The 144,179-nt window shown below is 43.3% G+C and overlaps 3 protein-coding genes across 7 annotated transcripts in view; 2 read left to right on the forward strand and 1 right to left on the reverse strand.

Moving 5' to 3' along the window:
* swt1 (SWT1 RNA endoribonuclease homolog) overlaps window positions 1-703 on the forward strand; it is a 39,943-nt gene extending 39,240 nt beyond the window's left edge. For both annotated transcript variants that reach the window (XM_055943686.1, XM_055943687.1), the window contains exon 15: window positions 1-703. This exon is cut by the window's left edge and continues 1,079 nt beyond it. The gene's annotated coding sequence lies outside the window, so the exon portion shown is untranslated.
* Window positions 704-9,054: 8,351 nt separating this feature from the next.
* Window positions 9,055-55,449, reverse strand: ivns1abpa (influenza virus NS1A binding protein a). Of its 3 annotated transcripts, none has more exons than XM_055943692.1 (14): window positions 55,370-55,449; window positions 29,254-29,540; window positions 28,811-28,949; window positions 25,054-25,223; window positions 24,778-24,853; window positions 24,500-24,673; window positions 17,702-17,827; window positions 14,662-14,772; window positions 14,003-14,141; window positions 13,106-13,330; window positions 11,387-11,508; window positions 11,035-11,293; window positions 10,447-10,620; window positions 9,055-10,246 (listed from the first exon to the last, which is right to left on the reverse strand). In XM_055943692.1, exons 3-14 carry the CDS (start codon window positions 28,919-28,921, stop codon window positions 9,987-9,989), a joined length of 1,947 nt encoding a protein of 648 aa, XP_055799667.1. In that variant the 5' UTR covers window positions 28,922-28,949; window positions 29,254-29,540; window positions 55,370-55,449; the 3' UTR covers window positions 9,055-9,986. The 3 variants fall into 3 exon arrangements, with proteins under 3 accessions (XP_055799667.1, XP_055799668.1, XP_055799666.1); XM_055943693.1 differs by lacking the exon at window positions 55,370-55,449 and adding an exon at window positions 45,338-45,534 and having other exon boundaries at window positions 28,811-28,985; XM_055943691.1 differs by lacking the exon at window positions 55,370-55,449 and adding an exon at window positions 45,338-45,533.
* Window positions 55,450-110,025: 54,576 nt separating this feature from the next.
* Window positions 110,026-144,179, forward strand: part of hmcn1 (hemicentin 1) — a 241,162-nt gene continuing 207,008 nt past the window's right edge. For both annotated transcript variants that reach the window (XM_055943694.1, XM_055943695.1), the window contains exon 1: window positions 110,026-110,696. In XM_055943694.1, coding sequence (XP_055799669.1) covers window positions 110,432-110,696 — 265 coding nt within the window. In that variant the 5' untranslated portion in view covers window positions 110,026-110,431. The remainder of the gene's footprint in view (window positions 110,697-144,179) is intronic.

Consider the following 144,179-nt stretch of genomic DNA (forward strand, 5'->3'; position numbering starts at 1 on the left):
GCCCACATCCATGATTGAGCCAACATCGTCTCCATATTCCTCAGCATTAAGTATTTTTTTCAATTTCTTTATTTATCTTTGTTTAACTAGTCAGTTAAGATCAAGTTCTTGGGCCTCCCGAGTGGCGCAGTTGTCTAAGGCGCTGTATCACAGTGCTAGCTGTGCCACTAGAAATTCTGGGTTCGAGTCCAGGCTCTGTCGCAGCCGTCTGCGACCGGGAGACACATGGGGTGGCGAAAAATTGGCCCAGAGTCGTCCGGGTTAGGGGAGGGTTTGGCCTGCCGGGATGTCCTTGTCCCATCGCGCTCCATCAAATAGACCATGACATCTCCATGACTACCTAACATCATCTCCATATTCCTCAGCATTCAGGAAATAGACCATCATCTTATTATTCCTGTTGCACCATAAGTGGTACGCCAGGTGATGTAATGAATGGTGATTGGTTGTGCTCTCCCAGGCTGTGACTTACACAGGGAGTCAGACGGTTCAACGTGACATAAATTATGCTGTCTGTTATGGCATCATGGCTCTGCTGTAGGCTTGTGATATGACCGTCTCAGGCCTGTTAATATTTGTCTTGGATGTGTTCATTTGTAAAGATGTAAATAGTTAAATTAAAGCACATATTTTTGTTTGATCAACATAATGTACAATTTCTTATAACTCTTGTTATACAATGCATTAAAGTTTTTGAATTGAATCTGACTTGAGTTGCGTTATTGTCACATTACACACAACTATAAAGCACAGCGTGGAACAGTGTGCTGCAGCAGACCCAGCTGAGGTGAGTAAGGGGATCAGTGTGGAACAGTGTGCTGCAGCAGACCCAGCTGAGGTGAGTAAGGGGATCAGCGTGGAACAGTGTGCTGCAGCAGACCCGGCTGAGGTGAGTAAGGGGATCAGCGTGGAACAGTGTGCTGCAGCAGACCCAGCTGAGGTGAGTAAGGGGATCAGCGTGGAACAGTGTGCTGCAGCAGACCCGGCTGAGGTGAGTAAGGGGATCAGCGTGGAACAGTGTGCTGCAGCAGACCCAGCTGAGGTGAGTAAGGGGATCAGTGTGGAACAGTGTGCTGCAGCAGACCCGGCTGAGGTGAGTAAGGGGATCAGCGTGGAACAGTGTGCTGCAGCAGACCCGGCTGAGGTGAGTAAGGGGATCAGCGTGGAACAGTGTGCTGCAGCAGACCCGGCTGAGGTGAGTAAGGGGATCAGCGTGGAACAGTGTGCTGCAGCAGACCCGGCTGAGGTGAGTAAGGGGATCAGCGTGGAACAGTGTGCTGCAGCAGACCCGGCTGAGGTGAGTAAGGGGATCAGTGTGGAACAGTGTGCTGCAGCAGACCCAGTTGAGGTGAGTAAGGGGATCAGCGTGGAACAGTGTGCTGCAGCAGACCCAGCTGAGGTGAGTAAGGGGATCAGTGTGGAGCAGTGTGCTGCAGCAGACCCGGCTGAGGTGAGTAAGGGAATCAGTGTATGAGTCCAATGGCCGGGACATCAGTTGAGATGGCTGAGATTACACTCTGCAGTGTGAAGCAGAGCACTTACAGGTCATACAGTGGGGTGTTTGGAGGGGGTCAAAGTGAAACTGCAGTGTGAAGCAGAGCACTTACAGGTCATACAGTGGGGTGTTTGGAGGGGGTCAAAGTGAAACTGCAGGGTGAAGCAGAGCACTTACAGGTCATACAGTGGGGTGTTTGGAGGGGGTCAAAGTGAAACTGCAGGGTGAAGCAGAGCACTTACAGGTCATACAGTGGGGTGTTTGGAGGGGGTCAATGTGAAACTGCAGTGTGAAGCAGAGCACTTACAGGTCATACAGTGGGGTGTTTGGAGGGGGTCAATGTGAAACTGCAGGGTGAAGCAGAGCACTTACAGGTCATACAGTGGGGTGTTTGGAGGGGGTCAATGTGAAACTGCAGTGTGAAGCAGAGCACTTACAGGTCATACAGTGGGGTGTTTGGAGGGGGTCAAAGTGAAACTGCAGGGTGAAGCAGAGCACTTACAGGTCATACAGTGGGGTGTTTGGAGGGGGTCAATGTGAAACTGCAGGGTGAAGCAGAGCACTTACAGGTCATACAGTGGGGTGTTTGGAGGGGGTCAATGTGAAACTGCAGTGTGAAGCAGAGCACTTACATGTCATACAGTGGGGTGTTTGGAGGGGGTCAATGTGAAACTGCAGGGTGAAGCAGAGCACTTACAGGTCATACAGTGGGGTGTTTGGAGGGGGTCAATGTGAAACTGCAGTGTGAAGCAGAGCACTTACATGTCATACAGTGGGGTGTTTGGAGGGGGTCAAAGTGAAACTGCAGGGCTGCACTGAACTTCTTGGGAGATTCTCAACCAATAAGTGATAAGTGGTCGAAGAGCGTGTCAATTTGTTATTGGGAAAATGGGAGTAAGCTCCCCTCGGCGGCTAGCGCACACGGGTTTTAAAATTCACCACACCCCCTTTTCAATCAGCTGTTGTTTTTCTTTGAGGAGAAAAGCATGCAACCATTTAAAAACACTCTGGGCCTCCCGGGTGGCCCGGTGGTCTAAGGCCCCAAAGGGCTCTAGCGACTACTGTGGCGGGCCGGGTTGTATGCACGCTGACACGGTCGCCAGGTGTACGGTGTTTCCTCCGTCACACTGGTGTGGCTGGCTACCGGGTGAAAGCGGGCATTGTTTCAAGAAGCAGTGCGGCTTGGTTGGGTCGTGTTTCGGAGGACTCTTGGCTCTCGACCTTCGCCTATCCCGAGTGGGTACGGGAGTTGCAGCAATGAGACAAGACTGTAACTACCAACTGGAAACCAGGAAATTGGGAAGGAAAATGGGTACTCTACGTATCCGTATAGGCCTATCTATAAAACGTATCGCTACATTCGTTTTTATAATTTCCACACATTTATTTGGGGATTCCACCGCCTGTAAATGGGATTAGCCTTACGTTCCTCAATGACCTTTGACCTTTTACAAAAGCAGATGAGGAGAGGACATGAGATTCTTCCCGTGCCTCAGAAACCACAGATACTTGACATCCTGTAGATTAGATGATAGGTCCAACGTTGAGGATTGGTCTAATCTCACAGTTAGTGAACCTTATTTAATGCTGTTTTATTACAAACCTCCCTTTGATATGATAAATCATGTGTGACCCTAACCCTAGCTACGGCCTGGATTCATTCCGATCTGCGCATCATAGCATGCTTGACATTTAAAGGTAATTATCCAATTGAGCCTACATATACAGTGTTTACCGTGAATGCAGCCTCCACGAACTTTCTTTAAAAGTGCATAGCCGAACAGGGCGGATCGGATTGAATCCTGGCTTTAAGCCCATAATATCCCTATGGGTGCCTAGCCTATGTCTCTCCTCTGTCTCTGACAGTATGTCTGACAGTATCTGATTCACTGTGAGAAGGGTTTCACTCTACTCAATTACAATGGCATTATTTGTCGCAAATTATGTTTTTTTCTTCTTCGCCTTCACAAAGAAGCACACCCCAGAGGATGAATACTTCCGCTCTCCGTCTCATAACTCTCAGGAAAGGAGATACAGCCTTCTCTGTTCACATCAACAGGTAAAGAAAAACAACAGGTTTATCATCATGCAGTATTTTCTAGTTCAAAAGTAGTCTGCTGTAGCCGAGGCATCCAACCATTTTCCTGGTGAAGGGTACAAAAAAATAATATAGACAAAAATAAGTACCGGTACCCTCACACTGTCGAATGCCTTCTATTCTCTGGTTCCCCCAATAAAGATGTGATGGGGGGAATAGTAAAATGAATCGTCACTCAGGTAGGTCCATAGAATTAGAATTATATTCCTATTGGGTAGGTCATTGTTTGACATGGCCTGGCCAAAAGCCATGACCTCTCAGTTCAGCAGGAAGTGCTGCCCTCGACCCCAACCCTTTTGGCTTACTCAGTTGCCTACTTCCCCCAGCCAGGTTGTGACGTGATTGGCTTACTTCCCCCAGCCAGGTTGTGACGTGATTGGCCTACTTCCCCCAGCCAGGTTGTGACGTGATTGGCCTACTTCCCCCAGCCAGGTTGTGACGTGATTGGCCTACTTCCCCCAGCCAGGTTGTGACGTGATTGGCCTACTTCTCCCAGCCAGGTTGTGACGTGATTGGCCTACTTCCCTAAGCCAGGTTGTGACGTGATTGGCCAACTTCCCCCAGCCAGGTTGTGACGTGATTGGCCTACTTCCCCCAGCCAGGTTGTGACGTGATTAGCCTACTTCCCCCAGCCAGGTTGCGACGTGATTGGCCTACTTCCCCCAGCCAGGTTGTGATGTGATTGGCCTACTTCCCCCAGCCAGGTTGTGACGTGATTGACAGGTTTATTGCCTGACTGTTCAGATTACAAGAGGCCATTTTGTGAATTGACTACAGAGGGGGGAGGAGGGATTAGTGAATGAACAGAACGTGCAGTGGAGAAGGAAGGAATTAGTGGTCTTTGACAGACAGGTGTTAGGTACCCAATGGAAGAATCACAATTGCATACTACTCGCCTCCTCTCCTCGCCTCCTCAAAACCCATTGGATGAGAAAGCCAGAGGTCTCTCCCCTCTGACCTTCTCCTCCAATGGGTTTTGGGAAGGAAGTGAGGTGAGAGGACACGAGGAGTATGCAATTGAGATTCTCCCAATGTCCAAGGACAGGGTCATTCAAGGAGCACAAGTGCAACTCAGGTGCAGCTTGGTTCACCCACCAACCCTTTAGAGATCATGTGACCGGACTGACCTGCTCTCCCTCCTTCTGCAGGTACACTAAACTTAGTCTAATCTCTCCCAAATTAGACTGTAATGGGAACAGAAAAAGCCCTCTTAGTGAGGTAGGAGGGTAGATATTCATGTCCCAGTGGAAACCAAGTGGTAGAGAAGCTTAGACTCCTGCAGAGACCATGCTGCTAGTCACCTGCCAGAAGTTTCTGCTCGTGCAGAGAAGAGATGGTGGGAGATAGAGGAGGGGAGAGAGAGCGAGAGAAATGCTATATTTGGTAATAGTATACTGTTAAAAATTATTTGTTTCAATTGATTATTTCTAGTCATAAAGTTATATGGGCTTATTCAAGCTCTATCAACTTTAAAATTCAAACCATTCTAATTTACATCAAATGTACTTTGACTAATAAAAGGTAGTTAAGTCAACTTCACCATTTGTCAGTATAACCTACTATTATTCATAGTTGAATCAATTTCAACTTTAGTTATATCATCTTTAAATGTAGAGTTATACTAACACCGAATGTATTATATTTTCAATTAATCTAACTGACTTTCAGGTTAAATAGAGTTTCTTCAGAAAGTATTCATAACCCTTGACTTATTCCACATTTGTTGTGTTACAGCCTGAATTCAAAGTGGATTAAATACATTTTCTCTCACCCATCTACACACAATACCCCATAATGACAGTGAAATGTGTTTTTATAAATACAGAAATATCTACTTTACATACAGTGCCTTCAGAAAGTATTCAGACCCATTGACTTTCCCCACATTTTGTTACATTACAGCCTTATTCTAAATGTATAAAATAAAAAAAATCCTAATCAATCTACACACAATAGCCCATGACATCACAATACCCCATAATGACATCACAATATCCCATAATGACATCACAATACCCCATAATGACAAAGTGAAAACAGGGTTTTAGAAATGTTTGCAAATGTATTAAAAACAGAAATACATTATTTACATAAGTATTCAGACCCTTTGTTATGAGACTTGAAATTGAGCTCAGGTGCATCGTGTTTCCGTTGATCATCCTTGAGATGTTTCTACAACTTGATTGGAGTCCACCTGTGGTAAATTAAATTGATTGGACATGATTTGGAAAGGCACACACCTGTCTATATAAGGTCCCACAGTTGACAGTGCATGTAAGAGCAAAAACCAAGCTAAGAGGTCAAAGGAATTGTCCGTAGAGCTCCGAGACAGGATTGTGTCGAGGCACAGATCTGGGGAAGGGTACCAAAACATTTCTGCCGCATTGAAGGTCCCCAAGAACACAGTGGCCTCCATCATTCTTAAATGGAAGAAGTTTGGAACCACCAAGACTCTTCCTAGAGCTGGTGCCTGGGCAATCTGGGGAGAAGGACCTTGGTCAGGGAGATGGGAGAAACTTACAAAAGGACAACCATCTCTGCAGCACTCCACCAATCAGGCCTTTATGGTAGAGTAGCCAGACGGAAGCCACTCCTCAGTAAAAGGCACATGACAACACACTTAAAATCTTAAAACATGTTTTCTCTTTGTTATAACAGGGTATTTATTGCGTGTAGATGGGTGAGAATACATTGTCATCCATTTGAATCCAGGCTGTAACACAACAAAATGTGGAATATGTCAAGGGGTATAAATACTTTCTGAAAGCACTCACTTTAGTCTCTCTTGCTCATGTGTGAGCTTTTCCACCAGTTTCAAAACTGGCAATATACTTAGTAATGTCAACCATCCAACAACTACAATGACATTTTCAGAAACGGTTACATAACCTTTTTACTTGTTACTTTTTAAAATGTGGATGTTTATCTACCTTCGTTAAATGCACTAACTGAAGACTCTCTGGATAAAAGGGTCTGCTAAATAACCAAAATGTAAATGTCAAAAATGGACAGTTGCAAAGCATGCTAGGTTTTATTCTAATAGCTCCACCCCACAAAACGAAGTTGAAGTCATCTGAACAGTGGTTGTGTTTTTTCCAATTGATTAGATTTTTTGGTTGTGAATTTCTAATTTGATTATACACAGTCTTTGTTGATTCAACTTAGTTACATACTGTAAGTATAGACAAGATAAGTTGTGTTGAACTTAATTTCTAATCAACACAACTAATGTTGCTTCAGTAAATTTGACTACAGGTTTATGAATTTCCAAGTTGAGTAAACAGTTTTTTGTTTACTTGATTTAATACGTTTTGACATTGAGTGGAAGTCAACTAAACTTAGAGTTTTTTGTCAACACATTTTGCAATTTGGCTGAATCTCAATATACACTGCTCAAAAAAATAAAGGGAACACTTAAACAACACAATGTAACTCCAAGTCAATCACACTTCTGTGAAATCAAACTGTCCACTTAGGAAGCAACACTGATTGACAATAAATTTCACATGCTGTTGTGCAAATGGAATAGACAAAAGGTAGAAATTATAGGCAATTAGCAAGACACCCCCAAAAAAGGAATGGTTCTGCAGGTGGTGTCCACACACCACTTCTCAGTTCCTATGCTTCCTGGCTGATGTTTTGGTCACTTTTGAATGCTGGCGGTGCTTTCACTCTAGTGGTAGCATGAGACGGAGTCTACAACCCACACAAGTGGCTCAGGGAGTGCAGCTCATCCAGGATGGCACATCAATGCGAGCTGTGGCAAAAAGGTTTGCTGTGTCTGTCAGCGTAGTGTCCAGAGCATGGAGGCGCTACCAGGAGACAGGCCAGTACATCAGGAGACGTGGAGGAGGCCGTAGGAGGGCAACAACCCAGCAGCAGGACCGCTACCTCCGCCTTTGTGCAAGGAGGTGCACTGCCAGACCGTTTGTCTGCTCAAAACGGTCAGAAACAGACTCTATGAGGGTGGTATGAGGGCCCGACGTCCACAGGTGGGGGTTGTGCTTACAGCCCAACACCGTGCAGGACGTTTGGCATTTGCCAGAGAACACCAAGATTGGCAAATTCGCCACTGGCGCCCTGTGCTCTTCACAGATGAAAGCAGGTTCACACTGAGCACATGTGACAGACGTGACAGAGTCTAGAGACGCCGTGGAGAACGTTCTGCTGCCTGCAACATCCTCCAGCATGACCGGTTTGGCGGTGGGTCAGTCATGGTGTGGGGTGGCATTTCTTTGTGGGGCCGCACAGCCCTCCATGTGCTCGCCAGAGGTAGCCTGACTGCCATTAGGTACCGAGATGAGATCCTCAGACCCCTTGTGAGACCATATGCTGACACAGGCACATTTGTGGCCTGCTGGAGGCCATTTTGCAGTGCGCTGGCAGTGCACCTCCTTGCACAAAGGCGGAGGTAGCGGTCCTGCTGCTGGGTTGTTGCCCTCCTACGGCCTCCTCCACGTCTCCTGATGTACTGGCCTGTCATGGTAGCGCCTCCATGCTCTGGACACTACGCTGACAGACACAGCAAACCTTTTTGCCACAGCTCGCATTGATGTGCCATCCTGGATGAGCTGCACTCCCTGAGCCACTTGTGTGGGTTGTAGACTCCGTCTCATGCTACCACTAGAGTGAAAGCACCGCCAGCATTCAAAAGTGACCAAAACATCAGCCAGGAAGCATAGGAACTAAGAAGTGGTCTGTGGTCACCACCTGCAGAATCATTCCTTTTTTGGGGGTGTCTTGCTAATTGCCTATAATTTCCACCTTTTGTCTATTCCATTTGCACAACAGCATGTGAAATTTATTGTCAATCAGTGTTGCTTCCTAAGTGGACAGTTTGATTTTACAGAAGTGTGATTGACTTGGAGTTACATTGTGTTGTTTAAGTGTTCCCTTTATTTTTTTGAGCAGTGTATATTAGTTTGTGTAATTGTGTCCTGGGGGATTAAGTAGTGACTTGCAACGTCCAATCGATGGAAAGTTTATAGAGTAGAAGTATAATCAGGTGGTTCTTTCATTAGAACACTGTGGTATACGTGACCCATCGCTACACTACCTAAAAGACAGAGAATGTTTGACAGTCACAGCTCTAACAAACAAGGTGTGTGTTCTGTTTGCTACGTTGTGTGACGGTTTGTACGGAAAGGCACATTTCCCGAAAACGGTGCACACCATTCTTCAACAGCCTTTGAGGTACGTTTGATCCCGTTTGGTTGGTGTGGCCTGAACAATATGGGTGTGACTATTTGAAATCACAAAACTCGTGCAGCACACCATACGGTAATTGCTCTCTAGGCCACCATAAATCAAGTTTTTTTCAACTGGTCGTTCAGTACAGTATCGTTTCCGTTGAATTCAGCGTTACACACCTTTGCGTCATACTGAACGCACCCCAGTCAAACCTGAGTCATTTCTAGTACTGTATTCGTTGGGAAAAAGAAAAGTACAAGAGCACACGCCGTCAGGTTGAAATGGTTTATTAGTTAAGGAATATCAGCGTGTTACAAATGTGATACAGGACCATCCAATCCTTCTAAACTCAAAAAAGAAAATGTCAAAAGCCAAATGTCTGAACCCCTTTTAAAACACCACACAAGAAATAAAGAAAACAGCATCTCTACAAATCGTGAATTAGTCAAAACGCAGTAACAAAATACTTGGTTAGAACAAGCACAGAAGCATGGTTGGTTGTGTGTGTGTGTTCGCGTTGTTACTAAACTGGCACTGGTTTCGTTTGATGACTCAGTTGTCATGTGCGTCAGCTACTTCTTCTATTGGTAAATCAGCAGTGTATAAAAATATTTAAAAAAAGGCCATCATTAAAGATTGGAAAAGCAAAATCCAGCTTCAGTTTAAATGACAAAGCCATGATGGGAGTGACCCTCTTTCTTTGAATAAGGCTTCAAACTGCATATCTTTAAATGTGTGTGGGAGTTAAAATGACAGTTTAAAATGGAAACAACTATTCAGAATCACCTTCTAAATCAAGTCAACCCAAGGTTCTCCAGCACCATCACCCATCCTGACCAGACCAGTAGGTCCAAGGTAGTTTTGAGATGATCAAAACAGTAGCTTCTTCTCAGAAAACAATACACAAACCTTTCAACAACAAAAAAACTAAATTGCACTAAAAGTGTATTAAATGTTGGCATTCTTAAGACAAAAAGGAAAATATATACAGCACGAAAAATATTGTATGCAAAGGCTTAATGTTGCTTTCGGCAACCATCCCCCCAAATATTCCAGTCTTCACTGAAGACCCCCTGCCAAAATGATTCCTCTGTCCCCTTCCTCCCACTCACCTACGGAACATCACGAAACACGATTATGTCACTAAGCCTGTTAGTTTGGGAAAGGTACCCCCCCCCCCCATTGACCTCTGAACCTTAACCCTCAGGCGGAGGAGGAGAGGGCATCGGCGCAGTCGCTCCACTCATCCGTCTCGGGGTCGTAAACCTCCAGCGTGTTCAAGAAGTTGTTTCCGTCGAAGCCGCCCATAGCGCAGATGAAATCACCCAGCACGGCTACACCCGCATTGCTGCGTGCCACGGTCATGCTACCGAGCATCCTCCACTCATTGCGGGCTGGGTCGTACACCTCAACACAGCGCAGGGCATGGGAGCCATCAAACCCACCAACCACGAACAGCTTCCCTAGAGACGGGAAGAGAAGGAGAGAGAAGGGTCAGCACAAATCGGAGCAACGATTTGGATATTTCTGTCAATTTCCAAGGTTGCAACCAAAGCAAACTGTATCCCCACCCCAGTGAACCCATGACCCTATACACGGTAATCCCCAGTTCAGAGCAGACCATAGAACCAGAATGCTATATTTCTATGGAGAAGTGTCTTACCAGCGTAGACGGCCACCCCAGCCCCCCTGCGGGCCACGTTCATGGGGGAGATCAGGGTCCAGGTGTTGTTCTCGGGGTTGTAACGCTCCACTGTGTTCAGGCAGTTCCACGATTCAGCACCTCCAATCACATACATGAAGCCATCTAGCTCACACACCGCAGCCTGGTGCCTCCCTAGGTGAACAGAGTTAACGCCACACTTGAATCACTTTTCACATTCACAGGCCAACTCAAAACTGTTCCAGTTCTTCACTGACACAGTACATGCAATAAATGATAAGCACCATTAGTAAAGGCTTCCACCCTGGTGACAAGACAAAGAAGTCCGTTACCTGGAACCTTTTTCTTCAGTGTACACTATGAGAGATATAGGTACAATACAGTCTGTGTATAGCAGAGGAGGCTGGTGGGAGGAGCTTTAAGAGGACGGGTTCATTGTAATGGCTGGAATGGAGTAAATGGAACGGATTAAAACGAGGTTTCCATATGTGTGATGTGTTTCACACCGTTCCATTGATTCCATTCCAGCCATTACAATGAGCCCGTCCTCCTATTGCTCCGTAGTGTATGTGTGGTATAGGTGCTTACTGATGTTGAGGGGAGCACAGTTGTTCCAGGTCTTGGTCACAGGGTCAAAAGCGTCACAGTTCTTCAGGCCTTTCTGCCCACAGGGGTCCGACCCTCCCACCACGAACAGCTTGTTGTTCAATGAGCAGACACCTGCGTTGCAGCGGTTGGTCCGGAGCTCTGGCACCTGAGCCCACGTGTCAGTGTGCGGATCGTATGTCTCCCCACAGCTCAGCTCGTCCGAGTGGCCGTTGGAGCCGCCCATCACGTACAGCTGACCCTATGAGAGATGAGAGGAGACAGAGGGACAGGGTTAAGTCAGACAGGCACCTGTCAATCCTATGAAATTAGGGTTCAAAGGTCAGGGTCGTACCATAAGCACTGCCATCTGGAAGCGAGCCCTGGGAGTCCGCATAGGAGCGGTGAAGGTCCAGCGGTCGTCTTTGGGGTCGTAACACTCCACCGTCCTCAGGCACTCCTCTCGGTTATACCCTCCTGGAGACGGAAAATACACAAAGGACACCACGTCAGTCTGGGCGTACAGAACCCTTAATGTGAGCATACAGCTCAAACAGAGGACGCCAGGTCAGTCCGGGCCTACAGAACCCTTAATGTGAGCATACAGCTCAAACAGAGGACACCAGGTCTGTCTGGGCCTACAGAACCCTTAATGTGAGCCTATAGCTCAAACAGAGGACACCAGGTCTGTCTGGGCCTACAGAACCGTTAATGTGAGCCTATAGCTCAAACAGAGGACACCAGGTCTGTCTGGGCCTACAGAACCGTTAATGTGAGCCTATAGCTCAAACAGAGGACACCAGGTCTGTCTGGGCCTACAGAACCCTTAATGTGAGCCTATAGCTCAAACAGATGTTTATACAACTTGATTGGAGTCCACCTGTGGTAAATTCAATTGATTAAACATGATTTGGAAAGGCACACACCTGTCTATATAAAGGTCCCACAGTTGACAGTGCATGTCAGAGCAAAAACCAAGCCATGAGGTCGAAGGAACTGTCTGTAGAGCTCCGAGACAAGATTGTGTCGAGGCACAGATCTAGGGAAGGGTAGAAAAAAAATTCAGCAGCATTGAAGGTCCCCTTGGAGTTTGCCAAAAGGCACCTAAAGTACTCAGACGATGAGAAACAAGATTAACTGGTCTGATGAAACCAAGATTGACCTCTTTTGCCTGAATGCCAAGCCGTCACGTCTGGAGTAAACCTGGCACCCTCGCTACGGTGAAGCATTGTGGTGGCAGCAGCAGGGACTGGGAGACGAGTCAGGATTGAGGGAAAGATGAATGGAGCAAAGTACAGCGAGATCCGTGATGAAAACCTGCGCCAGGGCGCTCAAGACCTCAGACTGGGGCAAAAGTTCACCTTTCAACAGGACAACGACCCTAAGCACACATCCAAGACAACGCAGGAGTGACTTCGGAACAAGTCTCTGAATGTCCTTGAATGGCCCTGCCAGAGCCTGGACTTGAACCCGATCTAACATCTCTGGAGACCGGAAAATACCTGTGCTCCCCATCCACTCCCGATCCAACCACAGAGCTTGAGAGAATCTGATGAATGGGAGAAACTCCCCAAATACAGGTGTGCCAAGCTTGAAGCGTCATTCTCAAGAAGACTCAAGGCTGTAATCGCTGCCAAAGATGCTTCAACAAAGTACTGAGTAAAGGGTCTGAATACTTATGTAAATGTTATATCCACAAAAAATATACATATATATTATTGTTGCTAACATTTCTAAAAATCTTTTTTTGCTTTGTCATTATGGGATATTTTGTGTAGATTGATGATGAAAAAAAAAGATTTAAACAATTTTAGATTAAGGCTGCAAAATAACAAAATGTGGAAAAAGTCAAGGGGTCTAAATACTTTCCGAATGCACTGAAGATGACAGTTGTGAGTTTAACCAAGGCTGATTTGAAGGATGTGAGACTGGGGACCGGTCAGTACCAGTCTCCAGATAGAGGCCCAGTGGCTGGTTAACTAACAGCTCTATCTTGCTGTGAAGAGATTGTATCTTAATGAGAATAACCTGTATAAATATAAGGTTAAATAGACAATGGTTAAAATCTCCGTACCTGCAGCGATGAGCCTGCCGTGCAGGGTGGCAGTGCCCAGGCCAGAGCGGGCATAGTGCATGGTGGTCAGCGGGTGTTCCTCAAGCTCCTCAGGCTGGGCCTCGAAGCTGAGGCTCTTCATCAGACAGGGTGTTGCAGAGGGAGAGCTCTGGGGAGAGCTACGGCCATGCAGGAAGATCACACACAACACCCCATCCAGCACGGCCAGACACAGGTAAGTGTTGTCTGAGGAAGGGGAGAGAGACAGTGAGAAGGGAGAGAGGAGAGAGAAGAGAGAGCGAGAGGGGAGAGCGAGAGAGAGAAGAGAGAGAAGAGGGGGAGAGAGCGAGAAGAGGGGGAGATGCGAGAGAGAGAAGAGGGGGAGATGGGAGAGCGAGAGAGAAGAGGGGGAGAGAGAAGAGGGGGAGAGAGAAGAGGGGGAGATGGGAGAGAAGAGGGGGAGATGGGAGAGAGAAGAGGGGGAGAAGAAGGGGAGATGGGAGAGAAGAAGGGGAGATGGGAGAGAGCGAGAGAGAAGAGGAGGAGAGAGAGGAAGGGGAAAGAGAGGGGGAGGGAGGGCCATGAGTGGAGAGGTGATGGTAATAACTAAAGTAAAAAACAAAGTTCTTATGCTATTCATACACATGATGTTATACACCTGTTAAGTTACTGTTTTAAGTATCCTTATATTTCTGTTATTAATGTGCTATCACTCTGATATTAGTACACCTGCGCAGTAGTCTCACTGGAGATGGACCTGGCCTGAGCATGATGGCGACTATGTACTGTGGAAATACGGTGAAGGAAACGTTGTTAAACTAGAATCTAGCCATTGTCATTTTGAGTTAACACACCCACTTCTCCGTTAAGTCTTCAAACATCCGACACAAACAAACACACACACACAGAGACACTTACTGGTGGTCTTCTCGGAGGCAATATACTTCCACTCTCTCCTGCAGGGTGTGTTGGAGGAGGAGCCGGAGGGCGAGGTGCTGCCGGAGGAGCTGGAGCTCAGCTGTCTCTGGGTGTTGCTGTTCTCACGAAGGGGCTTCTTCTGCAACAGCACAACCAACGCAGCTACAGTACAGAAACCCAGCCAGAGGGAAGATCCACAACATCTCCTACAGGCTACAACACCAGTTGGCTGCAGAGCACACACTCTACAATCTGGCCTGAAATGGACTAATCCTGGCTTTGAACCTGCCTAGAACTACACCCAAATAGTCTTTTAGCAGTGCCGAGTAGTGCCCCAGAAACAGTTCAAACCAGTCTATAACCCATTTAAACCATCTAAACAAGCTGAAAGACGGCAAAGACACAGGGTAGACTTGACCAATGAAGAAGCAGCTACATACTCAAAACATTTTGCGATCAGAACCCAATCGCCAAAAGACTAGACTCAATTGATCTGAGAACCAGTCTAGTGTGCAACGGAGCTAGGCAAGCCGGTGTAGTGTTCCTAGGTTTTACACACTAACCGGCTGTGCCCTTGTTGCCAGGCTACATTAGGTGGATAGAGGCCAGGTTGGGCCAAGTGACACAGAGTTAGCCCAGGATAGGGGCGGGGTGTGTACCTGCACAAACTGGATGTGGTCCTCTGCACCAACACCAAACACCCCATGTTCCTCAATGATGAGAGCGCCATCGAGCAGCTTGTGGTCGGCTGAATAGTACAGCGTTTGCACCTGCAAGACACACAGCGACACAACACCCATGTGGCAGGCTGTCTCCATGGCAACACACAGCAAAGCAGCACCCCGGGCAACACGGGAGGGAGGGGGAGGAGGACGGTGTGGGAGGGTGAGGAAGGTTCAGGTTGGTCTGTCGTCACCGGTAGGAGCCAAGGCTTCTTTATCAACATGGACACACAGTTGAAGGAACGCAGGTGGTTACAGTAAATGCAGGGACATACACAACATCTGCAGGTGCTGCTCCTGTGCATCCCCTTCCCTTCATAACATCTATAAAAGGAGGAGGGAGTTGGTAAAGATGAAGCATCTGGAAACGTCTTCAGTCCTCATGACCTCAATGCTTGGATAACCCGCTCACGGTTGGCTGAGGAGGTTGGTCATTATAATTGCATGGAAAAAAGGCACTGCAGCTTTCTGATATAAATCCATGAGTTATGCTTATGTAGAAGACAAAGCTTTTACATACATTATTGTTTCATACAAATAGTGAATAAATAAAACATGAAAATAGAGATATTTTCAAACAAAATGACAGTGGGCATTGAGATAGTATAGAATATGCTTGAGCAGAGAACCATTTCAAAAGCTTCTTTATGGTTAAAATGGCCGACAAGCTTCTTTATGGTTATGGTTAAAATGGCAGGCATTCTGCCCGTGCCTACTTAAAGGACATCTCTTGGTTCTAAAAATTGGTTAATATTAAACTCCTCATTGAATAGTGAATTATGACGGGAGTACCGAGTATGTGGGGGGTGGGGGGGTAATCATGGTTATGTGCTATGCAGATGGTCTTTTCAGTGATTATGGGTTTCTGTGAGTGGTATGATACGGGTTTCTGTGAGTGGGTACGATATGGGTTTCTGTGAGTGGGTACGATATGGGTTTCTGTGAGTGGGTACGATATGGGTTTCTGTGAGTGGGTACGGTATGGGTTTCTGTGAGTGGGTACAATATGGGTTTCTGTGAGTGGGTACGATATGGGTTTCTGTGAGTGGGTACGATATGGGTTTCTGTGAGTGGGTACGGTATGGGTTTCTGTGAGTGGGTATGGTATGGGTTTCTGTGAGTGGGTAGGGTACGGGTTTCTGTGAGTGGGTAGGGTACGGGTTTCTGTGAGTGGGTACGGGTTTCTGTGAGTGGGTACGGGTTTCTGTGAGTGGGTACGGGTTTCTGTGAGTGGGTACGGGTTTCTGTGAGTGGGTACGGGTTTCTGTGAGTGGGTACGGGTTTCTGTGAGTGGATACGGGTTTCTGTGAGTGGATACGGGTTTCTGTGAGTGGATACGGGTTTCTGTGAGTGGGTACGGGTTTCTGTGAGTGGATACGGGTTTCTGTGAGTGGATACGGGTTTCTGTGAGTGGATACGGGTTTCTGTGAGTGGGTACGGGTTTCTGTGAGTGGATACGGGTTTCTGTGAGTGGGTACGGGTTTCTGTGAGTGGATACGGGTTTCTGTGAGTGGATACGGGTTTCTGTGAGTGGATACGGGTTTCTGTGAGTGGGTACGGGTTTCTGTGAGTGGGTACGGGTTTCTGTGAGTGGATACGGGTTTCTGTGAGTGGATACGGGTTTCTGTGAGTGGATACGGGTTTCTGTGAGTGGATACGGGTTTCTGTGAGTGGATACGGGTTTCTGTGAGTGGATACGGGTTTCTGTGAGTGGATATGGGTTTTTGTGAGTGCTCTCCACTGGATGTCAGTGGAATGTAAGTCAATTAGGTTGTATGCATACTTTACAAAATGTAAATATGTGTAAGCTAAGTAGGCGTGTGTGTGTGTAGACAGATGGGAGCACAGTGTTGCTTTGGCTGTAGAAAGAGAAAGAGGGGGGCTCCTCCTATCCTCCCTCTGTTCTCTCTGTTTCTCCCTGACTCATTACCCTGGCGGCTCAGTCTTGGCTCTTCAGTCTGCTCTCCTGCTGCTGTTAATAAACCTGGAGGAGAGACAAATCAACGGGGAGGAACATTCGTTAGTACTGGAGCGCTCGCTGACACACACACACACACACACACCTGCTCAGAAAGAGAAGGGTATCAGTGGGACAGAACAGAGTGAGGGACCTGCTCACATCTTTCAATGCAAAAGAGAATAGAGCAAAAGTCAAGACACTGTAGGTGGATCCAACTGATCACTAAAACAGAACAGCAACACAGGTCTGTCTCTGCTCACCTCTAGTTTGCTGTATGGCCAGGTACACTGTACTGCAGAACTAAACATTAGGAAAGAAAATGAGAAAAAAGGAAAGAACAAAAAGAACCACCAAACAGTCCTAACACAGCGTGCCATGACTTCGGGTTTGGAACAGTGCCTTAAGGTGTCCGCATGCTTCCCAGCCCAAACAGTTTGTGCATATGTTATGACAACATTTTTTGTGACATTTTGTTCGTGTTGGACTTTGGGAAAGAAACTTGGGCTGTTCGGGAACACCATTTTTTCTCTCTCCCGAGGCAAGCCGAAGTCTACGTCCCCTCGTTGGCGATTGGTCAATTGTAGGGATTCTTCAATAAAGTGTCTGTTGTCATTTAACGAGAGATGACCCGTCCCCATGCACATTCTTTCACTTGAGAAATACTGCACCGAACATCCTAGTCAGGTGCAAAATTGCGAGACAAAGATCTCCTTGACAAAAATGTCAAAATGAATGACAGATTTCTTGAGTATTATTTTGATGAAGTGTACACTGGCTACGGGGTCTCAAAATGGACAAACAGTACTATTGACAATTTTTTCTAGTTTTTCAAGTGAAGGTCTTTTAAGGGAGTATGCGAGCACAATCGTTCGGTCCGCCTAGCAGTGCTCAGCGCCAGCCGACCTGAAGCATGCGGATGCCTTTAACGACTTGCTAAAGGAAAGCGAGAGAGGGAGGGAAGGTGGGGAGGGTTATGGGGTGGATTAGTGCAAGCTAAACTCCAGCTACAGTACTGACCTCCTCCATCAGTCTATCCAGTTGACCTCCGTTCTCCCACAGACTGCGCTGGACCCAGTTGAGCACCTTGTTGTAGAGCTTGCCGTTGCTGGGCAGGCTCAGGCTGTCTTCCAGCATTACTTCTAACTGTAGACAGACACAAGAGGAGAACAGTCAAAAATAGGTTTGAAAGGGCCATCTAGGATCAACCATGGCTAGGGTGTGCTTCGTTCATACCACAAATCACAAGACACGGAATCATTATTGAACCATCATAGTCTAGCCGTTACAAAAAAAGGTTGTGTTTCACCTCAAACTAGAGACCAATCAAAACCAGTAACTGGGAATTCCAAAGTACATTCTGCAGCACCGAAGGTAATACACTAACTAGGGTTGTGACAGTCATGGAATTTCCAAAGACTGTTATTGTCCAGACAAATGACAGCAGTCACCGCAATAACTGTTTTTGTTGTTTAAGACGCACATTCTCTCCTCTCCTCCTGGCTGCATGTGCGCCATAGAAATAGGATAGAACGGGAATCCCCATTCAAGTCAATGATGGCATAATGGGTGGACTGGCACCCATTGCAATTGTACCAATAGGAGCAAAGCAGGAAGTAAAAGCAAGAAGTGTACCCATCAATATGTGCTGTGATTTGGTGATTCAACTCAACTGACATTACAAAAATAACATCATTCTTTTTAAATTATTATTAATTTTATCCCCCTTTCTTCCCAATTTTCGTGGTATCCAATCGCTAGTAATTACTATCTTGTCTCATCGCTACAACTCCCGTACGGGCTCGGGAGAGACGAAGGTCGAAAGCCACGCGTCCTCCGAAGCACAACCCAACCAAGCCGCACTGCTTCTTTAACACAGCACGCCTCCAACCCGGAAGCCAGCCGCACCAATGTGTCGGAGGAAACACCGTGCACCCGCCCCCCTCGGTTAGCGCGCACTGCGCCCGGCCCGCCACAGGAGTCGCTGGAGCGCGATGAGACAAGGATATCCCTACCGGCCAAACCCTCCCTAACCCGGACGACGCTAGGCCAATTGTACGTCGCCCCACGGACCTCCCGGTCGCGGCCGGCTGCGACAGAGCCGCCGGCCGCGACTAGCACTGCGATGCAGTGCTCTAGACCACTGCCCCACCCGGGAGGCCTAAAAATAACATCATTTGAATGAACATTCTACATTACCATGGAAATTATTGCATCACAATATCAGGCAGCCATTGCGAGTGTAACCATGAGTTTACCAGTGAAATTGGTAGGGTTAGAGGTTCCAAGCCTGTTTTATGAATTATATTTCTATGTGTGTTGCTGCAGCAGGGAGGACGTGTTGCCTACAGAACCGGGGACTCGTTTGCTACAACACCTTGCTTGTTACGGTTATTTTATTTTCATGGCTGTCTTCATCCATAACCGCTGGTCACACAGTCATTGTGCCAGCCCTAATCATAATGCAACTAACTGTATTTGAAATCCCTGAGTAACAAGCTGGGTTAAACCCACATTAACCGATGCTCCATCACAGTTAATCTAAATTAACGCATTTTGAGCCAGGATCAAATAGTTTCTGTGTAAAAGCAAAAATGGGAGCTAATGATTTAGATACAAACGTCCACCAAGACATTAAATAATTGTACATATTGGGTGAGATTCAGAAGGAGGAACAGCTAACAATTTCTACTAAGATTATTTATCCATGTTTGTCCTCCAACGGTCAATAGAGCAATCAGTTGATGACTCCTCGGCAAGATAAAGACCAGTATAACTACTGCAGCAAGGCTGTTCAATAGAGCTGGGACGATAAACCCAAAATGATGCAAGTAGATTTTGTCATTGGTGGGTAAGAAGGTCTATTTCTCCAGCCACGTTGGCAGGAGAAATAGAAAACACTCAAATATTCTGTTCTCCTCGATGTATTTGTGTGCTTCTACATTTCTACTTAGGAGCACATCATGTACTCCTTGTAAAACACGTCAGTGCAGAGCTCTGAACTATATTAATGAATTAGCTGTATCAGTCAGCCTTTTGTAGCAGGGCAGGAACTTGATTCTTCATGTTCATTTGTAGAACTCCATCTGTTTTTACTATTGGGTCTAAATGATCTTCTTACTAGTAATACATACAGTAATTTATATTTAATTACTTCTTACTAGTAATACATACAGTAATTTATATTTAATTACTTCTTACTAGTAATACATACAGTAATTTATATTTCATTACTTCTTACTAGTAATACATACAGTAATTTATATTTCATTACTTCTTACTAGTAATACATACAGTAATTTATATTTCATTACTTCTTACTAGTAATACATACAGTAATTTATATTTAATTACTTCTTACTAGTAATACATACAGTAATTTATATTTCATTACGTCTTACTAGTAATACATACAGTCATTTAGAAGAACAGAAAGCATGCTCATCGTTTGTTTTTATGGTCTCCAAAAACATTTGTGGTAAAAAATCTGAGCGGCTGGTAGATTGTTTTATTATCTACCTGCCACAGTGGCTGGTGGACCAAAAAGTTCATTTCCTACCCTGCCGACATTACCTTCCTCTTACCGAAGCGTTTTGTGTACGTAGGTAATTTTGCTACACAACGTTCCTGTAGAACGTTCTAAAACCATTATTTGGTCGACAGTAACAGCCTATGCATTATGATGATTCCAGCTATGAAAGTATCAGCCTGTCTCCGTTTCCCTGTCTGCTGCAGTGTGAGCGATCCACTCTCACCTCCTCTCCCCACTGTGCACACAGAAGAGGGAGAGATGCATTCTGAGAAGAGATTAATTCTGATTGCGGGAAAAATTGTTTAACAGCTTTCTGTGAGTATATAATTTATTTCTCACCTCTTAACCTGTTGGGGATGGGGGCGCTGTTTAGACTATTTATGCTAATGTGGCTAATTTTTTAAACGGCTTCCCACAAAATCCTTGATCGTACAATATGCATATTATTATTATTATTGGATAGAAAACAGTCTATAGTTTCTATAGGAGTTGAAATTTTGTCTCTAAGTGGAACAGAGCCCATTCTACAGCAATTTCCCTGACATGGAGTCAGATTTGAGAAACGTTGGCCACTTTTCTGAAGTCATTTAAACGGGCACTGTCGTTGCTATGACTATACGGACACTTCTTACGTCTTCCCCTGGATGCCTTTACGTGATGACGATTCCAACGGGCTCGATTGCTCGTTCACAGGCCCTACAAATGAAAAAAACCTTTAGCTAGCAAGTCTTTTCTTGCTGCGTAACGCGCGTGGAAGACACCGACCCTCTCCTGTTCCAAGCATTAGTTTAGCCTGTTATATTTCTCCGGTCATCTTTTCACTCGTTATAGGAGTTACAAACATCACAAAGTAGTTAATTTAAAGCGTTTTATAGCAATTTATATCCGTTTAGTGCGATTTTGGGACATTTATTTTTGCAACGATGTGAAAAGTTGGTCACGCTTTTCAGTTCATCCCGAACGTAGTTGACATTTCCACATGGCAAGAGGACAGCTTTCCACCAAAAGACGATTTCTCCCAAGAAAGGATCCTTTGCCCAAGATACTGATGGAAGAACAGCTCAAGGTAGGACATTTTTATTATGATAAATCGTGTTTCTGTCGAAACATTTTAGTGGCTTAGGACGCCATGTTTTTTGACGTAGCTTCGCTTGGCGCAAACTGTATTGAAAAGTAAGGATAAATTAAAAAATGTAATAACGCAATTGTATTAAGAATTAAATTGTCTATCAATCCCTGTCCACCCTATATTTTTTAGTCACGTTTATGAGTATTTATGTATAAGAGTAGATCACTGTCTAAGTGGCGCAAGGACGTTTTCTTTACCAGCTTGTCTACATTTCACATTGTCTAACCATGATTTTGGTGGCTAAATATAAACATTTTCGATCAAACTGTATATGCATGTTGTAATGTGATGTTACAGGAGTGTCATCGGAAGAATTCTGAGAAGGTTAGTGAAAAAATTAATATCTTTTGGCGATGTTGACTTTTATCGCTCACTTTGGCTAGAATCAATGCTGGGCTGCTAATTGCTATGTGCTAAGCTAATATAACGATTTATTGTGTTTTCGCTGTAAGACACTTAGAAAATCTGAAATATTGTCTGTATTCACAGGATCTGTGTCTTTCGATTCGTGTATGCTGTGTATTTTTACGAAATGTTTGATGATTAGTAGTTAGGTAAACACGTTGCTCATTGTAATTATTCTAGTCCATTTGTGATGGTGGGTGCAATTGTAAACTATGCCATCTACCTGAAATATGCACTTTTTTCTAACAAAACCTATCCCATACCATAAATATGTTATCAGACTGTCATCTAATGAGTTTTTTTGTTGGTTAGGGGCTATAAATATCTTAGTTTAGCCGAATTGGTGATGGCTACTGGTGTTGGTGGACAAATAAAAGATGGTGGAATATGCTAATGTGTTTTTAGGTAATAGATGTACATCTTTACATATTGTGTCTTCCCTGTAAAACATTTTAAAAATCGGAAATGTTGACTGGATTCATAAGATCTGTGTCTTTCATTAGCTGTATTGGACTTTAATGTGTGAAAGTTAAATATTTTAAAAAAATATTTTTTTTGAATTTCGCGGCACTGGTTTTTCAGTGGGGGGGGGGGGGGAGTGCCGCTAGCGGCACGCGGATCCTAGACAGGTTAATATTGAGTTCATGGCACCACCTTACATCCGGAGTAGGCGGTAGTATGGTTTTTATTAGAATATGGTTTTGATTAGAGGTCGACCGGCTTGGCCGATTAATTAGGGCCGATTTCAAGTTTTCATAACAATCGGTAATCGGCATTTTTGGACGTCGATTGTGGCCGATTACCTTGCACTCCACGAGGAGAATGCGTGGCAGGCTGACCACCTGTTACGCGAGTGCAGCAAGGAGCCAAGGTGCTAGCTAGCATTAAACGTATCTTATAAAAAACAATCTTACCATAATCCCTAGTTAACTACACATGGTTGATGATATTGCTAGTTTATCTAGCTTGTCCTGCGTTGCATATAATCAACGCGGTGCCTGTTCATTTATTATTGAATCACATCCTACTTCACCAAACGGGTGATGATTTAAGCGCATTCGTGAAAAAAGCACTGTCGTTACACCAACGTGTACCTAACCATAAACATCAATGCCTTTCTTAAAATCAATACACAAGTATTATTTTTTTAAAACCTGCATATTTAATTAATATTGCCTGCGAACATTAATTTATTTTAACTAGGGAAATTGTGTCACTTCTCTTGCATTCTGTGCAAGCAGAGTCAGGGTATATGCAGCAGTTTGGGCTGCCTGGCTCGTTGGGAACTGTGTGAAGACCATTTCTTCCTAACAAAGACCGTAATTAATTTGCCAGAATTTTACATAATTATGACATAACATTGAAGGTTGTGCAATGTAACAGCAATATTTAGACTTAGGGATGCCACCCGTTAGATAAAATATGGAACGGTTCCGTATTTCACTGAAAGAATAAACGTTTTGTTTTCAAAATTATAGTTTCCGGATTTGACCATATTAATGACCTAAGGCTCGTATTTCTGTGTGTTTATTAAATTATAATTAAGTCTATGATTTGATAGAGCAGTCTGACTGAGCGGTGGTAGGCAGCAGCAGGCTCGTAAGCATTCATTCAAACAGCACTTTCCTGCGTTTGCCAGCAGCTCTTCGCTGTGCTTCAAGCATTGCGCTGTTTATGACTTCAAGCTTATCAACTCCGGAGATTAGGCTGGCAATACTATAGTACCTATAATAACATCCAATAGTCAAAGGTATATGAAATACAAATGGTATAGAGAGAAATAGTTCCTATAATAACTACAACCTAAAACTTCTTAACTGGGAATATTGAAGACTCATGTTTAAAGGAACCACCAGCGTTCATATGTTCTCATGTTCTGAGCAAGGACCTTAAACGTTAGCTTTCTTACATGGCACATATTGCACTTTTACTTTCTTCTCCAACACTGTGTTTTTGCATTATTTAAACCAAATTGAACATGTTTCATTATTTATTTGAGACTAAATTGCTTTTATTCATGTATTATATTAAGTTAAAATAAAAGAGTTCATTCAGTATTGTTGTAATTGTCATTATTACAAATATATATAAAAATCGTCCGATTAATCGGTATAGTTTTTTTTTGGGGTCCTCCAATAATCGGTATCGGCGTCAAAAAATCCTAATCGGTCGACCTCTAGTTTCGATAGGTCCGCGGAGCAGAGTGCGTGATTAGCAGTGAATAGGCCTACATCAAGTAGCCTACGTGTAGCGCTGGAAAGTTTGCTTCTTGACATTAGCCAAAATGTACTGATAGATATGCAAAAAGATGTCGTTAAATACTGTGAAGAGCCAAAAAAATAATAATAAATCGCCCAGCTCAACCCAGCATCATAATATATCTTCTCATATTCATTTTAGGAGGCTTTGCCATGTACGAATCTAAAGAAAGTACAACTGCATAAATCTCGCTACTCTAAAGTCCAAGTTAAAAAGCTAAAATATGGTGCTTAGAGGAGTTCCTCAAGACCTACGCAGTTAGCTACTGTACAGGCTTTTCCTGTGCTTTCTCAACCAAGTCCTCAGGGCCCACCAGTGCTTCCATATATTTGATGTATCCCAACACCAGCACACCTGGTTTCTAATTAATAGCAGATTGCTGATTAGTTGACTAGTTTCAGGTTCCTGGAGTTAGAATGCATCACATACTGTACATGGACCGACAGGTGGACCCTATAGACTGGGTTAAGAAAGTTTGCTGGGGACGGCTCACCTTGAGGCGGGGCAGTTTGAGGAAGTCCTCCTGCTCTGAGACCTCCAGCAGGTGTTCCTGGATGTAGGCGTCGATCTTGGCCAACATGCGGCCATCTCCCATGCAGCTTGCAAAGTTACGGAAGGAGATGGCGGTCTGGGAATCCATCTTAGACAGCAGGTAGTCGCCACAGATCTGACAAATCAGAGAGGAGAGAAGTGTGAAACTCTAACCATTGGGACTGCATTAAAAACATACAATATGGAGTATCAGTAGTTGAAACAAGAGAAAGATCTTACCTGCTTGACCCGTTCCATCTTGAGCCTTTTGGCTGCAGAATAGACCTCCTTAACCAATGCCTTATCTGCCTTCAACCTGTCAGACAGCACACAACCATTAGCCAGTCAGACAGGTGAGGAGCATAGTGAAAGGTCTCCTGGGTCAGCAGAGCGGTGGAGGTCCTGGAAATTCTTAACAAAGCCTAGGACTCTGCTCATTGCACAATGTGTATTAGAAGATGTATACTCACTGGGCAGTGTAGGCATAGTGTAGGGGTCAGAGGTCATGGTACTTACTGAGCAGTGTAGGCGTAGTTGAGCAGGATCTCCACAGCCTCTGGGTCCAGGTCTTCGAAGGTGACGTGGGACACGCCGTGAGCCTCGATGTCGCTGTTGAAGATCTCAAACAGGTAGGGGCTGCAGCAGGCCAGCACAGCACGGTGGGCCATCAACTCATGACCACACACCTACAGAGGACAAAAGGTCAGGGGTCAAACTATACAGATCCTTCTTTAGAGGTTATATCAATCAAACAGAAACACATTTGAAAAAGAGAAAGTGTGAGTGTCAGGGAGACAGTGGATTTGAAGAGAGAGAGATGAGTGTGGGGATTAGGGTTTGGTGATGTAGTACTATCGTGATTATGTACCCGTAAAACATTGTGATACGACGCTATTGCCCCTATGCAACTGGGCGAAAGATAATGTTGTTGAAAGCCCGGGCAGAGGCTAAGTGCAGGCAGTGTCAAATATTTGTAGTGTTATTTTCTGGTAGAGGAACAGACCAGGTTTGTGTGTATCTGTCTGGCGTGCACATGACGGAGCAGTGACTGTCTGAGGAAAAGACTGTTTTAACGTAGTGAGCCAGGTTATAGGACTACATCATGATGGAACAGGCTGTCTTACCGTAGTGAGCTAGGTTATAGGACTACATCATGATGGAACAGGCTGTCTTAACGTAGTGAGCTAGGTTATAGGACTACATCATGATGGAACAGGCTGTCTTAACGTACTGAGCTAGGTTATAGGACTACATCATGATGGAACAGGCTGTCTTACCGTAGTGAGCTAGGTTATAGGACTACATCATGATGGAACAGGCTGTCTTAACGTACTGAGCTAGGTTATAGGACTACATCATGATGGAACAGGCTGTCTTAACGTACTGAGCTAGGTTATAGGACTACATCATGATGGAACAGGCTGTCTTACCGTAGTGAACTAGGTTATAGGACTACATCATGATGGAACAGGCTGTCTTACCGTAGTGAGCCAGGTTATAGGACTACATCATGATGGAACAGGCTGTCTTAACGTACTGAGCTAGGTTATAGGACTACATCATGATGGAACAGGCTGTCTTAACGTACTGAGCTAGGTTATAGGACTACATCATGATGGAACAGGCTGTCTTAACGTACTGAGCTAGGTTATAGGACTACATCATGATGGAACAGGCTGTCTTACCGTAGTGAGCCAGGTTATAGGACTACATCATGATGGAACAGGCTGTCTTACCGTAGTGAGCCAGGTTATAGGACTACATCATGATGGAACAGGCTGTCTTAACGTACTGAGCTAGGTTATAGGACTACATCGTGATGGAACAGGCTGTCTTACCGTAGTGAGCCAGGTTATAGGACTACATCATGATGGAACAGGCTGTCTTAACGTACTGAGCTAGGTTATAGGACTACATCATGATGGAACAGGCTGTCTTAACGTAGTGAGCTAGGTTATAGGACTACATCATGATGGAACAGGCTGTCTTACCGTAGTGAGCTAGGTTATAGGACTAGATCATGATGGAACAGGCTGTCTTACCGCAGTGAGCTGGGTTATAGGACTACATCATGATGGAACAGGCTGTCTTAACGTACTGAGCTAGGTTATAGGACTAGATCATGATGGAACAGGCTGTCTTACCGTAGTGAACTAGGTTATAGGACTACATCATGATGGAACAGGCTGTCTTAACGTAGTGAGCTAGGTTATAGGACTACATCATGATGGAACAGGCTGTCTTACCGTAGTGAACTAGGTTATAGGACTAGATCATGATGGAACAGGCTGTCTTACCGTAGTGAACTAGGTTATAGGACTACATCGTGATGGAACAGGCTGTCTTACCGTAGTGAGCTAGGTTATAGGACTACATCGTGATGGAACAGGCTGTCTTACCGTACTGAGCTAGGTTATAGGACTAGATCATGATGGAACAGGCTGTCTTAACGTACTGAGCTAGGTTATAGGACTACATCGTGATGGAACAGTGACTGTCTGGTGAGGAATAATATTGTTTGTTCTATCCATCATAAAACTGTGATTGAGAATAGCCTAAGCTATAGACTTTCTTTCTTGTTATTTTTTAAAGCCACAAAACTTCGACAAGACCTTTGTCTAGAATATTTGGGAAATAAGCGAATGTTCATAACTTTAATTTGTCTAAAAGTTTTTATGCTCGGCCATTAGGAGCCCAGGCTATTGGCCATTTGGTTTTCAACCTTGCATTGAGGGATTTTCCCAGCCCGCACGGGTCCTTTTCTTCTTAATAAGTTTAAACTTGTCATTAGATTGGAACGCCGTAACATTAATTGTTTGATCGGGAAAAAGCCATGCTTAAAATGATGACGGGTAACCTTCCGTCATATTCATAGCCTATCGAATGCAGAGAAGGGAATATAGGCTACGTTTTTTTTTTAACGGCGACACAAGATAGTAAAAGAGTGTCCGTTATAAAAAATGTAATACGTGGTTTAAGCTATAGCCTAATGCCCATGCATAGAACAGAGTGAGGGAAACAATGTTTTCTGCCCTAGTGGGGACAAATCAAGACAGAGACAGATGGGGCAGGAAATGGTGGAAAGGTCCAGTCAAAGAGGATGACTGACATGAGTAGTCAGAAGAGAGAATAACTTCATAACTAGCAGAACACACACACTGGAAACGTGATGTACTTGTAAAGAATATTGTTTAAAACAATGTCTCAAAATTTACAAAATCAAAAAGGGTACTTTTGATATATTCATATTTTTATGTTAAATAAACGAATGTGGATTTTTTTCTCTTCAGAATCTGGACATACTCCATATGTTAGAGCACACTGTAAGGAGTGTAATGACTCCAACATGTTGTCTGCATCATATACGCTTCACACATCATAGGGTCTTACAGGAGGCATGTACAGGTCTAAAAAGGGCCTAAAATGGCCTCTTTTATAATAAGAATAATAATACTTTGTATAGCGCTAATAATTTGTGTAGCGCTTTTCATTACAGAGTTATCTCAAAGCTCTCATAGCTTTATCGTGATTTTCTCAGAAATGGTTTGTGATACAAATGTAAAATGCATATAAAAACATCCTTCCTCTCAATGAAGTTTCTATGTGACAATTTCCAGAACAATCTGATACCAGAAATATTTGTGGGCCTTCTGGAGTGGAATCGCCCCAATAAGAGCCACAAAATAAGAGCAAGAGAGGGATTGAGAGAGAGAGGATGGTAATGTAACCCGATCGCTCGCTCCTGAAGAAAAGTACTACATCATCATTATGACATCAACAGGAAACAGGATAGTAAATATTGAACTCCTGCCCAATGGGATTTGATCTTAATTACTTCTTCTGAATTGTCATTGTTTCTTTTTACACATCATACTAGCTTGACTGACAGAGAAATATCTAGCTTTGAGGATGGTGGATTAACCTATAGGATCAAACATGTGATTGGCTTTAGGACAACCGGTTTTGCCTTTAGAGAAGGAGTACAAGTTGTCAAAAGCTCTAATCTAGAAAAACACCTCTGGCTTTGTATGTCTCATCCTCCCCCTCTCCCCCACACTCCTCCTCCCCCTCACCTTCACACTCCCCCACACTCCTCCTCTCCTTCACACTCCCCCTCTCCTTCACCCCCCCCCCTCATGTCACAGGTGCTCTGATTATGATTTGTATTTTTATCCTTTATTTAACCAGAAAGTCACATTGACATTTAGAGATCTCTTTTTCATGTGAGCCTTGGCCACGGAGGATGAAAAGACAGAGAGAGATCTTCACGTACCTGCAGTCGCACGTCACAGAACTGTCCGCTCTTTCTCAGGGCGTTCATTTTGGCCACAGTGGAATCCAGGAAAGTCTCATCTTCAAAGATCAGGTAACCGTTGGAAATCATGTTCACTGCTTAATGTTGGGGGCAGAGCCTGACGGGTGAGGGACGGAGGAGGGGAGGACAACATCTACATTTCGTTTTTTTGTGTCCAACTTTTTTTTATTTAGTTTTGTAATTTTCCTTTCCCCAAGTATGTATGCCTCCCACCCCTTCCCATCCCACCCATCAATCAACCGGAGTCTCCCCTTACACCCTCCCCGCCCAACGACCAATGATGCTGGCATTGTTCATAAAAACTTGTTTAATTAATTCATGATCACAATGAGGATTTGGATTATGCACATGTGCATTGTGTGTGTGTAATCTGCCTCATGCATTAGTAATAATTGCCTTACCTAATACAGAATGACGTAACTCCGGGGAATGTTACTGGTACCAGTAAACCAACAGGGGACGATGGGAGAGAAGACAAAGGCAAAGTAGACAGAGACCACAAGGGAACCCAAGTCTTCTCTACCAGCGGAGGAGGAGGGGGTGGGGCAATGCCAGTCGTCCAGAGGGGTGTGAGCCGGGGGGAGCTGCACCGATGCAAACTATCAGGCTTGAAGCGACTGTAATCAAGTCCTCAGGATCCCGTTGGCTATAGAGTCAAACTTTTTCTGTGTTGGTCGTGCATTATAACCTGGAGGAGAGAGAGGAGGGATAAGAGAGGACAGAGAATACATTTGTCAACTAGATTATCACAAAACAGCAGTGCACACAGAGAGAGAGAGAGATAGGATAGCAACCACTGGTTTGAAATTAAACTAAAATTAAATTACTTAAAATTCAAAAAGAAAGTATGATCAGAGCATGAAGATCTGAAGTCGAGCCACGTGTTGAAACCGGCCACATGGCATCTCCACTAGGCAGGCAGATTGACCCTCAGCAGTCAAGCAGCACACTGACAGTCCAGTCACTAAAATAGTCCCCTCCCCCCTTTCCCACTCCTTCAGTGTCCCTCTCTCAAGTCTTTTCCAGGCATGTGGCCTTTTGTAGTAAGGCCTGCCCCTCAGATCCCTGCCCTGCCCACTCCACCGTGCCAACCAGCCCAGCCACCAGCTCGTAATCAGTCTCAAACTAGCTCTATTCCCTGCCCTGCCCTGCCCCCTCTACTACGTGCCAACCAGCCCAGCCCAACCCAACCACCAGCTCCTAATCAGTCTCAAACTAGCCCTCTTCCAAGCATACCCCAATGTCTTAAGACATGTCTTGACCCTGTTACAGCTCTCACCTAGCTGACACGCCTTTGGATCCACAAACTCCCACCGCAGGACCCTCACCAATCAAAATCCATCATTAATGCCACACCCACAAGACCACAACCCAAACCAGTAACTGTCCTCCATTTCATGCAGGGTCTAAAATTAACTTTTGGGTCCACCAGCAACTCTGATTTTTTTACCAGACAAAATATTTTTCGGCCATAATTACATAAAACAACAAACAGATGAGCATGCTTTGTAATGTTTCGAAAACAAGAAATGTATTAGTAAGAAGTAATGTGGTATATTGCTACATTTCATTTCATTTTTTTGTGACCTGAGTCTTCTAATCAAAATATCAGAGAAAAACATTTTCAGCTGCCCCTTTAAGGGTGGGAGGTTACCGTGGTAACCAGGCCACTGGAGCCAGGTCACTGTGTGTGAGATTTGGCATCTGACTATGGCCTGTCACTATCAGTTGAAGCAGCAGACCCAAACTAACGTTGAAACACAACAGAGCTTGTGAACAAAAACAAATGTGCATAGCCAAGAAGCACGAGGACAATGTCTCACTTTGTAGACTTTTGAGTAAATTAGACCAATTTTAATGCCTGTTTACAGCGCCTTCAAAATGAAATCCATCAGCACTTCATTCATTGCGCACAGCTCCCCACCAGGCAGCGCTTCTGCGCCAGGTGGGATATAAGATTCCTATTTCTTTGTGCGATTAGCAGCCATGAAACAAAACAGCAGAAATACTTTGACGACAACATACTGTAGCACTCTTCTAACCTTAACTCGCATATTGTAATTTGCAAATATAATGCTCTGACTGTAAAGCCCTGCCAAGTGACCACCCGTCAATGTGGCTGGTGGAATAGACATCTACACGCGTTCGCCGGGTGTTCATGCCTTTGCATTACAACAGCTATGCTATTGGGTGGACTGGAGACATACAGCTGAGTCGGACTACCAAGCCCTACGTGAACACGGCTATGTTATTCCACCTCTCAGTATGAATGAATCAAGGGTTTCCCAAACTCGGTCCTGGGTGTCCTAGACGATAAATTACAGGAATTCTAACGGTTTTATCACAGTGGAGACATGGACGGATAGGGAGCGTAGAAGCTGCTACATATTGAAACCACACACACAACAGCAGGAGAAGGGAGAACGAGTTCTAGAGTACCCGAAAAGGAGGGCAAAACTTTACCCAGAGATCACGTTTTTTCTTCAAATACTGTAAAACTATTTGGTGGAATGTGCATTGTGGCTGCCCGAAGGGGCAAGTGAAATGTTATCTTTAAAACAACGTTAAATATGCTCTAGTGGTCTATCTGCGGGGCACAAAAAAAAAAAAACAAGCCAAGCATCACACCCTCAATTGCGTTCCGACCGCTCCCTACACACACGCGCGTGCGCTGAGTGCACACTCAAGCTACATTCCTTGCCAAATGGCAACAGTTTTATCACAAACTCAACATGGTGTGTCCCAAATTGAGCCCCGTTTCAAACGATCACTCTTGGAGAGTACACTAGAGACGCGCATCACTTCCAACAGGCAAAAAAATAATATTCGGGAAAAAATATTATGTTCTATTTTATTCTGTTATATTACATTTTTTTTTTTTTTTTTTTTACAATAAAATAGGTGTCTTGACTGTGATAAGGGCTCTGGAAATCAGCGTCAGCGTCTTGTCTGCTAAATGACCAAAACAAGGCTATGCAGCCATAGGCTTCTACAAGCAAGTGCCACTGCTGAGTTTGCTGTCTTTTTAAAGATTGTCTTCAACGATAAAATATAACCAGGCGATATTATGATTTCAATAAATGAATCTCCAATGGCACTTGCTTTTTTATTGACTGAATATTCACTGAGTGTACAAAACGGTAGGAACACCCCCTTTTGCCACCAGAACAGCCCCAATTCATTGGGGCATGGACTCTACAAGGTGTCGAAAGCGTTCCACTGGGATGCTGGCCCATGTTGACCCCAATGCTTCCCACAGTTGTGTCAAGTTGGCTGGATGTCCTTTGGGTGGTGGACCATTCTTAATACACAGGAAACTGTTGAGTGTGAAAACCAAGCAGTGTTGCAGTTCTTGACACAAGCAAAATCGGTACGCCTGGCACCTAATACAATATCCCGTTCAAAGGCACACAAATCTTTTCTCTTGCCCATTCACCCTCTGAATGGCACACATACACAATCCATGTCTCAAGTCTTAAAAATACTTCTTTATCTGGTCTCCTCCCCTTCATTAACACTTACTGAAGTGGATTTAACAAGTGACATCAGTAAGGGATCACAGCTTTCACCTGGATTCACCTGGTCAGTCTGTGTCATAGAAAGAGTCCCTAATGTTTTCTACACTCAGTGTATTTGGGCCAATTTAGCTATTAGGATCTGTTATCTGTAATGGTAATGATACATTTGTCATTGTTGTGCACAGTTGGCACAGGCCTAAAGAGAAATGTGTTCTAAAAATACAAATCATGTGAGTACTCGGAACAGTAAAAAAATGTTTTTCAAAATGTCCATATTAGGAAGAACCAGTCACCATTCCAGGGAATCTGGATGTGAGATTCATTAGGCAACATGGAACTGCACTTTCTATTTTAATGGAGTGCATGCAATGTTACAGCCAACCTCACTGCAATGTCACAGCCAAGCTTACTGCAATGTTACAGCCAACCTAACTGCAATGTTACAGCCAACCTAACTGCAATGTTACAGCCAACCTAACTGCAATGTTACAGCCAACCTAACTGCAATGTTACAGCCAACCTCACTGCAATGTTACAGCCAACCTCACTGCAATGTTACAGCCAACCTCACTGCAATGTTACAGCCAACCTCACTGCAATGTTACAGCCAACCTCACTGCAATGTTACAGCTAACCTAACTGCAATGTTATAGCCAACCTAACTGCAATGTTATAGCCAACCGAACTGTAATGTTACAGCTAACCTAACTGCAATGTTACAGCCAACCGAACTGCTGTCACTGGTGCTGACAACTATGGTGCTCAACAAGTCACGTTGAGTGTTGAGTGTCTGACTGTCCACCTTTTCAGGAACCACCACTTCACTCTTAAAACCGCCATTAAGACCATGTGTGAAAGACTTTTCTGAAGCCTTTTCTTTTGGCCTCAGCTGGTTGTGTGTGTGAGACTTTCCTCCTCCCCAGGAACCACCACTTCAGTACAACAGCAGACAACAGTTGTATGTGACACCAGTTATCAGTGAAGATGCACCATTGATTCCCACTATTATGGCAGACTGAAGAAAAGCTTTAAAAACCTCTGGGTCGACATCGGCGGTGTAGCCACAAGCCAGCCATGGCCATTTGAGTCGATAGGTCTTAAAACGATCACACTCAGGGGAATGGAATATTCCTTTATGTTAAACATAAACGCCTTATTCTGCACTTCTCTGCTCTGGCTAGACGGATGCAGCTGAGCTGAGGTCCCAGGATCTAATCTTAACCCTGAGATTTATAGAAGTAGCCAGTCAGCCTTGTGGTGAATCCTATCCGACTCTCCTATCACACTGGGCCTTCATTCAACAAAGCCGCTTTTGAGTGTAACTAAACCGTAGGGCAAAAAAAACAGGCTTAATCTGTTGGTTTCTTGGCAACAGAGCACAGGGAGGTAAATGATAGATGATCGTACTGGGAAGACCTGGTTGGATCAGCTTTAAGACCCGTGCCTGCGTGGTCCACTTGGTTAGCTGCTTACCAGCAGTATCTGCTATCGCTTGCCTAGGGCCCTATAAAACGAGGACGGAATCACAGAATTCAGACATTAAAACGGAATTCAACAATATTCCAAAATGGAAATCAACAAAATGTATTGAACTTTATTAGAACATTCATTAAAAAGGCACAGTACAGGAAAAAGCATGATTGTTCTGTGTTTTATGTATATTTCAACACTATGAGGATGGAATAATACTGTGAAATTGATCATGCCCTTTTAGTGTAAGAGTTTTTTTTTTTTAAAGACCACCTGAAATTTCTGCCTGTTTGAGATAAAAAGAGCTGCATTGAATCTTTAATTTACCCAAGATTATCAGAAGACATGAACAAAACACATCAGTGATTCATATTTTCCTTGAACTTTCTGAAGAGGCAACGAACGGCACTAGAATGCCTTGTCTGTGTGGTGTTCACGTTTGTCTACTACTTTGTGTAGCCATTAGCGGTGATGCTAATGCAATGACAACCATCTGAAAGGCTTTCCGAAAACCTTCTCAATGAAATGCTGACTACAAAGTAGCCTATGTCTACCTGGCAGAATGATATCATGATTATTTACATCAATCCAGTGGCCATTTGTTTTGCAAAGTCTGCAATCAAATGAGCGCTACAGAAACATCGCTAACCAAACCGTTTCTGGCTGGCGTGCACTTGAACTAAAGAGTAACTACCCCAGACCTCAAAAGTGGTCTCCTAGTGTGGTTTAAGAATTGCTGTAGACTTAGAACATCTAACTTTGTGGTTTTCCTATTAAAAAAATTGGTAATTGAGAGAGTAAAACTGAAAAACAAACTAGGAAAAACTGAAACCTGGAAAAACAAAACTGGAGAAAACTGAATTTGGGGAAGAACTAAATGGAATCTGGTCAAATAAACAGATTTTATGATGGTGTGTTAGGGCTACTAAGAAAGACCTTCCTCTTCCTGAAGCATTATGCATATGTCGGTACGTTCCTGTAGATTGTTCTAAAACCAGTATTTGGTCAACAGTAACAGCCTATGATTTTTATGTTGATTCCTGCTATGAAAGTATCTGCCTGTCTCCGTTTCCCTGTCTGCTGCTGTGTGAGCGATCCACTCTCACTCCCCCTCCCCACTGTGTGCACAAAGGTGGGAGAGATGCATTCTGAAAACACAAACATTCCTCAGAATGCAATTGTGGGAAAAATACAGTTGTTTTCAAAGCAACTACTATTGTTCTAGTTACAGAGAGGAGACTCACAGCTTTCTGTGAGTATACAGTTGAAGTCGGAAGTTTACATACACCTTAGTCAAATACATTTCAACTCAGTTTTTTACAATTCCTGACAAATTCCCTGTCTTAGGTCAGTTAGGATCACCACATTATTTTAAGACTGAAATGTCAGAATAATAGTAGAGTGATTTATTTCAGCTTTTATTTCTTTCATCACATTCCAAGTGGGTCAGAAGTTTACATACACTCAATTAGTATTTGGTAGCATTGCCTTTAAATTGTTTAACTTGAGTCAAACATGTTGGGTAGCCTTCCACAAGCCTCCCACAATAAGTTGGGTGAATTTTGGAGCATTCCTCCTAACAGAGCTGGTGTAACTGAGTCAGGTTTGTAGGCCTCCTTGCGCGAACACGCTTTTTCAGTTCTGCCCACAAATGTTCTATAAAATTGAGGTCCGGATTTTGTGATGGCCACTCCAATACCTTGACTTCGTTGTCCTTAAGCCATTTTTCCACAAATTTGGAAGAATGCTTGGGGTCATTGTCCATTTGGAAGACCCATTTGCAACCAAGCTTTATCTTCCTGGCTTATGTCTTGAGATGTTGCTTCAATATAACTACATAATTTTGCATCCTCATGATGCCATCTATTTTGTGAAGTGCACCAGTCCCTCCTGCAGCAAAGCACCCCCACAACATGATGCTGCCAACCCAGTGCTTCACGTTTGGGATGGTGTTCTTTGGCTAGCAAGCCTCCCCCTTTTCCTAACATAACGATGGTCATTATGGCCAAACAGACCAGAGGACATTTCTCCAAAAAGTATGATCTTTGTCCCCATATTGCAAACCGTAGTCTGGCTTTCTTATGGCGGTTTTGGAGCAGTGGCTTCTTCCTTGCTGAACGGCCTTTAAGGTTATGTCGATATAGGACTTGTTTTACTGTGGATATAGATACTTTTGTACTTGTTTCCTACAGAATCTTCACAAGTATCTTTGCTGTTGTTCTGGGATTGATTTGCACTTTTCGCACCAAAGTACGTTCATCTCTAGGAGACAGAACGCGTCTCCTTCCTGAGCAGTATGACGGCTGCGTGGTCCCATGGTGTTTATACTTGCGTACTATTGTTTGTACAGATGAACGCGGTACCTTCAGGCGTTTGGAAATTGCTCCCAAGGATGAACCAGACTTGTGGAGGTCTACCATTTTTTTCTGAGGTCTTGGCTGATTTATTTTGATTTTCCCATGATGTCAAGCAAAGAGGCACTGAGTTTGGAGGTAGGCCTTGAAATACATCCACAGGTACACCTCCAATTGACTTAAAGTATGCCAATTAGCCCATCAGAAGCTTCTAAAGCCATGACATCATTTTCTGGAATTTTCCAAGTTGTTTAAAAGGCAGTCAACTTAGTGTATGTAAACTTCTGACCCACTGGAATTGCGATACAGTGAATTATAAGTGAAATAATCTGTCTGTAAACAATTGGTGTAAAAATTACTTGTGTCATGCACAAAGTAGATGTCCTAAGCGACTTGCCAAAACTATAGTTTGTTAACCTGTTTGGGCTGCAAGCTGAATATTGAAAAAACTGGAAAATGTGTGCACATTTTCAAACGGCCTCCTAAGAAACTTTTTATTTTCCAATATGCATATATTTACTACTGTTGGATAGATAACAGTCTATAGTTTCTAAAAAGGTTTGAATTGTTTCTCTAAGTCGAACAGAAATATTTTTACAGCCATTTTCCCAGCCGAATTGAGATTTCCAAAATGCGATGTGTCTCTTTAAGACCTTCTCTATAAAAGGCCCTTTGACTTGGGACCATAGGGACACGTCACCCGCATTCGTCAGGCTGTAATGCAGAAGTGAGAATTGAAAGGAGTCGAATATCTCGTCCATGGACTGAATAACACACCTTCTTGTGAGACCTGCGCAGTTAAAAAAAAATTCCGGGCGCGAAGTATAATTTGGTCTCGGCTTCTGGAACAAGGTAGATAACGGTGAATATGATGTCTGACTACGATATTATTTGATACATGTCACAAAATCATCCTAAAGTATGTTTTTTCAATATACTTTAATTATATTATTGCAATTTATTCTGGACTTTAGATGTGATACGACGGAAGAATTTTTTGAAGAAACGCTGTGTAGCGCCGCAATGCTATTGTGCTAGCTAACCAAAGAGGGAAATAATTCGTTCTGGAACCCAACTAAAGACTCTACTGGACATTGGACCCCGTTACAACATTCTGATGGAATATCAAGAAAGATAAGACCCAATTTGGGATGCTTTTTCATATATCTGTTGAGCTGTGCTGTGCTAAGTGGGCTAACTGTGCTAGGCTAGCGCTTGACCAATGCTAGTGCTGACTTATGCTAGCTTATGTTGTTAGCTAATATAACGATATATTGTGTTTTCGCTGTAAAACACTTCAAAAATCGGAAATGTTGGCTTTATTCACACGATATCTGTCTTTCATTAGTTATCCACCATATGTTTTTCTGAAATGTTTTATGAGGTGTAATTAGTAGCCGACGTTGGTGTATGTATTTTCTCTGGCTACTCCCGTCTGGATTCAGACTCTAGCTATGTGTTAGCATGTTTGGGTAGCATCAATGTAAAACTGATTTATAGCTAAAATATGCACTTTTTATGAACAAAACATAGATTTATTGTGTAACATGTTATATGACTGTCATCTGAGGTAGTTTTTTCTGGGCTCTTTAGGTTGGTTTTAGTTTATTTCGGTTGGCTTGTGCATGCTACTTGAATCATAATTCATACTTCATAATCATAAATATATGTGGTGTTTTCTCTGTAAAACATTTAAAAAATCGGACATGTTGGCTGGATTGACAAGATGTTTATCTTTCAAATGCTGTATTGGACTTGTTAATGTGTAAAAGTTAAATATTTTTAAAAAATAGATTTTGAATTTCGCGCCCTGCAGCTGTTGTCATTTTCGTCCGATTTCGGGCTTGCAGCCCAAACAGGTTAACAAGAAATTTGTGGAGTGGTTGAAAAACGAGTTTTAATGACTCCAACCTAAGTGTATGTAAACTTCCGACTTCAACTGTAAAATGCATTTCTCACTTCTAAATATATAATATAGCATAAAGGTCAATATGCATTCCCTGGATATGTTAGCTGAAATGGCTTACTGTTTTAATCATAGGCTACCATCTCTGTGGCCTTACTTGACACTGAAAAAATATATAATGTGTCTTGAACCTTGTCGCCAGGCCTCGAATTTCCCGCCATGGCCGTCGATGCCTCCTAGTGTGGCCTTAATGCCCCCTAAAAAAAATCCATGCCTTGCAGTCAAATTGGCCGTTGTGCCTATGGGCTGAATATAATAATTATAATTCCCTTCCCCCCGGATGCCAGTCGCCCTGCTCCGAAGCACCTCTCACTCACGCCTCTCTCAGATATCTCAATTCAAGGGCATCGCAGCTCTGAAGTAGGCTACTAGGGAAGACCGACACATCAGGGATTCAACGATGCGCGTCCTTCTTATCAAATTCCGAGGTGCACATTGACGATGTTAGGAGAACTGTCCACATTTACCTTTCGTCAGCCAACAAGATGTGTAACGAACAGCAAAAGCACTAGCCTATGTCTATCTCATCAACAATTTAAATCAATTTAAAAATAAGGCTGTAACATAACAAAATTTGGAAAAAGTCAAGGGGTTTAAATACTTTCAGAATGCACTGTAGGTGAAAATGGTTCTATTCTGTGGTAAAAGAGAGAAGATGAGGATTTCCAATGACATCATCGGTGTGCATCATGTGACTTCAACCAAATCTGAGTAGGTATTGCCTACTAATTGGTCGATGATGTCATTGGAAACACTCATCTTCCTTTATATATAGTTTTTTTTTTTTTTTTTTTTTTTTTGAACAACTGTTTTGTAGATACGTGCAATTTTCACATATGTTGATGTTGGAGGGGTGCTTGCATGTCAGGAGTACAGGACGAGGAAGAAAATAAACTATGAAAAATGCATTGCATTGCTGTGGAAAAGAACAGCATGTCACATGACTTACACCAGACTGAGGCACAGCCTACATCTGGTGCATTGCATTGCTGTGGAAAAGAACAGCATGTCACATGACTTACACCAGACTGAGGCACGGTCCAGAACATCTGATATGTTTTTTTAACCTGGTGTGTCTCCCACCCACTCTCAGTGTGTGTGTGTGTGTGTGTTAGGATGGTGGATGTGCCATAGCTTGCATGCAGAATGAAGTGACAAGAGTGAGCCAGAATGGTTATAAAATGGAATGTGTGTGTAACTGTATGTGTGTATGTCCGTGTCTGAGCATGTTAGCAATAGTTGAATCAAGGGTCTGTTTGTACACCAGTTTACAGTATGTACTGTGTGTTGTAGGTCAGTGAGGGCACAGCCCCCCGTCTGTACAGATGTGGGTTGGTCGGCCCACTAACAGTTGTGCAACATCTGCCAGGAGACTCCCGAATGCACCACAGCCTCTCTGCTCCTTTCCTGTCCCCTCCCCTTTATTCTCTCCTACTCTCTTCTCTCCATTCACTCCCCCGCCCTCTGACTCCTCCCTACCCACTGCCTGCCTCATTCTCCTAAATCACTCTCCTCTTTCTCACCATATACCTTTCTTCCCCACCTCGCTCTCTGCTCCTTCCACAATCACAGGGACACAGGGTTTTCAGTCCTAATTAAACCATCACTCCCCGGATCCCAATAATCATTCTGAACGGGGGGGGGGGGGGGGGGGGGGGGGGGTGGACATATAGACACACCAACTAATTCAAGGGTTTTTCTTTATTTTTACTATTTTATACATTGTATGATTAATAGTGAAGACATCAAAACTATGAAATAAAAGATATGGAATCACGTAGTAACCCAAAAGTGTTAAACAAATCAAAATACATTTTATATGTAAGATTCTTCAAAGTAGCCACCTTTTGCCTCGATGACAGCTTTGCACACACTTGGCATTCTCTCAACCAGCTTTATGAGGTAGTCACCTGGAATGAACAGGTGGGCCTTGTTAAAAGTTAATTTGTGGAATTTCTTTCCTTCTTAATGTGTTTGAGCCAGTCAGTTGTGTTGTAACAAGGAGGGGGTGGTATACAGGAGATAGCCCTAGACCTATTTGGTAAGAGACCAAGTTCACATTATGGCAAGAACAGCTCAAATAAGCAAGAGAAATGACAGTCCATCACGAAGTTCAGTCAATCAGTAACATTTTAAGAACTTTTAAAGTTTCTTCAAGTGCAGTCGCAAAAACGATCAAGTGCTATGATGAAACTGGCTCTCATGAGGACTGCCACAGGAAAGAAAGACCCAGAGTTCCCTCTGCTGCAGAGGATAAGTTCATTAGAGTTACCAGCCTCAGAAATTGCTACCCAAATAAATGCTTCACAGAGTTGAAATAACCGACACATCTCAACATCAACTGTTCAGAGGAGACTGCATGAATCAGGCCTTCATGGTCGAATTGCTGCAAAGAAACCACTACTAAAGGACATCAATAACTTGAAGAGACTTGCTTGGGCCAAGAAACACGAGCAATGGACATTAGACCGGTGGACATCTGTCCTTTGGTCTGATGAGTCCAAATCTGAGATTTTGTGTTCCAACCGCAGTGTCTTTGTGAGACGCAGAGTAGGTGAACGGATGATCTCAGCGTATGTGGTTCCCACCGTGAAGTATGGAGGAGGAGGGGTGATGGTGGTTTGCTGGTGACACTGTGATTTATTTAGAATGCAAGGCACACTTAACCAGCATGGCTACCACAGCATTCTGCAGCAATAAGCCAACCCATCTGGATTGCTCTTAGTGGGAGTATAATTTGTTTTTCCACAGGACAATGACCCAACACACCTCCAGGTTATGTAAGAGCTATTTGACCAAGAAGGAGAGTGATGGAGTGCTGCATCAGATGACCTGGCCTCCACAATCACCTGCCCTCAACCCAATTGAGATGGTGTGTGATGAGTTGAACCGCAGAGTGAAGGAAAAGCAGCCAACAAGTGCTCAGCATATGTGGGAGCTCCTTCCAATACTTTTGGAAAAACATTCCAGGTGAAGCTGGTTGAGAGAATGCCAAGAGTGTGCAAATCTGTCAAGGCAAAGGGTGGCTACATTGAAGAATCTCAAATGTAAAATAGATTTAATTTGTTTAACACTTTTTTGGTTACCACATGATTCCATATGTGTAATTTCATAGTTTTGATTTCTTCACTATTATTCTAAAATGTAGAAAATAGTATAAAGAAAGAAAACCCCTTGAATGTGTAGGTGTGTCCAAACTTTTGACTGGTACTGTATAAAGTCTTCATAAAGCACAATGAGTTATAGACCACAAACATTCAGCATGCCAACCCTGTTAGTCTGGCTACATTTCAGGGGTTGATTATGTGTGAATGATAAGCAATATTAGCTAACCCTGTTCCTTCCCTTCAGACATCTGTTTTAACCTTTAAGATCAGGTGGCCAGGAGTAGAATACAGATCAATCTTCTGGCCAGCTGGCTCTATACATTAGTGTTGGTGGGGCACGGAGGCGGAACGATAAACTCAACCTCCATGCGCCTGCTAGAGTACAGTACACTAACTGCAGACTGTAGTAAGGAGAGTGTAAAGACTAGAGGAAATATACATTAATACGAGTAGATACTGGTAAGCACTTTCACATGAACTAGACTGATCGTTTTGGGAAATCAGAGCAGTCAAGGGGACGACTTGATCACACCAGGCCGAATCTTTGGGACGACAAGGAGGGTGTTGAAAAGCAAGACCGACTGGGAGATGAGAAATGAAGCGACAGTAAGATTGAGGTACAGACAGACAGACAGGTAGAGAAACAGGCAGGGGAGAAAGAAAAAGATACTACCACAGGGGGTTACTATTTTTCTAAACGTTTTTTCTCTCTCGGTTTCCATTTGACTGTTTAATCACAATGGTGCAGAAAACAGACAACAATTAGAAGTCCCCAGAATGCTAAAGCCAGGCCACAGTGGAACATAATGACATCCCGAGCAGTAGGCTAGTATGGCAGATTGCCACGCCCACGTTTTCACATTGTAGTATTTCCACCCATTATATAAATTACAAATACAGCAAGCTAAGCCGGGGTGTAAAAATCATAATCATCAAGGTTTTATTTTCACAGAAACCAGAGCATTGGATATCATGAAGATACTTAGACCACCTATTACGATGTGAGGTGCTAGAGAGACTGGAGTATCTTTAACGCCAGGCAACACACCCTCATAGGGAAAAAAATGGCCCTGAAAATTATATCACAATAACGTTTTACCAGTTGAATGTAGACACAAAAACACAACTTTTTTGTATAACAATGATTTTGATATACAGTTTTTTATAAAAAAATATGCAAATTAGGTGATATCATTAAATATGCACATATTTGCATATCACGTAAATCCATTTTTCTGGACACTGGATGAAGTCAGTCTAAATATTTTGGTTTAATTTTGTTAAGATACTCCAAGACCGGACTTGTCCACAGCAGATTGCAGATAAATACTTTTTTCTTCTTTCTATCTGTAAAATACATGTACGTAAAATGCATTTTTGTTTTTTTATTCAACACATCAACAATTCCCTCTGAGCAAGTCTGGAGAACATATCTAAGAAATGGCAGTTAAAGACAACTACACTGAATGTAGAATAATGTCCATTTAGACCCAATCACCATCTTTAAAGTAAGTTACTAAATATAGTCCACTTTTGTAACACTATAAAATCGGCTTTTAAATGTGTAATTTTATGTAATGAGCTTTGAAATTATCGATGTATGTTCATTTTAAAGTGGTTAAAATGGCAGTAGTATGATACACTAAACAAAATATACATTTTCATCAAGTTTGACATTTTTATATTTGCTTTTTGGAAATACTCATTAATGGACCAAAATACAACAAATCAAAAAATGGATAGGTAAACGCACAAATTTATTTTCAGTCTGTGGCATTAAAGGAAAATTCCACACAAAACAACTCATTCCTTTAATTTACAGTGTTACATAACACTAATATGTGAGAACAATATTTTTTTGTGAACAAATGTTTCATTTTGGCATTATAATAAGGTTGGTAACAACATGGAAAATCGTTGTGGAAATCTGTTGCAGCTCAAGTCGAATACAAAATCTACAATGCAATGCTCTCTTTAGTCTGGCTAGCTAGCAAACATAGCTACACACAATAATAACAAAAACAATAGTAGCATGTCAAGTAGGTAGTTAGCTGTAAAATCGCCTAAAACCACGCTATCAATCTAGGAATCTACAATCTCACTATGTTCAACCTGTAGATCGATGTACCTCAGGGTGGAGTCTAACATTCCCAACCTCAGACATACTTTTGAGGAGATGGGAAACGGTGTCCATTCTACGTCAATGGGCCACGCGGTGCATTCTGGGCGATTATGGGACAAGGAGCGCTCTCCAAAACCCCAACATTTGTAGGAATTTCGTCAACAAGAAGTACATCACATTTCTATGACGCAAGATAATTAACTTACTATCTGTAATATCGTATAGCGTTTGGAATTGTGACATTACGTACTTTAGAGGAAAATAGGCAATTTTCTCCACATATACAACAACTTTGAGAAGGGATTGCGTGACTGTTAGCTTAGCAACCGTGTGAAGAAGCATGACATCGTGAACACATTTGGTCGACACTCTGCTGGGTGCTGCGTTATACGTTCCTTCATTCATTGGATTTCTATCTCCTTTCTATAATATCTCTGGCAAATGCACCATGCAATGCACCCTGGCCTAGAGGCAGACAAATAGGACAAATGTGCTAGACCCTCCGTTAAATTACACATTTCTCGGTGGCTCATTCGAGAGGAGACATTCTCCTGGAGTTATGACATCAGCCAGTATTTAAATCTGACATGATTTTTAAACGTTTCTGCGATATAAAAGTCGTTTTCATATTAACTTCCAGTGTAGTGAGAGCGACTTTATCACAGTGCTACGTCATACCGGCCGGATTTCGGCTTGCTTGAACCACAATAACTCAGATACACAAGAAAACATGAAATGACCCAGGGAATCGATAGAACTCAGAGATGCACAAAAACAATATACCATTCAAAATGGGTGAAACTTTCCTTTAAATAATGCCAAGAGTAACACGGAATAAAATAGTGGTACAATGTATCAATCTCGAAAGGGGAAAAGGACAAATTGTACCCATGTGTTTCCACGTTGCTGCCAACACAGTCGGTGGGCAGTCCCAGAGAGCGTAACAACCGCCCCTCTGAGATGATAGGCCCATTCTGAAGCAGTTCTATTGGCTGGCTCAACCTGTCTGTCGCTGAGCCTAGTCTGGGGGCGCGCAGAACGTACATTGGCGCATGCTTGCATCATATTGTGCCCGCCATAGAGAGAGAGAGAGCAGACCACAGCCCCCGGCATTATGACTAGCCTTTGTCTTTGTCTACCTACCGGTCCCCTACTATCCGAATGTAGGTCAGTGGAGCCAAAATCTCACCAGCTTGACTTTACACTACTAACTACGCACACACAAAAAAATGAACACGAGGCGATTACTGTGTATTACAAAAGAGGAAAACGGAACGACACTAGTTAACGTTAGCTCTTTTGTGGTAGGACTGCCTGCCCCCCCCCCTCTTTTGCCAGCCAGTGAGAACATGTCCGGACAAGCGAATTCACAAATCAATATGTACAGATTGTTTTTCTTACAAAAACCTACCAACAATTGGTATGCGATGCAGCATAATATCAACTGATTTGTTTCTGATAAATTGTCATTGCACTAACCGCTGTGTTACCAACGACACGCTCGTGTCCATCCGTTCCGCGTTCTCCCGCTATAAGGCGGGAAGATGCAATGTAACAACAATGTAACAACCATCGCCGATTCAAGTTAAAACATCGACAGTTCAGTAAAGACTTTATTCTAGCTCTAGAACAACGACCTCACAGAGGTCAGTGTATAAAACCAAGCAAACCACCTCGTTTGGTCAAGTTAAAATGTTTGCATATAAACTAACCTTTTTCCAAAACTTAACCCAATTATCCTAACTTGCTAGGTTAATTCGCCCAACCTGCTGCGTAAATCCTAACCTGCTATAAAAAGTCAAATCTGACGTTCATTTTACAAAAGCTGGATCCCTGTTAGCCATGACCACGTCGTTTGCAACCATTTCCTCCAGTAGTCTACGTACAGTACACGATGTAGCCTACAATGACAATCCGCTAGCTATATTTTGTAAAAATAAAAGCTTACCTGGGGCTTTTGACAGCAGATGGTGATAGACATATTTAATGTAAATTCAGAGTTGTCTGTGTGGGTACAGCGAATACGATGCAGTTGGCACGGTTCAGGTTTTCTGTCAGGTCCCTCTCGCTCTGTCCCTCTCGCTCTCCAACGTGACTGAAGCACAGACAAGTTGAATGAATAGTGTCTGGGTTGCTCTAGCGCGTTCAAAAAGACACTGGCAAGTGCCACCCTGCCGGTGACGTAGCAACGTCTAGGCCAGCCTGCGGAAAAGTACGTACAACCAGGCGGGGCGGCAAGTAGTTGTGTAATGAATAGATGTCTAAAACAGGCCTATATTTCTCCAACTTCTTCTGTATCTGCTGGAAAGTATAATTTAATTTAATCATTTTACTTTAGACTTTGATTAAGTCATAGGACATACTGCTAGTGATTTGATAGCAGGCCTATTGTTTGCCTTATAAATCAGACTATTATAGCAATTATTGGTATACTATCAAACAAAGCACTGCAAAAACGTGGAAAGCTTACTTACAAGCCAGATTGTTGAATAAAAGATTGTTGAATAAAAATACATTTGAACTTACTATACGGGGTTGTATGTGCGGTAGGTCCTTCAGCTGGTCAGATTTTAGACAAAATATGCACAGGGAAGTATTATTTACCCACTTTTTAGAGCGCTGGTAACGTTACTGACGTTTAAAGTTATATCACCTGGGACATGCGCAAAACCATGTAAACGCCTGCATGACATCGGTAAGTATGCATGCATGCATTGCGTGCAAGTACTTCTGTGCTTAGGTCATGAGCAATTATCTTGATTTTCACACACGGAGACCAACGTTTTGAAGTTGGTTTAACAATACTGTGGATATTTTGTCTCAATTTTAGACCAGCTGAAGGACCAACCAGACAGACAATCAGCAGAGTAAGTTCAAGTCTATTTTGATTCAACATTCGTGACAGACAAGGGTCGTAAAAAAAATGTTTTCAATGTAAATGTGTTACAGTATCGCCACAAATCGGGACTAGCCTACTGTATACTGCCTACTGTATACTGCCTACCGATGGTGATTAGTCTTGTATACAGACTAGATATAGGCTAGAGCCGCTAGGCCTACCGATATTCTGCCTGAGCCCCACTCTCCTATGAGTACATTGTTGTTCCTCTCCTGATGAGGCCTCATGAGATGCTAGGAGATCCTGTCCCTGAGAGCCGCTATCCCCTACAGACATCATCATCAGGGAGGAAGGCATACCTTCAGATAGATCCCTGCATGGTTGCTAAGACCTTATACTAGTCTACTGTACTCTACAGTGATTAGATCAGATTAAGGGATCACAAACTGTAGCCACATGAGTCTCATGCTAATTAGCCTGTGTTCTGTAACCTGGCTCCTCCCGCCCACTGATTCAGTGACAGTAATGGCACAATAGAGTTGAGCCAAAGCCCTACTTTAGAAGAGATCTGCCTGTCCTTTGTATGTAAGACCAGAGGGCTAACCTAACAACCAAGCCCAGGGGGCTAGTCAACACACAGATCAAATTTGTCAAAACAATGGTGTATGGTGTCTGGGTGGGATGAATCAAGGGATCATGGCAAAACAGAACAGTGGTGGTTGGTGTCTGGGTGGGATGAATCAAGGGATCATGGCAAAACAGAACAGTGGTGGTTGGTGTCTGGGTGGGATGAATCAAGGGATCATGGCAAAACAGAACAGTGGTGGTTGGTGTCTGGGTGGGATGAATCAAGGGATCATGGCAAAACAGAACAGTGGTGGTTGGTGTCTGGGTGGGATGAATCAAGGGATCGTGGCAAAACAGAACAGTGGTGGTTGGTGTCTGGGTGGGATGAATCAAGGGATCATGGCAAAACAGAACAGTGGTGGTTGGTGTCTGGGTGGGATGAATCAAGGGATCGTGGCAAAACAGAACAGTGGTGGTTGGTGTCTGGGTGGGATGAATCAAGGGATCGTGGCAAAACAGAACAGTGGTGGTTGGTGTCTGGGTGGGATGAATCAAGGGATCGTGGCAAAACAGAACAGTGGTTCTATGGAGACATAGTCATTGTCACGCTGGCTGTTACCAACGTAGGGAGATGTCACATTTCTGGCTGAGTGAGAGCCTATAGTGTATTAAAACCGGATGTTATTCCAGACTCAGCCAATGTGTTTGATTTGGTCATGCTCTTTACAGAGGCTTTGAAATGGAGGACCTGTTGCTTGGCAGTCTGCTCAGCATTCTCTGTTTATCGCTGACAAACAATGTCCGCCTGCATCAGATTTCACCTGGTTCCTTACCCTTTTGTGTGTATGCATAATGTCCTTAATTTGGTAGGGCGGGACACACTTGACATTTACAAGACAGAAGACCCAAACTCATCGTCAAATCAAATCAAAGTTTATTTGTCACATGCGCCGAATACAACAGGTGTAGTAGACCTTACAGTGAAATGCTTACTTACCAACAGTGCAAAAAAGGTATTAGGTGAACAATAGGTAAGTAAAGAAATATAAACTGCAGTAAAAAGACAGTGAAAAATAACAGTAGCTACATATAGTAGCGAGGCTATAACAGCAGCGAGGCTATATACCGGCACCGGTTACTCGGGTTGATTGAGGTAGTATGTACATGTAGATATGGCTAAAGTGACTATGCATATATGATAAACAGAGAGTAGCAGTAGCGTAAAAGAGGGGTTGGCGGGTGGTGGGTCACCCAATGCAAATAGTCCAGGTAGCGATTTGATTACCTGTTCAGGAGTCTTATGGCTTGGGGGTCAAAACTGTTGAGAAGCCTTTTTGTCCTAGACTTGGCACTCCGGTACCGCTTGCCATGCAATAGTAGAGAGAACAGTCTATGACTGGGGTGGCTGTGGTCTTTGACAATTTATAAGGCCTTCCACTGACACCCTGCCTGGTGTAGAGGTCCTGGATGGCAGGCAGCTTAGCCCCAGTGATGTAACCCCTGTAGTGCCTTGCGGTCGGAGGCCGAGCAATTGCCGTACCAGGCAGTGATGTAACCAGTCAGGATGCTCTCGATGTTGCACCTGTAGAACCTTTTGAGGATCTCAGGACCCATGCCAAATCTTTTTAGTTTCCTGAGGGGGAATAGGCTTTGTCGTGCCCTCTTCACGACTGTCTTGGTGTGTTTGGACCATTCTAGTTTGTTGGTGATGTGGACACCAAGGAACTTGAAGCTCTCTACCTGCTCCACTACAGCCCCGTCGATGAGAATGGGGGCATGCTCGGTCCTTCTTTTCTTGTAGTCCACAATCATCTCCTTAGTCTCGGTTACGTTGAGGGATAGGTTGTTATACTGGCACCACCCGGCCAGGTCTCTGACCTCCTCCCTATAGGCTGTCTCGTCGTTATCAGTGATCAGGCCTACCACTGTTGTGTCGTCTGCAAACTTAATGATGGTGTTGGTGTCATGCCTGGCCATGCAGTCGTGGGTGAACAGGAAGTACAGGAGGGGACTGAGCACGCACCCCCGTGGGGCTCCAGTGTTGAGGATCAGCGTGGCAGATGTGTTGCTACCTACCCTCACCACCTGGGGGCGGCCTGTCAAGAAGTCCAGGATCCAGTTGCAGAGGGAGGTGTTTAGTCCCAGGATCCTTCGCTTAGTGAGGAGCTTTGTGGGCACTATGGTGTTGAACGCTGAGCTGTAGTCAATGAATAGCATTCTCACGTAGGTGTTCCTTTTGTCCAGATGGGAGAGGGTAGTGTGGACTGCAATAGAGATTGCATCATCTGTGGATCTGTTTGGGCGGTATGCAAATTGGAGTGGGTTTAGGGTTTCTGGGATAATGGTGTTGATGTGAGCCATTCCCAGCCTTTCAAATCACTTCATGGCTACGGACGTGAGTGCTACGGGTCTGTAGTCATTTAGGCAGGTTGCCTTCATTTTCTTGGGCACAGGGACTATGATGGTCTGCTTGAAACATGTTGGTATTACAGACTCATTCAGGGACATGTTGAAAATGTCAGTGAAGACACCTGCCAGGATGCTCACAGCAAAACAAAACAAACCTGCCACACAATCATCATTGAGAACATGTATATTTAGATTTTCTTAGTTGAACTTAGTTTTTAAATCCTTTCAAAGGTTTGAATGTGGTTTGAAATTAAGAACCATATTCAGTACCAGTCAAAAGTTTGGACACACTACTCATTCAATGGTTTTTCTTTATTTTTACTAGTTACTAAACTGTAGAATAATAGTGAAGACTAAAACTATGAAATAACACATATGGAATCATGTAGTAACCAAAAAGGTGTTAAACAAGTGAAAATATATTCTAGATTTTAGATTCTTCAAAGTAGCCACCCTTTGCCTTGATGACAGCTTTGCACACTCGTATTCTCTCAACCAGCTTCATGAGGAATGTTTTTATTAACAGTCTTGAAGGAGTTCCCACATATGCTGAACACTTGTTGGCTGCTTTTCCTTCACTCTGTGGTCCAACTCATCTCAAACCATCTCAATTGGGTTGAGGTCGGGTGATTGTGGAGGCCAAGCCATCTGATGCAGCACTCCATCACTCTCCTTCTTGGTCAAATAGCCCTTACACAGCCTGGAGGTGTGTTTTGGGTCATTGTCCTGTTGAAAAACAAATGATAGTCTCACTAAGCTCAAACCAGACGGGATGGCGTATTGCTGCAGAATGCTGTGGTAGCTATGCTGGTTAAGTGCATCTTGAATTCTGAATAAATCACAGACAGTGTCACCAGCAAAGCACCCCCACACCATCACACCTCCTCCATGTTTCACGGTGGGAACCACACATTCAGACATCATCCGTTCACCTACTCTGTGTCTCACAAAGACACGGCGATTGGAACCAAAAATCTCAAATTTGAACTCATCAGATCAAAGGACAGATTTCCACCGATCTAATGTCCATTGCTCGTGTTTCTTGGCCCAATCAAGTCTCTTCTTCTTATTGGTGTCTTGTAGTTGTGGTTTCTTTGCAGCAATTCGACTATGAAGGCCTGAGTCATGCAGTCTCCTCTGAACAGTTAATGTTGAGATGTGTCTGTTACTTGAACTCTGTGAAGCATTTATTTGGGCTGCAATTTCTAAGGCTGGTAACTCTAATGAACTTATCCTCTGCAGCAGAGGGAACTCTGGTTCTTTCCTGTGGCGGTCCTCATAAGAGCCAGTTTCATCATAGCGCTTGATGGTTTTTGCGACTGCACTTGAAGAAACTTTAAAAGTTCTTGAAATGTTCCGGATTGACTGAACTTCGCGTCTTAAAGTAATGATGGACTGTCATTTCTCTTTGCTTATTTGAGCTGTTCTTGCCATGATATGAACTTGGTCTTTTACCAAATAGGGCTATCTTCTGTATACCACTCCTACCTTGTAGCTCAAATGTATTAAGTGGGAAAGAAATTCCACAAATTAACTTTTAACAAGGCCCACCTGTTAATTGAAATGCATTCCAGTTGATGCAAGCTGGTTGAGATAATGCCAAGATTGTGCAAAGCTGTCATCAAGGCAACGGTTAGCTACTTTGAAGAATCAACATTTTGGAATATATTTTGATTTGTTTTTATATATTTTTGGTTACTACATGATTCCATATGTGTTATTTCATAGTTTTGATGTCTTCACTATTATTCTACAATGTAGAAAAGAGTAACAATAAAGAGAACCCCTTGAATAAGTAGATGTGTTCAAACTTTTGACTGGTGCTGTGTATGTATATATATATACTCCTGAGGTGAGTGTGTCATTACTTGCAGATAACTTGTTTCCTTTGCCACCTTAAAGATTCCCCTCGCAGCAGATCAAAAGTACTGCTACAGCAGAGGACACTTTTCAAGTTGTGATGGAGGTGAATGAGGTTTCCTTGGCAGCACTCTGTCTCCCCAGAGAGAGGCTGAGAGCCAGTGGTGACATCACGTGTGCTCAGTCAGGGAGAGGTGTGCTGAACAAGCTGAACAAGCCCAGCCAGCAGCCTCAGCTTGAATCAGTCTCAGACCCACTATACGCACTATTCACTTTCTCTAAGCACGCGCACACGCACACGCACGCACGCACACCTAATCCTATCCTACAGCCATGGGTTAAATTCCACCCCCCCCCCCTCCTTGAAGTGTGTACTCGTTCACCCTCTCAGTGATTAATTAAAGGTTTGCATTTTTTACATTTTATTTCACCTTTATTTAACCAGGTAGGCCAGTTGAGAACAAGTTCTCATTTACAACTGCGACCTGGCATTGATGTACCGTACATAGAGTCTTGTCTATCATATACCCAATGCTTTTTAAATCTTCTAGGGAATGTGAACCTGCACTTTAGTGGAGAATTGGAATGTTACTTTAGACTGCCTGTAGCATAATCAAGCACCGCAGCTCCCCTCCTCTCTCTCCGGCAGCAACGCCAGGTCTCAGTGGCCCCCAAAAGGTTCAGTGGGGCTTCACATATGAGCCTTGACAAGAGCAGTATGAATATTTCAGCTATGTCTCGTTCTGGCACGTGGCAGGTGCTGATGGCTGTGCTGCTGGCTTTTTCAGATCTTTTTCTCTGATTACGGCGTACTGCAGCGGAAGACATACCCTGATCTGAACACCGGGCACAGTGGTGGGCAGCCTGGCCCTGGACGCAACATGTGTCTTGGCATTTAATCAATACATTCTGAGGTTGGTGGGCCTTTTGATCAAGTAGTGAGTCACTAAGTCACTAATTGAATCACTAAGTTAGTCACAAAGTTCTCATCTCTAGTGATAGCACGGTGCTGCTGTATCATTCACCCTTGTAGAATATATTGCATTATGCAAAATGTTTTTTCCCAACTGGTAATATATTAAAACATTTTTTGCAAACATAGGGCATTATATTGGGCTCCCGAGTGGCGCAGTTGTCTAAGGCACTGCATCTCAGTGCTAAAGGTGTCACTACAGTCCCTGGTTTGATTCCAGGCTGTATCACATCCGGCCGTGATTAGGAGTCCCATAGGGCGGCGCACAATTGGCCCAGCGTTGGCTGGGGTAGGCTGTCATTGTACATAAGAATTTGTTCTAAGGCACTGAGATGCAGTGCCTTAGACCACTGCGCTCTACCTCAGCATTTCACAAATTCTGTCCTCGGGACCCCTAACACTACAAAGCAGATTCAAATGATCAAAGCTTGATGGTTTTTTGAACCAGCTGTGCAGTGCTCGGGCAAAAAACAAAACATCCAACCCTTGGGGTCCGAAGGACCGAGTTTGAGAAACCTTTCTACCGACTCCAGAAGAATCCCTTTTCAAGTCATGCGAGAAAAATATTGCATTTTATTTGGAATGGCAAACCAGATCAAGTTGAATGGGCATATTTATATAATGAACATGAGTTTGGAGGGTTAAAAAAATGAACTATTAAGGCATTAAACCTCTCTCTTAAAGCCTTCATTATACCAAAATGATATCGAAATCCAAACTGGTTTTCCAGCAGGCTACTAAGAGAGGCACATCCAATGTTCAAAAGGGGGATTTTTTGTTGTTATACAGCTTAAAACCAATCATTTCTGATGAATTGACAATGGAACCTTGTTTTAAAGTATCCTCCCTTGAAAACGAAGCCACATAGATTTGGTTACAAGTCCAATGCCATCCTCCAGAAGAGGCTAAACAAATATTACAGCAAATTATATGGCTAAAAAAAAGTATAAGTCAGGTATATTGTTTATGAATTGTAAATAAAGACTACAATTATAGTAACACAAGTAATTAACAAATTTCTATAGAGAGGTATGCTTAATACATAAGTATAACCAACTCATTGCAGTTCAGCCACAAAAATGGAAGAGGCAGAGGAAGGAATGTAGGAAGGAGTGTATTGGTTTTCCTGCCTCCAATGAAAAACCATGCATGGATTAAAATGACTAGTGTAAATCATTAAACGTTTCAGTTTATCTTAAGTTTGAGAGGTTTGGGAACTAAGATAACTGGGAACAGATTTTTGATGTCCCAATACTGTAGCATTGGGTTTATGAAATGATATACTAATCAACAATTGATGCATCAATTCGTTCTTTTCAATTTAAACTATTATATACAATTCTCACCACAAATATATGGGGCGTTGAACAGTAAGCCCTGTGCAGACTGCCACAAGGAAACAGATAATATTTTTTGGTACTGTCCTTCAGTGGTTCACTTTTACAATTTAGTAGACACTTTTCCAGAGTGACTGCAAACATTTTTGTTTGTGTCCCCTCATGTGAATTGAACCCACAATGCATAGCATTGCAAGCTCCACAGGACAACGCATGGCATTGCAAGCTCCACAGGACAACGCATGACATTGCAAGCTCTACAGGACAACGCATGGCATTGCAAGCTCTACAGGACAACACATGGCATTGCAAGCTCCACAGGACAACGCAAGCCATTGCAAGCTCCACAGGACAACGCATGGCATTTTGGAGTCAGGTCCAGGAGTGGTTGTGAAGTCATAACGTCTGTGTTCAGATGGACTTACAAACAGCACTGTTAGGAGATCTGAAAAACCTTGATCAATTAATGGGAAATATAATTATACTCTTAGGTAAAATATACATTTTTAGGGAAATCTTGGTAGAATTGGCACAAATAGAGAGGTTCGCGACCCTCGTAAGAATTCACATAAAAGGATGTATTGCAAAAGGAAATAGTAAAATGGTAGTGTACTTGGAAAGATGGGTTAGTATGTGGACATCTAAGGGTTGGAATTAAGATCAGAGTGTACTGTATATGTGCTCGAAGATAAACGTTAGTTTACTCCAATCAGGGGAAGGGTGGGAGGGGTGGTAGGGTTAGGAAAGATATAGGGGGAATGTAATGTTAAATGACCAGAATGAGCTAATGTATTCTAGAACTGGGTTTAGTTTTTAAAAAACTGGTTTGTGCCTGAATTAATGGAATGGAATATGAGAATGGTGTCATAAGAGCCAAGTCACATGGTGTTCTGATAACGAACTGATAAACTGTGACAAACTCTCTCACTCATGACTAACGCACCGTATGACCTTGACGAATGTGAGGGCGAATGTGAGGCAGTGGGATTGTGTATCTTTCTCTGTTCATTGCTCCAGATTAGGAATGACATCATTTTTTCTGTGTTCAAATTGTGTTTGCTGAAAGGGTCCAGAGGGTCAGAGAGATAAATATTATAGTGCAAGAGGTGCTGCCAGGTCATATAGATATTTCTCAATTGTATAGTACCTTATGTCAACTTTGAACCCAAAATATCTGACAGGTGGAAGTTTTACACAGGACTCTAGGCCATTGAAGCACTGTACCATTAAAGTTAATAGACCCAAACTGAAAACATTGTGTCCACTTCACTGAGCCAAAGTCTTGCGAAAATGATCGTTTTTTTAGACAAAATAACCATTTACCATTTTGTAGACATAATAATCAATCAATAAAATAAATTATTGAACATTAAAGGTCATCCTATCCTATTTTCGCCCTGGCGATTCAATCAGCAGCGACACAATTAGAATGTGTCAACTGGCTCGTTAAACTGTGTCCGTGGCGCAATGGTGTCTGTTGCTCCATCAACTTGTTCATTAATTTAACAGTGTCCATATTAATGGTGTAGCTGTTAAACCATTGTGACTGTCACAGAAGTCTCAGACTCTTCTTCTGTCCACTTTTATATTTAGTGAAATATTTCAGATATTTTATTCATATTTTTACTATTTAATAAGTATAGCTTGATCTTCTATCGTCCTAAAAGTTGTGTCAAAAGTCAGTATGACTGAGTGCCATGATGACAGTATGATGACAGATACCAGTTTGTTCCTGAATCGAGTGTTCCTCTTTCATAGCGGGTTCTTTGTTATGAAACCGCCCTTCCTTTCCACTGAAGTAAATATTATAGTTCCAAGCAAGGCTGGTCTTTCAGGTTTCTGTTTAAATAAAATCATCCTCACCATGCACATTCCTTATTTTCTTCAGTGCCCAGTTGTAACGAACGGTCTTCCAAGCTCATACATCTCTAAGCTCACAATCAAGTTGTATGCCTAATAATGACTGTATTAACATTTACCAAGCATCTCACTTACCAGTGAAGCTGGAGTGGAGTGTGCATTCCTCACCGCCTGAGTGACTGAGAGGTGAATGGGTTTTACAGAGGAACTAAAAGTGGAACTGTGATTGGGGGGGTTTCAAGACCTCCCCTTATCCCCCTGACCTGAGATACTGTGTAGACTATCAGCCTGCTAGACTAGTCCTCCATTTACCCGGAGTCAGAACTTATTTTGTCTTTTCCAGGTATTGGGTAAAGTTTATAGACAAATCTATAGATGACTTAGGACATATTAATAGTCCATTGTGATTGGTAGCAGGGGTCAGAGTGGACGTGAGCAGCATGAGAAGCCCAGTAGTCGTGAGTAGCATGGGGACACAGGCTAAAGATAAACAATCGCTGATTTGTCTGTTGATACTATAACTACTGTGACCTGAGCGGTATACTACAAAGCAGGATCAAGGAGTTAGCCAGCTAACTAGCCTAAATATTGTGATATAACTTAACATTTTTTAGAAAGATAAGCTTGAAATGGGCATTCTCTAATTGACTCAACAACCAAAAACACATATCTAAGTTTTGCTTTCTTAATGAACCGGAAAATCCACAATTATTTCTGGCTATGTATCAAAGTTAGTTGGCTAAATTATTGATCCGAAGGGGTATACTACAGTGCCTTCAAAAATGATTCCCCTTGACTTATTCCACATTTGTTGTGTTACAGCCTGAATTCCAAATTGATAAAATATTTTTTCTCACCCATCTACACACAATACCCCGTAATGACTAAGGAAATTTTTGTTGTTGTTGAGAAATATGCACATTTATTGTGAATGAAATACAGAAATCTCATTTACATTAGTTTTCACACCCCTGAGTTAATAGATGTTAAAATCACCTTTAGCAGCGATTACAGCTTTGATTCTTTCTGGGTAAATCTCTAAGAGATTTGCACACTTGGATTGTACAGTATTTGCACATTTATTATTTTTTAAATTCTTCAAACTCTCAAATTGGTTGTTGATCATTGCTAGACAACCATTTTCAAGTCTTGCCATGGATTTTCAGGCAGATGTAGGTTAAAACCTGGTAAGCGACTCCAGTGTAGATTTGGCTTTGTATTTTAAGTTGACCTGCTGAAAGGTAAATTCATTTCCCAGTATCTGGTGTAAAGCAGACTGAAGCAGGTTTTCCTCTAGGATTTTGCCTGTGCTTAGCTCCATTCCGTTTTTTTAACGATTACAAGCATAACCATAAGATGATGCAGCCACCACTATGCTTGAAAATGTTGAGAGTTGTACTCAGTAATGTGTTGGATTTGCCCCAAACATAACGCTTTGTATGCAGGACATAAAATGTATTGCTTTGTCACAGTTTTTGCAGTATTATTTTAGTGCCTTGTTGCAAACAGGATGCATGTTTTGGAATATTTTTTTTATGTATAGGCTTCCTTCTTTTCACTCTGTCAATTAGGTTAATATTGTGGATAACTACAATGTTGTTGATCCATCCTCAGTTTTCTCCTATCACAGCCATTAAACTCTCTAACTGTTTTAAAGTCACCATTGTCCTCATGATGAAATCCTTGAGAGGTTTCCTTCCACTGAGGTAGAAAGGACGCCTGTGTCACGCCCTGGCCTTAGTATTCTTTGTTTTCTTTATTATTTTAGTTAGGTCAGGGTGTGACATGGGGAATGTTTGTGTTTTGTTGTTTTTGGGTGATTCTATGGTAAAGGGGTTGTTGGGTGTAGTATATGGGTTTGTGTTGAGTACATGTGTCTAGCGTTGTCTATGTATGTTTAGTTGTTTATGTCAGAACGTTTGTAGCCTGTGTATGTGCACAACGTTTATTAGCTTCACGATCGTTTTGTTAGTTTGTATTAAGTGTTTCGTGTTTATTTTTTGTCGTCTTTAAAATAAAAGAAGATGGCTTATTTTCCAAATGCTGCGTTTTGGTCCGTCAATCCGCCACACGATCGTGACAGCCTGTATCTCTGTAGTGACTGGGTTTATTGATACACCATCCAAAGTGTAATTAATAACTTCATCATATTCAAAGGGATATTTAGTGTCAACTTTTCTTTTGAACCCATCTACCAATAGGTGCTGTTCTTTGCGAGACATTGGCAAACCTCCCAGGTATTTGTGGTTGAATCTGTGTCTGGAATTCACTGCTCAACTAAATGACCGTATAAGTAATTGTATGTGTGGGGTACAGAGATGAGGAGTCATTCAAAAATCATGTTAAACAATTTTATTGCAAACAGAGTGAGTCCATGCAACTTATTATGTGACTTGTTAAGAAAATCTTATTTAGGCTTGCCATAAAAAAGGGGTTATTAAATAAGCATTTCGCTACACTCGCAATAACATCTGCTAAACATGTGTATGTTACCAATACAATTTGATTTGAAATACTTATTGACTCTTCAGCTTTTCATTTTTTATTAATATGTAAATATAAAAATTAAACATTTTCACTTTGACATTTTGGGGTATTGTGTGTAGGCCAGTGACAAAAAAAATCTCAATTTAATCCATTTTAAATTCAGGCTGTAACACAACAAAATGTGGGAAAAATGAAGGGGTGTGAATAGTTTCTGAAGCTAGATTTACCCAGGCTTTTCTGAAATTAGCTAGCTTCAGTTCGCTTCACATTCCAGCTCAGGCTTCATCCGTACTACAACTGTGGCTATTGCTCGTCCGCCTGCTGCTAACCTAACTCTAGCAGGCTTGTAACTGCGCGTGGCTAGTCGAACGCCGAACTCTTCATTGAGAAAATGCTGAAATAAGAAGTGCTGTCTTTCTTTTATTAAGTATCGGTAATGTGCTTTTGTGTTCTTATCAACGCACACAGCACCCTTTTCTCTACTTCTATCGATAAATAATTTTATAACGTCATATGAAAGTTTTACGGTGCGTGAACTTTCAAATACATTCTGTCACTGCTAAATAAGTAATGTGATTTTTTTTATTTTTAACATAACACTTGATTAATAAAATATTTAATCGGTCGTCTTCCTCAAATGAAGTGTCACGCCCTGGCCTTAGTTATCTTTGTTTTCTTTATTATTTTAGTTAGGTCAGGGTGTGACATGGGGGATGCATGCGTTTTGTATTGTCTAGGGTTTTTTGTATGTTTATGGGGCAATGTTTAGTCTAGGTGTATGTATGTCTATGGTTGCCTAGATTGGTTCTCAATTAGAGACAGCTGTCTATCGTTGTCTCTGATTGGGAGCCATATTTAGGCAACCATAATCATTAGGTAGTTTGTGGGTGATTGTCTATGTCTTTACGTAAGTTGCCTGTGTTCTGCACTTGTCGTATTATAGCTTCACGGTCGTTTGTTGTTTTGTTTAGTTTGTTTTAGTGTTCTTCGTCTTCCTTAAATAAATACATAATGTATTTATATCACGCTGCGTCTTGGTCCTCTCTGATGATGATGAAGCAATGTTTGCGAGAGGGAGGGAATCTGATTTCATTGGTTCTCAACTCGCAGTTCAGATACTTCATTCAGGATGAATGTAGTTAACGGAGCAGGGTAGTTCTGAAGCATTCGTAGCCATATAAATTAACCTGACTAAAAGGTGAGCCACTTTCGTGGTACCTGTTATCCAGAGTTGGATCTCGGTTGACCAAAGTTACCTCGCTAACTCCTCAAACCACTCTGCTAGTACACCCCTCAAGTCTGCCTCCACTCTTTACTTTTAATGCTGATGCGAGGCCCCAGTTACCCAGATGCACCCAGCCGGGTGCAAGACATGAGTGTTAGGCCTCTTTAGAGGTACACAGAGTCCCTTTACGTTTGTGAATCCATCTCTGTCTTTTCTCTGTAATGTGCTTAAGCCAAAAGGGCAAACACACACACAGATACGCGCACACACACACACACACACTGAAAGTTGATGTTCTATTTGGCTCACACAGTTCAGCTAAATCCCTGTTCTTTTTTTTTTGGTACACTTACACTCATTTTGGTAAAAGCTTGAGTAAGTGGTGCTTAATTCTACTATGCACCAGTAATTTGGCTCTCTATCTCAGTAATCGCCATGGCGACCAGACATTTTAATGCCTCATTCAGATGTAGGGGCTTATATTAACATAAGAGCAGACGTGTCGTCATTGGATGGATTAAAAGTAGCCAATTTGCATGCTCTCTGTCCTCTACCTCAACCCTCCCAATGGGCAAAAACTGGTTGAATCGGTGTTGTTTCCATGTCATTTCAACAAAAACATTAAATATGATGGCGTTGAAACAACGTGGACAACTGATTGGATTTGAAAAGTTATTAACGTAGGGTAATTTCAGATTTTTTCACCCAACTTAATACCTAAATCCCATGACATGGTGAAATTTTTGGTTGATTTGACACTGAATTCACGTTAGTTGACAACTAACCAAATTTAAATGAAAACTACACATTGAAATAACATCTGTGCTCAATGTCTCTTCTCATCTCCCCTTTCTCCTAGCTCTCTCTCTCTGTCCATAGCTCCCTGCCTATTTTCTTTTAAAGTAGTGGTTATTTGGCTATGGTCTACGAGTAAATCGTCCTCACTGCATATGAACAGGTTTTCTAAAAGGCTTCCCATGGTTCTAACGTGCCTTGTCCCCTTGAGTTCAGGGGCCATACCCACAAAGCATCTCAGAGTAGAAAATCGGTAATTCAACAGTGTCTCTTAAGCTTTTGACGAGTATTTCACAAGGCCTATTTCACACGATATGCATAAATAACCTACTTAAACCACTAAGCTAATAAAATCCTATTTTTATTTCGATTATTTAAAACCTTTTACTGCAGTGGGCTAAATCAGGGTCACACAGAGTGTTTCTTGGTAGTCTTAAATAAATCTACTTTGAATTAAAAGTAAACAGCTCACGCGCATGGTTGTGAGTTTACAACACTATCTGTATCATGTTAGATATAGAGTTGAAATATATTATATTTAGAGTTTTCATCCCCAAATTACTTTTATATACTTCACAGAGACTGAAATATAACAAAACTATTTGACATAGAAACAGCAGATTTTCCGTGTGTATAAAAAAAAAAAAAAGTTGACTAATTATGAAATTATTGAAAGATATGAATAACATTCCACCCATGAGGGCACTAGGTCAAGTCATTTGACTGCAGGAAAGTGCTTACTTAATCTACATCATGTTATCCTTTTGGAGCTAAATATCACATTGTTAAAAAAAATATTCCTAAATTGGAAATACATATAAGTTGGGCATCTTTATTAACTTTTGATTGTGATCGTTAAAAATGATAAACCTATGAAACTTTTTTTTTTGTTGCAACATTATCGCAAGTGACTTGATGCCTAGCTGCTGTGCCAAAGCTAGTTAGAGCTGATCAGGAGTGAAAATGAGTGTGTTAATATAGTGCTAATAGTAAAAATATGAATCTTTTGACAATCACTTGTAGTCTGTTGCTGGCTTCAAATGCTTGTGGGAAACTGCTTCTACACCTGCATTGCTTGCTGTTTGGGGTTTTAGGCTGGGTTTCTGTACACCCCTTTGTGACATCAGCTGATGTAAGAAGGGCTTTATAAATTAATTTGATTGAACTGGGAACTGGGAAGTCTGGCATGATTGTGTTCAAACAATGATCTCTATAAACCCTGGATTGCTTATAGTATTTATTGGCAGTGCTTGACTTGGACTGAAATAGATGCTGTTTATATTTAGGTGTATATGCATTATTTTGCGCACGGGAGGTATAAAAGGCATATTTTTTTTTATTTTTAATTATTTAACATTTATTTAACTAGGCAAGTCAGTTAAGAACAAATTTTTATTTACAATGACGGTCTACCAAAAGGCAAAAGGCCTCCTGCGGGGATGGGATTAAAAATCATGGGATTAAAAATGCTAATAAATTAAATAAAAATATAGGACAAAACACACATCACGACAAGAGAGACAACACAAAACTACAGGTAGCCTAGTGGTTAGAGCGTTGGACTAGTAACTGAAAGGTTGCAAAATCTAATCCCCAAGCTGACAAGGTAAAAATCTGTCGGTCTACCCCTGAACAAGGCAGTTAATTAACCCACTGTTCCTAGGCCGTCATAGAAAATAAGAATTTGTTCTTAACTGACTTGTCTAGTTAAATAAAGGTAAAATAAAAAACATACAGAGAGACCTAAGACAACAACATAGCATGGCAGAAACACATGACAACACAAATAAGAATGTGCAAGGAAGAATGTGGTAAAAATTAGCCTGTTTGTAAGGGGGTCATAAATGTGGCCCATTTTTTTTGTTACAGGCAAAAAATACTGTAAATCCTATGTGAAAGAATATGAGGAGTAGGAGCTCAAGCAGTAGAACTCAAGCAGTAGAACATTTGAGGTGCCGGTACTTAGCTCCAGTGAGCTCCTGCCCAATTCAAGCACTGTGTATTGGCCATTGAGAGACTTTGAAGCCACTGGTTGGCCATATTGGCACTCCCAAGTAGGAGCAGTCCTCGAAAGGAATGGATGGAATTCAACAGTATTTCAATTAAATGTTTCAAGGACAAAATTACATGTATTTGGCTAACAATATCATTTAAAAGTATGCATTAATGTGTATGTAATTTAAATGTGGGGAAAACAAATGTAGATATTAATAAAAGGATTTCTATAGCTTCTAAAATATGTTTTACAATGGTGGAGGAGTTCAAAGATGGAGGCACGGTGGTTTCAATACAGTGCCCCCAATCAGTCATCTAGCAGGGTTTCCTAACCCTCTCCTCGCCCCCCCAGACATTTACCATTTTTGTTTTAACCCTAAACTGGCACACCTGATTCAATAAGTCAAAGGCTTTATGATTAGTTGACTAATTGAATCAGGTGTTCCAGTTTAGGGTTAAAACCAAAATTAGAAATGTTTGGGGGGGGGGGGTCTAGGAGTGGGTTGGGAAACCCTGAGTTTGTATATAAATCAATGTGTTAAAGTGCTTTTGAAGTCGGGGAAATTATTCAACCAATACGGTTTTAGCTAGCTTGATAAGCTTGTGTAACATTGCTAATAATACAGTTTGCTAGCTTGCTTAACATTCACAATATGGTCATACTAGCTATATTATCCATATTGAAAGCCTAAAGGTCATAGTTGTCAAAAAACTGATTTGTTGTCATCTTTTGGTTGAAAAGGTCTGAAACTCGGCAACTTGGGTAATAACCTTTTCTCTCAGTCTCCAACTTGTAATTCCAACTCGAACGGTCATTCAAGTGAAATTTCCCATTAGGAACTAGGAGCGTCCAAAAGCTCTGATAGCATGTGAATGTGGCATATTTCATAATATTCCCTTAAAAGAGCGACTGTCACCTAAAAAGCAACTTGTTTTGAAAATGTGATGATGGGGAAGCTACTCTGAAAATATAGTTTACCAAGCTACCAATTACTTCACACTGAAAGAAGTTAAACTACACTACAGCTACCCTTAAGAAAAATAAAGTTTACTTAACTAAAGTTACTTTGAAATAGTACTGTAGTTCACTATCCAAACTACTTTGTGAATAGTTATCAAATCTAAATCTGAAATGCTATAGAATACAAATCGCAAGAACATATCACTCTTGTCAGATGGTAACAGAATCTGTTACTACATGTTACTACATGTAGTTCACTACTGGGTTTATTTCAATCCTGTCCACATCTGGCAGCAGTAATCATAAGTAATCATTCATTCGGAGCACAGCTGCATGTGACCAGATAGTAATGCCCATAGTCAATTTGTTTTGACATTTGATATCCTTATGGGGCTAGTTAGGGACCATCAGTAAATTACACAATGTACAGGGGACAATATTTTAAAATGTCAATAGCTCCACATTTCAATGACTTAAAAACCTCAAGCCAACTATAAATTGTAGAAATTCATATACAAATATTGAAAGTATTTAATCAGACAACTAAAAGATGTGCAACATGAAAATATTGTAATTTATTGATATCCCTAACTAACGCCATAGGCAATCCAATGTCAGACCAACTTTACCCCCCTATTATCATAACCTGTTATGTAAACAAACCATCTGTGCTGACAAATCATCAGTATCACAAAACCGGCCTTAGCCTTCCTCCCGGGCAAGAACCGGGTGCCTATTTTGGCCGACAGTGAAGTTGGCTGAAAACAAAAGTGACATAACTTCTCTAGGATAGGGGGCAGCATTTTCATGTTTGGATGAAAAGCATACCCAAATTCAACTGCCAGCTGCTCATCCCCAGAAGATAAGATCCAGATTTCTAAGGGACCTTCCTGCAGTTGCTATCGCTTCCACTGGATGTCAACAGTCATTAGAAATTGGTTGAGGTTTTTTCTTTGAGAAATGAAGAAGTAGCCATGTTCAGAATGATGCTCCAGTGAAGTGTACTGTTTATTAGAGGTGCGTGACCAGAAAGCATGCTACACATTGTTTTCCTCCGGTATTGAACACAGATCATCCCGTCTTCAATTTTATTGATTATTTACGTAAAAAAATACCTAAAGTTGTATTACAGAAGTAGTTTGAAATGTTTTGGCAAAGTTTACAGGTAACTTTTGAGATATTTTGTAGTCACGTTGCACAAGTTGGAACCGGTGTTTTTCTGGATCAAACGCGCCAAATAAATTGACATTTTGGATATATATCGACGGAATTAATCGAACAAAAGGACCATTTGTGATGTTTATGGGACATATTGGAGTGCCAACAACAGAAGCTCGTCAAAGGTAAGGCATTAATTATATTTTTATTTCTTCGTTTTGTGTCATGCCTGCAGGGTTGAAATATGCTTCTCTCTCTTTGTTTACTATGGTGCTATCCTCAGATAATAGCATCGTTTGCTTTCGCCGAAAAAGCCTATTTGAAATCTGACATGTTGGCTGGATTCACAACAAGTGTAGCTTTAATTTGGTGTTTTGCATGTGTGATTTCATGAAAGTTCGATTTTTATAGTAATTTATTTGAATTTGGCGCTCTGCATTTTTACTGGCTTTTGGCCAAGTGGGACGTTAGCGTCCCACATATCCCAGAGAAGTTAAGCACGTGGACTAATAAAAAGGATTCTGTGTTTTTACATGCAAAAGTGATTGCTTTTGATAAAATATGTTACATCTTCCCAATGAAAAGTAGTTTGAAAATTCAAACACTACCGTACAAAAGTTTGGGGTAACTTAGAAATGTCCTTGTTTTTGTAAAAAAAAACATTTTTTTTGTCCATTTAAATTATCATAAAACTGATCAGAAATACAGTGTAAACATTGTTAATGTTGTAAATGACTATTGTAGCTGGAAACAGCTGTTTTTTTAAATGGAATATTTACATAGGTGTACAGAGGCCCATTATCAGCAACCATCACTCCTGTGTTCCAATGGCACGTTGTGTTAGCTAATCCAAGTTTATCATTTTAAAATGCCAATTGATCATTTAAACGCTTTTCCAATTATGTTAGCACAGCTAAAAACTGTTGATCTGATTAAAGAAGCAATCAAACTGTCCTTCTTTAGACTAGTTGAGGATCTGAAGCATCAGCATTTGTGGGTTCGATTACAGGCTCAAAATGGCCAGAAACAAAGAACTTTATTCTGAAACTCTTCAGTCTATTCTTGTTCTGAGAAATGAAGACTATTCCATGCGAGAAATTGACAAAAAACTGAAAATCGTATACAGCGCTGTGTACTACTCCCTTCACAGAACAGTGCAAACTGTCTCTAACCAGAATAGAAAGAGGAGCGGGAGGCCCCGGTGCACAACTGAGCAAGAGGACAAGTACATTAGAGTGTCTAGTTTGAGAAACAGACTCCCCAGAAATTCTCAACTGGCAGCTTCATTAAATAATACCCGCAAAACACCAGTCTCAACGTCAACAGTGAAGAGGCGACTCCGGGATGCTGGCCTTCTAGACAGAGTTCCTCTGTCCAGTGTCTGTGTTCTCTTGCCCATCTTAATCTTTTCTTTTTATTTGCCAGTCTGAGATATGGCTTTTTCTTCGCAACTCTGCCTAGAAGGCCAGCATCCCGGAGTCGCCTCTTCACTGTTGACGTTGAGACTGGTGTTCTGCCTAGAAGGCCAGCATCCCGGAGTCGCCTCTTCACTGTTGAACACACGCCTTTTAAAACACAGCTTTTAAAATGATAAACTTGGATTGGCTAACACAACGTGCCAGTCAGCCGTTTCCAGCTACAAAAGTCATTTACAACATTAACAATGTCTGCACTATTTCTGATCAATATTATGTTATTTTAATGGACAACAAATGTCTAAGTGACCCCAAACTTTTGAACAGTATTTAATGTAACCATTCTCTGAAAGATGCATCATGCTGCCTTGTTGACAACATGATCGAGCAACGCTCCTGCCTCAATGCTTTTGCTCATTCATGTCACGGGCCAGAGCCCAGTGCACCCCGGTTCAGCTTAATCAAAATCCCTCAATGTCACTGAGAGTCACTACATTTTTTCCTTTGTGCTACCTCAAACTGTTGTGATTACCAACTGAAAAACCTTTGAGTATATTTTAATCCTTGCTCCAGTGTCTTAACCATAATCATCCTTAATAATTGTTTGTTATGAAACATTTAAGTTATATTCTTCAAGAATCAATGGGTAAATTTAAATCCAAAAATGGATGTAGCAACTAAAGGTTTTAGTTGCTACATCCATTTTTGGACTTAAATTAAATTAATTATATACTGTATACCCATTGATTCTTGAAGAATATAACTTATAAATGTTTCATGAGTTTAGTTCAACTGTCACACCTCATCAGAACACAAAATATAATCTTAATTTACTCCAGTGTTTGTAAACAATGTAAATGTAAGCAAACACTGTATAGCCTTAAAAAATGGTTATAACTATACTTTTTTATATCATGGATGGTAAGTCCCTGCATCCAGAGCTCTGTCCATGAGTTTGAGAGTGGTTGCATTTCTCCAGGCCCTTCCCTCAGATATTTTACTAAAACAAAGGCAGGGTGTCCACTTTGTCATTGTTTCAATTAAGGGTTCTAGCTTTAAAACAGGTTTTAACAGGATTTCTAAGATTTTGTTCTGAGAAGCTTTGTGAATAAAGGCCCTGATGTGAAAACTGTTCAAACGTTTACCCAACAGGCTACGTACGGGCTAACCAACTCTCTTCCTTACACACACACACAGTAGGGGTATGTTTTCCTTGAGTGATTCTCGGAAAGGGTCAGAGGTCATCCCCTAACCCCTAAGATTTGGGCCTCATGCAGAGAGAAAAAATGTTATGAACGATCATCCCCCAACCACCCCCCCCCCCCCCCCCCCCCCCCCCCACCTACACCCATCTCTGAAAAGGCTGCAATATACTGGGAGTACAACAGAACCACAGCTCACACTCAATACTGTACTTCAGGATAAAACTGCACAGTATCGTCAACATAAAATCAGCACACCTCTAACACACCCTGCTAGATGACACAATCATTCTCTTCAATGCCCTTATGAAGTGGTAAAATGGTGATTGAGCTGTATTAGACCCGGAACGACCCCAGTGTCTCAGAGAGCAGATCAATGAGACCTCAGATCAATGAGAGACCATATCGACCGGTTATTTAGTCTACAATAATAATCAGCCCGGTGGCCAATGTTCTCTCTAAACTGTACACGGGTACGCAGTAGCCTCGGGACTGCTGCGAAGCTCACCCGGGACTGCTGCACAGAGAGAAGCACTCAACTTTCTAGAGTTTACCCTGTTAGTTAACACTATCAATGTTTCCCTTTACTATGGCAATTGTGATCGAATCAATGCAATATTAGCCACTTTTATTGCAGCATACCGAATCAAAACGAACTATGCAAGATATTTTGTTGTAGGCAGAACGCATCGGAGTAGGATTCTATTGCACAAGACTCAGCCTGCACTCTACACAGATCAGTGTGGCATAACCAATCAGAGCTGCAGTAGGCCTATATGCAAATAGTTATAGATAATTTGTAGTTAGTAATAGGGGAGTGATTACTTCCTATAAGAGCACAAAACCTGTACATTTCTAGACATCTTTGAAAGTGAGCCAGGTAAAGAGCTTTTTTTTGTCTTGAAGGGGCATTGTTGTATTTTGAGACAGGCTTGAATAAGCTAAGTAGCCAATAGGCAGAGGATAGCATAATGTGTCTGATTCTCTGTAATAATGGTTTGGGAATAAATATGAATTTTATTTTGTAAAGTGGTTTCTTGCATCAAACAACACATAAACATGTTCAGTCACCTCCTTGTCTGATAGGACAAGTGGATAAACAGGTTCATGTCAAGTCCTGCATGTTAAAAAAAAGTCTCATTGAATGTAGGCCTACATTGAACATCACAGATTGGCTGCTACTGTTGGCTGAATAAAGCCTGAGTGATAGAACAGCTGTTTCCATGTTAAAATGTTACGGGATGCATTTCCTCCATTGTTTTTGGTAGGCCTACATTCCTAGGCCACTGTTAAAACTGTCATTTAAAGTGGGTACAGCCTCAGTGTTCACAGTAAACTGGCTCAAATTAAAATCCTACATCTCTAATGAGCTTTTTAGAGTCTCACTGCTCTTCCTTCAACAGCTAACTGTGTCTATGGAGGAAACAGAGTTTGCTGGAGCTGTTTGCTCTACACGTGGCTAGATGATCACTCTCTACTTTTCTTAATTAAGTGATTAGTTGTATATCACCCCTCGTTATTTTAGGAGCGTTGTTTTTGTGTGATGTCTAAAAGCCCAGAAAGGGTGTGAAAATTAAAGGGATAGTTAACCCCAATTACAAAATGACTGTCACGCCCTGACCTTAGAGATCCTTTTAATTCTCTATTTGGTTAGGTCGGGGTGTGACTAGGGTGGGCAATCTATGTTTTCTATTTCTTTGTTGGCCTGGTATGGTTCCCAATCAGAGGCAGCTGTCTATCGTTGTCTCTGATTGGGGATCATATTTAGACAGCCTTTTTTCCACCTTTAGTTTGTGGGATCTTGTTTTTGTGTAGCTGCCTGTGAGCAGCCCAGAACATCACGTTTAATTTTCTTCTGTATTGTTTTTGGTGAGTTTTATATTTATTAAACATGTGGAACTCTAAGTACGCTGCACCTTGGTCCACTCATTCCAACAACGAGCGTGACAATGACACAGTGGTTTTTATCTTACCCAGTCTATGGACAAGGTATGACAGCAATTCATGCTTTGGTTTAATTTTCCTGTTACTGTTTCCACATGCTAACGTTTTCGCATTTGTGGCACAAACATTTTCACGCATCACTTTCAAATCATCTATGTGACTTTGTTGAGCTTCACAAACAATTTGAAATGCTTTTGGATGATTTGGACATGACGCTGGACTATTGCTGCACAGAGTGAGCCCATGCAACCTAAGTGACTTGTTAAGCAAATTGTTACTCCTGAACTTATTTATGCTTGCCATAAGAAAGCGGTTGAATACTTATTGACTCAAGCTTTTTATTTTTATTAAATTGCAAAAATGTCTTAAAACATCATTCCACTTTAACATTATGGGGTATTGTGTGTAGGCCTGTGACAAAAAAATATATACATTTAATCAATTTTAAATTCGGGCTGTAACACAACAAAATGTGGAAAAAGTAAAGAAATACTTTCTGAAGGCACTGTACAATTTGGATGGTGTATCAATACACCCAGTCACTACAAAGATACAGGCGTCCTTCCTAACTCAGTTGCCGGAGAGGAAGGAAACCGCTCGGGGATTTCACCATGAGGCCAATGGTGACTTTAAGACAGTTACAGAGTTTAATGGCTGTGAAAGGAGAAAAATTGAAGATGGATCAACAACATTGTAGTTAATCCACAATACTAACCTTAATGACAGAGTGGAAGAAGGAAGCCTGTACTGTTGAAAAATATTCCATAACATGCATCCTGTTTGCAACAAGGCACTAAAGTAAAACTGCAAAAAATGTGACGAAATCAACTTTATATTCTGAATACAAAGCATTATGTTTGGGGCAAGTCCAACACAACATTCTGTATCACTGACAACCACTTTTCACCTTTTCAAGCATGGTTGTGGCTGCATCATGTTAAGGGTCTGCTTGTCATCGTCAAGGACTAGGATGTTTTTTTTCAGGATACAAAAAACAGAATGGAGCTAAGCACTGGCAAAATCCTAGCGGAAAACCTGTTTCAGTCTGCTTTCCAACATTTACTGGTAGACAAAATTCACCTTTCAGCAGGACAATAATCTAAAACCCAAGGCCAATATACACTGGTGTTGCTTACCAAGGTGACATTGAACGTTCCTGAGGGGCGTAGTTACAGTTTGGACTTAAATCGTCCTGAAAATATATGGCAAGACTTGAAAATGACTGCCTAGCAATGATTAACAACCAATATTTAAGAGTAATGTGCAAATATTGTACAATCCATGTGTGCAAAGCTCTTAGAGACTTGCCAAGAAAGACTCACAGCTGTAATCGCTGCCAAAGGTGAACGTAACATGTTTTAACTCAGGGTTGTGAATACTTATGTAAATAAGATATATTTCTGTATTTAATTTTCAATAAATGTGCAAAAATGTCTAAAAACATGTTTTCACTTTGCCGTTATGGGCTATTGTGTGTAGATGGGTGAAAAACAAAATATATTTAATCCACTTTGAATTCAAGCTGTAACACAACAAAATGTGCAATAAGGGGTATGAATATTTTCTGAAGGCACTGTATATACACGTAACTGCCAAAAATAAAGGAAACACTTGAGTAAATGAGAGGTACAAAGTATATTAAAAGCAGGTGCTTCCACAAAGGTGTAGATCCTGAGTTAATTAAACAACTAACATCCCATCATGCTTAGGGTCATGTATAACAATGGCTACCATGGCTAGAAGAAGAGATCTCAGTGACTTTGAAAGGGGGGTCTCAAAGGAGCATAGATGGTTTAAAGTGTCTGTCTGTCTGTCTGTTTGTTAGTGTGTGCCAGTCAACAGAACTCAGCCCAGTTATTGAAGCTGTTCTGGCTGCTCGTGGTGGCCCAACATCCTGTTAAGACATTATGTTGGTGTTTCCTTTATTTTGACTGTTACCTGTAGTTTTCCACAAAAGAGAGATTCACATGCAGGCTAATAATTCCCTCTGTACATTCAGAGGCCAACCAACTGAAACTGTAGCTAAGAGGTAATGGTGCAATAGCATTCCTCTGGCGTTGACCCTGTGGCTGAAGTTAACCCTAAAACAGGTGGTTTAGAAATATGACATAGATTCATACATTAGACCAAGGCCACAGTTTAACACACACATACACACACACACATACATACATACATACATACATACATACATAGAGAGAAAGAGGGGTTGGAGGAAGGGGTCTGTGTGTCAGAAATAGGGTCAATAAAGAGTTAAACTTTGAACCAGTGTGTGCCTCCACATCACCACTTCCACTTCACCTTGAGCCCAGAAAGCCCCTCCAGCCTTGAGCAGAGCCTCCCTCGTCTCCCCCCTGCTACTCCAGAACTGCTCATGTATGCATTATGAGGTGAGGAATGCGGAAGGTCATTCGACTATGCATTGAAGTGAGATTACTTCAAGATAGTTCAGGCCACTTTAGAAGTGCCGTGACTGCACTTCAGCCTATATGACCGCCGAGCTGCATAAGGTTCGAGTCCCTGGATCAATGAAACACACCAGTGTACCAGTGTATTCCATGTCTGGGTTTGAATTCGTACCCTGAGATGGCACAAGCCCTGCTCTGCCTTGTGTGCTGATTTGGTTATGACTATTACATACTCCTCATTTGGCCGTTAACAGTTATTGATGTAATTTGCTAAGTTATTTCCTTCAGTTTGTGCATTTATTTAGAGTGCTTACTTTGTTTTTGTTCTTTTTTGGTGCCGCCATAGATATAGTGGCTGCGGCTTCTCGAAGCTCCGCTCTTGCACGTCTGCATTCTATAGGAGGCTTGCTCATGGTTGTTCGAGAAGCGCGCACCCTTTTTCCGGCGGGTTCTGTAATTTTGCTGGCCTTCTAGGCAGAGTTGCAAAGAAAAAGCTTTATCTCAGATTGGCCAATAAAAATAAAAGATTAAGATGGGCAAAAGAACACAGACACTGGACAGAGGAACTCTGCCTAGAAGGCCAGCATCCCGGAGTCGCCTCTTCACGTTGAGACTGGTGTTTTGCGGGGACTATTTAATAAAGCTTCCAGTTGAGGACTTGTGAGGCGTCTCTTTCTCAAACTAGACACTAATGTACTTGTCCTCTTGCTCAGTTGTGCACCGGGGCCTCCCACTCCTCTTTCTATTCTGGTTAGAGTCAGTTTGCGCTGTTCTGTGAAAGGAGTAGTACACAGCGTTATACCAGATCTTCAGTTTCTTGGCAATTTCTTGCATGGAATAGCCTTCATTTATCACAACAAGAATAGACTGATGAGTTTCAGAAGAAAGTGTTTTGTTTTTGGCCATTTTGAGCCTGTAATCAAACCCACAAATGCTGATGCTCCAGATAAAGGCCAGTTTGATTGCTTCTGTAATCAGATCAACAGTTTTCAGCTGTGATAACATAATTGCAAAAGGGTTTTCTAATGATCAATTCGCCTTTTAAAATGATCAACTTGGATTAGCTAACACAATGTGCCATTGGAACACAGGAGTGATGGTTGCTGATAATGGGCCTCTGTACGCCTATGTAGATATTCCATTAAAAAATCAGCAGTTTCCAGCTACAATAGTCATTTATAACATTAACAATGTCTACACTGTATTTCTGATCAATTTGATGTTATTTTAATGGACAAAAAATGTACTGACCCCAAACTTTTTAACAGTAGTGTGTATATTTTTTTAATGGCATTTTATGTATTCCTACGTGCCTGCCTGGCCTACTTTTTCACACAATGCAACATTGGCATATCTTGATTTCTTCTCTGTTGCCTATCACGTTGAACGACCATTCGTTTGTTACCAGGTGAGCAGAGACAGATTGGCAGTAGAGCCATCAATATAGCACTTTTGTAATGTAGGCTACAGTAAGACCTTTAGTAGCTACAGCGGCGCTTAGGAGGGCGCACGTCTTGCTGGTTCCTGCTTTACTTTGCTTTTTTATGGCTATTTTTGCGGTAATTATTACTTTGTTTGCTAAAAATTGGACAATAAATTGTGCCATCCTGTATTATACTTGTGCTAAAGTGTTTATTCTATTCTACTGAGCCACTAACTTTATGTTCGTATTCATTTTAATTATTTCTTATTGTTGCATTGTTGAATAGGAACCAGCAAGTAAGGATTTCATTGGATAGTGTATACCATGTGACTTGAAACTAAATCCGTAACAGGATATGTGATTCTCCATATCATCGTTACAGCTTCGCTAGTGTAAAGTTTAGCAGGTAGTTAAACATTTTTTTTTTTAATGTTGAAAGATATTAAATCCATGTTTTCTATTAAGTGAGAAATGCTTCTTGCATGTGTGTAGATCTTTCTTTTGGTTGCACTGTGTGACGAGCTGTCATCCTTTTGGTCCTCAACTTGGCGCTCCGGTACCGCTTGCCGTGCGGTAGCAGAGAAAACAGTCTTTAACTTGGGTGACTGGAGTCTCTGACAATTTTATGGGCTTTCCTCTGACTCCGCCTATAATATAGGTCCTGGATGGCAGGAAGCTTGGCCCCACTAATGTACTGGGCCGTTCGCACTACCCTCTGTAGCGCCTTACACTCAGATGCCGAGCAGTTGCCATACCAGGTGGTGATGCAACCGGTCAGGATGCTCTCGATGGTGCAGCTGTAGAAGATTTTGAGGATCTGGGGACCCATGACAAATTTTTTCACTCCTGAGGGGGAAAGGGTTTTGTCGTGCCCTCTTCATGACTGTCTTGGTGTGTTTGGACCATGTTAGTTTGTTGGTGATGTGGGCACCAAGGAACTTGAAACTCTCGACCTGCTCCACTACAGCCCTGTCAATGTTCGGCCCGCCTTTTCCTGTGGTCCACGATCAGCTCTTTCGTCTTGCTCACATTGAGGGAGAGGTTGTTGTCCTGGCACCACACTGCCAGTTCTCTGACCTCCTCCCTACAGGCCGTCTCATCGGTGATCAGGCCTACCACTGTTGTCGTCAGCAAAGTTAATGATGGTGTTGGAGTTTTGTTTGGCCACGCAGTCGTGGGTGAACAGGGAGTACAGGAGGGTACTAAGTACACACCCCTGAGGGGCCCCAGTGTTAAGGATCAGCATGGCACACATGTTGTTGCCTACTCTTACCACCTGGGGGCTAGCAGAAGGTACAGGATCCAGTTGCAGAGGGAGGTGTTTAGTCTCAGAGTCCTTCGCTTAGTGATGAGCTTCGTGGGCACTATGGTGTTGAACGCTGAGCTGTAGTCATTGAACAGCATTCTCACATAGGTGACCACATGGGTCAGGGAGAGGTTGAAAATGTCAGTGAAGACACTTGATAGTTGGTCCGCGCATGCTTTGAGTACACGTCCTGGTATCTGTCTGGCCCAGCGGCTTTGTGAATATTGACCTGTTTAAAGGTTTTGTTCACATTGGCTACCGAAAGCGTCATCACACGGTCAACCAGAAAAGCTGGTGCTTCAGTGCAATTGAAACGCTACTAGCGCGCACCACTAAATAGCTAGCCATTTCACACCGGTTACATATTCATTACCTCAGAAAGCTCTGCTGTGCTTCATGTTTACATAGCTAGACCTACAATAGCTGGTGTGTGAGGGGTGATAGGACAAGCTTGTGCAGGAAGTACCTGTGGATATTTACACACCGCTGCTGCTGCTCAGTATTCAAAACTTCCCCTGCCCTTGATCATGGCCTCCCAATGATGGGTGCTTCCTGCGTTAGGATTAGTGGTGAGACAACAGAGATGGCCCATTTAGAAATCTGATGGTGGGATTTTAGTTTACAAAACATGAGACACGTAAGCTACCGATAACAAGTATGTTAGGTTTATGGTCATTTGAAATATTTGGATTCACTGACCATAAATAGTGCTGTTTGGTATTTGTCTCTCACTCTGCCCTATTCTATTATACCGGCGCGGTTGAGTAGAACAAACTACCACAGCAAATCAAAGCCATGCCGACCAGAACTTCATTTCAAAAGAAAGTCAAAAGCCGGCTAATGATTGAGCAATAAAAAATACAATTCTAAATATGTATGTAATGTATCTGTATCGATGTAGCCTAATGTCATGTTTTTACTCCATGGAATGTAGGAACCACTATAGAAATAAGTCTCTGACTTTATTGTGATATCCCTGTCACCTTATCAAAATGTACAATACCAGTCAAAAGTTTGGACACACTTACTCATTCCAGGGTTTTTCTCTATTTTTACTATTTTCTACATTGTAGAATAATAGTGAAGACGTCAAAACTATGGAATAACACATATGGAATCATGTAGTAACCCAAAAAAGTGTTAAGCAAATCAAAATATATTTTATATGTGAGATTCTTCAAAGTAGCAACCCTGCAGTCGTTCTGTATATTGTCATCTGTCTCATGTCTGAAGTTCATTTTTACCTCCATCCTTTATTGTGGTTAGAACAACCAGGTTTTTAGGCATTTTTTAAACTTTTGAAAAGACAGACAGACAGAGAGATATATTTTTCCCAGCATGTTTTTACAAAAAGATCGATTTTGAGTTATATAAACTTGGATTTTTCGGCAAGGACAAATACAGGATACTACCCTCCACAACATAACCTTCACTCCAAATCAAAACTCCAAACCTACAACCTGATTTTGGACAAAATTACCTGGAAGGATTCCTACTACCAAAGATTCTTATTTCCAAGCTATACAGCAAATGCTCTGGCAAACAAACAGAAACCTGAAAACACCATCCAACCTGGAACTGAGTGAGTAATGTTCAGCCTGAAGCTACTTTTAAAGCCAGGAAGAAAAATACATTACAATTATATATTTTACTTTATAAGGACTGAATGCTACCAAGCTTGCTAGGACAGAACATAACTGACTTCAATTAGCAATGAGGTGTGAAGTGAGAGGTGTCAAAGCCCTTGAACCCAACAATGGCAGAAGAGTTTCACAGCCTACCCCACCCAAATGCAGAGGCCTTTGAAGCCCCCTCCCGCTGTTCAGAGGTCATTACAATACAGTACCCTCTGGATGTAAGAAATGAGAAGACACGGAAAGAGTACAAAAATAAGCTAATTTTGGAAAATCAAGAGACACTTTTTGCTGACTGCTATAAAAATGGGAACATAATCAACTTAATCTTCCACACAGACCCCCCCCTGGCATGGCGCAGTGCTATATTAACCATCAAAATAAAGAAAGTCGCACACTCCATATATAAACTCCAAGCAATTTAATGGCTATTTACCAACGTTTCGGCATCACTGTGCCTTCCTCAGGGTAATGTCATGAATACTTGAACCAGGTTATGTAGACAAACAGTGCAATTAGTGCAACCAATGACAATAGTGAGGGGTGTGTCATAATGATTAAGTTAATTAAAATTAATTAGTGAAACTTAAAAAAACAATAGTTTATGGCATATTAAAAATATTACGCTTTTGTTATCATATAGAAACATAATTGAATATTATACATCATTAGCATCAACATACGTTATTATTTAATTCAATTTCACAATTGTTTCGTATTTCATTTCATATTTGTTACATGTAATCTTTTGGATCAACCTTAATGTATAATGAGCATCATCAACAGGGGGAACATATTAGGTGTACGCTAATAAGCTGTAGAAAGAATGTATCAATTTATAAGACTTGTTCATAAAAGAAAGAATAGTTCGTAAGAAGGGCCTGAGATCAAAGTCAATATTCAGACCATTAGGGGTCAATGTTTTTAGAAAGAATATCCAGAAAGCCTCCCTTTGTAGTAGTAGGATCTCGATGTGCGATATTTTTGCTGTCTGATTGCAGAATATGCCAGTGCTTTTTCAGGATTGCTTTCCTTTTCTCCGAAAAATTGGGGTACTTAGTGCAAAAGACGGTGGCGTTGTTTTTCGGATTTGGTTTTTAGGAATTCCTCTCTTGGTTTTTGAGATTTTCATCATTGCAGCATCAAGAGTTTTGTCCTTGTAGCCTCTCATTTTGAATTTATCTGTAATTTTTTTAGCATTGCTGTCAAAATCTGTCTGGTGGCCACAGATCCGTTTAACCCTGCATAACTGGCTATTTTTCTCTCATCAGTCTGCATGGCGATGTGAGGTATTCAGAGCTCTTGTTTAGTAGAGTTTGTAATTAATTTAGTTCCTGCTGACTTCCTTCCCAGAGCACAAAGACATCATCTATGTATCTCTTCCATGTGAGTATTTTAGAAAGTAGGGGGTGTGTCTCTGTTTTATAAAGGAGTGCTTCTTCAAATTGTCCCACATACAGGTTTGCATAGGTGTGTTAATATAGCAGTGCTATATTAACACAGTACCCCTCTGTTATGAGTCAGGGTTTTAGCGATAGGTGGAAACTCAGGACAGTGAGGAGTCTGAGTCAGCCAATGTGAACCTGTAGAAGTCTGGAACAATAATGGTACAGGGCAACCCCAAACAGTTTCAGCTGGACTTTCACATAATCATAGAGATCGTTCAGCAGGATAAGCTCTCTCTTGAGAAAGATACCACCACCCCGAACGTATCAGACCAGACCTCTTCATTATACAACCCCACAGACGAGCAACCCCAATTGGAAAGTCAACCTCCTAGCACAGAGTACTACTCCCTCATTAAAATTAAGGATAAATTCACCCAGCTGGAGGTAAGGCAGGTGGAGCTGGAACCGCAGCTGAACACACTCCAGTCAGCACAAAAAATAGTCCAGCTCAACAACACCCCCTCAACCAGAGCTGGAGGTGGAGAGAGACATGTCTGCATTCTGGACTGTGGTGAGACAACATCAACAGGAGAAAAAGCAGGAGCAGGAGAAAAACAGAGCACTAGAGGAGAAGGTGAAAATGCTTGAGGAGAAGGTGAGAACAATGACATGTGACTGAGAACGACCCATTAGAGAGCTGCTCACCCCTGCAGAGAATCTAGCAGAACAGCCCACATCAGACCCTGACCAAAGTCTTGACACCACAGCAAAACAGTCCACCTCAGACCTTGAAAATAACCTCAACATCACAGCAGGACAGATAAATTAAGAGCCCTAAGCCGAGGAGATCGCACCCCCCTGTCAGCCACCTGATAGCCCCCCTTAACTACCCCCCCACACCCACTGAGAACATAAACAAGCCACAGATTGTACTCCTTATGGACTCAAACGGGAAATATATACAAGAAAATACACTTTTTCCAGAATACACAGTGTCTAAACTCTGGTGTCCAAACACCTTCTGTCTGAGAACCAACTAGAGTCACCCAGCCACATAATAATATACACAGGCACCACGAACCTGAGACCACAAAAGGAAAGGGTGGCCACAGCACTCAAGGGAGGGATGGAAAAAGCTTCTTCTACTTTCCCAACTATCTCCAACCTGCTACCACGAAAATACTTCCACCCTGCTACCATACAGAGGGTAAACGCAAGTATTTCCCGTGACTGTGTCTCAAAACCAAATGTCTACCTGACCCACCACTCCACCCTGGACATGAACAGACCCACCTTCGACTGGATCCTAAAGGAATTCGCCGTCAACCGCAGCCCCAGCACCTCATACAGAAGCAACAGATCAACAGACACCCCGCCTAGACCAGCGAGACACTCTCCCAGACCTGCGGGACCCCCCCCCCCCCGGACCTACACATAGAGGACCCACGCCGAGAGGACCCCCCCCCAAGTCACCCATGCCCATACCCCATTTAGGCGCCATCAGATCAGACCTATGCCCCTTCTGCCCACCCCATGCCCCCCACTCCCGCTAAGAGGGCCTCAACATAAAAGTCACATATACGCCCAGGCCGTGGGCAGGCAAACAGGCCCAACCCCTACTCTTACAAGCCAATGGCATGTACCAGATGCTCAGCAGGCTCTGCTCACACGTATTGGTCTGAGGCCAAATCACACGACTAACAACATTGGACAGTTTATGGAACACAAAGCCTTTACTATCTCATCCTGGAATATCACAGGCATGAGGTAATCTTCCTTTGGCCTAAAGAGCAGGAACCTGGACTTCACCAAAGAAATCAGAAATACAGACATTGTTATCCTACATGAAACATGGTACAGAGGAGAAATCAGAAATAGATACATTGTCATCCTACAAGAAACATGGTATAGAGGAGATGGACTCACTGGTTGCCCTCTAGGTTACAGAGAGCTGGTAGTCCCATCCACCAAACTAGCAGGTGTGAAACAGGGAAGGGACTCAAGGAGTATGCTAACTTGGTGTAGAGCAGACCCAACTCACACCATTAAATTAATCAAAACAGGAACATTTTACATTTGGCTAAAAATTCAAAAGGAAACGATCTCAACAGAGAAAAATGTCCTCCCGTGTGCTACCTATATCCCCCCAATAAAATCCCCATACTTTAATAATGACAGCTTCTCTATCCTAGATGGGGAGATCAATAATTTCCAGACACAGGGACGTGTACTAGTCTGTGGCGACCTAAATGCCAGAATTGTACAAGAACCTGACACCCTCAGCACACATGGGGACAAACATCTACCTGGAGGTGACAGCATTCCCTCCCCCATGGCACAACTACAGCATCATAAGCAACAAAAACGGGTCACAACTCCTGCAGCTCTATCGTACGCTGGGTATGTACATAGTCAATGGTAGGCTTCGAGGGGACTCCTACGTTAGGTACACCTATAGCTCATCCCTTGGCAGTAGTACTGTAGACTACTTTATCACTGACCTCAACCCAGAGTCTCTCAGAGCATTCACCCACTGACACCCCTATCAGATCACAGCAAAATCCCAGTCTACTTGAACAGAGGAATCATGAGGCATCAAAGCCAAAGGAACTGAATAATATTAACATTTACATTTACATTTAAGTCATTTAGCAGACGCTCTTATCCAGAGCGACTTACAAATTGGTGCATTCACCTTAAGATATCCAGTGGAACAGCCACTTTACAATAGTGCATCTAAATCTTTTAAGGGGGGGGGGGGGTCAGAAGGATTACTTTATCCTATCCTAGGTATTCCTTAAAGAGGTGGGGTTTCAGGTGTCTCCGGAAGGCGGTGATTGACTCCGCTGTCCTGGCGTTGTGAGGGTGTTTGTTCCACCATTGGGGTGCCAGAGCATTAAGAAATGCTATAGATGGAAGGAAAGTACTGTGAAATCAAAAAAAAAAAAAATTAGGAAACAACAAATTCAATTCCTTTTAGATAACTTCCTGGACAAAATGTTTCAATGTAATAGTGAAGGTGTCAACTTGGCAGTAGAAAACCTAAACAGTATATTTGACCTCTCAGCTTTCCTATCAAATCTAAACATTTCAAAGAGAAAACTGAAGAAAATTGACAACAATGACAAATGGTTTGATGAAGAATGCAAAATTGAAGAACCCTATCCAACCAAAAACATAGAGACCCAGAAAACCTGAGCCTACGACTTCTCTATGGTGAATCACTAAAACAATACAGAAATACACTACAGAAGAATAAGGAACAGCATGTCAGAAATCAGCTCAATGTAATTGAAGATTCCATAGACTAACCACTTCTGGGAGAAGTGGAAAACACTAAACAAAGAACAACACAAAGAGTGATCTATCCAAAATGGAGATTTATGGGTAAACCGCTTCTACAATATTTTTGGTATGTATATAAACTCCAACCCAAAAAGGCATGTGGTGTTGATGGTATCCTCAATGAAATGATAAAATATACAGACCACAAATTCCAATTAGCTATACTTAAACTCTTTAACATCATCCATGGCTCTGGCATCTTCCCAAATATTTGGAACCAATGACTGATTAGCACAATCCACAAAAGTGGGGACAAATTTGACCCCAATAACTACCGTGGCATATGTGTCAACAGCAACCTTGGGGGGGAAAAAACGTTTTAAGGCTAGGGGGCAGTATTCGGAAGTTTGGATGACTGAGGTGCCCAAAGTAAACTGCCTGTTACTCAGGCCCAGAAGCTAGGATATGCATATGCATGGTGTTGGATAGAAAACACTCCAAAGTTTCTAAAACAGTTAAAATAATGTCTGTGAGTATAACAGAACTGATTTGGCAGGCAAAACACCGAGGACAATCCATCCAGGATTGTTTTGTTGTTGAGGTCATTGGACTTTTCAATGCTTTTCTATAGGAAAGTCTAATAATTAGGACCCAGATTGCAGTTCCTATGGCTTCCACTAGATGTCAACAGTCTTTAGAAATTGTTTCATGCTAGTTTTTTGAAAAATGAAGAAGTATTCGTATTCTTTCGAAGTGTCCCTCAGAAGGACTCTATTCCTTTGTAGGCATGTTGGGCGAGTTGGAACAGGTGTATTTCTGAATCAAACGCGCCAAATAAACAGACATTTTGGGATATAAAGGACTTTATCGAACAAAACTACCATTCATTGTGTAACTGGGACCCTTTGGATTACAAAAAGATGAAGATCTTCAAAGGTAGGTGATTTATTTGATCACTATTTTTGAGTTTTGTGACAACTGTGCAGGTTATGAATTCATGTTAATGCAGGAAGTGGGTGAGGCGCTGTCCTCAGACTGACATAATTTCTCGCTGCAGACTAGTAATTATTATCCTACCGCCAAACCCTCCCTAAACCGGACGACGCTAGGCCAATTATGCATCGCCACATGAACCTCCCTGTCACGGCCGGCTGTGACAGAGCCTGGGCTCGAACCCAGAGTGTCTGGTGGCACAGATAGACCACTGCGCCACCCGGGAGGCCCATACTGAGGTTTTTGTGGTCCAAACTCAACCTGTGCCCCCTCGGTGTCAATCGAGGTACGCGTGGTCCGAAGAGGATTTCGTTTTTTTATTTGTAACAATAGAAAAGGCGGGTCTATGACGCCTGATCATGTCTGTGCTCACGGGGGTGGGCCAATGACTTAGTTAAACTTTAAAGGGAATACAATTCTCTTTCATTTAAGGTTTATCATCACCTTACATAATTTCACAAATAGTTTCATCTTTACTCATTCATTCTATACAAGAATTAGAATTAGATACCTGTGTTCTCTGTTAGTCCGTTGCCAGTTCGTCTTGTTTGTCGAGTCAACCAGCGTTGTTGTTCTCAGCTCCTGCTTTTCCCAGTCTCCCTTTTTCTCGACGTGTCTGCATCTGGGTCTTACCTTGATTCCTGATAGACACATTGGAAATAATTAACAAATAACAGAGCAAACTAGAATGCTATTTGGCCCTAAACAGAGAGTACACAGTGGCAGAATACCTGACCACTGTGACTGACCCAAACTTAAGGAAAGCGTTGACTATGTACAAACGGTGAGCATAGCCTTGCTATTGAGAAAGGCTGCCGTAGGCAGACCTGGCTCTCAAGAGAAGACAGGCTATGTGCACACTGCCCACAAAATGAGGTGGAAACTGAGCTGAACTTCTTAACCTCCTGCCAAATGTATGACCATATTAGAGACACATATTTCCCTTAGATTACACAGATCCACAAAGAATTTGAAAACAAACTCCCATATCTATTGGGTGAAATAGCACAAGGTGCCATCACAGCACCTTGTTTCTGTTGCCACAAGAAAAGGGCAACCAGTGAAGAACAAACACCATTGTAAATTCAACCCATATTTCTGTTTATTTATTTTACCTTTTGTAACTATTTGCACATAATATGAAATTTATAATGTCTTTATTCTTTTGGAACTTTTGTGAGTATAATGTTTACTGTTCATTTGTAGTGTTTATTTCACTTTTGTTTATTATCTAGTTCTATTGCTTTGGCAATGTTAACATATGCTTCCCATGCCAATAAAGCCCATTAAATTGAATTGATAAAGGTGAGGCTCAGTAGTCTGGCTTTTCTCATTATCTGGTCTTTCAGTGGTGCATCACATGCCTCTCCTCTCTCTCTCTCTCTCTCTCTCTCTCTCACTCTCACTCTCACTCTCACTCTCACTCGGACTCTGACTCTCTCAGTAGCACAGCTACAGAATACTGAAGCAGCAAGAGCAGAAATACAGCCCTCACTGTGATTTATTTATGGACCAAGGCCACCAGGCTCAATCTGTAACAAAGTGTAATACAATGATGAATCTGCTGTGCTCACAATAACATAACACATTTCATTGGATCTGTATACTGTTGTGTTCTACTTTCTCTGAATGTATACATTGTGTACAATATCACTGTGTGTGTGCTGTCCCATGTAGCTCATTTGGTAGAGTATGATGCTTGCAAAGCGAGGGTTGTTAGTTTGATTCCCACGGGGGACCAGTACGAAAAAAGTATGAAAATGCTTCCACTCGCTACTGTGTATTGCTCTGGATAAGAGTGCCTGCTAAATTACTAAAATGTATTTGTGTGGCCATACGAATATAGGAGAAATAGAGTCATCTTCAAAGGCCATGGAGGCTGTCCCCTTGCTTCACCAATATCAGCAGGATTTAATGTCACACAGACCTACCTATGGTGACCTTGCCACTGTGTCACTTGTCATGTGTACAGTTGCCAGAAAGGAAGGAAACTGCTTTGCGATTTCACCATGAGGCCAATGGTGATTTTAAAACAGTTACAGAGTTTAATGGTTGTGTTATGAGAACTGAGGATGGATCAACAACATTGTAGTTACTCCACAATACTAACCTTAATGACAGTGTGAATAGAAGGAAGCCAATACAGAATAAAAAGATTCCAAAACATACATCCTGTTTGCAACAAGGCACTTAAGTAATACTGCAAAATAAATGTGGCAAAGCAATTAGTTTTTTTTGTCCAGAATACAAAGTGTTATTTCTGGGGCAAATCCAACACAACAAATCACTGAGTACCACTCTTCATATTTCCAAGCATGGTGTTGGCTACATCATGTTATGGGTATGTTTGTCATCGACAAGTACTATGGATTTTTTTTTAGGATTTAAAGAAACACAGGGAGACAAATTCACCTTTCAGCAGGACAACTACCTAAATCACAAGGCCAAATCTACAGTTGCTTACCAAGACGACATTGAATGTTCCTGAGTGGCCTAGTTACAGTTTTGACTTAAATGGGCTTCAGAATCTATGACAAGACTTGAACATTGTTTTCTAGCAACAACTTGACAGAGCTTGAAGAATGTTTTAAAGAATAATGGGTAAATAATGTACAATCCAGGTGAGCAAAGCTCTTAGAGATTTACCCAAAAAGACTCACAGCTGTAATCACTGCCAAATGTGTTTCTAACATGTATTGTCTCAAGGGGGTGAATACTTATCTAATGAAGAAATATTAGCGTTTTATTTTCATAAATGTTTTATAAATGTTAGAATTTTTCTTCCACTTTGACATTACAGAGTATTTTGTGTAGATCGTTGACCAAAAAGGACAATTTAAATCCATTTTAATCCCACTTTGTAACACACACAAACATTTTTTTCAAGGGTTGTGAATACTTTCTGAAGGCACTGTAAATCCTCTCTCCTCATCCCTAGTCCCTATGTTGCACCATCTCCATGGTGAAGAATATCAATGCCCTGAGCAGCCTATGTCCCCTGTCGCCACGTAAACAGAGTGAGGCTCTGAATATGAATCCTTCATTACGGGTGGCTGTTCTGTGTCGTTTACTCTGAACCTTGTTTAGCATAATTATCAAATGCTAATGAATGCTGTTGGGTAACGGTGGGTTGTTTAGTCACATCACAGGGTGTTCTGTGTGTGTGTGTGTGTGTGTGTGTGTGTGTGTGTGTGTGTGTGTGTGTGTGTGTGTGTGTGTGTGTGTGTGTGTGTGTGTGTGTGTGTGACTGGTCAAAGCCAGAGGAAAGGATCTGTTTTTCCAGGGGTTCTACAGGCAATGAAGTAGTGGCATTTAGGCTAGCGGTTAGAGCGTTGGACCAGTAAACAAAAGGTCACTAGTTCAAATCCTAGAGCTGGCAAGGTGAAAAATCTTTTGATCTGTACTTGAGCAAGGCACTTAACCCTAATTGTTTCCGGGTTGGCTGTTGATAATGGCTGATCCTGGCTGGGACCATGCTCTCAGCTGAAGTTAGGGTATATGCAAAAAAAAAACATTTTCAATTCACACGTAGACGTGTACATTCTAATTAAGTGGCCAGAGGGTAGAGGATGGGACATGGTTAATATGTATAATATGTTTTTTGAAAACTTGTCACCTGAGGAGAGGTTCTTTCTGTGTTTTCTAGAGGAACCGGCCAATTAATATGACACCGGTCTGTTGGTCTGGGTGTTTGCTTCTGGTGTTGGTTTTATTTTATGAAGACTAAACTTAATCTAGTGTTGTAACTGGGCAGATCTCTCCAAAACGACACCAATGCCAAAACAAACCGACAAAGCGATAGTATTACAGATTACGTTTCCCCTCCCTTATCAACTCTTCTAATTCATTTAATATACTCATAACCACTTTCCACTATACTGAGCAAAAATATATAGAAATTATGTAAAGTGTTGGTCCCATGTTTCTTGAGCTGAAATAAAAAGATTCCAGAAATGTTCCATGTGTACAAAAAGCTTATTTCTCTTAAATTTGTTTACACCCCTGTTAGTGAGCATTTCTCCTTTGACAATATAATCCATCCACCTGACAGGTATGGCATATCAAGAAGCTGATTAATCAGCATGATCATTACACAGGTAATGACAATAAAAGGCCACTCTAAAATGTACAGTTTTTCCACACACCACAATGCCACAGACATCTCAAGTTTTGAGGGTGGTGCAATTGGCATACTGACTACAGGAATGTCCAACAGAACTGTTGCCAGAGAATTTAATGTTAATTTCTCTACCATAAGCTGCCACCAACTTCATTTTAGATAATTAGGCAGTACATCCAACCGGCCTCAAAACCGCAGACCACGTGTAACCATGCCAGCCCAGGACCTCCACATCTGGCTTCTTCACCTACGGGCACCTCTGAGGAGGGGGAGGGGGGTGCTGAGGAGTATTTTTGTCTGTAATAAAGCCCTTTTGTGGGGAAAAACTCATTATGATTAGCTGGGCCTGGCTCCCCAGTGGGTGGACCTGGCTCCCTAGTGGGCCTATGCCCTCCCAGGCCCACCCATGGCTGCGCCCCTGCCCAGTCATATGTTTTGTTCACTTCCTCATCTGGTCGCAGGCTGTCAAAGACAATCATATTAACAAATGAAATGCTTGTCCAAGATCTGTTATGCTAGATGTTTATTTGATATTTTTATCTTCCAATTCAGCCTGTTCTCTCTCACCCCTGTTATGTAACAGACTGGTTAACATTGGTTTGTCTTCTTCCTTAACACCATAGGGAGTCAGGATATACTGATTTAGAGTGTTGTACAATGTGTTGCTATAAGAATGTCAGCTGTGTTATTCAATGTGTCGCTATAAGAATGTCAGCTGTGTTATTCAATGTGTTGCTATAAGAATGTCAGCTGTGTTATTCAATGTGTCGCTATAAGAATGTCAGCTGTGTTGTACAATGTGTTGCTATAAGAATGTCAGCTGTGTTGTACAATGTGTTGCTATAAGATTGTCAGCTGTGTCATACAATGTGTTGCTATATGAATGTCAGTTGTGTTATACAACACGTTGCTATAAGAATGTCAGCTGTATTATACAATGTGTTGCTATAAGAATGTAAGCTGTGTTATATGTTTTGCTTCCGTGTTGATTTGTAGTCTCTGCCTCTAACCCTATTACAGGGGCTGAGTCACTGGCTTACTGGTGCTCTTCCATGCCGTCCCTAGGAGGGGTGTGTCACTTGAGTGGGTTGAGTCACTGACGTGATCTTCCTGTCATTTGAACATCTTGGCCATGTTCTGTTATAATCTCCACCCGGCACAGCCAGAAGTGGACTGGCCACCCCTCATAGCCTGGTTCCACTCTAGGTTTCTTCCTAGGTTCCAGCCTTTCTAGGGAGTTTTTCCGAGTCACCGTGCTTCTACACCTGCATTGCTTGCTGTTTGGTGTTTTAGGCTGGGTTTTTGTACAGCACTTTGAGATATCAGCTGATGTAAGAAGGGCTTTATAAATACATTTGATTTGGTTTGATTTAGTGGGAAGCTACTGTAAGAACAAGCTAGATGACTCGGAGGAGTGCCCCCCCCCCCCCCCCCCCCCCACACACACAGACACACGCAGACACAAAGAGAAACACAAAGACATTCACATACAGAACACTGGATGGAAACATACCATTTCCTGTTTAGAATTCCGCAGCAGAACATTCCGGAGTGGTGGTAGTGGTAGACGCAGCAGAGCAAGACCCTGGGAAGAGGCAGGTTGTCACCTTGGCCCTGCTGTCCGGCTCAGGGTCATGCCTGGGAACCTGTTGTGTCAGGAGCTCCTGTGGGATCACAACTTGGAATATTATGGGAAAAGGTGACAATCGTTTCCCAGGCATCCTATGCTTATGTTTTACTGCTATTTAACCCTTTGTATCCACAATCCAACTAGGTTTTCTGTGTGTGTGTCTTTCCTTCCCCCTTTCCCTCCATCATTTACACTCCATCCCCATATCCTGCTGCATCACTCTTTCCTTTCATTGTATCCCTCCAGCCCTCAGGTTCCACTTTACATATTCCCACAGGAGACTGCTGACCTGCTACTGACCCCTCTGACAGCTAACATCAATCTGACAGTTAGATCAGCAAATGGATGGATGGAAGAAAAGAAGGATGTACAGTTGAAGTCGGAAGTTTACATACACTTATGTTGGAGTCATTAAAACTCGTTCTTCAACCACTCCACAAATTTCTTGTTAACAAACTATAGTTTCGGCAAGTCGGTTAGGACATCTACTTTGTGCATGACACAAGTAATTTTTCCAACAATTGTTTATAGACATATTATTTTACTTATAATTCACTGTATCACAGTTCCAGTGGGTCAGAAGTTTACCTACACTAAGTTGACTGTGCCTTTAAACATCTTGGAAAATTCCAGCAAATGATGGCTTCTGATAGGCTAATTGACATCATTTGAGTCAATTGGAGGTGTACCTGTGGATGTATTTCAAGGCCTACCTTCAAACTCAGTGCCTCTTTGCTTGACATCATGGGAAAATCAAATGAAGTCAGCCAAGACCTCAGAAAAAAAATGGTAGACCTCCACAAGTCTGGTTCATCCTTGGGAGCAATTTCCAAACGCCTGAAGGTACCACGTTCATCTGTACAAACAATAGTACACAAGTATAAACACCATGGGACCACGCAGCCGTCATACCGCTCAGGAAGGAGACGCGTTCTGTCTCCTAGAGATGAACGTACTTTGGTGCGAAAAGTGCAAATCAGTCCCAGAACAACAGCAAAGGACCTTGTGAAGATTCTGGAGGAAACAGGTACAAAAGTATCTATATCCACAGTAAAACGAGTCCTATATTGACATAACCTGAAAGGCCGCTCAGCAAGGAAGAAGCCACTGCTCCAAAACCGCCATAAGAAAGCCAGACTACGGTTTGCAACTGCACATAGGGACAAAGATTGTACTTTTTGGAGAAATGTCCTCTGGTCTGATGAAACAAAAATAGAACTGTTTGGCCATAATGACCATCGTTATGTTTAGAGGAAATAGGGGGAGGCTTGCAAGCAGATCATGTTATGGGGATGCTTTTCTGCAGGAGGGACTGGTGCACTTCACAAAATAGATGGCATCATGAGGTAGGAAATTATGTGGATATATTGAAGCAACATCTCAATACATCAGTCAGGAAGTTAAAGCTTGGTCGCAAATGTGTCTTCCAAATGGACAATGACCCCAAGCATTCTTCCAAAGTTGTGGCAAAATGGCTTAAGGACAACGAAGTCAAGGTATTGGAGTGGCCATCACAAAGCCCTGACCTCAATCCCATAGAACATTTGTAGGCAGAACTGAAAAAGCGTGTGCGAGCAAGCAAGCCTACAAACCTGACTCAGTTACACCAGCTCTGTCAGGAGGAATGGGCCACAATGCACCCAACTAATTGTTGGAAACTTGTGGAAGGCTATCCAAAATGTTTCACCCAAGTTAAACAATTTAAAGGCAATGCAACCAAATACTAATTGAGTGTATGTAAACATCTGATCCACTGGGAATGTGATGGAAGAAATAAAAGCTGCAATAAATATTTCTCTCTACTATTATTCTGACATTTCACATTATTAAACAAAGTGGTGATCCTAACTGACCTAAGACAGGGACGTTTTACTGTGATTAAATGTCAGGAAATGTGAAAACAGAGTTTAAATGTATTTGGATAAGGTGTAAACTTCCGACTTCAACTGTATTTCTAGATCTATGGGTTTGGGATGCTTGGTGTGGTTACACTCCTGACTTCTCTATGTACCACAAAGCAGACATCCGTATGGGCAGACACGTCACTTAGACATCACTCAGTTTCAGCAGCACATTAGAGCACCTGAGCTGAGTATGGGTTGGGGGCAAGCAGAGTGTGGGTTGGGGGCAAGCAGAGAGTAGTTTGGGGGCAAGCAGAGTGTGGGTTGGGGGCAAGCAGAGAGTAGTTTGGGGGCAGGCAGCGAGGAGGTTGGAGGCAGACTTGATTGCACAACCTTTGGCCAAGATAACTGCTGACAAATGCTTATTGTATCCCTCAGTGAGCTTGCTGCACCTTTCTACTGGCAATTTGGCCCACTTTTCAGTAACAAATTGCTCTAATTCTTCAATTTTTGAAGGTTTGACCTCCACCAACTGCTGTTTTCAGATCTAGCTATAGGTATTGGATGTGATTCAGGTCTGGACTCTTCGCTGGCTACTCCAGAACAGTCCAGCGTTTCTTCTAGAACCATTCCTGGGTGCCTTTTGATGTGTGTTTGGGGTCATTGTCCTGCTGGCAGACCCACAACCTTCAATCAAGACCCAGTTTTTGGACACCGGTTTGAACATTGGAGGCAGCAAACCTCCCCCATGTTTGATTGTAGGGAGAAGGTTCTTTACATGGAATGTTTCATTTGGTTGTCGGTGAACACAGCGCTGATCTGTGTTGCCAAAGAGCTCTAATTTTGTTTAATGAATGAATGAACATTTTCCCCATGAATCCTGTGTTTACCAATGACCAAATGAAGCATTCAAAGAAGACAACAACCTCCAAAGGGGAGGATCGATAGTGCTGTGGCGACGCTTTGCTGCCTCTGGTATTGGGGGCCTTGAATGTGTGCAAGACATCATGAAAACTCTCTTCAACGGTTTCCTGTCCATGTCAAACAAAGAGTGCAGGTTGAATGATTTTTTTCACACACACACACACACACACACACACACACACACACACACACACACACACACACACACACACACACGTCATTACCGGGACTCGGGACCCACAGTAGGGAGAGGAGGAATGTGCAAACTGTACAGAACGACGGAGCGAGAGAACGAGTACAGGACAATAACAGAGCAGTTTTTTGATCTGTTATTGGGTGGGATTCAGATGGCAGCTGGACAGCATTCCTACAGACCTCATTAGAGTGGCAGTTAATATTTGTGTGTCTCTCCCCCTCTCTCTCTCTCTCTCTCTCAATTCAATTTCAATGTAAGGGTTTTTATTGGGAAAGTATGTTTACATTGCCAAAGCAAGTGAAATACAACAATATTGAAATAAACAATAAAAAATGAACTGTAAACACACTCACAACATTTCCAAAAGAATTAAGACATTTCAAATGTCATTATGTCTACATAAAGTGTTGCCTATCTCTCTATTTCTCTCTCTCTCTCTCTCTCTCTCTCTCTCTCTCATCTTTACACAATTTCTCCCTCAATCTCTGCCTCACTCTTCCGTCTCTCTGCTCTTTCTGTCTCTACAGCCACCTGTCTCTCCATCCACCTTTTTCACATTTTCTGGGCCCCTCTCTCTTTGTCCCTCTTTCCCCTCACTCTCTCTGCGTGGACCTCTCTCCCCCTGCATCTCTCGGTGTTCCACTCGTTTCTCATTATTTACAAACAACCCCCCTCATAAAGAGAGTAGGGGACAAAGAAAATACCACATTCATCATTTCAGCCCGTGTGTGTGTGTGTGTGTGTGTGTGGAGACTGCCAGTGTGAGTGTGCTCGGCTGGCCTGGTGAGCCATGCCCGGAACACAAATGTTTTTTGATGGGTAGATTAGATGGTGTGTAATCCCTGGGATTAGGGGTATTGAATAACGGAGCGCAGGGCCCTGGGCTTCCATTCTGCTGGAGGGCTGGACCATGGGATCATGTGTTGCTTGTGTTTGGGAGACAGTCAGGGGGTCTTGTGTGTGTCAGTCACGCCTTGCTTTCGGGTGAGGCTGAGGTCATCATCAGGCAATTAGTGCTTGACGACTGGACTGAATGTCCACAGTGTCATCAGTGATACCAACACAAACACATACTAATACTCAGACCCAAGCAACTGTCCATCAGTGTCGAGAAAGAGAGAGAGAATTGCTACTCATCACTACTAATTGGGACGTTTCACTACTGGTGAACACTACATATTTCCTAATCAAATCAGTACATAATTCTCCCTTAATGACCACAATGTAACTACTGAGCTTTCGGGTATCTATTACCTAAAACCAACACAATTCCAACATGTTAACTATTGAATTACTACGTAATGCCTATACAGTATTGCTGTGTGCCTGCTCAATCCCTATAGAATTACTGTGGCCATTTCTGTGTGTGGTCACTACTGATCACTACTGAATTGATCCTGATTAGTTTTAAATTCCTACATAAACCCTTTTGAATTACTATTGAAAAAAGGACACATTTACTGCTGTTTGCTTATTCAAAATCACTATTGACATTGTCTTGTTTCACTACTGCACCGTTTCCCAAACTATGGGTCGGTGGTCCCATATGGGGTCACCTGATTTGAAAATGGGATAAAATAAAATCTAATTTTATTGTTCACATTCCTTGTGTTTAGCAGATGTTATTGCGGGCGTAGCAAAATGCTTGTGCTTCTAGCTCCGACAGTGCAGTAATATCTAAGAAGTAATATCTAACAGTTCACAACATGTACCCAAAATACACGCAAATCTAAGTAAGGAATGGATTAAGAATATATATACATATATGTCAGAGCGACATTGGACTAAGATACAGTGGCATAGTATAGAGTACAGTACATAAATATGAGATATGTGATGTGAATCTTACAATTAAAGTGACTAAGATACCGTAGAATAGTATAGAGTACAGTTTACACATATGAGGTGAGTAATGCAAGATACAGAGACATTATTAAAGTGGCTAGTGTTTCATATCCTTAAAGTGGCCAGTGATTCCTAATCTATGTCTGTAGGCAGCAGCCTCTGATGTGCTGGAGATGGCTGTTTAACAGTCAGTGGTGTAGTATAGAATACAATACAGTATATACATATGAGATGGGTGATGCCATATGTAAACACAATTTAAAAGTGACTAAGATACTGTAGAATAGTGTGGAGTGCAGTTTATACATATGAGATGAGTAATGCTATATACATGATTAACGTGGCTAGTGATCCATTTCTAAAAGTGGCCAGTGATTCCTAATCTATGGCTATAGACCTCTGACGTGCTAGTAATGGCTGTTTAGCAGTCCAATGAGATAGATAGAAGCTGTTTTTCAGTCTCTCGGTCCCAGCTTTGATGCACCTGTACTGACCTCGCCTTCTGGATGATAGCGGGGTGAACAGGCAGTGGCTCGGGTGGTTGAGGTCCTTGATGATCTGTTTGGCCTTCCTATGGCATCGGGTGCTGTAGGTGTCCAGGAGGGCAGGAAATTTGCCTCCGGTAATGCGTTGGTCAGACCACACCACCCTCTGGAGAGCTTTGCGGTTGTGGGTGGTGCATTTGCCATACCAGGCGGTGATACAGCCCGACAGGATGCTCTCAATTGTGCACCTGTACGAGTTTGTGAGGGTCTTAGGGCCAAGCCAAATTTCTTAACCTCCTGAGGTTGAAGAGGAAGTTGCGCCTTCTTCACCACACTGTGTCGGTGGACCATTTCAGTTTGTCAGTGATGTGTACGCCGAGGAACTTGAAGCTTTCCACCTTCTCCACTGCGGTCCCATCGATGTGGATAGGGGGGTGCTCCTTCTGTTGTTTCCTGAAGTTCACGATCATCGCAAGAGAAACTCTAAAATAAAATACAAATTATCGTGTTTAGTTCCTAGAACCGGAGTTACTCTGAACTTTGTTGGAATGCAATCACCCCAAGCCCTCTTTGATCAAATGGGGATTTGTTAAATAATGGAAAACCTTTTGTAAATAGAGAATGGGAAGCTAAAGGTATTCATGGACTCTGATATGTTTGATGACAACAATATGAGATCATTTGAACAACTCAGAAATGAATTAAATCTACCCAATAAAGACTTCCTACTCACAAATGAGGCAAACATTTTCTGAATTACTGAATTGGAAACATTTCAAGTTTTAATGTCACATGTGGAGTTCTTGCAAATTCAAAACCCAACAATGCAATAATCAATAACAATGTAATACTAGAAGAAAAAAATCACAAGAAATAAGAAAAAATATGAAGAACACAATAAGTAAGTAAGTAAGCATACTATATACAGGGTCAGAAAACAAGCTTATTGAAATGTTTAAGTCCAAAAGACATATAGCTAAAATCCTTAATTAATAACTCCAGATCTTTTATATATGCCAAGGTGTACAAGAGAATGATTTGGGTGTCCACCTTTCTCCTGAAACATATCTGGAAAAACATGTACGGTGTTCAAATTTGTTGGGAACAAATGAAACAGTTTTACATTTCTGCATAGAGTATATCTGACCACTAGGACATTGAAACTCATGCAACCTTATGTGTCTGACAAATGTCGGCACTGTTGTGGGGGAAATGGCCGATGTAAACATATGATTTGGAAATGGCCGATGTAAACATATGATCTGGAAATGGCCGATGTAAACATATGATCTGGAAATGGCCGATGTAAACATATGATCTGGAAATGGCCAATGTAAAGATATGATCTGGAAATGGCCAATGTATACATATGATCTGGAAATGGCCAATGTAAAGATATGATCTGGAAATGGCCGATGTATACATATGATCTGGAAATGGCCGATGTAAACATATGATCTGGAAATGGCCGATGTAAACATATGATCTGGAAATGGCCAATGTAAAGATATGATCTGGAAATGGCCAATGTATACATATGATCTGGAAATGGCCAATGTAAAGATATGATCTGGAAATGGCCGATGTATACATATGATCTGGAAATGGCCGATGTATACATATGATCTGGAAATGGCCGATGTAAACATATGATCTGGAAATGGCCGATGTAAACATATGATCTGGAAATGGCCGATGTAAACATATGATCTGGAAATGGCCGATGTAAACATATGATCTGGAAATGGCCGATGTAAACATATGATCTGGAAATGGCCGATGTAAACATATGATCTGGAAATGGCCAATGTAAACATATGATCTGGAAATGGCCAATGTAAACATATGATCTGGAAATGGCCGATGTAAACATATGATCTGGAAATGGCCGATGTAAACATATGATCTGGAAATGGCCGATGTAAACATATGATCTGGAAATGGCCGATGTAAACATATGATCTGGAAATGGCCGATGTAAACATATGATCTGGAAATGGCCGATGTAAACATATGATCTGGAAATGGCCGATGTAAACATATGATCTGGAAATGGCCGATGTAAACATATGATCTGGAAATGGCCAATGTAAACATATGATCTGGAAATGGCCAATGTAAAGATATGATCTGGAAATGGCCAATGTAAACATATGATCTGGAAATGGCCTAAATGAATCCGATACTGGTCCATGGTATTTAAATCAGTTTCAGCCACTAATGGAATATCAGTCCCTTTGGACCCAGTCTATTGAATCATCTGGAAAACTTTAAAGAAGATAATAAATGAAAAAAACGTACGTGTATGAATCTCCCTTGCGCGTATGTGTGCTAAACGTCTCCTTGCATTAAGTTGGAAGAACATTGATGTTGTTTCAGAGGAAATGTGGATCACGACTTACCTCGACACACTAATGTTGGAAAACCTGTCCTGTAATTTTGAAACACGTTTATTCACGTGGTAATAAAATGTGAAATGCAATAACAAGACTGATTACTGATGCCCACCTCTTCCAATAACTGAGAGGGTTGATGTGTTGATGCCTGAGACCTGGACGTGAATCGGTCTTGGGCCAGGAAGCACTCTCACAGGAAACCCTGTATACGTTTCAACATGTACATTATGTCAATATTAGGAAATACACACCTTCTTCCCTTCCTTCCCATATTCTAGGATGTTAATATTAGGATCTACGAGAACGTATGAATTGCTTTTGTTTTCTAAGGTGACATATTTATTGAATTAGTTGACAATAGAGCTGGAGAAATCCAATAAAAATCTATGTGAAAAGAAACAGGGGTTCTGTCAGTGATCTGAAGTAGCCACTAGATGTGGTTGTAATTAACTGAGCAGTTTCTGTTTTCTTCCTACACATGTGGCTCTATCTTTTGAATGGTTTAAGCTATAAAATACTACGACACCATCGCTGAAAGATAAGACTCTCGGGAATACAGATGTGTCTTCTGTTTCCCACTACAATACCCACAAGCCTCATTAGAACAGAGTGGATGAGACCAGACACTAAATCAGACTGGGGGAAAAAGAACATCACCAACTATATTATTTTCTACACAGTTGCTGAGCCACTCTGAAATGTCCTAATACCTTTCTAATGCATTTCAGTCACTTCAAACCACACCTTCTTCAGATTGAAGTACTTTCAAAAGTACTGTCAGACTGTTTTATAATAGAATCAATTTAAAAAGTAGACATTGACTGTTGATTACATCATTCTGTGGGGTCACAAAATACATTTGATATCAAAATGGGGTTGCGGCCCAAAACAGTTTGGGAACCTTTGACCTACTGCGTCACTCCTAGACTAGTGCACATGTTATTTCCTCAAGTTTCTAACTGTAGTTATATCATCAACCAGTACAATAATAAGCTTATACAAACGTGTTGTTAATCCCAATGAGGCCTTGACTTAACTATCTTCAGATCCTCTTTTTTGTCGCAGCCACACTTCTCCACCATGTGACCTTATAGAAAATGAAGTCATGCACAAGCGACAGCCATTATCAACCATCTGCTAAAAGAGGTCACATAAGACAACACAGAAAAACATTTAATAAACTATTTCAATCTTACCAACAATGGCCTCCAGTCTTCTCATGTCGAAGGGCCTCATTGGCAACATGTCGAAAGACATACAGTAAGTAGAATGGGTACGTATACCAATATGAACATACTGTACATTTGCATACAAACACACATACTTATTAGCTAGCATGACGAAAACAGAGGATACATAGCTACATTTCAATGGGGATAGCAAACAGCTAGGCTAAACGCAATACTGTTTTGGCTAGCAATCTTTTTGATCCGGTAAAAGTTATATAAATGGCTAAACAACAACATGAAAGTATTCATAAAACATAAAGGAAAGTTAAGCTTACACATCGTGGCATGCATATGAGCTATGAAAGACCGGATGACGATTGATGGAAGATGATTACATTCGGGATTGTCAAAAACAGTAGCTAGCTAACAACAACCAACTACTTTCAGCTTTGTCTTCTTCTGCGGTTGCGAAAAGCCGGTGTAGTCTGGCTGTAGTTTTGTGACTACTTACAGTGCATTTGGAAAGTATTCAGACCACTTGACAAAAACAGATTTCTATAAATGTTTGCAAATTGATAAATAAAAAAAACCTGAAATATGACATTTACATAAGCATTCAGACCCTTTACTCTGTACTTTTTTGAAGCACCTTTGGCAGCGATTACAGCCTTGAGGCTTCTTGGATATGATGCTACAAGCTCTGTCACGTTGGATGGGGAGCGTCTGGACTCTGGCTGGGCCACTCAAAGACATTCAGAGACTTGTCCCGAAGCCACTCCTGCGTTGTCTTGGCTGTGTACTTAGTGTTGTTGTCCTGTTGGAATGTGAACCTTTGCCCCAGTCTGAGGTCCTGAGTGCTCTGGAGCAGGTTTTCATTAAGGATCTCTCTGTACTTTGCTCCATTCATCTTTCCCTCGATCCTGACTAGTCTTCCAGCCCCTGCCGATGAAAGACATCCCCACAGCATGAGGCTGCCACCACCATGCTTCACCATAGGGATGGTGCCAGGTTTCTTCCAGACGTGACACTTGGCATTCAGGCCAAAAAGTTAAATCTTAGTTTCATCAGACCAGAGAATCTTGTTTCTCATGGTCTGAGAGTCTTTAGGTGCCTTTTGGCAAACTCCAAGCGGGCTGTCATGTGCCTTTTACTGAGGAGAGGCTTCCGTCTGGCCACTCTACCATAAAGGCCTGATTGGTAGAGTGATGCAGAGATGATTGTTCTTCTGGGTGGTTCTCCCATCGCCACAGAGGAACTATGGAGCTCTACCATCCGGTCCTTGGTCACCTCCCTGACCAAGCCCCTTCTCCCCCCATTGCTCAGTTTGGCTGGAAGGCCAGCTCTAGGAAGAGTCTTGGTGGTTACAAACTTCTTCCATTTAAGAATGATGGAGGCAACTCTGTCTTTGGGGACCTTCAATGCTGCAAAAATGTTTTGGTACCCTTCCCCAGATCTGTGGCTTGATACAATCCTGTCTCGGAGCTCTACAGACAACTCCTTCGACCTCATGGCTTGGTTTGTGGGACCTTATATAGACAGGTGTGTGCCTTTCCAAATCATGTCAATTAATTTAATTTACCTCAGGTGGACACCAGTAAAGTTGTAGAAACATCTCAAGGATGATCAATGGAAACAGGATGCACCTGAGCTCAATTTCGAGTCTCATAGCAAAGGGTCTGAATACTTCTGTAAAAAAAAAAATTTTTATTTTTTTATTTCACATTTATTTAACCAGGTAGGCTAGTTGAGAACAAGTTCTCATTTGCAACTGCGACCTGGCCAAGATAAAGCATAGCAGTGTGAACAGACAACAACACAGAGTTACACATGGAGTAAACAATAAACAAGTCAATAACATGGTAGAAAAAAGAGAATCTATATACAATGTGTGCAAAAGGCATGAGGTAGGCAATAAATCGAGTAATTACAATTTAGCAGATTAACACTGGAGTGATAAATCATCAGATGATCATGTGCAAGAAGAGATACTGGTGTGCAAAAGAGCAGAAAAGTAAATAAATAAAAGCAGTATGGGGGGTGAGGTAGGTAAATTGGGTGGGTAGTTTACAGATGGACTATGTACAGCTGCAGCGATCGGTTAGCTGCTCGGATAGCAGATTTTTAAAGTTGTTGAGGGAGATAAAAGTCTCCAACTTCAGAGATTTTTGCAATTCGTTCCAGTCGCAGGCAGCAGAGAACTGGAAGGAAAGGCGTCCAAATGAGGTTTTGGCTTTAGGGATGATCAGTGAGATACACCTGCTGGAGCGCGTGCTACGGGTGGGTGTAGCCATCGTGACCAGTGAACTGAGATAAGGCGGCACTTTACCTAGCATAGCCTTGTAGATGACCTGGAGCCAGTGGGTCTGACGACGAACATGTAGCGAGGGCCAGCCGACTAGGACATACAGGTCGCAGTGGTGGGTCGTATAAGGTGCTTTAGTAACAAAACGGATGGCACTGTGATAAACTGCATCCAGTTTGCTGAGTAGAGTATTGGAAGCTATTTTGTAGATGACATCGCCGAAGTCGAGGATCGGTAGGATAGTCAGTTTTACTAGGGTAAGTTTGGCGGCGTGAGTGAAGGAGGCTTTGTTGCGGAATAGAAAGCCGACTCTAGATTTGATTTTGGATTGGAGATGTTTGATATGAGTCTGGAAGGAGAGTTTGCAGTCTAGCCAGACACCTAGGTACTTATAGATGTCCACATATTCTAGGTCGGAACCGTCCAGGGTGGTGATGCTAGTCGGGCGTGCGGGTGCAGGCAGCGAACGGTTGAAAAGCATGCATTTGGTTTTACTAGCGTTTAAGAGCAGTTGGAGGCCACGGAAGGAGTGTTGTATGGCCTTGAAGCTCGTTTGGAGGTTAGATAGCACAGTGTCCAAGGAAGGGCCGGAAGTGTGCAGAATGGTGTCGTCTGCATAGAGGTGGATCAGGGAATCGCCCGCAGCAAGAGCAACATCATTGATGTATACAGAGAAAAGAGTCGGCCCGAGAATTGAACCCTGTGGTACCCCCATAGAGACTGCCAGAGGACCGGACAACATGCCCTCCGATTTGACACACTGAACTCTGTCTGCAAAGTAGTTGGTGAACCAGGCAAGGCAGTCATTAGAAAAACCGAGGCTACTGAGTCTGCCGATAAGAATATGGTGATTGACAGAGTCGAAAGCCTTGGCCAGGTCGATGAAGACGGCTGCACAGTAATGTCTTTTATCGATGGCGGTTATGACATCGTTTAGTACCTTGAGCGTGGCTGAGGTGCACCCGTGACCGGCTCGGAAACCGGATTGCACAGCGGAGAAGGTACGGTGGGATTCGAGATGGTCAGTGATCTGTTTGTTGACTTGGCTTTCGAAGACCTTAGATAGGCAGGGCAGGATGGATATAGGTCTGTAACAGTTTGGGTCCAGGGTGTCTCCCCCTTTGAAGAGGGGGATGACCGCGGCAGCTTTCCAATTCTTGGGGATCTCAGATGATACGAAGGAGAGGTTGAACAGGCTGGTAATAGGGGGTGCGACAATGGCGGCGGACAGTTTCAGAAATAGGGGGTCCAGATTGTCAAGCCCAGCTGATTTGTATGGGTCCAGGTTTTCCAGCTCTTTCAGAACATCTGCTATCTGGATATGGGTAAAGGAGAAGCTGGGGAGGCTTGGGCGAGTAGCAGCGGGGGGGTAGGGGCTGTTGGCCAAGGTTGGAGTCGCCAGGAGGAAGGCATGGCCAGCCATTGAGAAATGTTTGTTGAAGTTTTCGATTATCATGGACTTATCAGTGGTGACCGTGTTACCTTGCCTCAGTGAAGTGGGCAGCTGGGAGGAGGTGCTCTTGTTTTCCATGGACTTTACAGTATCCCAGAACTTTTTGGAGTTAGAGCTACAGGATGCAAAGTTCTGCTTGAAAAAGCTGGCCTTTGCTTTCCTGACTGACTGCGTGTATTGGTTCCTGACTTCCCTGAACAGTTGCATATCGCGGGGGCTCTTCGATGCTATTGCAGTTCGCCACAGGATGTTTTTGTGCTGGTCGAGGGCAGTCAGGTCTGGAGTGAACCAAGGGCTATATCTGTTCTTGGTTCTGCATTTTTTGAACGGAGCATGCTTGTCTAATATGGTGAGGAAGTAACTTTTAAAGAATGACCAGGCATCCTCAACTGATGGGATGAGGTCAATATCCTTCCAGGGTACCCGGGCCAGGTCGATTAGAAAGGCCTGCTCGCAGAAGTGTTTTAGGGAGCGTTTGACAGTGATGAGGGGTGGTCGTTTGGCCGCGGACCCGTGGCGGATACAGGCAATGAGGCAGTGATCGCTGAGATCTTGATTGAAGACAGCAGAGGTGTATTTGGAGGGCAAGTTGGTCAGGATAATGTCTATTAGGGTGCCCATGTTTACGGATTTAGGGTTGTACCTGGTGGGTTCCTTGATGATTTGTGTGAGATTGAGGGCATCAAGCTTAGATTGTAGGACTGCCGGGGTGTTAAGCATATCCCAGTTTAGGTCACCTAACAGAACAAACTCTGAAGCTAGATGGGGAGCGATCAATTCACAGATGGTGTCCAGGGCACAGCTGGGAGCTGAGGGGGGTCGGTAGCAGGCGGCAACAGTGAGAGACTTATTTCTGGAGAGATTAATTTTTAAAATTAGAAGTTCGAACTGTTTGGGCATAGACTTGGAAAGTATGACAGAACTTTGCAGGCTATCTCTGCAGTAGATTGCAACTCCTCCCCCTTTGGCAGTTCTATCTTGACGGAAAGTGTTATAGTTGGGTATGGAAATCTCAGAGTTTTTGGTGGCCTTCCTAAGCCAGGATTCGGACACGGCGAGGACATCAGGGTTGGCAGAGTGTGCTAAAGCGGTGAGTAAGGCAAACTTAGGGAGGAGGCTTCTGATGTTGACATGCATGAGGCCAAGGCTTTTTCGATCACAGAAGTCAACAAATGAGGGTGACTGGGGACATGCAGGGCCTGGGTTTACCTCCACATCACCCGAGGAACAGAGGAGTAGCAGGATGAGGGTGCGGCTAAAGGCTATCAAAACTGGTCGCCTAGAGCGTTGGGGACAAGGAATAAAAGGAGCAGATTTATGGGCGTGGTAGAATAGATTCTGGGCATAATGTGCAGACCAGGGTATGGTGGGGCACGGGTACAGCGGAGGCAAGCCCAGGCACTGGGTGATGATAAGAGAGGTTGTATCTCTGGACATGCTGGTCTCAATGGGTGAGGTCACCGCATGTGTGGGGGGTGGGACAAAGGAGGTATCAGAGGTACGGAGAGTGGAACTACGGGGTCCATTGCAAACCAAAACAATGATAACTAGCCTGAACAACAGTATGCAAGGCATATTGAAATTTGAGGGAGACATGCAGTAAGGCGTAAAGTGATTGCAGGTCTTGATTGGGAGAGCTAGCTAAAACAACAGGTGATATAACAGCAGCTAGTCAGCTAACACAGCAACAGTAGGTAAAAATGGCGACGGCTAGGCAGAGAGGGTCGGATTAACTACACACAGATCCTGAGTTAAAGCACAGAGCCGACAAATAAAACACAAATAAACGGAATGGAGTACCGTGAATTAATGGACAGTCAAGCAGGCATCAGCTATGTAGCCAAGTGATCATAGTGTCCAGGGGGCAACCGTAGATGGGGCAGTGAGGCCTCCACTAAACTAGCCCGCGGCGTTTAAAGTTAGTAGCCCGGGGGGAGGTCTGCTCAGACGGAGGGGGTCTGCTCAGACGGAGGCCGGTTGAGGGCACAGCGGATGGGCTATTCGTCTGCAGACCAGACGTGGTCGTGTCGACAGAGAATCCAAGCCGGATGGCGATGGCGAAAGAGAGGTTGTCTGTTCAGATAGCAGCCGATATGCTCAAGACAGCTAACGATTAGCGTGCCGCAGTTAGCATATGGGCGTTCAGGTTACGTCGCGATGGAGGGGCCAGTTGAATAACTCCCTCGGGCAGATAACGTCGGCATCCCAGTCGTGAAGGCCCGGTGGGGCTCCGCATCGGCAGTAAACGGGTCCGGATAGGTGATTGTAGCCCAGGAGTGGCTTATGGAACTCTTCAGCTGGCTAGCTCCGGGATAATTGGTGTTTGCTCCGGAATTGATGTTAGCCAATAGTCACTCGGATAGCAGCTGTTTAGCTGCAAGATCCAGGTGTAAATGTCCAGAGCTTGCGGTAAAAATCCGGGGATATGGAGAGAAAAAAGGTCTGGTATGCTCTGGTCTGAGTCGCGTTGTACAAAACTGGCAATAGTTTTCCGAGCTAAAGGATAGCTGATGAGCGCTAGCTGTGGTTAGCTGAACTACTAACGTTAGCTTGTGAGCTGGCTAACTTCTGGCTAGCTTCTGTTGTTGATTTCGGATACGAGATGAATAATACCTTTGAGGAAAAAAAACAGATCCGCACCACATTTGGTGAGGTGGGTTGCAGGAGAGTGTTTTGAAGTTGAGTTTTTAAGAAGAAAAAAATATATATAAAAAGAAATGCGAAGAAAAATATATAAAATATATATACACGGGACAGGACGAGGACAAAGGACATCTGACTGCTACGCCATCTTGGATTCAACCAGATAAGGTATTTCAGTTTTAAATTTTTAATACATTAACAAAAATGTCTAAAAAACAGTTTTCTCTTTGTCATTATGGGGTATTGTGTTTAGATTGATGAGAAAAAACATTTATTTAATCCATTTTAGATTAAGCCTGTAACGTAATAAAATGTGGAAAAAGTCAAGGGGTCTGAATACTTTCCGAATGCACTGTATATACTACCAACATCAATGTCAGTAGTAAAAATCTCTACTTGATTATTACTGGAAACACTACAGTTTTAGGAATACAAGCATTTCGCTACACCTGCAATAACGTCTGCTAAATATGTGTATGTGACCAATAACATTTGATTAAATTTTTACTCTATTTGTGTATCTGGAGTACTGCAGAAACAACACATTTACTACACAATCCCTACAAGTCTCTACATCGTCACTACTGCACGAATGGGTTTTGTGTAATAATTCAGTAGTACTTTTTCATGAGGGCAGGCGACCGTGAGGAGGTGAATGTTTCTTGGCCTGACATTGGAAACGGAAGCAGGGTACTTATTGTCCATGTTCTCTCTGTGACTCCTGCTTCTCCTCTCTCCGGTTTCCTTTCCTTCACCCCTTTGTGCTGTTTTGGGCCACAGTCGAGTAGTCTGTACAGTTGGTTTCTAAAACAACATTTGTGTGACTTAGACCTGCATGTGCCTTAAGGTTAGTTACCTAAGAAATAGGATGTTGTGCAATCAAAGGCTTGTTTATTTGGTTTGGATCACTAATATTCTTATCCAACCATCTTCTGGCAAGCTTCACCATGAAAAACCACCAGACCAGATCCAGCCTGACTGCCTCTTACACAGGCCTGGCTCTGTCCAGGATGGCTTAGAGAGAGAGTAAGAACTTGAAGTATGCCAAAGACAAGCACTGAGAGTGAACTGGATAAGCCAAGATAGTTAAAGTTATACTGTAGGATAAGGTTAAAACTTTTAGTGGCATCTAATAGCTTTCCAAGGATTAGTGATGGGGTGGATTGACTGATGGCTGAGACATTGACATCTCTTGCCTCTCTCCTAGTTTTAACAACTTTCCAGCATTACTTCAGGAGAATTGCACTGACATTCTCATGTCAGGGAGCCATTGTTAAACATTTACAGTATGTCAGAAAAGAACAAACTCTTAGCTGTCTGGAATAAACATGTTCTCTCTCTCTCTCTCTCTCTCTCTGTCTCTCTCTCTCTCTCTCTCTCTCTCTCTCTCTCTCTCTCTCGCTCTCTCTCTCTCTCGCTCTCTCTCTCTCTCTCTCTCTCTCTCTCTCTCTCTCTCTCTCTCTCTCTCTCTCTCTCTCTCTGTGTGTGTGTATTAAGAATTTGCTTGAATTACCCTATGTATTGTGTAATATATTTACTTATTTATTTTATTTAACCTTTATTTAACTAGGCAAGTCAGTTAAGAACAAATTCTTATTTACAATGACGGCCTACCAAAAGGCAAAAGGCCTCCTGCGGGGACGGGGGCTGGGATTTAAAAATAAATAAATATATATATATATATATATAGGACAAAACTAGAGAGACAACACAACACTACATAAAGAGAGACCTAAGACAACAACACAGCATGTTAGCAACACAACATGGTACAAACATGATTGGGCACAGACAACAGCACAAAGAGCAAGAAGGTAAAGACAACAATACATCACACAAAGCAGCCACTACTGTCAGTAAGAGAGTCCATGACTGAGTCTTTGAATGAAGAGATTGAGATAAAACTGTCCAGTTTGAGTGTTTGTTGCAGCTCGTTCCAGTCGCTAGCTGCAGCGAACTGAGAAGATGAGCGACCCAGGGATGTGTGTGCTTTGGGGACCTTTAACAGAAGGTGACTGGCAGAACGGGTGTTGTATGTGGAGGATGAGGGCTGCAGTAGGTATCTCAGATAGGGGGGAGTGAGGCCTAAGAGGGTTTTATAAATAAGCATCAACCAGTCGATCTTGCGCTGGGTATGCAGAGATGACCAGTTTACAGAGGAGTATAGAGTGCAGGGATGTGTCCTATAAGGAGCATTGGTGGCAAATCTGATGGCCGAATTGTAAAGAACATCTAGCCGCTCGAGAGCACACTTACCTGCCGATCTATAAATTATGTCTTCGTAATCTAGCATGGGTAGGATGGTCATCTGAATCAGGGTTAGTTTGGCAGCTGGGGTGAAAGAGGAGCGATTACAATAGAGGAAACCAAGTCTAGATGTAACTTTAGCCTGCAGCTTTGATATGGTGCTGAGAGATATAGAATATAGTAGTCCTGGTTGTTGTTCTGCTTGGATGCTTTCCACAGCACGTGTTATGTCATGCCGTGTATACAGCTGATTTGCGTTTTTCGAAGTTTGTTTATCATGCAAAATGGTCTTTCACAGGCAGTAGCTCTAACATTATTTGAATGTGTGTGTCTGGGTTTGTGTGGTTTGAGCTCCTATTTGAATCTTTCCATGAGGTTCTATGTCCAGAATGTCAATCCTGTGGACAATTGATTCCCCCCCCCCCCTTATTTTTCTCTCTCTTTCCCCCATTCTCTGTAGTAGATAAGTAGCCTATCACAGGTGCTTGCTTTGCTCCAGACAATCCCTCACCACATGTTTTGAGGTCTGACGCCAGTCTCAATATTCTAATTGTCAATGACCCTGCCTTTCTTCCTGATTTCTCAGCCTGTCTCCATTCAGAGTGCATCAAGCCACAAGCATCACCATGATCAATACTAAGCCACCCTGAACACTGCGGTGAGAAAAACAAATGACACTGGCTCCCCCTGGTGTCCAGACATCTGAACTCCTATTAGACGTTGACCCATCATGGTCAATACATAGGCATTGGTTGCCCATATCTAGATGCATTTGATGAAACCCTATATATTTGTTTGTGAAAATGTTATGATCCTTTTTATTGCTCTCTCTTAGGGCGTGTGAGAGGTGTGTGAAAAGGAGTGAGTTCTTGTCGGTGGGAAAAGCGCTGCTTCCTCGATACAGTCAGTCGTCAGATAAAAGCAGACATCTATTTGCAGACATCTCCAACCACGGCTGGTAGTCTGTGATCTCCTCAGAGCCTTACAAAAACCATGCATCAGGATTTTTTGTGATGTTCATTTGTTTTATGTGCCATTAATCAACATTCATATCATAAACAATTGCCAGTAGCAATACTGCACATCTCAGCAGCATCTTCTGAAGGATTGCTGTGGGGCGGCAGAGGAAAACAAATGTAGCACAACTAAAGGCCTACTATATCCTGCTGAATTCCTCAGTCTTGACAGAGGAAGCAGGTCATTATGTGCAACTGCCTTAAGCCTTTAGACTGACTCAGACTGCTTTGTACTATCACGTTAAGCCCCCAGGTCACGGTTTCATCTAGTTCTGTGGGTTCAGTGAGGGGAGAATAGTCTGAGTTAGTAGAAGCGGAGTGCAAATCAGACCTGGAATGTGTGGCTATAGATTAAGCCCCCGTTTAAACATGGGGTTTAGAAGAAGACACAGTCAATCTACTAATTACATTTGTTTCAGTCTGTATTCTGCCTAAGTGAAATTAGCATTGTACAACAATAGATTTTTTTATTTTAATATGTTCAGTTGAAGATCAACTAATCAATGTTATGGGGCTATGAATGTCCCTTTGCACAGTATGTATCCTGAAGACTGTGTAGGCCTATGCAAGTGACTGGGTCTCCTTTACCATTTTTATGAAAAATGTGCATGAAACACTCTGTCTGTCCGTGGCAGCTCACTGAGCTGTGAAATTGGCCTTATCAAGTTGTCCATCTCTGTCCTCTGCTCTGGTCTCCTCTCTCCTCCGTCCCTCCCCTCCTCCCGTCTCTCCTCCTCCCTCCCTCCCCCTCTTCCAGTCTCTCACCCTCCCTCCATCCAGTCTCTCCTCCTCTCTCCCTCCCTCCCTCCCCTCCGTCAGTCTCTCCTCCCCCCCCCCCCCCCCCCCTCCTCCAGTCTCTCCTCCCTCCCCTCCTCCAGTTTCTCCTCTCTCACTCCCCTCCTCCAGTGTCCCCTCCCTCCCTCCCTCCCTCCAGTCTCTCCTCCTCCCTTCCTTGCCACTCCACTGCCCCAGTAAATCCCCGGGGCTCTAATTTAAGCCACTTGTCCATATCTTACAATGTGTACAAAGTCCCTCCCTGGCCCTGTGTGGCACCTTCCGGCCCCACATATCACCACCTGTCCCTCACATACTGCCGTTGGCCTGACACTTCCTGGACAGACAGACAGGAAGACAGGCAAACAGGCAGACAGACAGATAGATATCCAGAAAGACCGACCGAAAGACAGACTTGTCAATGTGCTGGAGATCGTGTCTTACAAGCGGCGGTGAGCGGTTACCTCCAAGAGCTCTGTCGTGATGACCTTAAACTCGCCTGGTAGGCTACATACTGTATAGTGGAGCCAGGAGTCCAAATTGTTAAGTATTTCCTGTCCTCAGCTCTAGATGGCGCAAGTGGAGCAAGTAGTCTAACAATGAAACAGGATCGGTACGCCACTTCCTTGCCTATTGGTCTAAATAAGAAACATTTAAGGCACAATCTGTCATTTCTACAGCCTGACCCCACCACTTTGTTTGGCAAGCTGAGGAAGTGGATGGGGACATTTTAATTAGGTTGTGAGAACAGTGTGGGTATATCATAAGAGACAAAACACAAAATATGCTCTGTTGTAATGACATTCATGCAATGTTTAAGTTAGGTTGCACAGGACCTTCTTCTAATGTTCTAACAAAGATGACAGAACACCTGGTCTAAGTTCTTTAAAGGTTCCCAGAACATTTCATTAAGTAATGGGAGTTGTCTGGGATGGTGCACAGAACATTCCCACAATGTTACACAATGTTACACAATTTCCAAATAAGTCTGTTTTTATGATGTTCATAGTATATTTATTTTTAGTTTAACATAATTTTCCATTGACGTTCACGCAATATACATTTACCTTGCTTTGGAGGTCCTCGGAAGATTTCAAGAACATTTAAGTTTGAGCTAATATTACCACAACATTCTCAACATGCAAATTTGGAGCTCCTTAAAGCATAAGACAGCAGTTTGGAATACATCCCAATTTTGTTTCTCCAGAAATATTATGGCAATACACATTTGAGGACTACATTGGATGTGATCTAGAAACACATGGTATAAAATTTCAATCATAGGACATTTAAACAGCATTTAGTCATACAAACACAGCCATATATTTTTTACACTTCATAAGTTGACAATCTGTACATGTGGGGTACGATCTTGCAATGTTCGGTTTCCAATCCAAGTCTTTTATCCTCTACGCCACCAGGGAAGCTCTCTTGCAGCTTGTTTTGTCAGTATATAGCCCATCTGTAAATATCCCACCCAATCTACCTACCTCATCCCCATATTGTTTTTATTTACTTTTCTGCTCTTTTGCACACCAGTATTTCTACTTGCACATCATCATCTGCTCATCTATCACTCCAGTGTTAATTTGCTAAACTGTAATTACTTCGCTACTATGGCCTATTTATTGCCTTACCACCTTATGCCATTTGCACACACTGTATATAGACTTTTTCTATTGTGTTATTGACTGTACGCTTGTATATTCCATGTGTAACTCTGTGTTGTTGTTTGTGTCGCACTGCTTTGCTTTATCTTGGCCAGGTCGCAGTTGTAAATGAGAACTTGTTCTCAACTAGCCTACCTGGTTAAATAAAGGTGAAATAATAATTAAAAAAAATATATATAGTCATGGCAGTATGGTCAATCAGGAATTCCATGCTTCCTTTAAAGTCTAAGACATAACTAACCCAGGGAAATACTGGTAAGTCACTGTCACTTCACCCATCCTCTTCATTCTGCATACCTGGGCCCATTTTTACAAGGTATTCAAGACTATGAGTCTCTGATCACTTTTGGTTTTCTGATCATGAAAAATAAGACAAATAATGTTCTGGGAACTTGCACAGAACCAATTTTGGTTTGCTGGGAAAACATTAATGGTACATTGTGTTGTTACATAACCTGGAAACCTAACCTAACGTTTGGGGAATGTTCTGTGGTGGTTGTTACAGATGTCGTGCACAACATTTTGGTGAATGTTAGGAGAACATTCCAAGGTTATTTCATTTAAAACATTCTCAAAAATATATTTTGTTGTCAATAGTATATTTTTCTGATGTTATCTTCCTATCTATAACTTAATGGAAATCTTAGCTAATGTTCTGGGAATGTACAAGGGTTGCTGGGAGGCCAATGAAGAGACACAGATTGTATAATATAAGGAGGAATATTTAAATAAATATTATACGCTATGGTAGGCTACTAAATAAACTGACTCACCCAGTGATGAAGATGAAGCCTGGGGTACTCACCGGTGATGAAGATGAAGCCTGGGGTACTCACCCGGTGATGAAGATGAAGCCTGGGGTACTCACCGGTGATGAAGATGAAGCCTGGGGTACTCACCGGTGATGAAGATGAAGCCTGGGGTACTCACAAGTGATGAAGATGAAGCCTGGGGTACTCACCGGTGATGAAGATGAAGCCTGGGGTACTCACCGGTGATGAAGTTGAAGCCTGGGGTACTCACAGGTGATGAAGATGAAGCCTGAGGTACTCACCGGTGATGAAGATGAAGCCTGGTGTACTCACCGGTGATGAAGATGAAGCCTGGGGTACTCACTGGTGATGAAGATGAAGCCTGGGGTACTCACCGGTGATGAAGATGAAGCCTACACGGTGCCAACACCCTAGTTCAAGATAAACTACTTTGAAAAACAGTGCTGTTTGCTCAGAATTTCACCTTCCAATAGGACAACGACCCTAAGCACACATCTATGACAACGCAGGAGTGGCTTCTGGGACAAGTCTCTGAATGTCCGTGAGTGGCCCAGCCAGAACCCAGACTTAAACCCGATCGAACATCTCTGGAGAGACCTGAAAATAGCTGTGCAGCGACGCTCCCCAGCCAACCTGACAGAGTTTTAGATGATCTGCAGAGAAGAATGGGAGAAACTCCCCACATACAGGTGTGCCAAGCTTGTAGCGTCATACCCAAGAAGACTCGAGGCTGTAATCCCTGCAAAGGTGCTTCAACAAAGTACTGAGTAAAGGGTCTGAATACTTATGTAAATATGATATTTCAGTTTTCTATTTTTTATAAATGTTCAAACACTTCTAATAACCTGTTTTTGCTTTGTCATTATGGGGTATTGTGTGTAGATTGATGGGGGGGGGGGGGGGGGGGGGTATTCAATCAATTTTAGAATAAGGCTGTAATGTAACAAAATGTGGAAAAAGTCAAGGGGTCTGAACTCTTTCCTAATGCACTGTATGTGGATTATACTGTATGTCTATGGCCGCAACGGTAACAAGCTGTTATTTATTTGGCATGTGTGCTTCCCAAATTGTGGTCTTCCCAACTGGAGGCTTAGTGCATGTGATAAAACTTAATTCACAGCAATTTGTTAGATGTTATTGATCCGCTGTGGCTAAATTATGCTCTCTGCTGAAGTATTTTGAAGTATTTTATTTTCTTTTAAATTATTTTTTAAAATTGGTTTTGTCTAATTGATTGTCTGAGGGATGCTGCAGCCCCCCCTGCACTCCTCCTTTCTGCGGCATGAAGTTGAAATGACCGGTTTTTGTAACACATTTCGAAACTGTAGTCTACATTGTTAGTTTACAAAGAATCCAATGACAACGAAAACATAGTCTAATCAATGGAATACAACCTTAGTTTGTGTTATGTTATGATCGGGTTCTGGTAGGACAGTCTTAATGAGCTGATTGTACATGTTAACAGACTATTATGGTATCAATTCCACTTAATTCTGTTGGCCACAGTACTTTTTACACGTAGGCCTACAATTTCAATATGAAACACATGTGTTTCTCTTTGCATGTCTTGTCGCGTGTCTACTGTATAATTCAAGTATAGCCTACCGCTATGTCTTAATGCACAGGGTCCCATCCCAGGCAGGACTCCCAAAACCCACTGCTCCAATCAGAAAGCAGCTATTCTGTAAGGAGTCAATTTGCCTTGAGCCTTTCTTCTCTTGAGAAGCTTTGAGAAGGGGACTTGCAGAGTTTGGACAAGAGTTCCCGACACGGCAGCTGAGCTGAGCTCCTTCATAACTTCAGAACAAGAGTGTGAGAAGCTCAGAAGGTCCAACAGGGCGGTGGAGGTCACGCGCACTGAATCGGAACGTTGAAGGGAGCGAGAGCATCTTTGACAGCATCTAAACTTTTCCACCGCTTTTCTCCTATTTTTTTTAAAGGAAGACAATATTGGCTTTTTCATCACTATCTTGTTACTGTTTTTAGCGAGCCAATGTCTCTCCCTTTACCCCAAGATTCATCTTGAGGTTCTGAGCGGAGACACAAACTATCACAACTTTGTTGGCGACGCGTCATAGACCGTTCGGTCTGAAAATGGGCATCAAGCGTGTGCCATTGTTGCTTGTGCAGGTACTTCTCCTGGTGGCTGTGTCCTCCGGGCAGAACACGGGGACCGAAGGGACAAAAGAGGAGATCCCAGAAGGAGCGTCCACCCTGGCGTTCGTCTTTGATGTCACCGGCTCCATGTACGATGATCTCGTGCAGGTTATTGAGGGGGCATCCAAGATTTTGGAGATGTCGCAGAGTAGAACAAAGAGACCCCTCTACAACTATGCATTGGTTCCGTTCCACGACCCGGGTAAGAAAAGCTGGGTTGATCTGCAATCATGAATACATGTAAAATAAATAACAATGATTTATGATGTGTACATGAAAAACATGCTCTCTCTGTCTCATCTGAATAACACCTTTATCTTTGCAACTGTTTGCTGTGCAATGGCACTTTGGTTAATACTATACAATATAGTTGTGCATTTAATTTACACGCTTTTGTAAAAAATGTTTTTTTACGCAACAAAGTATTTGCAATTCTGCTATTGTAAGTGGTACACTACAGCTGTTTTGTATGTGTACATATAGGCCTAGTCTAACCTACATGAATAGACCTGCTTTGGAACAAAAACAGACCTCGTCGTCAGAAACGTGAGAAATGTAATAGTTTACCCACACTCTGGGCTCTGAATGCGTAATGTCTTCACACTTCAGCGCAGGCGGCATCGGGGCATTGTCTCCCTGTCGGCGCATACAGATGTTCAGCTCCGCATTCACTATCATTAGCATTCCGTTTGAGTTAGTGTGTTTAGGGCGATTACCTTTCAGGCACAAAATCATACTGTAATGTGGCAGCCCTACCTTGTATTTACCGTGAAAGGTGTAAAAATTAGACACGGAAGAGGCCAGTGTCATGTAGTTAGAGGAATAGATGCGAGTTGACAGGGCATTGAACTCTGCACACATACTTCACACCAACTAATTGTCTATATGACATATCCATATATATTAGACACTTTTTTGGGGATCCAAACACTGCGTGAGGTTTTATTTTCCAAAAACAGAGGGCAAGGTGTGTTAGCGTATGTTTGAGTCTGTAATTATGAGCTGTGAATAGGAGAACCATTCACTCGTCTACTTGGTACATCGTCAACAAAAGCCGTTGTCAGGGACTTGTGTTGTGTGATGGGAGCCTTAGTGGGGGCTGGGGGCTCAGTCAACAACACAGTGGCCAGCAAACAGTCCATAACGTGAGGGGCTGCTGTGAGAGCTTGTTAAAGACAGAAAGGGAGAGGAGGAAGAGAGGGAGGGAGAGAGCGAGAGAGAGATAGTTAGAGACAGAGAGAGAGAGAGAGAGAGAGAGAAAGGCAGAGAGAGAAAGAGCATTTCGTTTTCCAGACCTCTAATACACCAAACCTGGATCTGACATAGAAATTGTTTCTGGACCTTCTGTGCCAAATAGATTTTCCATCCTGCTATCCTCCTCTGAGAGCACAGGAATGTCTTTCAAGATGCACACACACAATATCTGGTTATCGTTTCAGAGCATCATCATCCTACTGTTACTAAACCAACCAACTGAGAGAGAGAGAGAGAGAGAGAGAGAGAGAGAGAGAGAGAGAGAGAGAGGGGGGATCCGTGATGACTGAGAGCAGGATTCCAGATGTGTGTTGCTCCTATGCTTAAATCAGCATGTCAAATTCTTTAAGCATTTTTGTATAACGCCTCAATCGAGTCTCTGGGCCAAGAAAAATAAATAGTTGAAAGTGAGGTATGCACAGAATATACAAATATTCCAAATGACTGATTCAATTAGTGCGTGCCTTTGAAGAACAACTAAACCTCTGGTCCTTTTCCATACGACTGATGAAGTATGATGTAGCCATCAAATAACACATTCTCCATTAGGTTGTGTAGCCAGGGTTGGGTAAGTTACTTTTTAAATGTAATCTGTTACAATTACTAATTACCTGTCCAAAATATTATCTGTAAATTTACTTTTGGATTACCCAAACTCAGTAAAGTAATCCGGTTACTTTTGGATTACTTTCCCCTTAAGAGGCATTAGAAGAAGACAAAAGGGATCTGTCAAACGCATTAGGTTTATCATCATAGTGGTCTCTGACTTGTGGTCCGACTCGCTAACTTGCACTTGTTTTCAACGCTGAATTGAAAACAGAAAGGTGTCATAATATATTTTTCTGAATTTAAAAGTAATCCAAGAAGTAATCATCTAGTTCTTCAAAATGTATCTGTAATCAGATTCCATGTAATCAGTTACTCCCCAACCCTGTGTATAGGCTTGTACAGACTGTACTCTATAAGATGTAAACCAGTTGTATTGCAAAGGTTAAAATAAGCCTATACTAACTAGGTTTCTAGGGAATATTTGTGGCTATTTCTGAGCACACACAGAGAGAGAGAGAGAGAGAGAGAGAGAGAGAGAATTTCCTGTCTGTGTTGTGTGCTGGGGGCCTACGCGGGAGAGAGAATAAGCTCCAAAAGTATTGGGACAGTGACACATTTTTTGTTGTTTTGGCTGTGTACTCCAGCACTTTGGATTGCAAATGATACAATGACTATGAGGTTAAAGTGCAGAGTGTCAACTTTAATTTGAGGGTATTTACATCCATATCGGGTGGACCGTTTAGAAATTACACTACTTTTTGTACATAGTCCCCCCATTTTAAGGGAACCAAAAGTATTGGGACAAATTCACTGATGTGTATTAAAGTAATCAATGTTGGATGCATTTGCTCTTTGTTTTGTTTCAGATGATTTTGTGTTAAATAGAAATGACTGGTAAATAATGTATTGTGTCATTTTGGAGTCACTTTTATGTAAATAATAATAGAATATGTTTCTAAACACTTCTACATTAATGTGGATGCTACCATGGTTACAGAGCACAGGAGGTTGGTGGCACCTTAATTGAGGAGGATGGGCTCGTGGTAATGGCTGGAGCGGAATTGGGGGAATGGTATAAAATACATCAAACATATGGTTTGATGCCATTCGATCCATTCCAGCCATTTATTTGAGCTGTCCTCCCCTCAGTGGCCTCCACTGTTATGGATAGTCCTGAATGAATCGTGAATAATGGTGAGTGAGAAAGTTACAGACGCATAAATATCATACCCCCAAGAAATGCTAACCCAAAGTGCTGGAGTACTGAGCCAAAACAACAAAAAATGTGTCACTGTGCAAATGCGTTTGGAGCTGACTGTATGTCCTTCACTGCCAACACAGACGCCCATGGTGCAGCAGTATGCCTGTAAACCTATGCCCTACTTGTGTTTGACATTTCATCCCCATCCCACTGAAGAGGCACAGCTTTGTTTTTACTGGATTGCTTATTCGGAAGTGGTTCCAGGTGGATGTGCATACATTTTCTCTGTTTTCCATCCTACTCGCTGATAAGGAAGTGCCTCCTGTTTGATTTGGCTGTCTTTGAATCGGAGCCCAGAGCCCCCACTATTTACAGTGCAATCTGCCACAGTAAACATGGGACTGGAGGGTGTGTGTGTGTGGTGGGGGTGCTGAGATATTGGGGTCAGATTTGTGTGTAAAGAACACTCAGGAAGCCCCCCTTTATTCCACCCTGCAGAGAGAAAGAGAGAGATGTTGCTTTGTGTCTTCTCACTTTTGTTTATTGTTTATTTCACTTGCGTTGGCATTGTAAACACATGTTTCCCATACCAATAAAACCCTTTGAATTGAATTAAATTGAGAGAGAGAGAGAGAGAGAGAGAGAGAGAGAGAGAGAGAGAGAGAGAGAACGAGAGAGACGGGATGGAGAGACAGGGAGACAGAGCATACTTCTCAAGTCATTTGACTGAAGCAGAGGGGTTATGTTTATATAGGCCTTAGGAGAGAGCTGTTTCCACTGTTAGAATGCTGCTGGTACAGTACAGTGGTGGAAGGCTTATGTCAGAGGTTCATTGTAGCATTACCACTTCGCCACTTCCACTCTGGCAGTGGACTCTTTCAAGACAACGTGCCAATGAGGCTCACTTACAGTGATAAGGAGGAAACATACAACACTATACAGAACAGATACAGGACATTCCTGTGTGTGTGTGTGTGTGTGTGTGTGTGTGTGTGTGTGTGTGTGTGTGTGTGTGTGTGTGTGTGTGTGTGTGTGTGTGTGTGTGTGTGTGTGTGTGTGTACGTATGTGTGTATTAGGTGTTGTGATGACCAGAGATCTACAGGTCTATAATGTGAACAGGGTGCTGGACCCTGTGTTGCCTGTAGGTGCTGGACTCTGTGTTGCCTGTAGGTGTTGGACCCTGTGTTGCCTGTAGTTGGGTGCTGGACCCTGTGTTGCCTGTAGGTGCTGGACTCTGTGTTGCCTGTAGGTGCTGGACTCTGTGTTGCCTGTAGTTGGGTGCTGGACTCTGTGTTGCCTGTAGTTGGGTGCAGGACCCTGTGTTACCTGTAGTCGGGGGCTGGACTCTGTGTTGCCTGTAGGTGCTGGACTCTGTGTTGCCTGTAGTTGGGTGCTGGACTCTGTGTTGCCTGTAGTCGGGGGCTGGACTCTGTATTGCCTGTAGTTGGGGGCTGGACCCCGTGTTGTCTGTAGTTGGGTGCTGGACTCTGTGTTGCCTGTAGTCGGGGGCTGGACCCTGTGTTGCCTGTAGTTGGGTGCTGGACCCTGTGTTGTCTGTAGTTGGGTGCAGGACCCTGTGTTACCTGTAGTCGGGGGCTGAACTCTGTGTTGTCTGTAGTTGGGTGCTGGACCCTGTGTTGTCTGTAGTTGGGTGCTGGACTCTGTGTTGCCTGTAGTCGGGGGCTGGACTCTGTGTTGTCTGTAGTTGGGTGCAGGACCCTGTGTTGCCTGTAGTCGGGGGCTGGACTCTGTGTTGCCTGTAGTTGGGTGCTGGACCCTGTGTTGCCTGTAGTTGGGTGCTGGACCCTGTGTTGCCTGTAGTTGGGGGCTGGACCCTGTGTTGCCTGTAGTTGGGGGCTGGACCCTGTGCTGCCTGTAGTTGGGGCTGGACCTTGTGTTGCCTGTAGTTGGGGGCTGGACCTTGTGTTGCCTGTAGTTGGGGGCTGGACCCTGTGCTGCCTGTAGTTGGGGCTGGACCTTGTGTTGCCTGTAGTTGGGGGCTGGACCCTGTGTTGCCTGTAGTTGGGTGCTGGACTGCTGCTCTGATGCTGCCAGCTGGCAGTGGAATCATCAGAGAGGTGATGATGGTGTAGATGAAAGAGTATCAGCTGGTGCTGGAGACTCCTTTGTAAAGTAGTATCCATCCCTTTTTTCTCCCCTCACGTTTTTTTCTTCTCCTTTTTCTTTGTTGGAGTGGCATCATTTTCTGTCTGAAAACCGCCCCGCCCGTGTGAGATTACAAGGGTCTATGCATGTTGCTGGACAGAGTCAATAATGATGCCATTAAGCAGGAATTCCGAGGTGAGGGGGTGGAGGGGGTTTGAGGTTGAACATGGTAGTGAGGCAGTCGAGGAGGAGTGTGGCAGAGGACAGTTCACCTCTCCTGTTTCATCTTTGTAACGACCTGCCTGGAATATGAAAATAGCCTTTAATTTTTAGGAGTGCTTGACTCGTGCACCTTTTTTCTCTATACCTCAGGAGTTGTGAGAGCAATAGTTTCAAACTCCACTTAGCGTCTTTGTAGTTTTCCTACAGGGTTTCCCCCTGGGCTTTCATCTGGGAAAGTTTAGAATACCTCAGGGCTCGTTTGGAAGCACTTCTAAACATCTCCTCCATTTGTGTTACTGTTTCAGCGGTTTGTAGACAAAGAGCTGTAGTCTAGGTAGGTTTACACTGGTCTAAGTTTAATGTCACTTTGGAACATCATGCAGACTTACCTGCAGTTTGTTGTGTTTTCTACATAAACCAGCCGTGTCTCCATCCTCACGGTCTCTGTGTTTTCTCCTACAACCTGGGCTGTATACTCTCGGGCTGTGTCCCAAATCGCACCATATTCCGTAGTGCACTACTTTTGACCAATGCACTTCATAGGTTATATGCTTCCATTTGGGACACAGGCTCTGTCTGATCTGGAGCTTCTGAGAGTTGGTCTGTCCTGATTGTGACCTGGCGGGGGTGGTGATTCCATTCTCTGTCTGTCTGTGCTCTCTGCTTTGTAATGATTGGATAATGGGATATCATCTGACCTCTGGTGACCGGCGCAGATTTGTGAGGTCACCTCCCTCAGGTCACTGTCTGTGTGCCTGTGTGGGAAAGAAGGCCTGAACTTGATACGGTGGTGCCAGCTGAGTGGAGTAACTGGGTCTAGGATGGAGGGATGGGAGAAGGGGGGGTGCATCCATGTCTGGCAGTGATTTTCAAGTTTCTTGTAGAGGGAGAAAATAGAGATCAAATAGGTAGAGACATTTAGCTACACAATGATGCTCTGCTTACAGGGAAGTTGATTACAGGTTGATTACAGGTTGATTACAGGTTGAGCAGGCTTACTGGACCCAACATTGGAAAATAATTTCCAGTCCATGTTCCAACCATTTTAGCCATTTCCAGCCACTTTCAGCAATGCTAATCTTTAGGTAAATAGTAGTGAGGTTTTGTCGTTACCCAAATGGCCTGCCCTCTTAAGGCATCCGCATGTTTCCCAGCCAAAACAGTTCGGAAGAGTTTATGCATATATTGTGACAACATTTTTTGTGATGATGTTTTGGACATCAGTGAGGGTTTTTCCGGTTGTTCAGGCACACCATTTTTTTTCTGGAGTCAAGCCGAAGTCTACGCCCCTTCATCTGTGATTGGTCCACATTAGGGATTCTTCAATACGTTTTTGTTGTCATTCAATGAGAGACGACTCGTTTTCATGCACATCTTTTCATTGAGAAATACTGCACCAAAGATCTTAGTTAGAGGCCAAATTGCTAGACTAAGATCTCCTCGGCAAAAAGTTCAAAATTAATGACAGATTTCTTGAGTTATCTTTAAATCAATTCTGACTACTTTGATGAAGTGTACACTGACTACGGGGTCTCAAAATGGTAACAGAAAAAACAGTACTATTGACGCTTTTTTCTCATTTTTCAAGAGAGTATGTGAGTACAATCGTTTGGTTCGGCTAGCCGAGTTGGGCTAGTTGGGGGTTGGACACCTGTCTAGGCGCCAGCCGAACTGAAGCATGCTGACGCCTTTAGCCAGCTCTCCCTCGTGAAAGAGGTCTGCTGACATTAGTGAGAGAACCTGGTTAAATTAAGTGTAAACAAAAAAACTACAAAAAAAGCAGAATAATCATAAACCCATGAAAGATAGTAGCTGTTGTTTCACCTCATTGCTCCTTGATCAACTTCCTCTTGGTTCAGTGTTCAGTGTTCACCTTTTCCTGTTACTGTCAACGAGTTAATCCAGATACACCCAAACAGCTGTGTTGATGTGGGATTTAGATGTGTCAAGGTGAGCTTGAAAGTGAACCGTTGAACGTGACGTCAGAGGAATCCAACCCTTGAACTCTGCCTTCTTTTGACGAAACATGAATTGTGCTGCATAAAGGCATGTTTTGCTGCTTGTCTGAGGGCTGTGAGGTCAGTTGTGTTAACTGTCTTGGCATGACATGCCTACACTGCTGAAAAAAACCTGCATATACCAGACCGTTGTGTTTTGGAAACTTTTGTTGATCACCAGCAAAACCAGTGTCAAAGTGCTTAATTATTTAGGACAACAGAATACATATATCATAAGGCCTTAAGGGCCTAGTTTTTCCCTAATACAGTGGCCACATCAGGCCTGCAAGTCACATTATGCTGGCTTGTAAGTGATATTTAATTCCTATTGGAATCCAGCCAGAGAGTGGGGATGTCCAACAATTTGAACTTCTATTCACCCTCAATCTTCATTGAAAATGACTGCCAGAGTTAGAAAGATGAATAAATAAGACTACCTAAACCATTTAAACAGTAATGGGTGCAAGAAGTCCAACTAAGATTGGATTAGTTTAGAAAAATGTATGTTAGTTATCTTTGTGTAGCATAAGATTTATGAATCAATCAAAAAACACAGATATTGAAACAAACCGTAGAATTGCAACGGAGCATGCTGAGAAATATAATGATGGGCGTGGTTAGATGGATCGAGAGATAGATAGATAGTGTAACGATGTGCGCTGAGAGTCGGGAAGCAAGTTCAGGGAGTGTATAGTTTAATAAACAAATTAACAAAACAAGAAACACGAACAACGCACAGACAGGAAACAGAAATAATGACACCTGGGGAAGGAACCAAAGGGAGTGACATACAAAGGGCAGGTAATCAAGGAGGTGATGGAGTCCAGGTGAGTGTCATAATGCGCTGATGCGCGTAACGATGGTGGCAGGTGTGCACCATAACGAGCAGCCTGGTGACCTAGAGGCTGGGGAGAGAGCATACGTGACAGTATTCCCTCCTCAGCGCGGGAGCATGATGAGCCGGCTAAGGCCTCCCCGGTTGCCTTGGTTGAGGCACAGGAACCTGTTCACCCAGCTGAGGCACGGGAGCCTGTCGAGCCAGCTGAGGCACGGGAGCCTATCGAGCCAGCTGAGGCACGGGAGCCTATCGAGCCAGCTGAGGCACGGGAGCCTATCGAGCCAGCTGAGGCACGGGAGCCTATCGAGCCAGCTGAGGCAAGCTGAGGCACGGGAGCCTATCGAGCCAGCTGAGGCACGGGAGCCTGTCGAGCCAGCTGAGGCACGGGAGCCTATCGAGCCAGCTGAGGCACGGGAGCCTATCGAGCCAGCTGAGGCACGGGAGCCTATCGAGCCAGCTGAGGCACGGGAGCCTATCGAGCCAGCTGAGGCAAGCTGAGGCATGGGAGCCTATCGAGCCAGCTGAGGCATGGGAGCCTATCGAGCCAGCTGAGGCATGGGAGCCTATCGATCCCGCTGAGGCATGGAAGTCCGACAAACCGGCTGAGGCCTCCTAGGTAGCTCCGATTCTGACACCCGGACCCAACATCACCTCCAAAACAAAAACAAACAAAAAAACACTCCGTGTGCCCTGGGAGTCGGGAAGCAAGTTCAGGGAGTGCATCATTTAATGAACAAAGCAAGAAACACGAACAACGCACAGACAGGAAACAAGAACAATGACACCTGGGGAAGGAACCAAAGGGAGTGACATACAAAGAGCAGGTAATCAAGGAGGTGATGGAGTCCAGGTGAGTGTCATAATGCGCTGATGCGCGTAACGATGGTGACAGGTGTGCACCATAACGAGCAGGTGACCTGGAGGCCGGAGAGGGAGCACATGTGAGAGATAGGGAGATGGACAGAGAGATAGCGAGACAGATAGATAGGGAGATAGATAGATAGTCAGATAGATAGAGAGATAGGGAGATAGAGATATAGTCAGATAGTCAATAGATCATGCTGGTCAGAAGATGTGAGGTAGCCTAGCGGTCAGAGAGACGAGCCACCAACCGGAGGGTTGCCACTTCAAATCCTAGCAAGATGTGAGCTGGTATTAAAACCTAAATGCCGTTGTGCCCTTGAGCAAGGTACTTAACCCCTCAGAACAACAGCTCTCAGTGTGACAGCCCTCAGCACCTCTCCCAAACTATAACTCATTGTATGTGTGTCTTTTGGAGGGTTTGAGTTAAAAGCATAAGTCACATTTCGGTTGGACTTTGTGTGTAATTGACCAATTAAGTGATCTTAATCTTAACCTTGAGCAGCTGGACCAGTTTGGTCACCAGCTCGACCAGCTACTAGGCCAGCCTAACTAGCTAGACCATGCTAGTCAGACCAGCTTGACCAGCATGGACCAGCTTGATATTTATGCTGGACTAATCAGTTTTTTTCCCAGCAGGGTGAACAACTCAGTTAGTGAGGTTGCAGAACCACACTGCACTGTATTCTGTCTGATGACCCTAGATAGGAGAGTCGTTGCTACAGGAAGAATGATTGTTATATCTTCTCCCTGTTGGAAAATGGATGAATGATTAAAGAATTGAATGAATTGTGGCATGGATTCTATGTTCCAGGCCATCCCCTCAGACCTTGGCAGTGCCACAGAATGAGAAGAGGCATCTAGCTGCCAAGCACTGTGGTACTCAACTCAACCCCTAGGCAGGTAGCCCAGTGGTTCGAGTTTTGGGCCAGTAACTGAAAGGTTGCTGTATTGAATCGCCGAGCTGACAAGGTAAAAATCTGTCGTTCTGCCCCTGAACAAGGCAGTTGTTCCCCAGTAGGCTGTCATTGTAAATAAGAATTTGTTTTTAACAGACTTGCCTAGTTAAATAAAAAAAAATGTTTTAAACCCTGTTGCATGCAGAGATCCGTAATAACAGGCAAGGACCCCTGGAAGAACATACTAACCCTATCACAGCTTTCCAAACTCAACTTTTTAACAGTCAAATTAAAACCTATTACACTAAAAGATCGTCTAGACGCTCGTTATTAGGGAAAAGGTTATTTACGCACGATTTTGGTACAGATTAATTTTATTATATCGTGTTTTAAATCACAGTTTGGATCCAGTCTGGAAAGCTAATTTGGAGAATATTAGATATACTCTCTGTCCGTGCCAAAGGCTAACAATCATTCCCATGGTTTGGGATGACGCGACATCAGGTTTGTTTTTCCGAGAAGCACATTTTTCCCTCTACCTTGAAAGCCATTCATGTACAATTTAATCAAAACATGTGTAAGGCTTCAGTGAGTCCGTAATGCCGGCACTGACTGGAGTGTGCATAATGACATGTACCTGGTAAAGGAAGGGTGCTGCGGTCGGCTTCTCCCCTCTTAGCAGGCAACCAGGTAATGGATGCAGGGGGGGGTAACGTAGGTGAGTGGGGGGGTAATGTAGGTGAGTGGGGGGGGGGTAATGTAGGTGAGTGGGGGGTAACGTAGGTGAGTGGGGGGTAATGTAGGTGAGTGGGGGAGTAATGTAGGTGAGTGGGGAGGTAATGTAGGTGAGGGGGGGTAATGTAGGTGAGTGGGGGGGTAACGTAGGTGAGTGGGGGGGTAACGTAGGTGAGTGGGGGGGTAATGTAGGTGAGTGGGGGGGGTAATGTAGGTGAGTGGGGGGTAATTTAGGTGAGTGGGGGGGTAACGTAGGTGAGTGGGGGGGTAATGTAGGTGAGTGGGGGGGTAATGTAGGTGAGTGGGGGGTAATGTATGTGAGTGGGGAAGGTAATGTAGGCCAGTGGGGGGGTAATGTAGGTGAGCGGGGGGGTAATGTAGGTGAGAGGGGGTAATGTAGGTGAGTGGGGGGTAATGTAGGTGAGTGGGGGTGGGTAATGTAGGTGATTGGTGGGGTAATGTAGGTGAGTGGGGAGGTAATGTAGGAGAGTGGGGGGGAGGTAATGTAGGTGAGTGGGGGGTAATGTAGGTAGGTGGGGGGCAACGTAGGTGAGTGGGGGGGGTAATGTAGGTGAGTGGGGGGTAATGTATGTGAGCGGGGGAGGTAATGTAGGTGAGTGGGGGGGGTAATGTAGGTGAGTGGGGGGTAATGTAGGTGAGGGGGGGGTAATGTAGGTGAGTGGGGGGGTAATGTAGGTGAGTGGGGGGTAATGTAGGTGAGTGGGGGGTAATGTAGGTGAGTGGGGGATAATGTAGGTGAGTGGGGGTTAATGTAGGTGAGTGGGGGGTAATGTAGGTGCGTGGGTGGTAATGTAGGTGAGTGGGGGGGTAATGTAGGTGAGTGGGGGGGTATTGTAGGTGAGTGGGGGGTAATGTAGGTGAGTGGGGGTGTAATGTAGGTGAGTGGGGGGGTAATGTAGGTGAGTGGGGGTAATGTAGCTGAGAATGGGGGTAATGTAGGTGAGTGGGGGGGTAATGTAGATGAGAGGGGGGGTTATGTAGGTGGGAAGGGGGGTAATGTAGATGAGTGGGGGGTAATGTAGGCGAGTGGGGGGAGGTAATGTAGGTGAGGGGGGGTAATGTAGGTTAGTGAGGGGGAATGTAGATGAGATGCGGGGGTAATGTAGGTGAGAAGGGGGTAATGTATGTTAGTGGGGGGGAATGTAGATGAGAGGGGGGGAAATGTAGGTGAGAAGGGGGGTAATGTAGGTGAGTGGGGGGAGGTAATGTAGGTGAGGGGGGTAATGTAGGTTAGTGGGGGGTAATGTAGGTGAGTGGGGGGAACAACTGAGCTGGGGTGGTCTGGGGTGGGGTGTATTGGTCTGGCCAGGGGTGGGCTGGTCTGGGGTGGGTTGGTCTGGTCTGGGGTGGTCTGCAGTGGTCTGGGCTGGGGTGGTCTGGGCTGGGGTGGTCTGGTCTGGGATGGTTTGGTCTGGGGTGGTCTGGGGTGGTTTGGTCTTGGGTGGTCTGGGGTGGGCTGGTCTGGCCAGGGCTGGGCTGGGGTGGTCTGGTCTGTGGTGGTCTGGCCTGAGGTGGGGTGGTCTGGCTAGGGGTGGGCTGGGGTGGTCTGGTCTGGGCTGGTCTGGACTGGCCTGGGTTGGTGTTGGCAGGGGGGGTTGAGCTCGGGTGGTGACTGTTGGTATGTTGTGTGTTGTGTTGGGGGTGGTGGTGCGTGTGAGCACATAGGCAGACGGATAGTGACAGATAGATTCTCTACGGCCTCTATTCTGCGGCAGTGAGTGAACAGAGTGTGTGGTCCACAGAGCCGATGCGCCGCTGCTCTGCTGAGCTTTCCCAGTCAGACTTTGCACACACACACACACACACACACACACACACACACACACACACACACACACACACACACACACACACACACACACACACACACACACACACACACACACACACACACACACACACACACACATGGAGATGGAGAGACAGAGAGAGGGAGAGAGAGAGACAGACAGACAGAGAGAGAGACAGAGAAAGGGAGAGAGAGAGACAGACAGAGAGAGAGGGAGAGAGACAGAGACAGAGAGAGAGACAGAGACAGAGAGAGACAGAGAGAGAGAGACAGACAGACAGAGAGAGAGAGAGAGAGAAAGACAGAGAGAGGGAGAGAGAGAGAGAGGAGGAGAGAGACAGAGACAGAGAGAAGGACAGAGAGACTGAAAGCAGCTGTTCTCACATTTTTTCCAAAGCTGTCTCTCTGTCCTGGAGTCTGCCCGTCCAGGACGTGACGGGACTCCCCCAGTCTATAATGGCTCTCATCTGCCCTCCTCTCCCACAGCGTTTACCTTCTCTGCCCCAAACCAAACCAGGGTAAGCATGCAGGAGTCCCACCGTCAGTCACTAAAGGTCAGGGGTCAGGCGTCATCCCAGACAGAGGTGTCAATCAGGTTAATCTCTGAGGAATAACACAACCCCACAACACTTCCTCACTCTCCTGCACGGCTTAGCTTTAGGAACACCCGGCCAAGGCCCAGACTCATCTGAAAGAATGTACCAGAATGTACTTGTTGTGTATAGACGTTTATACCTGTAGACATTCAACATTTTATTCATTGCACAAAATAGTTTTGGCAAATTGGTTAGGACATCTACTTTGTGCATGACACAAGTCATTTTTCCAATAATTGTTTACAGACAGATTATTTAACTTATAGTTCACTGTATCACAATTCCAGTGGGTCAGAAGTTTACATACACTAAGTTGACTGTGCCTTTCAACAGCTTGGAAAATTCCAGAAAATGATGTCATGGCTTTAGAAGCTTCTGATAGGCTAATTGACATAATTTGAGTCAATTGGAGTTGTACCTGTGGATCTATTTCAAGGCCTACCTTTAAACTCAGTGCCTATTTGCTTGACATCATAGGAAAATCAAAGGAAATCAGCCAAGACCTCAGATAAAAAAATCGTAGACCTCCACAAATCTGGTTCATCCTTGGGAGCAATTTCCAAATGCCTGAAGGTACCATGTTCGTCTGTACAAACAATAGTACGCAAGTATAAACAACATGGGACCACGCAGCCGTCATACCGCTCAGGAAGGAGAAGCATTCTGTCTCTTAGAGATGAACGTACTTTGGTGCGAAAAGTGTAAATCAATCTAAGAAAAACAGCAAAGGACCTTGTGAAGCTGCTGGAGGAAACAGGCACAAAATTATCTATATCCACAGTAAAACAAGTCGTATATCGACATAACCCGAAAGGCTGCTCAGCAAGGAAGAAGCCACTGCTCCAAAACTACCATAAGAAAGCAAGACTATGGTTCGCAACTTCACATGGGGACAAAGATCGTACTTTTTGGAGAAATGCCCTCTGGTCTGATGAAACAAAAATATAACTGTTCTTTAATTTTTTTATCTTTATTTAACTAGGCAAGTCAGTTAAGAACCGGGGTCGGCCGTCATTTACAATGACGGCCTACCCCGGCCAAACCCGGACGACGCTGGGTCAATTGTGCCCCGCCCTGTGGGACTCCCAATCACGGCCGGATGTGATGCAGCCTGGATTCAAACCAGGTACTGCAGTGATGCCTCTTGCACTGGGATGCAGTGTCTTAGACCACTGCGCCACTTGGCCATAATGACCATCATTATGTTCGGAGGAAAAAGGGGGAGGATTGCAAGCCGAAGAACACAATCCCAACTGTGAAGCACGGGGGTGGCATCATCATGTTGTGGGGGTGCTTTGCTGCAGGAGGGACTGCTGCACTTCACAAAATAGATGGCATCATGAGGAAGGTAATTATTATGTGGATATATTGAAGCAATATCTCAAGACATTAGTCAGGAAGTTAAAGCTTGGTCGCAAATGGTTCTTCCCCCGCCGTCCTTTCGGAAAAGCTGACCACGACTCCATTTTGTTGCTTCCAGTCTACAGACAGAAACTAAAACAAGAAGCTCCCATGCTCAGGTCTGTTCAACGCTGGTCTGACCAATCTGATTCCACGCTTCAAGACTGCTTCGATCACGTGGATTGGGATATGTTCCGCATTGCGTCCAACAACAACATTGACGAATACGGTGAGCGAGTCGGTGAGCGAGTTCATTAGAAAGTGCATAGGCGATGTCGTACCCACAACAACTATTAAAACATTCCCAAACCAGAAACCGTGGATTGATGGCAGCATTTGCGCAAAACTGAAAGCGCGAACCACTGCTTTTAACCAGGCCAAGGTGACCGGAAACATGACCGAATACAAACAGTGTAGCTATTCCCTCCGCAAGGCAATCAAACAAGCTAAGCATCAGTATAGAGACAAAGTAGAGTTGCAATTCAACGGCTCAGACACAAGAGGTATGTGGCAGGGTCTACAGTCAATCACGTATTACAAAAAGAAAACCAGCCCCGTTGCGGACCAGGATGTCTTGCTCCCAGACAGACTAAATAACTTCTTTGCTCGCTTTGAGGACAATACAGTGCCACTGACACGGCCCGCTACCAAAACCTGCGGACTCTCCTTCACTGCAGCCGACGTGAGTAAAACATTTAAACGTGTTAACCCTCGCAAGGCTGCAGGCCTAGACAGCATCCCCAGCTGCATCCTCAGATGCGCAGACCAGCTGGCTGGTGTGTTTACGGACATATTCAATCAATCCCTATCCCAGTCTGCTGTTCCCACCTGCTTCAAGAGGGCCACCATTGTTCCTGTTCCCAAGAAAGCTAAGGTAACTGAGCTAAACGACTACCGCTCAATAGCACTCACTTCCGTCATCATAAAGTGCTTTGAGAGACTAGTCAAGGACCATATCACCCCCACCCTACCTGACACCCTAGACCCAATCCAATTTGCTTACCGCCCCAATAGGTCCACAGACAACGCAATCGCAGCCACACTGCACACTGCCCTAACCCATCTGGACAAGAGGAATACCTATGTGAGAATGCTGTTCATCGACTACAGCTCAGCATTTAACACCATAGTACCCTCCAAACTCGTCATCAAACTCGAGACCCTGGGTCTCGACCCCGCCCTGTGCAACTGGGTACTGGACTTCCTGACGTCCCCAGGTGGTGAGGGTAGGTAACAACATCTCCACCCCGCTGATCCTCAACACTGGGGCCCCACAAGGGTGCGTTCTGAGCCCTCTCCTGTACTCCCTGTTCACCCACGACTGCGTGGCCATGCACGCCTCCAACTCAATCATCAAGTTTGCGGACGACACTACAGTGGTAGGCTTGATCACCAACAACGACGAAACGGCCTACAGGGAGGAGGTGAGGGCCCTCAGAGTGTGGTGTCAGGAAAATAACCTCACACTCAACGTCAACAAAACAAAGGAGATGATTGTGGACTTCAGGAAACAGCAGAGGGAGCACCCCCCTATCCACATCGACGGGACAGTAGTGGAGAGGGTAGTATGTTTTAAGTTCCTTGGCGTACACATCACGGACAAACTGAATTGGTCCACCCACACAGACAGCGTTGTGAAGAAGGCGCAGCAGCGCCTCTTCAACCTCAGGAGGCTGAAGAAATTCGGCTTGTCACCAAAAGCACTCACAAACTTCTACAGATGCACCATCGAGAGCATCCTGTCGGGCTGTATCACCGCCTGGTACGGCAACTGCTCCGCCCACAACCGTAAGGCTCTCCAGAGGGTAGTGAGGTCTGCACAACGCATCACTGGGGGCAAACTACCTGCCCTCCAGGACACCACCCGATGTCACAGGAAGGCCATAAAGATCATCAAGGATAACAATCACCCGAGCCACTGCCTGTTCACCCCGCTATCATCCAGAAGGCGAGGTCAGTACACAGGTGCATCAAAGCAGGGACCGAGAGACTGAAAAACAGCTTCCATCTCAAGGCCATCATCAGACTGTTAAACAGCCACCACTAACATCGAGTGGCTGCTGCCAACATACTGACTCAACTCCAGCTCACTTTAATAATGGAAATTGATGGAAATTGATAAAAGATGTATCACTAGCCACTTTAAACAATGCCACTTAATATAATGTATATGTATATACTGTACTCTATCATCTACTGCATCTTGCCATCTTTATGTAATACATGTATCACTAGCCACTTTAAACTATGCACTTTTATGTTTACATACCCTACATTACTCATCTCATATGTATATACTGTACTTGATACTATCTACTGCATCTTGCCTATGCCGTTCTGTACCATCACTCATTCATATATCTTTATGTACATATTCTTTATCCCTTTACACTTGTGTGTATAAGGTAGTAGTTGTGGAATTGTTAGGTTAGATTACTCGTTGGTTATTACTCCATTGTCGGAACTAGAAGCACAAGCATTTCGCTACACTCGCATTAACATCTGCTAACCATGTGTATGTGACAAATACAATTTGATTTGATTTGATTTCAAATGGACAATAACCCCAAGCATACTTCCAAAGTTGTGGCAAAATGGCTTAAGGACATCAAAGTGAAGTTATTGGAGTGGCCATCACAAAGCCCTGACCTCAATCCCATAGAACATTTGTGCGCAGAACTGAAAAAGCATGTGCGAGCAAGGAGGCCTACAAACCTGACTCAGTTACACCAGCTCTGTCAGGAGGAATGGGCCAAAATTCACCCAACCTATTGTGGGAAGCTTGTGGAAAGCTTCCCGAAACATTTGACCCAAGTTTAACAATTTAAAGGCAATGCAACCAAATACTAATTGAGTGTATGTAAACTTCTGACCCACTGGGAATGTGATGGAAGAAATAAAAGCTGAAATAAATCCTTCTCTCTACTATTATTCTGACGTTTCACATTCTTAAAATAAAGTGGTGATCCTAACTGACCTAAGACAGGGATTTTTTACTATGATTAAATGTCAGGAATTGTGAAAACTCAGTTTAAACGTATTTGGCTAAGGTGTATGTAAACTTCTGACTTCAACTGTATATAGGATGAGCCATGACTAGAATACAGTATGTAAACATTATTAAATTTACCAGTGTTCAATGTCTCTATATACATGAGGCAGTAGTCTCTAAGGTACAGGGCAGAGTAACGTGCAGCAGCCAGCTAGTGACAGTGTCTCAGGTGCAAGGTAGAGTACCAGGCGGTGGCCGGCTAGTGACAGTGTCTAAGTTGCAGGGTAGAGTACCAGGCGGTGGCCAGCTAGTGACAGTGTCTAAGGTGTAGGGCAGAGTACCGGGTGGTGGTCGGCTAGTGACAGTATCTAAGGGGCAGAGTACCAGGTGGTGGTCGGCTAGCGACAGTGTCTAAGGTGCAGGGCAGAGTACCAGGCGGTGGTCGGCTATTGACTGTGTCTAAGGTGCAGAGTAGAGTACCAGGTGGTGGTCGGCTAGTGACTGTGTCTAAGGTGCAGGGCAGAGTACCAGGCGGTGGTCGGCTATTGACTGTATCTAAGGTGCAGGGTAGAGTACCAGGTGGTGGTCGGCTAGTGACAGTGACTAAGGTGCAAGGCAGAGTACCAGGTGGTGGTCGGCTAGTGACAGAGTCTAAGGTGCAGGGTAGACTACCAGGCGGTGGTCGGCTAGTGACAGTGTCTAAGGTGCAGAGCAGAGTACCAGGCGGTGGCCGGTTAGTGATGGCTGTTCAACAGTCTGGTGGACTGAAGATGGAAGCTGTTTTTCAGTCTCTCTGTCCTGGCTTTGATACACCTGTACTGTCTCTGACCTTGTAGATGGTAGCAGGATAAACTTGGGTGGCTGAGGTCCTTGATGAGCTTCTTGTACTTCCTGTGACACCAGGTGCATGTAATAATTGTACCTGTATAGAGCCAAACGCTTCCAGTACTAGATGTTAAAGAGGTGTGGTAATGTAGTCCAATAATTTTAGAGAGGTGTGGTAATGTGGCTCAGTAATGTTAGAGAGGTGTGGTAATGTGGTCCAGTAATGTTAGAGAGGTGTTGTAATGTAGTCCAATAATTTTAGAGAAGTGTGGTAATGTGGCTCAGTAATGTCAGAGAGGTGTGGTAATGTGGTCCAGTAATGTTATAAGGTGTGGTAATGTGGTCCAGTAATGTCCAAGAGGTGTAGTAATGTGGTCCAGTAATGTTAGAGAGGTGTGGTAATGTGGTCCAGTAATGTTAGAGGGTGTGGTAATGTGGTCCAGTAATGTTAGAGAGGTGTGGTAATGTGGACCAGTAATGTCCAAGAGGTGTGGTAATGTGGTCCAGTAATGTTAGAGGTGTGGTAATGTGGTCCAGTAATGTTATAAGGTGTGGTAATATGGTCCAGTAATGTTAGAGAGGTGTGGTAATGTGGTCCAGTAATGTTAGAGGGTGTGGTAATGTGGTCCAGTAATGTTAGAGAGGTGTGGTAATGTGGTCCAGTAATGTCCAAGAGGTGTGGTAATGTGGTCCAGTAATGTCCAAGAGGTGTGGTAATGTGGTCCAGTAATGTCCAAGAGGTGTGGTAATGTGGTCCAGTAATGTCCAAGAGGTGTGGTAATGTGGTCCAGTAATGTCCAAGAGGTGTGGTAATGTGGACCAGTAATGTCCAAGAGGTGTGGTAATGTGGTCCAGTAATGTTAGAGGTGTGGTAATGTGGCTCAGTAATGTTAGAGAAGTGTGGTAATGTGGTCCAGTAATGTCCAAGAGGTGTGGTAATGTGGTCCAGTAATGTTAGAGAGGTGTGGTAATGTGGTCCAGTAATGTCCAAGAGGTGTTGTAATGTGGTCCAGTAATGTTAGAGAGGTGTGGTAATATGGTCCAGTAATGTTAGAGGTGTGGTAATGTGGTCCAGTAATGTTAGAGGTGTGGTAATGTGGTCCAGTAATGTTAGAGAGGTGTGGTAATGTGGTCCAGTAATGTTATAAGGTGTGGTAATGTGGTCCGGTAATGTTATAAGGTGTGGTAATGTGGCCCAGTAATGTCCAAGAGGTGTGGTAATGTGGTCCAGTAATGTTAGAGAGGTGTGGTAATGTGGTCCAGTAATGTCCAAGAGGTGTGGTAATGTGGTCCAGTAATGTTAGAGAGGTGTGGTAATGTGGTCCAGTAATGTTAGAGAGGTGTGGTAATGTGGTCCAGTAATGTTAGAGGGTGTGGTAATGTGGTCCAGTAATGTTATAGGTGTGGTAATGTGGTCCAGTAATGTTAGAGAGGTGTGGTAATGTGGTCCAGTAATGTTAGAGAGGTGTGGTAATGTGGTCCAGTAATGTTAGAGGGTGTGGTAATGTGGTCCAGTAATGTTATAAGGTGTGGTAATGTGGTCCGGTAATGTTATAAGGTGTGGTAATGTGGTCCAGTAATGTTAGAGATGTGGTAATGTAGTCCAGTAATGTTATAAGGTGTGGTAATGTGGTCCAGTAATGTTAGAGGGTGTGGTAATGTGGTCCAGTAATGTTAGAGAGGTGTGGCAATGTGGTCCAGTAATGTCAGAGAGGTGTGGTAATGTGGTCCAGTAATGTTATAAGGTGTGGTAATGTGGTCCAGTAATGTTAGAGAGGTGTGGTAATGTGGTCCAGTAATGTTAGAGAGGTGTGGTAATGTGGTCCAGTAATGTTAGAGGGTGTGGTAATGTGGTCCAGTAATGTCAGAGAGGTGTGGTAATGTGGTCCAGTAATGTTAGAAAGGTGTGGTAATGTGGTCCAGTAATGTTAGAGAGGTGTGGTAATGTGGTCCGGTAATGTTATAAGGTGTGGTAATGTGGTCCAGTAATGTTAGAGATGTGGTAATGTGGTCCAGTAATGTTATAAGTTGTGGTAATGTGGTCCAGTAATGTTAGAGGGTGTGGTAATGTGGTCCGGTAATGTTATAAGTTGTGGTAATGTGGTCCAGTAATGTTATAAGGTGTGGTAATGAGGGTGGACAGTGCTTGGCGGCTTCCTCCAGACCAGAGGTCTAGTCTTGTCAGTAACCAGAGGTCTAGTCCTGTCAGTAACCAGAGGTCTAGTCCTGTCAGGAGCCAGAGGTTTAGTCCTGTCAGGAGCCAGAAGTCTAGTCCTGTCAGGAGCCAGAAGTCTAGTCCTGTCAGGAGCCAGAGGCCTAGTCCTGTCAGGAGCCAGAAGTCTAGTCCTATCAGGAGCCAGACGTCTAGTCCTGTCAGGAGCCAGAAGTCTAGTCCTATCAGGAGCCAGAGATCTAGTCCTGTCAGGAGCCAGATGTCTAGTCCTGTCAGGAGCCAGAGGTCTAGTCCTGTCAGTAGCCAGAAGTCTAGTCCTGTCAGGAGCCAGAAGTCTAGTCCTATCAGGAGCCAGACGTCTAGTCCTGTCAGGAGCCAGAAGTCTAGTCCTATCAGGAGCCAGAGATCTAGTCCTGTCAGGAGCCAGATGTCTAGTCCTGTCAGGAGCCAGAGGTCTAGTCCTGTCAGTAGCCAGAAGTCTAGTCCTGTCAGGAGCCAGAAGTCTAGTCCTGTCAGGAGCCAGAGGCCTAGTCCTGTCAGGAGCCAGAAGTCTAGTCCTGTCAGGAGCCAGAAGTCTAGTCCTGTCAGGAGCCAGAAGTCTAGTCCTGTCAGGAGCCAGAGGTCTAGTCCTGTCAGGAGCCAGAAGTCTAGTCCTGTCAGGAGCCAGAGGTCTAGTCCTGTCAGGAGCCAGAGGTCTAGTCCTGTCAGGAGCCAGAGGCCTAGTCCTGTCAGGAGCCAGAAGTCTGGTCCTGTCAGGAGCCAGAGGCCTGTTCTCCCTCAATGTGTCCCTCCTATTCCTCCACAAAGGATGTTCTGAGTTACACTGTGGAGAGTCCCAAATGCCCCCCTATTCCCTATGTACAGTACACCTACACAAAAGAATGAGGACACCCCACACAGCCAGCCATGCAATCTCCATAGACAAACATTGGCAGTAGAATGGCCTTACTGAAGAGCTCAGTGACTTTCAACGTGTCACCGTCATAAGATGTCACCTTTCCAACAAGTCAGTTCATCAAATTTCTGCCCTGCAAGAGCTGCCCCGATCAACTGTAAGTGTTGGTATTGTGAAGTGGAAACGTCTCGGAGCAACAACGGCTCAGCCGCGAAGTGGTAGACCACACAAACTCACAGAATCTTAACGCTACAGCATACAATAATATTCTAGACTATTCCTTGCTTCCTGACCTCAACTCCATCGAACATCTTTGGGATGAATTGGAATGCCAACTACGAGCCAGGTCTAATCGCCCAACATCAGTGCCCGATGTCACTAAAGCTCTTGTGGTTGAATGGAAGCAAGTCCGCGCAGCAATTTTACAACATCTAGTGGAAAGCCTTCCCAGAAGAGTGGAGGCTGTTATAGCAGGAAAGGGGGGGAACAACTCAAAATTAATGCCCATGATTTTGGAATGAGAGGTTTGATGAGCAGGTGTCCACAAACATTTGGCCATGTAGTGTAGGTCACAGGGTACAGGGTGCCATTTGTGTCCGCACCCTAAGTACACCATAGTGTGTGGTCCTCCTCTTTAACCATACTCTGCTCATTCCATTCCACTATAGTGGTTTGGATTTGGATTTGATTTAGTCAGCCTGTTCCCACTTTGTCCTTTTAACATGTCTTCATAGACATTTACTCATAGAAATGCGTCATATTGTCTTCCATTGATGTGGCAACCTGCCTGCCAACATCTGGCTGGGTTTATGGTTCCCAACAAAAGATCCATTCTGGGGCTTTTCTATTGTCATCGACACACACACACACACACACACACACACACACACACACACACACACACACACACACACACACACCCACACCCACACCCACACCCACACCCACACACCCACCCACCCATCCACCCACCCCTCCCCTGGTTTTAAAGACTAGCCCTGCATGGATGGATCAGACCGTGAAGTGGAGCTCTGGTTAACTCATCATTTCCTCCTACTACATTATCCCCTATTCTGTTATTGCTGATGCTTGTGTGTTAATCACACACAGATGTGTGTGTTTCAGTTCAACACGTCCTCCTTTTTTCTCTTGGATTATACTGTTGGCAGAAGCTTTTGTACAGCTGAAGTGTCCAGCTATTGTTAACTCAAAGCTATTAGCCATCACCTGTCTTCAGTCATCACCTGTGAATAAACTATGTATGGTACTGTCTGTGTATAACTGTGTATAGTACTGCCTGTATATAGTACTGCCTGTATATAGTACTGCCTGCATATAGTACTGCCTGTATATAGTACTGTCTGTATATAGTACTGTCTGTATATAGTACTGCCTGTATATAGTACTGTCTGTATATAGTACTGTCTGTATATAGTACTGCCTGTATATAGTACTGTCTGTATATAGTACTGTCTGTATATAGTACTGCCTGTATATAGTACTGTCTGTATATAGTACTGTCTGTATATAGTATTGCCTGCCTCCACAATGAGTACAGAGGATTCATGGCCCCAGTTGACTTCCATCCCCCAGCCTGTTTGCCTGGCCTGCCTGCCTGCATGTATGGTTGGTTGGTGGCTGTGTTTCTATTTCCTAACAAGAGACTGTGTGGGACACAGTGGTGGCTATGTTTTACAGTTTTATTTGGCCCTGGCTGTCACACACAAACACAGCCACACACACAAACACACAGTTCTCACACACAGGTCAGCGTCATTCAAACTGAAGACCCTCCGAGCTCCCCCCACTGGAGGACCGAGGCTTCTAACAGCCAATCAGGTCCAGACAAAATTGGAAACAGACCCCTGAATGGTGGAGAATCCCTGGGGCAATTCCTGGCTGCGATACACCCAGTGCTTTAAAATGTGACAAAATATTTTACTGTGCGACCAGGAGTTGTATTTTGGGAGCACTGTGTGACTAGGGAAAAAAAATCTCAGATAATAATTGTTGTAATGATACTGTTGTTTATGAGTGCCGTAGAGAAACAATCAAGTGCATATTCGTTAGCGTCATGGTTGCGTCATTACTATCGCTGGGACCGCATTTTACATTCATAAACCATGTTGTGGGCCGTTCTAAAACTACTCGCACATCGACGTTTGTTTACACTTTGTTCAGTCATGTTACCTTAATGGTTAGCTAGCTAACTTTACCAGTATATCCTAATATTTGGGGGCATAGAAAGAAAGGGACAGTCAATGATTTTTATCAAAAAATGTTAACCTTTATAACCTTTATTTAACTAGGCATGTCAGTTAAAAACAAATTATGATTTACAACGACAGCCTACCCCGGCCAAGCCCGGACGTTGCTGGGCCAATTGTGCGTTGCCCTATGGGACTCCCAATCACGGCTGGATGTGACACAGCCTGGTATCAAACCGGGGACTGTAGTGACACCTTTTGCATTGAGATGCAGTGCCTTAGACTGCTGTGCCACTCGGGAGCTCCATAACAATGAATGAATGACAGATCTCTTGCATGTCGTCATCACAAACCTGGCATTTTTAAAGAGACAGTGTAACATGTTCTATGTAATGCATCTCAAGAGGAAAATCTTTTTTTGACCCCTTTTTCGTGATATCCAGTTGGTAGTTACAGTTTTGTCCCATCGCTGCAACTCCCGTATGAACTCGGGAGAGGCGAAGGTCAAGAGCCATGCATCCTCTGAAACACGACCCTGCCAAGCCACACTGCTTCTTGACACACTGCTCGCTTAACCCATAAGCCAGCCACACCAATGTGTTGAAAGAAACACCGTACAGCTGGCGACCGAAGTCAGCTTGCAGGCTCTCAGCCCAGCCACGAAGAGTCACTAGAGCACAATGACATCCCGGCCGGCCAAACCCTCCCCTAACTGGACCGACGCTGGCCCAATTGTGCACCGCCTCATGGGTCTCCCAGTCGCGGCCGACTGCAACACAGCCTGGGATCAAACCTGGGCCTGTAGTGACGCCTCAAGTACTGCAATGCAGTGCCTTAGACCGCTGCGCCACTCGGGAGGCCCTGAAACTGGTACTTTTACACAATGTAGAATTCTAATATTCCACAAATGAATTTGTAATTTCAATAGTAGGTATTCATATCAACATTTTAGCATTAGCACATGTGCATCAGAAGTAGCTAGAATGTATGAAACATTTTTAAAAATCGTATTTTCTGGTGCTTCTAAATTTCATGTGTGTGTGCGTGCTACCAAATATTTTTTACATTTAGACCCCTCGTACACGCTCACAACACACACACACGCTCACACACACGCTCACACGCACACGCGCACAAACACACACACACAATCTCTAACTCTCAGGCTGTGTACTCTGGGTTCTGTCTAGTGTGTCTGTCTGTCTGTGTCTGTCTGTCTGTCACTCAGTTGGTATTCAAGGATTAGTGTTTGTTACTACCGTTTTATTAGTGCTCTCTTTGTGGGGAACAACTCTCCCCCAAAACCATTCAGTCAGAAAGACTGCAGTGTATGAGGCCGCCAAGCATCTGTCTCTCTTTCTCTTTCATTTGTGGAGAGAGAAGTTTCCATCACAAGCTAAGTTGTGGTGGTTGAGTACGGAGTACGCAGTCTTCTCTTCCTCCCCTCCGCTAAACCTCACTCATTAGCTGGTGGTTTGAGTCAGCATGTTTGCACAGAGTAAAGATGTGTGTGTGTGTGTGTGTGTGTGTGTGTGTGTGTGTGTGTGTGTGTGTGTGTGTGTGTGTGTGTGTGTGTGTGTGTGTGTGTGTGTGTGTGTGTGTGTGTGTGTGTGTGTGTGTGTGTGTGTGTGAGAGTGAAGATGGATGAGGTTTTGCAGCACAGACTGGCCCTAAGGGGTCTCTGCTACAGAACACTGTCTCTGTCTCTGTGCAGGAGAGAGAGTGAGTGGGACAGAGCCCAGCTCCCACTGACAGAGAGGGATGATGATGTTGTTTCTGCTTTGTGCTTGGTGGGGGGTACACCTCAGGTCGGGATGAGTTGTATTTCAGATGTGCTGTATAGATGTAGTGTTTGTCTCTGTTTTCCTGATGTTGTTTTGAGACTTTGAGAGAGAAAAGAAGAGGGAGAAAAATACAGCCCACTGGGAAAACTGGTTGAATTACAGTTTTTTACAATCACTTTGGCACTAATTTCAGAACCTTGTGGTCATTTTTGAAAACTCTAGACACAAAACTCAAAACGGTCATCACTTGCTGTCCAATGTTCAAAACATCGCATTGTGCATTCATATCTTTAAAGAAACCTTGCACTTGCAGAATCATTGGTTCAAATAACTCATTAATCATGAAATACCATAGGAACATTCATTTAGATCACCCACACACAAGATACCGATAGTTTCACTGTGTGGTTGTTTGTACAATCATTTAATATTGTAGTACAAAATATGTTATACATGTTTCATTATGGTACTACACGTAAATACATCACTGTAAAAGGACTAGTAGAGAGAATACTACAGACACAGTGGAATCATTGAACAAAATCTGAAATGTATTGATGAAATGCAATAAAATCACAACATAGGTTTCTTGAATCAAAGCAGAAATAATTAGCTACAAAAACTGCAGTGTTCCTCACCTGGCTTACTGTAAAAAGAAAAACAAAGTATTGATTACTGTATTTCTATATTTCCATCAACCCTGTCTTGTGGATTTGGCCACAGGTTCTCATCCACATCACAATGGATGTTTTCATTAGCCAAACATCTTGGGAAGAATCTTCGGGCGAATCCAGGCCTGACACTGGTCTGCCGTGATGTCATTGCATGCGTCATCCATGGCCTGGAGAAGGGTGGCTTGGTCGTGAGGGCGCCTATCATATACCTTCCACCTCCATGTGGAGACAAATTCCTCAATCAAGTTAAGGAAAGGAGACTATGGGGGTAACTACAGGGTGGTAAATTGTGGATGGGCCTGAAACCATGCTTGCACCATTTGAGCATGGTGGAACCTGACATTATCCCACACAATGACATAGGTCACGCCATCAGCTCAGACCTGATTTAGCTCATCAAGGAAGGTTACAAGGAGAGCTGCATTATATGACCCAATACGAGGTCTGCGTCCCACCAAACCATCTTCTGATATAGCCGCACACATGGGGATGTTGGCCCCACGTTGTCCAGGTACTTGGATGGTTGCTCGCTGGCCAATGAAATTCCGACCTCTCCTTGGCTAGGTTGAAGCCTGCCTCATCCAAAAATAGGAATTTGTGATGGTTTTCATCAGCATCCAGCTCCATCACTCTCTAAAAAAACATTTTTTCAAAGAGAATTACTGATTACAATGATGTAGATTTTTGGGGGAATTTTTCACAACAGGCATCTTGAAACTGAACATACCTGAACATACTCAGTCGTCAGTTGCTTCACTCTGTCTGCGTTTCTTTTAAAAGGAACACGGTATAGCTGTTTAAGAGACACCTGGTGCCTTTTTCAGCATGCCTGCAATAGTCGGCAAACCTATGGATTCCACATTGTTGAACATGTCGTCATTGTCCAAAATGTGCTGCCGAATTTCTGTAAGGCGAATATCATTTCTGTCCCAAACCAAATTGACCACAGCCTGCTCTTGTTGTTCAGTCAGAATTTTGCCTCTGCCTCCCCTATTTGGCCTAGTCTCAATTCCGCAGGGATAATTACAGTAAGAACACATTTAGTCACATTTAGTACTCTGTGGTACACATTGGCATGCAGTATACAGTCATTTGACAATTAAGAGTAGTCTAATGTTTAGTGCATGCTGAAGACTTACCGGTTCTCATTGCGGAAAGTTCTGATGATTGAGGCCACGGTTTATCTTCTGAGGTTTGGTTTATTAATCATTGTCATGTCATGATTTACGACATGGTCTACAACTATTGCTCGGATTTCATTGGACACTCTTTGCTGTTTCTGCCGCTGTCTTGGTCCGTGGCCTTGTCCTCTACCACGTTCTCCCGCACCTCTCAAACGAGGCCCACAACCACCTCTCAGAAGGGGTGCTTGTCCTCTGCCATTCCTTTGACCACCACGTCTTCCTCGTCTTCCCCCTCCCACTGCTCGACCTTTATTGTGACCTGGATCACCTGCCGGCTCCATGTTATTGCTATGTTGTTGTAGGTGGATACCACTCATTTCACTATATACTCGTACCACAATGTGAAATCAATCATCGGTAAAGAGTTGGTAGTATTGGAAAAGCAATTACAAGGGCCTGTATACGTACACTCACCGGCCACTTTATTAGGTACACCTGCGTGTTAACGCAAATAGCCTGCTCCTTCGAACAGTGAATCATGTGGCAGCCTGAAACTGAATATATAGAGTGTATAGAGTAGACAGCTTTAGTTGTTGTTCAACCAAACATTAGAACGGGCAAGATGCGTAATCTAAGCAACTTTGACCATGGTATGATTGTTGATGCCACACATGGTGGTTCCAACATCTCAGAAACAGCTGCCCTCCTGGGATTTTTATGCACTATAGTCTCTAGAGTTTACAGAGAATGGTGCGATAAACAAAACACATTCAGTGAGCGGCAGTTCTGTTGGCAAAACACCCTGTCATTAACAGAGATGTCAGAGAAGTGTAAGGGGTGCGTGCTGGCGGCAGAGAAGTCAGGCGCAGGAGAGTAAATGGCGCAGTTTAATAATAATAATTAATAATAAAAATCACCGTAAACAAAACAATCAATACAATGGGTACAAAACCCGTCGCACGCCAAAATAACGTGCACAAGCACTTACAATAAACAATTCCGGACAAGGACATGGGGGGGAACAGAGGGTTAAATACACAACATATAATGATGGAATTGAAACCAGGTGTGTGGGAAGACAAGACAAAACAAATGGAAAATGAAAAATGGATCAATGATGGCTAGAAGACCGGGGACGCCGACCGCCGAACGCCGCCCGAACAAGGAGAGGAACCAACTTCGGCGGAAGTCGTGACAAGAATAATTTCCAGACTCATTCAAGCTAACAGAAAGGCCACAAATGCTCAAATAGCCAATTAAAACAGTGGTGTGCAGAAGGGCATCTTTTAGCGTAAAACACCGTGAATATTTCAGGCTGTTGTGGAGGACAAAGGGGGTCCTACCCAGTAATAAATAGGTTTACCTAATAAAGTGGCCGGTGAGTGTACAGTAATGTCAAATCTGAAAACATGGTCTGGAAAAGTGGTACATGGGACCACAGAAACAGTGTCGGATAAAAAATGATTAAATATTACATCCATAGATAATGTAGTCCAATTGGTTCATGCTCCATGGTAATTGGTGTCAATGATTCTCGTTATTCTGAAACTTTCATCATCAGTTTCCATAAAACTATGCATTAAGAGTAATGCAGCAATTACCGAGGAGCATGAACCGGCGTCATCTTAAGTTTGTAAGATGGCGCCGGAGAAGAAGGCAGACATTTAATGTGCCCCTAACCGATTGTGTTTTTGTTTTCAACTTATTTTTTTTACTTATTTTGTACATAATGTTGCCGCTACCGTCTCTTATGACCGAAAATAACTCCTGGACACCAGGACTGCGAACGATATACTGCTTTCTCGGGAACAGGCCCAGATCCCTGTGATTTGTGTGAAGAGGAGGCGGAGAAAAAGGGGCCAGGGAGAGGGCTGCCTTCTGAGATTTCGTAGGCGATCGAATAAACCCCCACTTCCTTCCATTCTGCTAGCAAACGTGCAATCTTTGGACAATAAAATAGATGACCTATGCGAAAGATTAAACTACCAACGGGACCTTCAAAACTGTAAGATCTTATGCTTCACGAAGTCGTGGCTGAACGACGACACTATCAACATACAGCTGGCTGGTTATACGCTGCACCGGCAGGACAGAACAGCGGCGTCTGGTAAGACAAGGGGTGGCGGACTTTGTATTTTTGTAAATAACAGCTGATGCACGATATCTAAGGAAGTCTCAAGCTTTTGCTCACTTGAGGTAGAGTATCTCATGATAAACTGTAGACCACACAACCACACTACTGTTTACATACCACCACAGAGGCTGGCACTAAGACAGCATTGAAAGAGCTGTATTCCGCCATAAGCAAACAAGAAAACGCTCTCCCAGAGGTGGTACTCCTAGTAGCCGGGGACTTTAATGCAGGGAAATTTAAATCCTTTTTACCAAATTTCTATCAGCATGTTAAATGTGCAACCAGAGGGGAAAAAACTCTGGACCACCTTTTCTCCATACACAGAGATGCATACAAAGCTATCACTCACCCTCCATTTGGCAAATCTGACCATAATTCTATCCTCCGGATTTCTGCTTACAAGCAAAAATGAAAGCAGGTCATGGCTCACATCAACACCATTATCCCAGAAACCCTAGACCCACTCCAATTTTCATACAGCCCCAACAGATCCACAGATGATACAATCTCTATTGCTCTCCACTGCCCTTTCCCACCTGGACAAAAGGAGCACCTATGTGAGAATGCTATTCATTGACTACAGCTCAGTGTCCAACACCATAGTGCCCTCAAAGCTCATCAATAAGCTAAGGATCCTGGGACTTAACACCTCCCTCTGCAACTGGATCCTAGACTTCCTGACGGGCCGCCCCCAGGTGGTAAAAGTAGGTAACAACACATCTGCCATGCTGATCCTCAACACGGGGTCCCCTCAGAGGTGCGTGCTCAGTCCCCTCCTGTACTCCTTGTTCACTCATGACTGCACGGCCAGGCACAACTCCAACACCATCATTAAGTTTGCTGATGACACAACAGTGGTAGGCTTGATCACCGACAATGATGAGACAGCCTATAGGGAGGAGGTCAGAGACCTGACCATGTGGTGCAAGGAGAACAACCTCTCCCTCAACATAATCAAGACAAAGGAGATGATTGTGGACTACAAGAAAAACAGGACTGAGCACGCCCCAATTATTATCAACAGGGCTGCAGTGGAGCAGGTTGAGAGCTTCAAGTTCCTTGGCGTCAACATCAACAACAAACTAACATGGTCCAAGCACACCAAGACAGTTGTGAAGAGGGCACGACAAAACCTATCTACCCTCAGGAGACTAAAGAGATTTGGCATGGGTCCTGAGATCCTCAAAAGGTTCTACAGCTGCACCATCAAGAGCATCCTCACTTTTTGCATCACTGCCTGGTATGGCAACTGCTTGGCCTCCGACCGCAAGGCAGTACAGAGAGTAGTCCGAACGGCCCAGTACATCACTGGGGCCAAGCTTCCTGCCATCCAGGACCTCTATACCAGGCGGTGTCAGAGGAAGGCGCTGAAAATTGTCAAAGACTCCAGCCACCCTAGTCATAGACTGTTCTCTCTGCTACTGCATGGTAAGTGGTACCGGAGTGCCAAGTCTAAATCCAAGAGGCTTCTAAACAGCTTCTTCCCACAAGCCATAAGACTCCTGAACACCTAATCAAATGGCTACCCGGACTATTTGCATTGCCCCCTCCTTTTACACCGCTGCTTCACTCTGTTGTTATCATCAATGCATAGACACTTTAATAACTCTACCTACATGTACATATTGCCTCAACTAACCAGTGCCCCCACACATTGACTCTGTACCGGTACCCTGCTGTATATAGTCTCCACATTGACTCTGTACCGGTACCCTGCTGTATATAGTCTCCACATTGACTCTGTACCGTAATACCCTGTATATAGTCTCCACATTGACTCTGTACCGGTACCCTGCTGTATATAGTCTCCACATTGACTCTGTACCAGTACCTTGCTGTATATAGTCTCCACATTGACTCTGTACCAGTACCTTGCTGTATATAGTCTCCACATTGACTCTGTACCGTAATACCCTGTATATAGTCTCCACATTGACTCTGTACCGGTACCCTGCTGTATATACTCTCCACATTGACTCTGTACCATAATACCCTCTATATAGTCTCCACATTGACTCTGTACCGTAATACCCTGTATATAGTCCCCACATTGACTCTGTACCGTAATACCCTGTATATAGCCTCTACATTGACTCTGTACCGGTACCCTGCTGTATATAGTCTCCACATTGACTCTGTACCGTAATACCCTGTATATAGTCTCCACATTGACTCTGTACCGTAATACCCTGTATATAGTCCCCACATTGACTCTGTACCGTAATACCCTGTATATAGCCTCCACATTGACTCTGTACCGGTACCCTGCTGTATATAGTCTCCACATTGACTCTGTACCAGTACCTTGCTGTATATAGTCTCCACATTGACTCTGTACCAGTACCTTGCTGTATATAGTCTCCACATTGACTCTGTACCGTAATACCCTGTATATAGTCTCCACATTGACTCTGTACCGGTACCCTGCTGTATATACTCTCCACATTGACTCTGTACCATAATACCCTCTATATAGTCTCCACATTGACTCTGTACCGTAATACCCTGTATATAGTCCCCACATTGACTCTGTACCGTAATACCCTGTATATAGCCTCCACATTGACTCTGTACCGGTACCCTGCTGTATATAGTCTCCACATTGACTCTGTACCGTAATACCCTGTATATAGTCTCCACATTGACTCTGTACCGTAATACCCTGTATATAGTCCCCACATTGACTCTGTACCGTAATACCCTGTATATAGCCTCCACATTGACTCTGTACCGGTACCCTGCTGTATATAGTCTCCACATTGTTATTTTTCTGTTGCTCTTAAAATTACTTGTTACTTTTATTTCTTATTCTTATCCATATTTTTTTAACTGCATTGTTGGTTAAGAGCTCGTAAGTAAGCATTTCACTGTAAGGTCTACACCTGTTGTATTAGGCGCAGTTACTTATCATTTTGGGCAGTTATATCAATTGATAGTTAGATCATTGTAATGAAATTAATAGACAGTCATCTCAGATGTAATGTGTGAATTGTGCTTTGAAATGGTAATATTTTTATGTTAAGTTGTGTCATTTTGAACAGGTGATTTTAGTTCAGTGAACAAATGATCTTAGCTTTATGTGTATTGTATCCAAGCAATTGGAAAAAGTATTAAAGAGTTTTGAAAAATTAGCATTTTGATCATCGGTTGTGAGATTTGTGTCAAGAGTTTGAAAAATTACATCAAGGTTCTGAAATTTAGTGCCAAAGTGATTGTTTTAAACAAATGCTGTTTCCACATCATTTCAACAAAGAAATGCAATGTGATGACGTTGTATCAACTTTGAAAACTGATTTGATTTGCAAAAAGCCATCAACTTAAAGGAATTTCTGGAATGTATTTTTTTTCACCCAACTTGAGCTAGACTTAGACTTCCAGTGAGAGAAAGAGAGTGCACAAGGAGTGTGTGTGTGTGTGTGTGTGTGTGTGTGTGTGTGTGTGTGTGTGTGTGTGTGTGTGTGTGTGTGTGTGTGTGTGTGTGTGTGTGTGTGTGTGTGTGTGTTGTACCAGCTGAGTAGTGCTGTAGGTTTAATAGAGATTATGGCATACTGTACCATATGTTTCCATTATATCTGGGGTAGAAGGCTACTCACACAGTAGTAATTACAGTACACACTGTTTTGTGAGTGTGTTTGTGTGTGCGTGTGTGTATGAGAGAGAGTAAGAGAGAGAGAGAGTGTGTGTGAGAATGTAAATGTGTGTGTGTGTGTGTGTGTGTGTGTGTGTGTGTGTGTGTGTGTGTGTGTGTGTGTGTGTGTGTGTGTGTGTGTGTGTGTGTGTGAACGTATATGTGTGTGTATGTGTTTGTTGTGTTACAAGGTAATTACACACTGCTGGTTAACATGTGTATTCAGTGCTGCTGATGAATTGATTTAGCCTCTACAGCTGACCGTCAGGATGACAGGAACTCTCATTGATTTAGCCTCTACAGCTGACCGTCAGGATGACAGGAACTCTCATTGATTTAGCCTCTACAGCTGACCGTCAGGATGACAGGAACTCTCATTGATTTAGCCTCTACAGCTGACCGTCAGGATGGCAGGAACTCTCATTGATTTAGCCTCTACAGCTGACCGTCAGGATGGCAGGAACTCTCATTGATTTAGCCTCTACAGCTGACCGTCAGGATGGCAGGAACTCTCATTGATTTAGCCTCTACAGCTGACCGTCAGGATGGCAGGAACTCTCATTGATTTAGCCTCTACAGCTGACCGTCAGGATGACAGGAACTCTCATTGCTGCCAGATTTTCACCTCAGTCAGCAGGAATACTTTAGGGTGTGTACCATCACTGTGTTGCATAAACTTGCAAACACTCCAGGCATAAAAGCAGCGAGAGGAAAAATCACTCTTCCTGTTTGTGTAAACAGCCACATCAGTGCCACTGTCACCACATTTTATCAAACCA

Source organism: Salvelinus fontinalis, chromosome 14 (genome assembly GCF_029448725.1).
Source record: "Salvelinus fontinalis isolate EN_2023a chromosome 14, ASM2944872v1, whole genome shotgun sequence".
NCBI classification, from domain to species: Eukaryota; Metazoa; Chordata; class Actinopteri; order Salmoniformes; family Salmonidae; genus Salvelinus; species Salvelinus fontinalis.

Bases quoted from the DNA above. Each gene is read 5' to 3' on its own strand.
- ivns1abpa (XM_055943692.1), bottom strand. From the start codon at position 28,921: ATGATTTCCAACGGTTACCTGATCTTTGAAGATGAGACTTTCCTGGAT. The intron at 24,674-24,777 runs GTAAGATCTTTC...CTGATTTGTCAG, and splicing joins AGATGGAACGGGTCAAGCAG to ATCTGTGGCGACTACCTGCT. The intron at 11,294-11,386 runs GTACGACCCTGA...CATCTCTCATAG, and splicing joins TCCAGATGGCAGTGCTTATG to GGTCAGCTGTACGTGATGGG.